The 141,060-nt window shown below is 38.1% G+C and overlaps 12 protein-coding genes, 2 long non-coding RNA genes and 2 pseudogenes across 19 annotated transcripts; 8 read left to right on the top strand and 8 right to left on the bottom strand.

Annotated features, from left to right (window-relative positions):
- The first annotated feature begins 11,162 nt into the window (after positions 1 to 11,162).
- On the top strand, positions 11,163 to 13,267 carry LOC126586885 (probable indole-3-pyruvate monooxygenase YUCCA8). Its single transcript, XM_050251850.1, has 3 exons — positions 11,163 to 12,018; positions 12,147 to 12,518; positions 12,707 to 13,267. Exons 1-3 carry the CDS (start codon positions 11,347 to 11,349, stop codon positions 12,932 to 12,934), a joined length of 1,272 nt encoding a protein of 423 aa, XP_050107807.1. The 5' UTR covers positions 11,163 to 11,346; the 3' UTR covers positions 12,935 to 13,267.
- Positions 13,268 to 27,307: 14,040 nt separating this feature from the next.
- LOC126584422 (ATP synthase delta chain, chloroplastic-like) lies at positions 27,308 to 27,865 on the bottom strand (annotated as a pseudogene).
- A 4,325-nt stretch (positions 27,866 to 32,190) lies between these two features.
- LOC126585130 (uncharacterized) lies at positions 32,191 to 33,230 on the bottom strand. Of its 2 annotated transcripts, none has more exons than XR_007610327.1 (3): positions 32,920 to 33,230; positions 32,715 to 32,789; positions 32,191 to 32,241 (listed from the first exon to the last, which is right to left on the bottom strand). It is a non-coding gene; the product is annotated as an uncharacterized LOC126585130 (long non-coding RNA). The 2 variants fall into 2 exon arrangements; XR_007610328.1 differs by lacking the exon at positions 32,191 to 32,241 and adding an exon at positions 32,402 to 32,529.
- Positions 33,231 to 66,033: 32,803 nt separating this feature from the next.
- Positions 66,034 to 69,606, top strand: LOC126587519 (glutaredoxin-C5, chloroplastic-like). Of its 2 annotated transcripts, XM_050252595.1 has the most exons (5): positions 66,049 to 66,553; positions 66,688 to 66,761; positions 67,655 to 67,729; positions 68,822 to 68,848; positions 69,206 to 69,606. In XM_050252595.1, the coding sequence occupies exons 1-5, from the start codon at positions 66,264 to 66,266 to the stop codon at positions 69,280 to 69,282; spliced, it is 543 nt and encodes a 180-aa protein (XP_050108552.1). In that variant the 5' UTR covers positions 66,049 to 66,263; the 3' UTR covers positions 69,283 to 69,606. The 2 variants fall into 2 exon arrangements, with proteins under 2 accessions (XP_050108553.1, XP_050108552.1); XM_050252596.1 differs by lacking the exons at positions 68,822 to 68,848; positions 69,206 to 69,606 and having other exon boundaries at positions 66,034 to 66,553; positions 67,339 to 67,679.
- Positions 69,607 to 71,534: 1,928 nt separating this feature from the next.
- LOC126587518 (glutathione transferase GST 23-like) lies at positions 71,535 to 72,459 on the bottom strand. Its single transcript, XM_050252594.1, has 2 exons — positions 72,122 to 72,459; positions 71,535 to 71,967 (listed from the first exon to the last, which is right to left on the bottom strand). The coding sequence occupies exons 1-2, from the start codon at positions 72,431 to 72,433 to the stop codon at positions 71,608 to 71,610; spliced, it is 672 nt and encodes a 223-aa protein (XP_050108551.1). The 5' UTR covers positions 72,434 to 72,459; the 3' UTR covers positions 71,535 to 71,607.
- Positions 72,460 to 76,016: 3,557 nt separating this feature from the next.
- LOC126584421 (probable ADP-ribosylation factor GTPase-activating protein AGD9) lies at positions 76,017 to 77,224 on the bottom strand (annotated as a pseudogene).
- A 4,318-nt stretch (positions 77,225 to 81,542) lies between these two features.
- Positions 81,543 to 82,589, bottom strand: LOC126587517 (glutathione transferase GST 23-like). The gene is made up of 2 exons (XM_050252593.1): positions 82,233 to 82,589; positions 81,543 to 82,050 (listed from the first exon to the last, which is right to left on the bottom strand). The coding sequence occupies exons 1-2, from the start codon at positions 82,542 to 82,544 to the stop codon at positions 81,685 to 81,687; spliced, it is 678 nt and encodes a 225-aa protein (XP_050108550.1). The 5' UTR covers positions 82,545 to 82,589; the 3' UTR covers positions 81,543 to 81,684.
- A 3,444-nt stretch (positions 82,590 to 86,033) lies between these two features.
- LOC126587516 (probable glutathione S-transferase) lies at positions 86,034 to 87,213 on the top strand. Of its 2 annotated transcripts, none has more exons than XM_050252591.1 (2): positions 86,034 to 86,377; positions 86,466 to 87,213. In XM_050252591.1, the coding sequence occupies exons 1-2, from the start codon at positions 86,069 to 86,071 to the stop codon at positions 86,883 to 86,885; spliced, it is 729 nt and encodes a 242-aa protein (XP_050108548.1). In that variant the 5' UTR covers positions 86,034 to 86,068; the 3' UTR covers positions 86,886 to 87,213. The 2 variants fall into 2 exon arrangements, with proteins under 2 accessions (XP_050108548.1, XP_050108549.1); XM_050252592.1 differs by having other exon boundaries at positions 86,035 to 86,377; positions 86,535 to 87,213.
- Positions 87,214 to 89,013: 1,800 nt separating this feature from the next.
- LOC126587522 (uncharacterized) lies at positions 89,014 to 91,333 on the bottom strand. The gene is made up of 3 exons (XR_007611111.1): positions 91,151 to 91,333; positions 90,058 to 90,606; positions 89,014 to 89,316 (listed from the first exon to the last, which is right to left on the bottom strand). It is a non-coding gene; the product is annotated as an uncharacterized LOC126587522 (long non-coding RNA).
- A 366-nt stretch (positions 91,334 to 91,699) lies between these two features.
- On the top strand, positions 91,700 to 93,709 carry LOC126587513 (protein LOW PSII ACCUMULATION 1, chloroplastic-like). Its single transcript, XM_050252587.1, has 4 exons — positions 91,700 to 92,009; positions 92,537 to 93,109; positions 93,203 to 93,253; positions 93,440 to 93,709. Exons 1-4 carry the CDS (start codon positions 91,807 to 91,809, stop codon positions 93,576 to 93,578), a joined length of 966 nt encoding a protein of 321 aa, XP_050108544.1. The 5' UTR covers positions 91,700 to 91,806; the 3' UTR covers positions 93,579 to 93,709.
- Positions 93,710 to 94,550: 841 nt separating this feature from the next.
- LOC126587521 (photosystem I reaction center subunit IV B, chloroplastic) lies at positions 94,551 to 96,199 on the bottom strand. Its single transcript, XM_050252598.1, has 3 exons — positions 95,818 to 96,199; positions 94,887 to 94,952; positions 94,551 to 94,805 (listed from the first exon to the last, which is right to left on the bottom strand). Exons 1-3 carry the CDS (start codon positions 96,082 to 96,084, stop codon positions 94,701 to 94,703), a joined length of 438 nt encoding a protein of 145 aa, XP_050108555.1. The 5' UTR covers positions 96,085 to 96,199; the 3' UTR covers positions 94,551 to 94,700.
- A 1,949-nt stretch (positions 96,200 to 98,148) lies between these two features.
- Positions 98,149 to 101,804, top strand: LOC126587520 (uncharacterized). Its single transcript, XM_050252597.1, has 3 exons — positions 98,149 to 98,540; positions 100,369 to 100,470; positions 101,340 to 101,804. Exons 1-3 carry the CDS (start codon positions 98,502 to 98,504, stop codon positions 101,637 to 101,639), a joined length of 441 nt encoding a protein of 146 aa, XP_050108554.1. The 5' UTR covers positions 98,149 to 98,501; the 3' UTR covers positions 101,640 to 101,804.
- Positions 101,805 to 103,796: 1,992 nt separating this feature from the next.
- Positions 103,797 to 107,319, top strand: LOC126587512 (uncharacterized). The gene is made up of 8 exons (XM_050252586.1): positions 103,797 to 104,044; positions 104,178 to 104,255; positions 104,374 to 104,508; positions 104,606 to 104,677; positions 104,921 to 105,016; positions 105,314 to 105,419; positions 105,503 to 105,560; positions 105,648 to 107,319. Exons 1-8 carry the CDS (start codon positions 103,912 to 103,914, stop codon positions 106,809 to 106,811), a joined length of 1,842 nt encoding a protein of 613 aa, XP_050108543.1. The 5' UTR covers positions 103,797 to 103,911; the 3' UTR covers positions 106,812 to 107,319.
- A 5,546-nt stretch (positions 107,320 to 112,865) lies between these two features.
- LOC126587511 (uncharacterized) lies at positions 112,866 to 117,642 on the top strand. Of its 3 annotated transcripts, none has more exons than XM_050252582.1 (6): positions 112,866 to 113,172; positions 113,877 to 114,023; positions 114,222 to 114,313; positions 114,463 to 116,334; positions 116,565 to 116,715; positions 116,802 to 117,642. In XM_050252582.1, exons 2-6 carry the CDS (start codon positions 113,885 to 113,887, stop codon positions 117,506 to 117,508), a joined length of 2,961 nt encoding a protein of 986 aa, XP_050108539.1. In that variant the 5' UTR covers positions 112,866 to 113,172; positions 113,877 to 113,884; the 3' UTR covers positions 117,509 to 117,642. The 3 variants fall into 3 exon arrangements, with proteins under 3 accessions (XP_050108539.1, XP_050108542.1, XP_050108541.1); XM_050252584.1 differs by having other exon boundaries at positions 112,867 to 113,172; positions 114,231 to 114,313; XM_050252585.1 differs by lacking the exon at positions 114,222 to 114,313.
- Positions 117,643 to 118,896: 1,254 nt separating this feature from the next.
- LOC126587514 (tetraspanin-18) lies at positions 118,897 to 121,552 on the bottom strand. The gene is made up of 6 exons (XM_050252589.1): positions 121,081 to 121,552; positions 120,706 to 120,805; positions 120,058 to 120,138; positions 119,851 to 119,955; positions 119,360 to 119,563; positions 118,897 to 119,193 (listed from the first exon to the last, which is right to left on the bottom strand). The coding sequence occupies exons 1-6, from the start codon at positions 121,395 to 121,397 to the stop codon at positions 119,137 to 119,139; spliced, it is 864 nt and encodes a 287-aa protein (XP_050108546.1). The 5' UTR covers positions 121,398 to 121,552; the 3' UTR covers positions 118,897 to 119,136.
- Positions 121,553 to 124,272: 2,720 nt separating this feature from the next.
- Positions 124,273 to 125,233, top strand: LOC126587515 (22.0 kDa class IV heat shock protein-like). The gene has a single exon (XM_050252590.1). It carries the CDS (start codon positions 124,371 to 124,373, stop codon positions 124,992 to 124,994), a length of 624 nt encoding a protein of 207 aa, XP_050108547.1. The 5' UTR covers positions 124,273 to 124,370; the 3' UTR covers positions 124,995 to 125,233.
- The last annotated feature ends 15,827 nt before the right edge of the window (positions 125,234 to 141,060 follow it).

The following is a 141,060-nucleotide window of genomic DNA, read 5'->3' as shown; positions in this document are numbered from 1 at the left end:
TAGTCCCTTTTAAGTACCGTAAGATCCTCTTCACTGCTGTAAAATGAGAAGTCATTGGTGCTTGCATAAACTGGCACACCTGATGAACAGAAAAGGCAATATCGGGCCTGGTAAATGTAAGGTACTGAAGAGCCCCTACTATACTCCTGTACATGGTTGGGTTGTTATAGGGCTGACCATCATCCTTCAATAGCCGATTATAAGGGAGACATGGAGTATCACAGGATTTAGAACCAATCATTTCTGTTTTATGCAGCAGATCCCGGATGTATTTAGTCTGTGATAAGAACAGACCATTTGTATGCCGAGTAATCTGAATACCCAAGAAAAAATGGAGAGTTCCCAAATCCTTTATATCAAACTCGAGTGCTTCCTACACCAAGTCCAGGTCTTCTTGGTCATGCACCTCAGTCAGCTTATGGTAGTTATCCTGATCCTTCTACTACTTGTCAACTGTGCTATCAAGAAGGCCACACTGCACCTTTCTGTCCTAACCAATTCCGGTCCAAGCCTAAGTGTTACATTTGTGGCCGACAAAATCATACTGCTCAGTATTGTTTTCACAAGGATAAAGATCCTCGCCTATCACATCCACAGTTTGGCCTGTTCCCTCATTCCTCTCCTCCACAATACTCTATGCAAGCAATGAACACTGTGTTTTCTCAACCCTCACAGTCCACACCTGGAATGTCATCTACTCCAGCCACTTCACCTCAAGTTTGGATTGCGGACTCCGGTGCAACCAACCATATGACTGCTGATTTCAACAACTTGACCTTGGCCACTCCTTATCCTACTTCTGAAACAGTGCACACTGCTAATGGTGAAGGTCTGACAGTATCTCATATTGGGAGTACAATTCTCAAACCTCATATTCATCCCATTAAGCTGAATTCTATACTATATGTGCCTAAATTGTCTCAAAACTTGTTATCTGTGCATAGACTCTGCCTTGACAACAACTGTTGGCTCATATTTGATGCATATAATTTTTGGATACAGGACAAGGCTACAGGGAGGATACTGTTCAAAGGAATTTGCAGTAATGGGCTATATCCAATACCTTCACTTGCCAATCATCATCCTGCATCTCAAAAATCGATTTTGCAACCCACAGCTTTCCTTGGTCAGCTTGTCACATTTACTATTTGGCATAGTAGACTAGGTCATCCCTCAAACCCCATTGTGTCTTTAATGCTCAGTAAAGCTAAAATACCTTGTACAAAAGCTTCATTACCTGTGTTGTGTCAAAGCTGCTTAGAAGGCAAGTTTAGCAAACTGCCATTTCATTGTAGTGTCAATAAGGCTGTTAAACCTTTTGAAGTTGTTCATAGTGACATTTGGGGGCCATCACCATGTATTTCTGCTGATGGTTTTCGATATTATGTAACATTCATTGATGAATGTACTCGGTTTTGTTGGCTGTTTCCTCTCATCAATAAATCAGATTTGTTTGACTCATTTGTTGGTTTTTATTCATTTGTGTTGAATCAATTCTCAGTTTCACTTCAAATGTTGCAAAGTGATGGGGGTGGGGAATACCTTAGTCACAGATTTCAAAGGTTTCTTAAAGAAAAAGGCATTTCCCATCAGATTTCTTGTCCTTATACCCCTGAGCAAAACGGTTTAGCAGAAAGGAAACATAGACACTTGGTCGAAACCACTATTACACTTCTCCAAAATGCTCAACTGCCATCCCATTTTTGGTCATTTGGTTGTCAAACTGCTAATTATCTCATTACTAGGATGCCCTCTGCCACTTTGCAGAATAAGTCACCTTTTGAGCTTTTGTTTGGGGATTTACCTGCCATTTCCCACTTAAGGGTTTTCGGGTGTACCTGTTATCCTCTTCTTAAGCCTTACAACAATACCAAATTGCAACAAAAAACAACCAAATGTGTTTTTCTTGGGTATGCTTCTAAATATAAAGGGTATATCTGTTATGAGGTGTTAAGTCACAGATTCTACATTTCTAGACATGTGATATTTGATGAGTTAGAGTTTCCTTATGCAGCCTTATTGACAGCAGTTACTTCTCTACATAAGATATCTACACAGTCTTCTACAGCAGCTCCTTTTACACATCCTTTACCTATCCCTAATAGTCTTAATGAATTAGTTACATTCCTATCTCATTCATCATCACATACATCTTCTATACCTGTGTCACCAAGTTTATCATCTCATAGTCCTGTTGTTCCACCATTACATCATTCTGTTTCCACTCCCCCTTCATTAGTACCCTCACAACCAGTAACCTCAAATCCTGTTTCTCAGTCCATTACTGCAGCTGCAAATTCCTGTCCTGCGCTCCCTGTGGCAACTACTTTTAGTCCTGATAGTCTACAAGTTGTATTACCAATACCTCCCCTCAATTTACATCCTATGCAAACAAGGAGTAAAAGTGGAACGTGAGCAACAATGGCGATTGATACCATGTTAACTCAGTATCTCAGATTCTATGAAGATAGAGAGAGAGAGAGAAAGAGGAAGAGAGAGAGAATTGTAGAGAGAATTCAGAGGGAAAATATGACTGTATTAATATCTTTCTTAATCAGGAAGCTATTACAAGATGGAGTATTTATATCCATAGCAAACCGACTCTTCTAACAACTATAACAGACAAGCTAATCTGTTTACATGTGGCATCATCTCAGCCGTACATTCTTATACTGCTAACAAGAGAGAGAGAGAGAGAGAGAGAGAGAGTACTCTCTTGTAATCTTTTTGGGTCCTTTCTTAATCATGAATTGGAGCTAACCTAAAATTTTAAATTTTATTCGATAACCCTTTCCTACCAAATAAGAGAAATGGAATTCGTTGCTTCTGGTTTGACCAAGAAAGAAGTGTGAATACACGTTCGCAGATTACCAAAACTATATATATGTGTAGGAAGATGATGAATAGAAAAGAAAGGATAAACAAATATGTATGTATGTGTTTTGTTAAAAGTGTTCCAAAGTCCATAGAACCGCTAAACAAAGAAAGACATCAGTACAAGGGATTTACACAAATAACTCGAGTCTTATCAACCCTCTCAAACATCATCTAAAAGTAAACTAATAATTGAATGATGAGGGTCATCCTACATATATTTAATCACATCTAAAAGGAAACTAAAATCTTTCCCTGCCCTCTAATTATATTTTCTGGATAATAATTAACACGTTCACCAAAAGTTAAATAAAATAAAATTTTGATATGGACCATATGCCATGTTAAGTAATATATATCTCCTTTTTGTTTTTCATCTAGTATATCTCTACATCAACTGTTTCTATTAAAATAAACGTGACCAACGTCCTTTAAAAAAAAGAAAAAATAATTCGAGGGCCGGGAAGGTTTATAGAGACATTTCATATTGGAATAAGTCAATATTTAGGAAAAAAAGAATGTAAATATTTTGTAATTATTAGAGTCATGTTTTAGGAAGGATATTGTGTCCTTTATTTTGTTTCCTTTTGTAACAAGGATTGTATGTACCTTTTATTCAAAATTATGGAATACAGAAAAGTTATCCCGTAAAATTCTATTTGGTATCAAGAGCCAAGGCTGCCGTAACCCTAGTTTTTTTTCCGCTGTGCTCAGTCAACTGTTTTTTCTGCAATTCTTCTCGCAGAGATTAGTCACTGTGCGTGTGTGATATTGCTGCGTGTGCAGCAGTGTGTGTGTTGTTGTTGTGTGTGCAGCCGTGTGTGAATGGTATTGCTGCACTTGTGGTTTTAACAGTGTACAATTGTTGTGCAATTGTTAGCATACAATTGCTTTGCACCAATTGTCAAAGTACCTTTTCCCTTATCCCGTGGGTAATATACAATTTGGCTTGCTGTCCAGTTTGTTGCAGTGAGTATAACTATAAGTCTTGTGCCGAGCTGCACTTGAATTGTTGTCCAGTATTGTGCCTTTGTTCCTGTGCGTGTTAGTACTAGTATTTCAGATTCTGTCTGCAAGTTCTGCAATTTTCTTTTTTTTTTTTTTTGAAAAAAAAGAAGAAAAGATTTGTGTGTTCTTGCTGCTGCTTGCAATGTGTGGATTCTTCTCTTGTACCGTGGGCTAAAGTTTGTGCTAGTGATTTATGTCCGTGGATCAACGTGTCTACGTATGCAATTGTGTAGTTTGTTGTGTATAAGTATTGTGCGTACTTGCTGTTTTGTGTAGTGTGTAAAGACTACTGTGCAGTTGTTATTACAATGACCAATACCGGTTGGATTTTAGATTCCGGTGCAACGGATCATATGACGTATGATAGAACTTTGTTTTAGTCCATAAAAGATTCTTATAGAAAGTGTGTGGCAACTGCCAATGGTACTACTGCTGCCATTGTTGGAGTGGGAACAATGTCTCTTACACCCTCTATTCCGTTACATAATTGTTTATTGGTTCCGTCATTGTCCCATCATTTATTGTCTGTACCTCAAGTCACTAAACAATTGGATTGTGTTGTAGTAATGTATCCTTCATTTTGCTTGCTTCAGGATATTCAGACAAAGGAGATCATTGGGCGTGGCACTAAGAGAGAGGGGCTATATTATGACGTGGTTCCTGGAAGAGCTCATTTGGTTCATTCATCACGTAATAGTAATCTACATAAGGTATTGTTATTGCATCATCGTTTGGGGCATGCATCGTTTGGTTATTTGAAACATATAGTACCTAATTTGTTCAGTGGTATTAAAGACTCATAATTGAAATGTGAAGTATGTATTTTAGCCAAAAGTCATCGTGCTTCATTCCCTCCAAGTATGAATAGAAGATCTTCTCCATTTGCACTAGTACACTCTGATGTGTGGGGGCCTTCCCTTGTTAGTACTACTTCGGGAATTAGGTGGTTTGTTACTTTCGTGGATGATTGCACTCGTATGACGTGGTTGTATATGTTGAAAAATAAAACTGAGGTTTTTGATGTGTTTCGTCTGTTTCAACAGATGGTTAAAACTCAGTATTCCACTGATATTAACGTTTTGCGTTCTGACAATGGTGGAGAGTACATAGCTTATGAGTTATCCCGGTTTCTACAAGATTGTGGAATTATTCATCAAACTACATGTCCGCATACTCCCCAACAAAATGAGGTTGCTGAGAGAAAGAATTGTCATATCTTGGAAACTGCTTGTGCCTTGCTTATTGGTGTGTCAGTGCCTAAACGTTTTTGGCCTGAAGCCGTTACCTATGCTGTGTATGTGATTAATCGTATGCCATCTCGGGTTGTAGAATTCTGTACCCCTCTTCAAGTATTGATGGAACATGTTCCTGTAGTATCCACTAATACCCTTACTCCTCGTGTGTTTGGATGTGTAGCATATGTTCATATTCACAAGATTCATCGTAGCAAATTGGATCCATGTGCCCTTCGGTGCGTTTTTGTTGGGTTTGCCTCTCAACAGAAAGGGTATAAGTGTTATCATCCTGAAACTCGACATATGTATATGACTATGGATGTTACTTTTTTTGAATCAAAGTATTTTTATTCTTCAATCCCATCACCTTCAGATCACCAGAGTGGCGATCAAGTTGATCTTGGGTGGTTAGAGGTACCAGAGGATGTGATATGTAGTTTAGGGGGAGCATGTGTTGACGACAATGATGAAAATGGGACACCAAATTCTCGGCAAGAAACTGCCAAGAATGATATAGGCCTTCAGCTGCTACCAACCAAGGCCTTTTGTGATAAAACCCCACACCTGAGGATTGTGCAGGTGAAGGCCTATATCATTCTCGGCAATTTCTTGCCGAGAATTTGGTGTCCCATTTTCATCCATGCCGTGTGTAGTAGGAGGTTCGATGACTCACTTGTCAAGTTGGGCATGAGTAATATCTATGCTCCAACTTGAGGGGGAGTATTGGAATAAGTCAATATTTAGGAAAAAAGGAATGTAAATATTTTGTAATTATTAGAGTCATGTTTTAGGAAGGATATTGTGTCCTTTATTTTGTTTCCTTTTGTAACAAGGATTGTATGTACCTTTTATTCAGAATTATGGAATACAGAAAAGTTATCCCGTAAAATTCTATTTTTCAGTCTCTCTCTGGCCACTATTGTGCAATTCACCAGCGCAAGAGATCGAATCCAAGATATGCTGTGTGAAATACAGGCCTATAATTCATCCCTAATCACTGCGCCACTCGTGGTGGTTGTGACCAACGTCCTATGTAAAGTTATTGTATTTTTATGTGCTAGTAGCATATATAAAACTCATTTAAAATTTCTTTCAAAATAACTAAAAATGCTTTTGGTGAAAGTTTTTTTTTAGATTATGAAAGCATTTGAAATGTATTTTGAAAGAAGCACCAGTTATGTGCTTCTTGTAGAAAGCACTTCGAGTGCTTTTCTAAGATTTACTTGCATTTTTACTAAGGATTAATTGGTTCCAATAGCATTTTCATAAAAAAATGCTTTCAATCTTTTTAAATATATTTCCAAACACAGTCATAATCTCTTAAAAAGGTACTTAAAGTGCTTCTTGAAAGAAATATAACATAGCAAGTGCTAATTTTATCAACTTTTTGGTTAAGGGTGTGCTATTCATGCATCTCTTTTTACTTCTCACACACCATTTGTTAATTTCTATCATTTGATCTTCTTTAATTCAGTCAATCCGACGGCTGCAAATTACGATGGTGTGTATGAAGTAAAAAGGGGTGTGTGGATAGCACAAGTACCCCTTTGGTTAAGGGTAATGCTAGGGAGACAAAATTTTCAAACTAAATTTTGTAAACCAAATGATGTGGATTTTGATGATTGGATTATTACTTAAGTATTGATTAACGTGCTTATTTCCTATTGATGATGTATACTTTGGTTTAAAAATTTGGTCTCCCTAACATTATTTGATTAACGTGCTTATTTTTTATTGGTGAGTGGTGACACATCATGTGGTTTAAAAATTTGGTCTCCTAGCATTATCCTTTTGGTTAAACACTATCATAAGCATTTTTAATCTTGGGTAATACTAGAGAGACTATCAATTTAAACTGTATTTTATAAACCATATGACATGGTTGTTGATGATTGAATTATTATTTAAGTGTTGATTAATGTGCTAAGCCTATTTTCTATTGGAGATACATGACATAATTTACAAATGTGATCTAAAAGGTTGGTCTACCTAGCATGTATAATGCTAGGGAGACCAAATTTTTAAGGGTAATGCTAGGGAAACCAAATTTTCAAACGAAATTCTGTAAACCAAATGATGCGGGTGTTGATAATTGAATTAGTACTTAAGTGTTGATTAACACGCTTATTTCCTATTGGTTACACATAATTTGATTTGCAAATTTGGTTCAAAAATTGGATAATGTTAAGGAGACCAAATTTTTAAACTAAATTTGCAAATCAAATGATGTGTCACCAATATAAAATAAGCACGTTAATCAACACTTAAATGATAATTCAATCATCAACGTTCACATCATTTGGTTTACAAAATTTTATTTAAACATTTGGTCTCCCCAACATCACTTTGCCAAAATTTTCATTTCTTTACTTGATCTCCAACTGTCCAACATGCCACTAGGTAACCAATCTGTTGCACATATATAGCAGCTACCCTACGATTAAGATTAAGATTAACCCAAGTATCATGCCCTCCACTTGGCACCGCCATTCCCATTCCCCAATACCATTTACAGAGTTAACTTTCTGCTTGGTGAGAATTAAGTAGCTAGCATATATAAACAACAAATGATTTCGCTTTTCTTGGAAGTACTTTCCTTCACGCGTGACTCATGAAATTCATTGTAGATTTAACAAATTAAGATACTTTTCCATGATTATTCAATTAATTAATTAATCTACACTCATAAAGATAAATATTCTTCCCAATACACGATACTAACGCGCTTGCTTCTTAACAAGTACCGCCGACCATAGAGAATGAAAGCATGCATGCATATTTCGATGAAAGCATGCATGCATATTTCGATGAAAGAGAAGAAAGCTATCCCTAACGATCTTGCTATGAAAGAAGAGAAAAGAATAGGGAAGCTACAAAACAACTCTTCCCCATCCTAGAAAGCGGCCCTAATAAGATTATGAGCCACCAAGCTGGCAGACTGGCAGTGGAGTATTGCAAGGCTGGTAGAATATACAAGCCATAGGGATGACAACAAAAACACATATTCCTATCATATCATGCATGGGATATGTCATATATCACACCAAACTCATATATATATATTCTCCTTCTCTCTCGTATATATCACAATATCTATCACCTTTGTATGTTGTATTTGGAGGTTTGTTTTTCTACAAAAAATAAAGGTGTTGATGACAAATGAAATATTGGGGATAGATGTAAGTGACTAGGTAAGAGGTTATCCAGCATGCAAAGTACTTCACACTATTAAGGTTTAAGGTCAGTGTCAAAATAGGCTGGTTACGAGAAATTCCAATTGTTTTGCATTGTATTCTAATCTCTTGACATTTGTCTAGTTTACACATTTTGTTAGGTTAATTGCATCATTAACCATTTAATTGTGAAAACAACTAATGGTTGAATATCAAAACATCATAGTGCAATATAGAAAAACTAAAACCTCATAACCCATTTTCCTACACTATCAAAGTACTATTGGTGGTAAATGAAGAATTGGGGTTGGAAGTAAATGAATAGGTGATGGTACTACTCACTTCAAAGTAACCTTGGATATTCATTTTGATCATAGTGATGATGGTACTACTCACTTCAAAGCCAATATAATATAGAAATTCTTATAAGTGCCAAGCTTATACCTCCCAAAACCTTTCATGAAAAGGAGAGAGTCTCGAGGAATTCAAGGCTTTCGTGCACATGCTTCCCTCTCCTCTTTCCATGAATATATATATACATATATAGGAAATTATTATTGACACTTCAAAAATTTTATTATACACTCTAAATATATATATTTGTAAAGAAAAATATATTTGTGAGGAGTGTAGAATATGATTTTTAGAGTGCTAATAATACTTTCCTATATATATATATATATATATATATTCTTTTCGTATGCTCAGAGCTCCAAGTGGGGGTTGAGATGATCAGTAGAGTGGGACAGACGCAGACCCATGATTTTTCCAACTCAAAACTATTCATGCATAGCCACGCCATTTCACACAAGTTTATAAGTTATTATACAAACCCTAAAAAGTTAAACCTATGTTTAATCACCGTCATAATCAACTTAATTAAGAAAAGCTCTAAAACTTCACTTTCTAGCTAGCTTTAGCAGGGGACGCGTGTCGAAATAGGACTATTCACCTTGATACCGAAAGTAGAACACAGTATCAACTTCTCTCAGCTTTCCGCGTACAATGAACAAACCTCTAGGGTTTATCAAATAACATAGTAAAATGTAGCCAGTCACATTTAATTTTAAATTCCCAAAGGTGTTAGAGAAAGTAACTAATTTTATAAGATGGGTGACAGTGCGCACTTTCTACCTAAAAAAATAGGTTAAAATTCAAATTTTAAAACTAATTTGTGGGAGTAATAGAGTCGGCAAGTTATGAACTCAGTAATTTCAAAACTCAATAAGAAAAATACAATACGGTAGCAAAATGCTATATGGTATGATCCAAACATCTTGTTCTCCAATTGTAAATTCGATCGGTCACTTGCAGGGACAAAACATATTCGTTTATATCAAATATCCCTACCTCATGTTATATTAACATTAATACTAGGCAAACGGAAATCCTACATTAATTACGGTTTCTTTTCTTTTTTCGTAGTAAGAAAACAGTACGGAAGCAGTTTTTAGTACAATTGTTATAATATTATGTAATGGTATAATCTATCTACGTTGTAAATTACGTTGTATTAATAATGTTATACTTGAATTATAAATCAGTTGGTAAGTGCACGAATGTCTCATTGGTTACTTCATAAAAAATAATAGAAAATTTAAAGTAATTGACATTTCATCCCTAACAAATGTACTTGACAGATTATGACTGTAATACTGAATGCATAATTGCTTCCTTCAATAAATTAAAACTGTAATTAAAATAATATTATCATCGCATATCTAACAAATGAGATGGACAAATGTGGGAGCAAGGGAACCCGCTAGCGTGGTGCGGAAACCGGTTGGCGGAATGGGGATTGTGGGCCATTTGGGGTCCGTTTTCAGCCCTCAACAGCAACTTGGCTACTCCCCTCCACGTGAGCACACTGCTTACACATCCATGTCAGCATTCTCCGCCACGTAGGCACCAACTACACGATATTTTTTCTATTTTTAAAATAAAAAAAATTTCCAACAGATTTTCGAAGTTCTCTGTGGGCCAAATTGAATCAGTTGAGATGACATGTCCCTTTCCCAACATCCCATTTCTTGAATCAAAATGATAGATTTTGGTGAATTAATAATGATGATTTTAATTTGCACTATCCATGTACTTATTTGATTTAAGCATTACTTTGTTATATATCATTTGAATTTTATTTAAAATATTTCTATTATTATGGGTATCATCTATTATTGTGAAAGCATTTATCCTACTAACATACATTTCAAAGACTTTTGCATAGTTGAAATAGAGATGTGATATTTATGTTTTTGTGATAATAATAATAATTGTCAATTTTATTGGTCTAATTCATTTTAAATGCATGCCTCCAAGGGGTGATTGAAGTGTTTTCCTAACCTCACTTATTTCACAAACAACATTAAACTCCAATAAAAAATTAAAAGAAAATACTAAAGAGACTCTTAAAAGAGGGATTCTCCATGGATTGTCTGTTACCTTATTTTTTTTTTACACAATGTTTTATAATATTGATACGAAAATTAAGTTAAACTGTGAGGAGACAAAAAAATTTACGAAGTGTCTCATTTTGAGAGAGTCTACTTAGCATTTCTCAAAATAAATTATCAAAGAAAAATATAAAAGTCCCCTCATATTGTGGTAGCGATGACAGCTTTCCTAAGAAAAGAATAATCCTATAAAATAATTGCAAAAAATATTCCAAGCCTCTTGAAATTTTTTATGCAAGATCTAATAAAATAATGTTAGGAAAAATTGTGTTTATTATTATCTAAAAAATAAACCAAATGTTTATGATTTGGAAGTGACTCTCAAAGCGCATTTTAATCCCCACACTCCCATCACATGCACTTCATATCTATATAAGCACCCCCACCCCCTCCTCTCCCTCCAAACCAAACTCAACACACTCTGTTCTCTACATTTGCAAACCTCGACTTACAAACCTTCTCAAAATTCTCAAGATCTTTGATCTACTTTCAACTACAACAACAAACAATCCCAAATTGTGTTGTACTTAAAACCCCTTACTCAAAATCCCACCAAAAATTCACACCTTTAGTGTTTGAGCAACTACTTCTTTGATCATAAGCATGGAGAACTTGTTTCGATTAGCTGATCATGAAGATTTCTTCGCTCGCCGTTGCATCATGGTTAATGGTCCAATCATAGTTGGAGCGGGACCATCAGGTCTGGCAACGGCGGCCTGTCTCAGAGACCAAGGAGTTCCCTTTGTTGTCTTTGAGAGAGCCGAGTGCATAGCATCGCTTTGGCAAAAACGCACCTACGACAGGCTCAAACTTCACCTTCCAAAGGCATTTTGCCAACTCCCCAAGTTTCCATTCCCAGAAGACTTCCCTGAGTACCCAACAAAAAGACAATTCATCGACTACCTTGAGTCATACGCAAAACACTTTGAGATCAACCCAAAGTTCAACTCCTGCGTTCAATCCGCAAGGTACGATGAGACAAGCTGTTTCTGGAGAGTCAAGACCGTTACCTCAACCGAGTCGACCCGGTCTGAGGTTGAGTACATTTGCAGGTGGCTCATCGTTGCCACCGGCGAAAATGCCGAATGTGTCGTGCCAGAAATCAACGGCTTGTCGGAGTTTGGAGCTGAAGTTATGCACGCGTGTGAGTACAAGTCCGGTGAAAATTTCAGGGGAAAGAAAGTACTTGTTGTTGGGTGTGGAAACTCCGGCATGGAAGTCTCGCTTGACCTCTGCAACCACAATGCCTTCCCATCAATGGTGGTTAGAAGCTCAGTAAGTCATTGATAAAAGTACTCTAAAACTAAAAAAATGAAATGGTTATCAAACGAGTTCTTAATTTTCTTTACTAAGTTCTAATTTTTTGATGGAAGTCTAATAATTTTTGCTCTGTTTTTTTACAGGTTCATGTTATGCCTAGAGAAATCTTAGGAAAATCAACGTTCGAATTGGCGGTTTTCTTGCTAAAATGGCTGCCAGTTTGGTTGGCTGACAAGTTGCTCCTGATGTTTTCATGGTTGGTGCTGGGAAGCATTGAAAAATACGGGCTGAAAAGGCCATCCATGGGACCAATGGAGATGAAGAACGTTGAAGGAAAAACCCCTGTTTTGGACATTGGTGCATTGGACAAAATCAAGTCCGGTGGAATTAAAGTTGTTCCCGGAATCAAGAGGTTCTGCCCCCGTCAAGTTGAGCTCGTTAACGGCGAAACCCTCGAAATCGACTCTGTTGTTCTAGCCACCGGATACCGCAGCAATGTCCCTTCTTGGCTTCAGGTAAAAAAATGTTCCAAACTCTTCTTTTTCTTTCTTGAAATTTAAAACTCGGTCGTATACAGCGTCTGTCACATCACCAGTTGGCGTGACATGTCAATTAAGGATGCTGTGACAAAAAATGTCTGTACACGAATGTCGAGAGTAAAAACTTTCTAGTGACTAATCTTGTTTGGTGCTATGTTTAACAGGAAGGTGATTTCTTCTCTAAGAATGGATTCCCAAAGCAGCCATTCCCCCATGGTTGGAAGGGAAATGCAGGACTTTATGCAGTAGGGTTCACAAGGAGAGGGCTCAGTGGTGCATCAAATGATGCCATGAGAATTGCTCAAGATATTGGCAATGTGTGGAAAGGAGAAACCAAACAGGTCCAAAAGAGAACCACAGCTTGCCATAGAAGATGTATTTCCCAGTTCTAAAAAGATTTACCTATTCATTCAGAAGATTAATCAGACACTTAATTAACTCTCATGGTGTAAAAAAAATGAAAGAAAAAGAAAAAAAAATTAGTGTATATCATACAAAGGAAAGAAAACAAATAGATAGCACATAGAGACAGAGCCCTCTCCAGAGGCCCAAGTACCGAAAATGTTTGGGAGTTTTGTAAGCTGAGGATGATGAGGCTTCTTTTTTCTTTTTTTTTTTTTTTTTTTTTTTTAATTTTTTATGAAGTTCCATACGGTTCTTTTGTATCATATTAATCCAATGATCGAGTTCAATCACAGGTTTCCAGTTCTATCTATTTTTATATCCCTATTTATCTCATACTATTTACATATAACTAAGAAAAATTAGTGACCATATGAGCATAACTACACAACAGGCTATGTTTTAAGTGTTTATTCTTATACAAACAATATTTATTTTAAAAAAAATCCAAACTCGGGTACATAGAGGAAGTACATAATCTCTAACTAATATGACTGCAACTAGTGCTAGCGTTTGCGGCTAAGTTCAAGTGTTAAACTAATTAAGAGGTTCCTTTTCCCACTTCCTCTCCATCTTGCATTAATACATGGTTTTTCATGTGCAAAGGTTCCTAATTCTCAGCCAAGAACAACTACCTGAAGCAATATTGCTCTAAAAATAGTACTACATTCTCTTAAACCCATGTATTTCCCTACAACCTATTAAAGTAAATGGCCAGCCCACTAATTCAAAGTTTTTAAGATTGGCAACTTGCCACAAGCATCTATCATCAGATGGGTAGGACCCATCAATGGAAGAATGAAAACTCAAGTCCACCACACCCACCACCTTTGTTTTCTCTCTCTACTCTCTCCCTCTAGAGAATTAGCCAAATTGCAATCAATTTGGCTACACATCACCATTCCCTTTAACAACTATTATCTTTGAGGTTTGACCAACTTAATGATCAAATAAAATACAAGTTTATTAAGCCTCTGTTGCGTTTGCATGTGGATAGAAGCCACAAAGCCCTCCATGAAAAGGACAAAGATTGTCTGCCCTCTACTTCCGGTGTCCTCTCCTTGCCCTCCTATTTATGTAGTCACGGTTAAGTCACGTCAACATTTTATATTACTATTCATTTTTGTCTTATTATATTTATAAAAAAAACAATATAAAATGTTGACGTGGATTAACCGTGACCACACAAAACAGGAGAGCACGAGAAGAACACCGGAAGTGGAGGGCAGACAATCCTTATACCCATGAAAATTACGGTTAAATCTTCCTTGTAAAGCAATATCTAAAAAGGAAGGAATGCAGTTCAAAACTTTTGATTATGTAAAGGAAGCCAATGACTAAACCTTTCTGCCAGAATACTAATATAAGTATTGGCCGGTAGGCGGTAATCATTTCTAAATTTTTTTTCTAGATGGCTCAGGTAGGAGGAAAAGGGAAAGGGCATTATGCATATAATGATATCAGCAGAAAGTTAAAGCTTATTGAACAGATGGTGAGGATGGTGTTATGGATAAGTTTTTAAGACCGATAGTGAGAGGGTCACATGATGTTACTAATTTACTTGTCATAATATTGTAGATGACATGATTGGTAGCACATGAACTTAGGGTATAAAACTGTTGATATATACAAGTATTATAACATGAATGAACTAGTAACGCTAGTACATCAATGAATTAGAAGTACTCGGTGGTTAGGCAATAGATTAGGAAACTGTTTGGTTATGAAGGTCCAATGGTGCAGATGAGCTGGTTCTTTTGTAGGAATTGATAAAACTGCTCAAGTTCCTTTCATCCACAAAAAAATCTTTGCATCAGCAGCCACACATATAATCTTTGCTCAATCTATTTTCTTTGCCTGATGCTTCACCGTTCTAGTCAAGAAAATATCACCCTCATTATTTGTTAACTGAATCAATAGTCCACGTAAGGGGGACAAAAAACTTCTTTGAATATATCCAACTAACTAATTTCCATGTGCCTTTATTTAGTTCTTACCATAATTATGTTCCAGCAATATTCTCTAATAAGGGAAAAAATCAACCTCATTGAATGTGATTGATTCAGTGTACAGAAGACAGATTGGATATAACTAGGTTTCTGCACAAATAGAAATCAAACCAAACATCAATTTATTCTGTTTTCTGCACAAAGACAAAAGATACGATATAGCTAGGTTTACTGCCAAAAATCTACCAAAGTAAATCTCAGTGAAAAACTTGTGAAGATGTACATATAATATCTAAACTGACATTATGTGTTTTACTGGGAATTTTAGGTAGACCTATAAATTACAGAACCATAATTCCTTTTTTTTCTTTTCTTTTGCTGTCAGATATCTTCAAATAATGTGATTAAAGCAAATCAAAATTATTGGTTTTTAATAGCTTCTGCTTTTGATGCACTGTAAATAGCACATGAAAGCAGACTATAAGAAATACAGATGAACAAAAATATTTGAAGAAAGTGTTGTTGGCACAAGAGACACTTACCTATAGGGAATGTCACCGTTTCAGTATATATTTAAAGTTAATTATGCACTGCTATGTGTTTTAGTTTTTCCACAATGGCAAACATACGAGATTGGCTTGAGATATTGCTACAGTGACTTCTCATCATTTAGAAGTTCACACATATAATAAGTACATTCACATACACACAAAACCCTATCCATCGAGTCAAAAACTGTATGAGGCAGCCAGCCATTAGGCTTTTATTCTTCACCATACAAAAGACCAAGTCTGTGGAAAACACCCCACATGAGAACCCCATGCTGCAGCTGAATTCAAAATCCCCAAAAAGGATTTCAACTGAGAGAATGAACGATGCTCTTTCAAGTCTTTCACCACCACAACCTCAACTCACATGAGCAAACTGAGCCTTCCTCAAAAAACCTGGCTGCGGATAACAGATCCAGTTATTTTTTGTTCTTTTCTCTCTGTTATTTTCCAACATCTTCTCCATAACCAGACATTTTCTACCAGTAACTTTAAAAATAACACATGGGGATGGCCACGGTTCTTCTCTGCCACAATCACATCAAATTTCTCTTCCGCTTATTATTGCACTAGTGAAGAATTAGACTTCGTTCCTTCACATGTTGTGTCTCCTGCGCAGCCTGGTGTTAGTGGACCTATATGGATCGTCCGTAGGATTTTGGACCTTAAAGTAAAAGAAATGCAGCAATTCATTTTGGGCCAGTAGGGTCTCTGATTGTAACCCTAAAATATCAATCATGAACAGGCACCACATAAAGCCACAGAGTCTGAAATTAGTCAATAAAGTTTTAGTTCTCTTTCAAATGTCATATTGCTTTCACGAACTCCAGCTGCATGCACTGTTTGAGTACTTTCTAAGTACAATTTGAATTGAGTGGTGGAGTGGTTTGCTGGAATCTAGATTCTATTTGGAGTGATGCTCGTGCGCTGCTGCGAAGTTTGTAGGTAATAACAATTAAAAAAAATTATTAAAAATAGATTGAGCATAATTTGTAAGTTGTTTAGTTGTGGCTAATGTTATATTAATTTATACAAACAAATGTATTGAGAAATAAAGAGTAAGTGAAATTGGATACATACCTGGGATGAGAATTTGAATAACGTTTCAGAAAAGATAAGTTTGTTGCAATTTAGTACAACAAAGATGGAAATTGGTGTCTTATGCAATAAAATATATTTAGTGATAGCGTTATATAAGAGTTAGAAAAGTATTGCAAATCATGCTATGATTAAATAGCAGTTTATTTGCCAATATTATAATTTTTAAAACAAAGTTAAATGGCGATCTAAGACGGATCAGATTTATGTAAATTGGTAAACTTATGTTTAATTGTATGGAGTAAGAATCATTATTTCCGTCTTTTCTCTTCAGAGGAATTAACTATTACCAATTTATATAGATACTTTCTTCTTCTAACTTATTGTGAATACAAGATTTGGATCCTCTCCTGAGCAGGAGATCAGGATCCTCTCCTGAGCAGGAGATCAGGATCCTTGGGATCAAACAACATGGGCCATTGGATTTTAATCCAACGGCTATAATTATTATAACTTTTAGAGGGACCCCTTGTTTGTAGCCGTTAGATCAAAATCCAACGGTCCATGTTGTTTGATCCTGAGGATCCTGATCTCTTGCTCAGGAGAGGATCCAAATCCGTGAATACATGGCTAATTATTTGTTTGTCTAGCGAAATGTTTAAGGCTAACATTCGAAAGTATAAACAGAAATCCTTCTACTAAAGATAAATCTTGTCCATATTTTGTAAATCTGTGAAAGAACATATTAGATTAAAATATGTGGACAGGGTATATCTCTAGTGCAAATGTTTACTTTTATACTTTTGGATATTCAATTTAACCTTTCAATATGCAAGTAGGTAATTTGTCATATATTTAGATCATGTGAAAAGAAGATAGTTTGTATATATATTAGTAATAGCTAATTCCCTTGAAGAGAAAGCTTAGTAAAAATTGTAAATAAACGTACAACTTTAATAAAACAAAATTATTAAAGTATTAATTAATTTTACATACCTTTGAATGTGTGCCTCTTCATTGCTTGAAAATGTATTTGTCAACTCTGTAAGCTCCTTGCTGAATTAGCAATTTTTTTCCCTTCCTAAAATTGTACAATAAAGTGTTAAAAAAACGTTTTATGGCAGTTGATAGATAATATATAATAATTAGTTGGCATGGATGGAAAAATGGTGTCCTACGTAGGAAGAAAGTATAAAAACCAAATTTGAATATAAGAAATAAAGAACAATTTGTAATTCATTATCATGCATTGTTATCTATTTTATGCTAAACATAAAAGATAAAGTATATTAGTATGAATGAAGCTAGTGTTTTTGCTATGGGTGCCCTAAACCCTAAAGAATTGAGAAACTCGGATTAAGAGCAATCCTGATAAAAGAATTGAGAATTAATAGGAATTGGATCATATCTTTTTTTTTTCTAGTTTATTACTAGTTGTTATGTATATAATGAAAAAGTTACCTTATTGCTAAGTTTGAATTTCACTAATGATAGGTTTAATGAACTTTAGACAATTGTTCTGTTACAACATGCAAATATTCTCATTGAGAAAACATAATTGAATCAGATTATAATTGTACAATGATTAAGAATCTAATTTTGGAAGATAATTTCACGAGCTGCAAAACACAGTGAAACAAAGAAAATCAAACAAACACAAAAGGAGAATTCCATAGTTAGTTAATCGTTGATTATTCGAACTAATTGTGTTTTTACAGGGTTGACTATAATGATATAATTATTTTCATATGTTTGTAGATAACTTAATGTATATACTATATATTCATACAACTATATTATATTAGTTGTGTTCTTGTAATTTCTATTTTCCCTTTAAAATTTCAAATCCAAAACCACCCATACTTACTCAAGTTAATTCCCGTAAAAAAAATTATATAAAATTTTCTGACACCCATGTAAAACTTTAGCATGCATAGTTCTTTTAATTCCAACACAGAACTATTGAAATTTCCGACAACATACCAATACGAAATCAACTTTGTTTGTACCATACTTAAGGTCTCCATATTTAGACCTCGTATAAATACTCGGGAGACTCAAATGTAATTATGTAATAAATGAAGGGGCAAATATGTAATAAGTGAGGATCCCTTATTCTATAAAATGACCCCTCACTCTCCTTATTAAGGGAGGCCAATTCTGAGGCCTGAAGCCCCCTCGCCCTCAAGCTCTCATCCTCACATACATAGGCTCTCTCCCTCATAATCCTCTCAGAGAAATACAATATCAGTGTGGACGTAGCCCGAACATTGGGGTGAACCACGATACATCTTGTGTTATTTATGTGGAGCCAAAAATATTCACAAGGCGACACGTGGATTTTGGGAAAAAGAAGACAAAAATACCCTTGAGGTATAACGAGGATCCTACATGCGAGTAGCAAGCAATCATCCTCAACCAAGTCAAAAATGCTCCAGAAAAGGTAACCAATTCCAAATTATCTCATCCATCCACATTTTAGGTAGTTATTTCATAACCTACCAATTATCCTACATAAATTGAGATAATTGACAAATTAATGGGATTATTACTCATTAATTTGTCAATTAAATTAGCCATAACACCAAAAAAACACCCTAAAGGCCGGTTATCTCTCTCCCAAAAGAGGGGCCGGCCATCTCCTTTATTTTCCCACTTTGACTTACCTTTTTCACATCTGATTAGCTAATCTTTTTTATTGATTAGTTGATCATGCCATAAAAATCATATATTCATTCCTTTTTGTAATGTTAATTAGCCAATTAATATATTTACCTAAATAATATATTAATTGTTAATTGAAAGTCATCCATTTAACCCCAAAACTCCCAAATGGCCGGCCATCCTAGTGGATCTCCCCATATTTGCCCATTTCATCCCACTAATTAGCTAATTAATTTGGCAATAATTCTATTTAGCCAAATTAATTAGTCAATTAACTACATAACTCCTAAAATTACCATCAATCATGAACAAAACCCAAAAAACCCTAGCCACCTCCTATCCCTATAAATATACTCCCATTCTCACCAAAAAGCTAATTCCAACACTTTGGCAAAAATCCCAAAATTCTCTAAACACTCTTTCTCTCTAAATTCTAACTTTGGCATCGGAGGTTCTTCGGCCAAAGCCCCCCCATTCAATCGTGAGCGCGTGAGGCTCTTGGCCTTAACCTAAGGTGCTAGTTGTTTTGTAGGTGCAAAATCGTCCAAGATTGAAGAGGAGAAAATTTGCATCCACAAATTGGTGCTTTCATTGAGAGTTGAAATCCATACTCGTAGAAGACTCTCGCACAAAAAGGTTTTTTCTTTATTTTCTAGTCCATTTGAATATTTTTCATACGTTCTTATTATTAGAATTTTTTACTTGCAAAGGTTCTTTGATAAAACGTATAAGCAAAATATAATGGCTAGAAATTTAGAAAATTCCACAAGTGAAAAGTCTAATGTTCAAGAAATGGGATTGCAGAGATCCGTGAGGCAAAATGCGACAATAAGGGGAGCGGCATCACCACCACGAGTTTCTACCATGGGAACCACCGCGGTGGCTACCTCGATAGCCACCCACGGCGAGGTCCATGGTGCCTTCACCACGGCCACCATGGGAACCACCGCGGTGGCTACTTCGGTAGCCACTCGTGGCGAGGTCCATGGAGCCTTCACCACGGCCCGAGCCGTGCCATCCAAGGCTCACGGTACCAAGACCACTATCCAAGCCGTGCCATCCAAGTTTACGTGGACCCAAGCCCAAGCCTTGCATTCACATGCACCGCGCATTAAGCAACCTACTTCCGTGATCCAGCCTGCTCCCGTCAAGCAACCCACTCTCACGGCCCAACCTGCTTCCTGCCAAGCAGCCTGCTCTCGTGACCCAGCCTGCTCCCGACGAGCAACCCACTCTCGTGGCCCAGCCTGCTTTCGTCGAGCAGCCCACTCCGGTGGCCCAGCCTGCTCCTGCCAAGCAGCCCACTCCCGTGGCCCAGCCTGTTCCTGCCAAGCAGCCCACTCCCGTGGCCCAGCCTGTTCCTGCCAAGCAGCCTGCTCTCGTGACCCAGCCTGCTCCCGACGAGCAACCCACTCCCGTGGTCCAGCCTGCTTCTTTCGAGCAGCCCACTCTCACGGCCCAGCCTGCTCCCGTGGCTTTCCAAGTAGCCCAAGTCGGCCCAAGACTATCTCAACCATCCGGACCTACCATCGAGCCGGGGGCATTCTCACCACATTTTTTTGCGGATTTGACATTTCCCAACTCAAATCTCGCGCCCGGAGTCTACCACCTTTCCACTGCCCAAGGAGGTGCATTCCTTCCAAGCTCTTCCAATCCAAATGGCGAACAACACTTGTCTCGACAAGTCATAGAGTTGACGAGCGCCCTTGCACAACAGAAAACCTTGGTGAATCAACTTTTGCAAAGTATCGGGATCCAACGTGCCCCAGACGAGGTATCCCGAAGTAGGACAAGGGCAGACGAACATTTCCAGCAGTGTCCCGGTAAGCAGCCACTCGACCAGCCACGAGCCGAACGTTTGGGCAGTGTACATTCCCGTCTTAGAGCGCGAGCGAGCATGCACTATCGACTAGGCCCACGGATGAGCATACATTCACGGTTGGGGTCATACTCCGATAGTCAACATGAGCAACCTTCCGGGCAAAGTGTCTATTCGCAGCTAAGCTTACAAGGAGCGTCCTCCACCTCACATCAGAGTAGGCAGCACGACGGACGGAGAGAAGCAGTCACTCAATCCAGCTCAAGTTCAACCAGCAGCCTACGAAGAACTCGCTCGCCTACTAAGAACACACCACATGCACGGCATCTGCGGCATAGACCAGCCAAACACATGGAAGAGCAGCCTAGACCAGCAAGTCATGACTGGGGGCAGCCGAGAGCTCCACTACCCCAACAAAGGTAAATTCAGGAAGAAGTAGAGAGACTCTTGACCAAACGATTGCATGATTTCCAACGCAACGAGGTCACCGACGAGGCACTACGACGGAACATAATCAACATAAGCAGATCACCCTTCACGGAAGTGATCGAGGAGGCAGAGCCTCCACGAGAGTTCAGCATGCCACATTTCACATTTTTCAAAGGGGATGAAGACCCGGAGAGACACTTAAAGCGCTACCGAAGTGCAATGATCCTTTATTGAAACAACGATGAGCTTATGTGCAAGATATTCGCCACCACTCTACAAGGTGAGGCGCAAGATTGGTTCTACACCCTGCCGCCACAATCCATCCGGAATTTCTACGAACTTTCTTTGGTTTTCACCAAAGAATATTCATCATATCGCTCAATCAAAAAGAAATCTGATCATTTGTTCAACGTCAAGAAGAACCCAAAGGAGTCACTTCCCGACTATGTGAGGAGGTTCAAAGTAGAGAAGGCAAAAATAGTCGGATGCAACGACTCGATAGCTAGAGCAGCCTTCCAAAAAGGACTTCCAGCAGACCACCCGCTATTCGGAAAATTGATCATGAAAGAAGATCTAACTCTGGCAGACTCTTTTGCTTTGGCAGAGAAGTATGCACTTTGGGATGAGTCTCGTCAATGCACATTCAAGGACTTGAAGAAGTACCCGACATCACCTCCCTAGAAGCAGCGGAGGACTTATTCACATGTTTGACGGTATCTAAAGTAGCAATAAGTTCTACCATCATGCGAGAAGAGATGGGGGCCCGACTACCTGTATTCCACAGTTACCTGTATTCTACAGTTCAAAAGCTCTCCTCGATGTTATTAAAAATTCAAAAGCTAACTTTGGCGATAGTTGTTGCAACCCAGAAGCACAAGTTTTACTTTCAAATGTATGCAATCATCCTAATGACGTACTATTCTGCCCAATCCAGACGCGCGACGATAAAGGCGTAGACCCTGGCGGATGTAAAGTTTTCTGACGAATGCAACACTGGAAGGACACACTCGAAAGCAAGTTTTGTCATCGTCACCCTAAAAGATTCTACATAGGAGCAACATGTACCGGCAGTTGAGTACCATTTCTTGCTGCGCATCACACGGCCCTAGCCGACCCTTGCTCAATGATTCAACTCTAGAGTGGCCCAATACTGGTAGTTGAGCATCTCCTGTTGCGTATGACATGGCCCCATCTCCACAACTCCCTACTGCGTCTTCACGCCGAGCCTAGGTGACGCAACAGAGCGGCCCAACGATGCCTCAGAAGTAGCCGAGCACACTCTAGCTGCGCCTACTCCACCCGATGGAGACTTCTGGCATTTGCATGTCGACGACGCAAAAAAACCTTCATCACTGCCGGCAGAGAAGGCTCCAAAAAGATGGATCCCATCTGGGAAGGTCCATACAAGATCAGCAGAGTAGGGGGCAAGAGTAATTACACCCTCACCACCATGAAGCGGCAAAAAGATTGAAAAGAAATGGATGGCCTACAATTTGAAGAAGTACCATGTGTGACCTCCCGCTACATCAAAACCCGAAGACTCAATAAGCTCGACGGGCACCACCTCACAAGCTGAGGACTATCCGGTTGTTATGCAGTTCTTACTTTACAGCTAAAGTTCTCGTTCGTTTCACTCGTTTTTCAATGAGGAATTTAGAAGTAATCACAACTTGGCTTGGCTGCATGCTTACAACAACTAATCACTCATGCACTTCAAAAGAAGACTGCGCCCTTCTTAGGGACTCATCGCAGGAATTGCGCCCCCCGAGGGACCAACCATGCTCTCCAGTGCGAGAGGGTAAACAAATTCTCCGACACCCATATGGGTCAGCTCTCCAAGACGGGAGGATAAACTTTACACTCCGAATATCCAGACGTGGATGAGCCTGGCTGCCCTAGTATAACTAGATGCACGATGGCTTGCGCCGGGATTCCTAGAAGTAGCCGCAATGGTCTTTTTCAAGGCTTAGCTAACTGAAGGATTTTGGGTCTCTTGGCCTAATCCGTGGGGAACCGGGCCCTAGAGACGGAGAGGGCACATTACGCAGTACATCCGATGGACGGCTGCCCTGGAATCCTAAAGCTGCTATCGAGTGCACTAAGGTAGCCTACGGATTCCGGAAGACTGCCTACGGCTTGCCCTTCGAGCAGTGAAGCCGCACTAGACTTATACAACCGCACATTCTTGTGAAAGGTTAAACAAGCTAGCGCGCATATACGAAGTTTTATCCACTGCCGACATGCTACGTAGTCGATAAGCTTCACCTCTGCCAAGCGCGGAACAACCTACACCAAGTCCTAAAGTGTTGTGATACTTGCTACGCAACCTACGGAATTGAAGAAAGTCAAGGTTAACAGCCTAGTGGTTACGCGGACTTGTCTGCTTCTGTAAGTAAGGCATCCGGCTGCCAACCCTATGGCTAACAACTTTGCAAAGTTCTACACCAACACCTATGGCTGCATAGGCTACGCGAGTTTGTCTGCTTATAAAAAAAGTAGCATGCCTGCCACTGGTCTATCAAGTCTAAAGGTTAAGGCATGAACAAAAGAAGTGAAGATGAAGAAAAACGAAGGAAAACATGTTTATAAACAACTAGCAAAGGCCGAATGAGTTCAAGCAAAACAAAAGCTACAAGGAAAAACAAAGAAAATCCTAAAGGCTACCTAAAATACTACACTACAGCAGCTTGGACATCCCACGACTACTCGGTCGCCACACTTTCAACAGCCGTAACGCTCTTAGCAGCGGCATCATCCGACGCTTCACCCCTGGCTGCCCCAGTCTGGGCACTAACTTCTCCAACTACTTCACCAATGGAAGCCTTAAAAGTAAAAGCAAGCAAGTCTTCCGGAGAAATGGAGAAGGTCTTAAAACCTCAAGCCCATCCTTCTCACACTTCAGTTGCTCATTCTTCTTAAGCAGAATAACACGGACGCGCTGCAGCTCATCCACTCTCTTCTTAGCATAAGTAGCGAAATGAAGCTCAGAAATTGCAAGCTTAAGATCTTGAATCTGAGGCGAATCAATCTCAGCAGCAAAGGGAGCAGGCTTTGGCGCCACTTTAGCAGCAGAGTCCACCTTACCACTCTTCATAATAGCAAGTCTCTACAAAGGTGAACCGGACTTGGCTCCCAAAGAACGTCATGGTACAGACTTCGGCACTGGGGGCATGATAAAACCTTTATGCTGAGTAATCTTATCCACAATTGTACTAGCCATTCTCAACATGAAAGACGCCACATGCTCAGATCTAGCAGCCTTACATTTCTTCCCATTGGAATAAGTCATGTCAATCACATACCTCTTGGTAGCAAGCGGACCCTCATGAGCAGCGAAAGAAGTCTTTGGTTTTTTCTCAGCCGGCATCTCTTGAGCAAGCAGAGAAGATCCATTTTCCCACCTTCACTTGCAGCAGGATCCACAACAGTGATTGGACGAGCCAGTGCATCCGCTTTGATCTTATTCCCCTCATCTTTTGGGAACAGCCCACGTTTCTCTTGACGAAGAGAGTTAAAGTAGCCAACGTCATTCGTAGTACCCAGCAGGGGAGTTCAACCTAACATTCCAGCAGTTCATGAGGCCCGCAACCTCTTCATTTCTCTCAATCACCTACCTAGCTCGCGCCATGTCCAAAAGCCCAAAAAGATATGAGCCATGTGACTCGCCTAGCACTGCGCCACAGTGCCCGTGGCCCCAGCCATACAAGCTGCCCTTGGTTCTAGCCAAGTCGAGCAGCTTAAAGCAGTGGTCCCTGCCACAATACCTCATCAGCCCATGCCGAGCAAACTCCTGGCCCATGCCAGCCGACGTGCCGCACCACCCCGACGGCTGCCCCGAGGTAGCACTATCCAAGAAGAAGACAAGGAAAATTAATTTTTTCTTACCTCAATGCGGCACAGAGAAGACAAAGAAATCAATGAAAGACGGTCCTTTGCACGGGCAAGATGTAGAAGATTGCTAGAGGAGGGGGAACAAATATCCTCTAACTTTCTCTCTCTTGTTGGGTAGAATAAATCGCTCTCCAAAGTTGATTTAATAACCCACTTAAGGTGGACTTAAATAGGCTTTGAGAGAAATTTATTTCCCTTTCCTAGAAGGATCTAATTTCCATTTAAAGAGAGAATCAACATCAAAATAGGAAGCAGTCTTAAGTTTCCTAAAGCAAGAAGATCTCTACACCTGCTGCCCTTTTCTGCGAGCAGCCCAACAGGTGTGGGGGCATTTGTGGAGCCAAAAATATTCACAAGGCGACACGTGGATTTTGGGAAAAAGAAGACAAAAATACCCTTGAGGTATAACGAGGATCCTACATGCGAGTAGCAAGCAATCATCCTCAACCAAGTCAAAAATGCTCCAGAAAAGGTAACCAATTCCAAATTATCTCATCCATCCACATTTTAGGTAGTTATTTCATAACCTACCAATTATCCTACATAAATTGAGATAATTGACAAATTAATGGGATTATTACTCATTAATTTGTCAATTAAATTAGCCATAACACCAAAAAAACACCCTAAAGGCCGGTTATCTCTCTCCCAAAAGAGGGGCCGGCCATCTCCTTTATTTTCCCACTTTGACTTACCTTTTTCACATCTGATTAGCTAATCTTTTTTATTGATTAGTTGATCATGCCATAAAAATCATATATTCATTCCTTTTTGTAATGTTAATTAGCCAATTAATATATTTACCTAAATAATATATTAATTGTTAATTGAAAGTCATCCATTTAACCCCAAAACTCCCAAATGGCCGGCCATCCTAGTGGATCTCCCCATATTTGCCCATTTCATCCCACTAATTAGCTAATTAATTTGGCAATAATTCTATTTAGCCAAATTAATTAGTCAATTAACTACATAACTCCTAAAATTACCATCAATCATGAACAAAACCCAAAAAACCCTAGCCACCTCCTATCCCTATAAATATACTCCCATTCTCACCAAAAAGCTAATTCCAACACTTTGGCAAAAATCCCAAAATTCTCTAAACACTCTTTCTCTCTAAATTCTAACTTTGGCATCGAAGGTTCTTCGGCCAAAGCCCCCCCATTCAATCGTGAGCGCGTGAGGCTCTTGGCCTTAACCTAAGGTGCTAGTTGTTTTGTAGGTGCAAAATCGTCCAAGATTGAAGAGGAGAAAATTTGCATCCACAATTTACTTTCTTGCAGATTTACGGTCGGATTTACGTTGTTCCAAAACCCTTCTGGTTTTGTGCATCAACATTTGGTGCCATCTGTGGGAATCGACACGAAAAGCTATGTCGGTTCTTTCATTTTTTTTCATCTCCACCTTGAATCTGCAAAAACCCAAGAACCCAAAAATTTCCCAGAAAACCCACGGAGCCACCTCCCCTCTGACTCAATCCCTCTCTGCAACTGCACAGACCACGTGCCTGGCTTCCCTCTCTCTTCTTCTTCTTCGTTTTCTTCTCTGTCTCTTTCCTCATATGCTGCTCCCACCCACAGAGGATCAAAGCTCTCATTTAGCACCATAAAGGTTTTCTTCCACTCCAATTTCTCAGACCGACACCATCACCCCCGACAACAAAATCCCACTCACCCAAGAAGGCCTAGCCCAGGCCCAGCTTGCCAGCGCCGAGATCCACCGCGTCGTCTCCGACGGCACTGTAGCCGACAACCCCAACTGACGCCAATTCTCTTCGCCATTTTTGTCCTTAGAAAAGCACCAGATATGCAGAGCAGCGAGCGAATACAAATTTCCCGACCCAATTCCTGATTTTGCTGATGCCGAGATAGAAAAGTTCAGGACCCATCGTAGATCCAAGCCACTCGAAGGTGTGGTGGTGAATGAGAATTCCAAAAAGCTGAGTTCTACGCTTCGTAGAGAAAGTGCGAATGCAAATAAAGATAATACGGATGCAAATAAATTGGAAGAGCAAATTTGGAGTTATAAATTGAGCTTAATGTCACCCAAATCAAGCTCCGCTACAATCTCCTCCAGCTGCTTCTTCACACTCAAGTCAATAAGCTTCGACCCCGACTGCCCGTACCTCACCGTGAACCCCGCTACCAGGCTCGGATCAATCTCCGTCTTGATCCTCATATTATTCACCCTCGTCAACTTCTGCACCTGCTTCGCTATTTGCACCAAGTGCTGCGACTCCAGCTTCACCACCGAGCTCACGATCGTCAGCTCTGCGACTTTGGTACCTGCAGCTCACGATCTCTAATGGAACCTCCAGCTGCTTCTTTCAACTTTCTATTGTAGTGCCGATAACTCGGCGATGTCGTCCAGCACCTGTCGTTTCTTCTTCAGGCCGATTGTGGGGTTGATGAAGAAGACGAACACCGACGGCTCGTCGAAGAACTTCTCGATCTTTTCCACATCGCCGCTAGTGGCTTCGAGGGTGTTGTTCGAGTTCGCCACGTCGGCTAGCGGGGAGGTGTAGCTGGCGGCAGCAGAGGCGTTCATGTGGGAGACTGATATTGGTATGCTCACATTCATGTCGAGACAGAGATAGAGAGAAAGGCAATGGGAACAGAATAGAAAAAGAAAAAGAAAAAAAATCATGATGTTACTAAAGAATAGAAAAAGGAAAAGGGAGACTGATATTGGTATGCTTTTGCTTTTGCCCGGCGATGCTTTCCATTAATTCTCTGTGATTAAATGGATCAGGTGCATGCAAGCACATGTGGGTTGATGACCTCTAAAGAAAGTGGTCGCGGAGCTTATGAGTGATGACCTTCAAAGATGCTTTTTACAAATGGATACCAGCGCAGAGACAGAGACAGAGACAGAGAGGAAGACGCAGTGGAAAGAGAAAAGAAAGCAGCAAAAGGATGTCTGGAAAATGAGTGGGAAACAAAAGCAAAATCAAAAAGCAAAAGTAGAAAAAAAGGAAGAAGACAAAAAAAAGCAAGCATAATTGCGGTGGTGATGGCATGCAGAAAAAGGAACTATGTGCGTGACCCATTGAGCAGAGGGTTGGATTTATTTTTGAATGATGTAATTTATTTTCCTTATCTTTCGGAGACATCTGTATAACCCCATAAGAGGGTAATAATCATAAAATAAAAAAATAAAAAAAACGGCAAGCCCAAAATAATGGGCTGAAATGTTAAGTGGAGGGCGAATGCCCATATGCCCAAAAGAGCCAGGCCCTATGGCTTCAAATTTATTCGGCACCCTGCCACTATTATCACTAACCAGGTGATCAAAAGTACACCCAGTATTCCAAAATTATTCAGCACCCTGCCGCTATTATCACCAACTAGGTGATCAAAAGTACGCCCAACACTCCAAAATTATTCGGCAACCTGCCGCTATTATAGGTGATCAAAAGTACGTCTAGTACTCTAAAATTATACATGAGCATCACTCATGTCAATCATATATAAAAATTCATGACCATCATTCATGTTAACATTCATGAGCATCACTCATGTCAACATCCATGAGCATTACTCATGTCAATCAACATAAATATTCATGAGCATCACTCATGTCAATTAGCTTCAAAAGCTTCATTTACAGAGCTCCAGCTTCGAGAGCTTCAACTTTAAAAGCTTCATTTACAAAGCTCCAGCTTCAAAAGCTTCACTTGCAAAGCTTCACCTACAAAGCTTTAGTGCAGGGTATATAACTACCGCCTCTGAACAACCGCCACTTCGGCCTATACATGGATTCAATTTGAACTCTCCAGCCAACAGACCCTTTTGACTGAAGACTTGGGGGACTACACTATATACCATATATTGGGCTTCCACAACTGGGCCTCATGAAAAATACTTTGGGGACTTAGCCCATTATTTATGTATTGAGGAGCGAGCCCTTATTCTATAAAAATGACTCCCTCACTTTCATTAGAGAACACCCATTATTCATGTACTGAGGAGCAATCCCTTTTTTTATAAAAGAGACTCCCTCACTTTCATTAGAGAGCATCGCCACCAGCTGAGCAACCACCTCGCCGCGAGCATCACTCTTAGCCCATCACTTATGTATTGAGGAGGGAGCCCTTATTTTATAAAAGGGACTCCCTTCACCTTCAACGCCACAAGCCGAGCCAACCAAAGCAACATAAGCCACAAACCGAGCAGCCTCGCAACATGTGCTACTTCTAGTTGAGCATCACTTTAGATTGAGAACCACCTCATATCGAGCATCAGTTCAAGATAACATCTAGTTACTTCGACCCACACATGGACTGAATTTCAAGTCTCCAGTCAAAAGACTCTCTTGACTGAAGACTTGGGGGGCTACTGTTTGTACCATACTTAGGGCCTCCGTATTTAGACGTCGTATAAATACTCGGTGGACTCAAATGTAATTATGTAATAAATAAAGGGGCAAATATGTAATAAGTGAGGAGCCTTATTCTATAAAGGACCCCTCACTCTCCTTATTAAGGGAGGCCAATTCTGAGGCCTGAAGCTCCCTCACCCTCAAGCTCTCATCCTCACATACAGAGGCTCTCTCCCTTACAATCCTCTCAGAGAAATACAATATCAGTGTGGACGTAGCCCGAACATTGGGGTGAACCATGATACATTTTGTGTATTTACTTTCTTGCAGATTCACGGTCGGATTTACGTTGTTCCAAGACCCTTCCGGTTTTGTGCATCAACAAACTTAAACCATAAAATTTGAAATTCCAATCCCAAAAAATCAACTATAATTTCAAAAACCACTAACACGCAAAACCAAATTAAATCTGCAAATCAGTTCAGAGTGATAAACAAATTTTTTATTAATCTCTTATATCTCACAAAGAAAAAGACATGCATGACCACTTCAGCTCTTAAAACTGAAAGGAAATATCAAGGTTTCTTACCCAAATCCACCAATTTGAATCAAATCTTTGCAGCCCAGCTTGAAATCCGTCTGAAATCCCCTCGATGAACACAAATCTTATACATGCAGAGCATTTTAGATTAAGTTGTGAGAATGAGTGATCATGAAATTAAAGAAACAACCAAATTCCAAACGAACTATTAATTGTTAAATGTGCAACATCAACAACAAAACTAAATTTTAACATATGCAACCCAAAATTAACACTAATAAAAAAAGCACTTGAATCAAATGCATAAACAAAAGTAGATGTTAAACATGAGAAAAATTACATGGAAAAGAAAACAATGTTAAATAGCTTAGGTGTTCCATTTACAATTATTCTCTATTTCTATATATTTAAAATAGCGATCATCTGTATAAATATTTCATTTCCATGCAACTATCACAATTATATATAAAACATACTTGATAGAGCATATAATTTCTTTAACTACATCATTATTAAAAAAAATCAAAATGAAAGAACAACAAAAATCAATTTTCAGAACTGTATGCAGAATCTTTGTTCCTTGCCTCCTAATACAACACCATCATCACTTTTAGCAAGGGAAGGTGGAGATATTTGCAAGTTTTAGAAGCATATAAACATGGCATAACTATACTATATATAGTAATCAGTGGTAAATCTTTCTTCTCTAATTGATTCTTCGAAACTTTCAAACCTCACTTGTACATAAAAAAATATCGTTGGGAGTTCACATAATGCTTTTAAGAGTAGTAAATGTTATGTTGGATTGAGTTATTTGTAATGAGATATCTCCTCTCTGCACAAACAGATATCTCTACACAAACAGCACAATGGCAAAAATGGTAGTATATTTAAAAAATGAAACCAGATTAAATACAGTGAATGATGTTAAGATGAATAAAACTAAAACCCCGGACAACAAATTGAATGATGGGAAGAAAGGAAAAAACATGCATGAATAAAATTTCAAACTTTTTCAACCACCCCTAATTTATAATTAAGCTAAGCAAATACGCAACAAGCATAACACAAACACAATAAGAACTTTCAAATAATGTAAATCTATGAACTACTCTGTACATGATTTTCAAAAATGGATAACTAACCTGTAATTTAGAAACTTATGACGTCCACTTGCTTACTGATTAAGAGTCTAAGTTTTTGAAGAGTATTCCATGGGCTGCAAAACACAGTGAAACAAAAAAAATCTAACAAAGACGAAAAGTAGTAGTTGAATGAATCATAATCTTGCCAAAATTTATGCCCATATGGTACAATTGGCGATTGTGGGGGCCATGTATATTGATATTGATCTCAAACCTCAGAAATCATATATAATTCCTTAAGAACCATATGTAATTATCAACAAACAAACAGCTAAAAGCCAACCATGCAACTAATTATCTCACAAATAATGATTGTATGCATACCTAAGACAAAACTGTACCATATTTAAAGAATTGTACAGAGAGTTCTTTCATAGCTTCCATACGGTCATCAATTAAGTTTTAGCAATGAAAGAAACACATATAGCACTCATACTATGAACTGAAAATATTCTTTAATTTCTTTAGTAATAACGTTCTTAAGGGAGAGAATGAAATTGGAATTTTATATTTTGGAGATTTTAGTGCACATATACACACCACATGTGCACGGAATGTAGCTCAAATTCAAATTGCAACCATATCCTCAATTGGCAATCCAAGATTTTACCATATATAAAAGTAGACTTTTACAAATTTATGCAGTTTATTGTTTTATGAACTGAAATCCCTGTCAAAAAATGTAATGATGGGTGAGGAATTATAATTTCATACCAACATAAGTCTTGAAATGTTACATATATAAATTCTGAGTTCAAGGAACCCAAAAGCTGAATTCGTAGCTTTCAAAAAGATGCAAATTTTTGCTATACTATTAAAAGCCAAGCTCATGACACATAATCTCTAAGCAGCCAAAGAAGAAAAAAACTACAAGCTAAGATATTTTATGTACATTTCAACTACCTTAGGTAAAGCAATGACATAGGCCTGATGTTCCAATGATGCAAAACCTACAAAATTGGGCAATTAGAAAAATTAATTCTTTTGGTTATAAATATTCAATTAGATGCATTTTAAATAAATAAGAACCAAACAAAAAATGAACATAAAAGCGAGTTATGAAGATTGAGAGAGCAAAGAGGAAATGAAATAGATCTCAACAAGAGTAGTAGTACTGCAATTTGTAGAAGGTGCTCAATCCTTAGTCTTTTCAATTAGATTCATTTTAAATAAGATCCACTGCTGCTATTTTTTCGATGTAGGACAATCGGGTTCTAACGTTTCCCCAATAGAAAACTCTAAAATATGATTATATATCAGAATTCATAAACAAAATCAGAGGAAACATTATGATTATTGAGCTATTATTGAATAATGGGTATAAAATTGAAACTTTTGGATGCTCAACCTCATTTCTAGATGAAATTAAGCATCTCGAAAAACCAAAACAAATCAATTTAACATAAAAGTTTGTATTACTCACCTCAAATCGGCCAGAGAACTCATAATGGAATTTTTACCTCACAATTTTTCCGTAACCTTTTCCATCTCAGTATTTCTCAATGGGAATGGATTCTATAACATTAGTTAAATTTTTTTTATCTATACTACACATATGCAGATCAATTCCAGATAAATTAATATCAAATCAAGGTATGAAATATATCAATTTAGGGTTGGAAAATCACCCTGAAATTTCAGTCGACAGAGAGTGAGCAAGAGAGCCGAGAGACGGAGACACTGGGAGAGATGGAAGAGAGAGAAGTGATTTGAGAGATGAGAAAGTGAGAAACGCAGAATCTCAGAGCTGGGTTAATTTTCTTGTAAAATTTGTTACACATCTTTAAAAACAATATTCAAAGTATAGTTTTTAACACTACTCTCTACATTTTCTATTAAAATTTTTAAACCTTCTCTTGATGTCACTCTTGATAGTGCTACATATAATTGGCCATGTGTAAAAACAGGTTCTGGAAGATATAAACCAACTTTTTTAAGAGATTGTGTAATAGCCCGTCCATAAAAATTATGGTTTTTATAATTTTAATACATGAAAGGACGGAAATGCCCTATGGGCAAAGTGTGATTTTTCGAGGACGTGTGTAACTCTCGTATATTTTGTCATGATTATTGACATATTTGGATAGAGCTCGATCTTACGGATGCGTAGGCATAGGTAGAAGTGATTTTGAAGTTTTAGTTAAAGTTTCATGGAATTACGAACCCGAAAGTATTTGGAATAAATCATTATGTTAATTATCCTACATTATATTTTATTATTATTACTAAATGATTTTATGATATATGTGTGTGGGTGACGGAAAGGAAGAAAAGAAAAAGAAAAAGGGCATTGGCTGCCCAATTTGGGAAGGAGAGGAGCAACGAACCAGGGGAAGAGGGAGGAGAGTCCAGCCAATCACGGGGAAGGACAGGGAGGGAAAGGAGGGAGGTGAGGAGCACCAAACCCGTGCCTTCATCCCTGTGACCCGTCTAACTCGAGTTAAGACCCGGACTTCCCCGAGCAAATTCTAGCAATATTCGCCATTAATTCCGGTGAACCATAGCTCTTCAACACATGCAATCATCATCTAACCTATATCTCTTCCATTCCCCCCCTCCCCCAAAATTAGAGGGAATTTGGTTGAAATTTGGTGGAAAAACCACAATGGGTGTCGCGGGAAAGATCACTTGAAATCCACCAAACCTGAAACAATTTTGTTTATACCATATTTAGATCTCGTATAAATACTCAGGGGACATAAATGTAATTATGTAATAAAGGAAGGGGCAAATATGTAATTAAGGGAGGAGCTCTTATTCTATAAAAGGGCCTCCTCACCCTCACAAAGGAAAAAGCTCTCCTATCTAGAGCAAAGCTCTCACACTCTCTCCCTCACAAATACTCACAGAGAAATACAATTAGTGTGGACGTAGCCCAAACCTTAGGGTGAACCACAATACATCTTGTGTTATTTACTTTCTTGCAGATTTACGGTCAGATTTACGTTGTTCCAAGACCATCCGGTTTTGTGCATCAACATTTGGCGCCGTCTGTGGGAATCGATACGAAAAGTTGTGTCAGTTCTCTCTCAATTTTTCACCTCCTCCATGAATCTGCAAAACCCAAGAACCCAAAACCTCACTTTTGGATTTTTTTTTTCCAGAAAACCCTCCATCTCTCTCACTCTGGGTTTTATTTATTGGTGTTGTTCTTGGTGCATTTCTCAGAAAGTCGTAACTTTGGCGTACAACACCAGATCTGCAAATACAATTCAACCCTAGTTTCTTCTAGTTTTCCGTCTAAACACCTCCATTAAACACATATCTCTTTCTCTCCCTCTCAGACGCCAAAAAAAAATCTCTGTTTTGCAGACCCGGTTTCTTCTTCCTCTCAAATCCTCCCGGATGAGCCTCTTGTGGTTGCAGCTCAAGGCTTTATTGTTGGTGAGATCTCTCTCGCAGAAGAAGCAAAGATAATGAGCAGGTGCGGTTGCGAGCAGAGCGTCGTGGTAGGCTACGAGGGGAGGGATTCAGTTGTGTGCCCAAAACCACGTCGATTGAGCTTCCTAACTTCTTCCTTGAACGACAACATCAGAACCTTCAGATACTTCAATCACAACCAATTGGGGATTGGAGATTCTGAGGCTCGGTTTGAGATTCTGGAAATTATTCTCACCAAGGGGAATTGTGATGATAGATTCAGTACTAATCAATTGGCTTCATCGTCGCCGTTTTTCTGCAGGTCTCCACCGAGCAGGGCATCAAATCCTGTAATCCAAGACGAGCATTTCGACAACAGCAGCAATAAAGGGGAAGAAGTTGAAGTCGTGGATGATAGGTTTGGAGAAGGAGGGGTGTAGCAGAGGTCGGTCAATTTTGATGGGTGAGAAGTGCCAACCAATGCGAGGAGAGATCTAGCGCACCAAGTGCTGGCGAAAATGACAGAGTAAGAGTTCGAGAAAGCGAAAAATGAGAGAGATGTCGAAAGGACAAGTCGTGCTTGCTCTCCCTGCTCCCAATGTCCCTCTTCTGCCGCATCTCAACACCATCACCCCAAGTATTTTTTATGGCGAATCACCCATTTCTCTCTCTGCAAACGCCGACGATCTCCTCGTGACTGCAGCAGCGACAGCAGGGTCCGGGACGACTTGGCTGCCTCCGCCCTTTTCGCTCTCCAGCTTGTAGAGTTTGCTCCACGGACAGCAGGTGTGTCTAGTGTCATTGGACAGACACAGTGCTAATGATCGGTGACGTCGAGGGAAAGCTGCACGTGCCATTTGGGCTTCTCTAACACCGAGAGTAGGGGAAGCGACAGGTCATGATCCATTCATTGTCAAAGGTCATCATCAAGTTCCTCCTGGTTATGCAAAGGCATAAACACATGGGGAAACAGAGAACTTGAGTGCCATCTGCACTCTGCAAAGTAAAAGAAAAAGCTAAAAGAGAAAGATTATACTTTTGCTTTTGTCGACGGATGCATGTTCCTATTTTTTAAAAATCCAGAGAAAAGCAAATGGGCGATGTCGGAAAGGCTGTCCAAATCAGCTGTCATTTTAGAGAAAAGAGAAAGCAAAAGCAGAAAGCAAAAGCAAGGAAAAGCAAGAAATAAACACCCCACCAGAATGAAGTAGTTTATTTTATCTTTCAGAAACATCTGTATAAACCCCATCAGAGGGTAATATAAAAAATAAAAAATAAAACGGCAAAGCCCAAAATAAATGGGCTGGCATGTTGTGGAGGGCGAAGGCCCATAAGCCCAAAAAAAAAAGCACCAACCAGGTGACCAAAAGTAGGCCCAGCACTTTAAAATTATTCGGCAACCTGCCTCTATTATCACCAACCAGGTGACCAAAAGTACGCCCAGTACTCCAAAATTATTCGGCAACCTACCGCTATTACCACCAACCAGGTGATCAAAAGTACGCCCAGTACTTCAAAATTATTCGGCAACCTGCCGCTATTACCACCAACCAGGTGATGAAATGCACAAACCGTACTCTAATATCATTTGGCAACTAGCCATTCATGCTACCAACTAGATGATGAAATGTACAACCCGTACTCTAAATATCATTTGGCAACTAGCCATTCATGCCACCAACCAGGTGAGGAAATGTACAACCCGTACTCTACTTCATACCACCAACCAGGTGATCAAAAGTACGCCCAGTACTCCAAATTATACATGAGCAATACTCATGTCATTCATACATAAACATTCATGAGCATCACTCATGACAATCATACATAAACATTCATGACCATTATTCATGTCAACATCCATGAGCATCACGTATACCAACATTCATGAGTCTCATGTCAACATTCATGAGCATCACTCATGTCAACATCCATGAGCACCACTCATGTCAAACAAAGCCTCAAGGCTACAATTACAAAGCCTCAGGGCTACAATCACAAAGCTTCAGTGCATGGTATACAAATACCGCCTCCAGCCAAACAAACCGCCACTTCGGCCCATACATGGACCAAATTTCAAGTCTTCAGCCAAAAGACTCTCTTGACTTAAAACTTGGGGGACTACACTGTGTACCACATATTGGGCCTCTACATTTGGGCCTCATGAAAAATACTTGGGGGACTTAGCCCATTATTTATGTATAAAGGAGCGAGCCCTTATTCTATAAAAGGGACTCCCTCACTTTCATTAGAGAGCACCCATTATTCATGTACTGAGGAGCGAGCCCTTATTTTATAAAAAGGACTCCCTCACCATCATTAGAGAGCATCGCCACCTACTGAGCAACCGCCTCGCCGCGAGCATCAACTCTAGCCCATATTTATGTATTGAGGAGCGAGCCTTTATTCTATAAAAGGGACTTCCTTACCTTCAAACGCCGCAAGCCAAGCCAACCAAGGCAACATAAGCCACGAGCTGAGCAGCCTCGCAGCGTGTGCTATTTCTAGTTGAGCGTCATTTCAGATTGAGCACTGCCTTATATCTAGCATCAGTTCAAGACAACATCTAGTTACTTCGGCCCACACATGGACTGAGTTTCAAGTCTCCAGTCAACAGACTCTCTTGACTGAAGACTTGGGGGACTACTGTTTATACCATATTTAGGGCCTCGTATTTAGACCTCGTATAAATACTCGGGGGACTTTGTAATTATGTAATAAAGGAAGGAGCAAATATGTAATTAGGGGATGAGCCCTTATTTTATAAAAGGGCATCCTCACCCTCACAAAGGAAAATGCTCTCCTATCTAGAGCAAAGCTCTCACACTCTTTCCCTCAAAAATACTCACAGAGAAATACAATCAGTGTGGACGTAGCCTAAACCTTGGGGTGAATCACGATACATCTTGTGTTATTTACTTTCTTGCAAATTCACGGTCGGATTTACGTTGTTCCAAGACCATCCGATTTTGTGCATCAACAAATTTCATTCAATTACCACTACCAAAACACTCCCCTAGAACCCAGGAACAAAGCCCAATCAGTGGTGGAGGCGTCGGAACACGTTTGGACGTCGAATCGAAACACACCCAATTCTAGGGTTCCGACAGGTTTTGATGAAATTGGAGCCTTTACAGGCCAAATTGGCCTTGGCCTCAGGTATAAAGTTTTCTCTACTCCTTGAGATCTTCATTTCTGTAATTTTTTTATCATTTTTAGAAATAGTTGAATTTTCCGGCAAGCAGGGGTGGCCGACTGCCACCCGTGGCGGCTGGTGCGGCGGCACGTGGCCAAGGGGCCGTCGATACTATTTTTAGGTTATATTTGATGCCTTGAATTCATTTTTAAGAATTGAATAACGTAGATTGATCGTTAGAACCAAAATTCTCTAAGACACGTTAATAGGCCATTATATGAATCGACAATCCGACTGTTGGATCGTCATCAAATTTTAATAGGTTATTATTCATAATATTTGAAGAATATAGGAACTTATAGATTGGCAATCCAACGTATGGATCTTCTCGAATTGAATTTGTAAGTTTATAAAATAAATGTTAACCGTCACTTAGTTTTGGGCAATTGACGGAAATCCAACCATTGGATCGTAATGAAATTTTAGTATGTTATTCTAGAAGCATAATGCGGATCTTTGGAAGTTGCGGATTTGAAATCTGATATGCAGATCTTCTGGATCGAGTTACAGGGTTGTAGACCCTACCGTCGATCTTTGATCGACGGTTGACTTATGGGCAATGAGTCTCAAATTATTTTGAGATGTCCTTGAGAATGTGCTTATGTGAATTATGCATTCTTTTAGTAAGAGTTTTGAGATGTGATTCGATAATTGGTCACAGGCACCAATCGTTCGGGATGCCTCGATGTGTGTGCTAGAGAATCATAGCGTGGACTCCAGGTGGGTGGATCTTTCCTTGCCTATCATATTTTTCGTGATTGATAGTTCTATAAATGCTTTTAAATAAAATTGATAAATGTATGCCATGACATATATATATTTATATGTTATAAAATACTATGAGATGGTTGAGTTATATTTCATCGTGATATATCCATATGCGTATTACTATAAATTATTAATGCGAACTACGAATGGCTTGATCCATGCTTAGGGTACGTAGGCAGTCTAACGAGACGTTAGATGCAGCCATATAAGAAATGAGATTAAATAATCGAGACCATAGTCTTGTTTAAGGAATTGAGCAATGTGTTTATATGTATACACTTGATGTTTCCCAGAAAATGCAATTAAATGATTTATGCTTTAAAAATGCTATGCCTATTGAATAATGCTTAAACGATGAGTTGAATTGTTTGCATATATATATATATATATATATATATATATATATATATATTTGTGGTGCTGTGAACGCTCTGAAGTGCAAAGGTGAATGCAGGACACTCAGGTAAGTTCAGGTAAGTTTAGGTAAACTCAAGTAAGTATACGGTATTAATTTAATTGATGAGATATCAATATGTCATATAGGTCACTAGAGGTGATTTCGACTATTATATGCTAGCCATAACCGATAAGATATGTGATGAAATATCAATATGTCGTATAGGTCACTAGAGGTGATTCCGACTATTATATGCTAGCCATAACCGATGAGATATGTGATGAGATATCAATATGTCGTATAGGTCACTAGTGGTGACTCCGACTATTATATGCTAGCCATAACCGATGAGATATGTGATGAGATATCAATATGTCGTATAGGTCACTAGAGGTGACCCCGACTATTATATGCTAGCCATAACCGATGAGATATGTGATGAGATATCAATATGTCGTATAGGTTACTAGAGGTGACGCCGACTATTATATTCTAGCCATAACTAATTAAATATATGATGAGATATGAATATGTCGTATAGGTCACTAGAGGTGACTCCAACTATTATATGCTAGCCATAACTGATGAGATATGTGATGAGATATGAATATGTCGTATAGGTCACTAGAGGTGACTCCAACTATTATATGCTAGCCATAACTGATGAGATATGAATATGTCGTATAGGTCACTAGTGGTGACTCCGACTATTATATGCTAGCCATAACCAATGAGATATGTGATGAGATATGAATATGTCATATAGGTCACTAGAGGTGACTCCGACTATTATATGCTAGTCATAACTGATGAGATATGTGATGAGATATCAATATGTCGTATAGGTCACTAGAGGTGACTCCGACTTACATGCTAGTATATATAATGAATATATGTGATGAGCTAACATATGTGGTGAATACGTGACGAGTTAGTAAACGTGATGAATATGCGATAAGTTAACATATGATTATAAATATGTGAAGCATGACTTGAATCAATATATGTATATAAAGATGTATATTTTTATATTCTAAGTCTGTAAATTATACAGGTGTTGTAGCGAGGGGTTATAGCAATTTATATGGTTTCTATTAAAATTTTATCTACTAGGCCACTCACCTTTGTCTTGTCTTCACCCTCCAGGTCTTTTTAGTTGAGCTTTCTTATCGTCGAGGAATCGTGGCGATTCTTAGTATTGGAGATTATTTCGAGGGTACGATTCTTAATTCACTCTTCTGTACTTGCTTATGCTCTAACGTCACGTGTGAAGTGGTTCATTCCCGCTCACCAAAGCACTCTGGTATTTAGGCACTATTAGGTTTAAATTGATTCACAATATTTCCACATCATCACACTTTATGGCTTCGTCACCTTCCAGGTGTCGGCCAGCACAGCTCGATTCGGAGTCCTAGTGGATATTCTAGGTCGGGGTGTGTCAAATTGTCCTTGGATTTTATTGATTGTCATTGCATAACATGCTCTAATTGGAAATTGACATCTTTTGAAGATGAAAGGCCACTTATTTTCTGTAGCTGTAAGAGTGATTCTTGGTATGAAAACTTTGTGACCAATATTAGTGCCAGCAAGAATTTTAGCTTCAATAATTCTATTAAATAATTGAGTAACAACTAATCTAGTTCCATTACACAAACCTGAAGACTGATTTAAGTTTCGTAGTAGCATACTAGGCATTCCTATTTTTAATACCAAATTATGTGCAGGTAAACCATTAAATTCAAGCTTGTTTAAAAAATTTGTGCGGTACATTATTTCAAGATTTTCAACATTTGCATTTGAAGAACATAAAGAATCATAACTCAAAAATGTTCGTCGTTGTCCAGGTAATAAATAAATTATATAATTATTCACATTTGTAACAGTTGTATTTCGAGGTGTTATAATAGTTTTTTCCCTTAAATAAGCAAAATTGTCAAAAAAAAGTTTCAAAACTCGGGTAAGTTGCAAAAAAAATTGAATGGATAGCATTTGTAGAACAATCAATTATCAAATATTGTGTATTTGAATCAAAGATGTATCCCTATTATTTGAATTATTCACATTGTTTGCATCATTAATTTGTCCATCACCAATTTGTAGAATCCAATTTGCAAAAGAACTAATTTTATTTTTTTCTTCAATACTCAATCCATTTTTTGACAATCTCATATTTTCTTTCAAATGAAAATTTTTAAAATATGACCATAAATAAGAACTATTCAATGAAGCATTTACTATATCATCTTTAGTTCCTTCAGGAATAACATGCAATATTTGTCGAAAATCACCTCCCAATAAAAGAGTTTTTCCACCAAATGGAACAAATTTATCGAAAGCTTGTGAATTTGATAAAATATCCGAAAATGATTTATCCAATGCTTCAAAACAATATTTATGATTCATAGGTGCTTCATTCCATATAATTAAATTTGCTTTTTCAATTAATCCTACAAGATGAGTTTTTTTTTTTATTATTGAACAAATTGAAGAATTAGTAATAATCAAAGGGATTTTAAATCTAGAATAAGCTGTTCTACCACCTGGTAATAATAATAATGTTATTCCTGATGATGCAACAACTAGAACAATTTTACCTTCTAATCTAAGCTTACTAGTAATTGTATCTCATAAAAAAGTTTTTTCAATGCCTCCATAACCATAAACAAAGAATATACCTCCTTTTTTTGCATTGACAACATTTATAACACAATCATAAACATGTTTTTGACCTTGGTTAAGCTGCGATTTCAAAAGTGCATGTTTTTTTTTATATAGTTCTTCACAATCATAATTTAATTCTTCTCTCAAAAGCCTATTTTGAATTTCTAACATTTTTTCTGGCATGGGAAGATGATATTTTTTCAAAGAGGTAGCTGCATTATTAAAAAGTAATTATAATTCAAATAGCATTGAATTTTTTAATTCATGTTCTGGCATAATCATATATGGAATTGCAAAAGTTTTTCGCAATTTGTATAAATATCATCATACATGTTTTGCCAATGACTATAAAAAAGATTTTGAGGATTTGCTACATCACAAAATAAAATTATTGTGACAAACAATTGTCTCAATTGTGTAGACGATGCAATATATGCAGCACTTGATAAAGCCTCAATCAATTCTTTATCATCGCCTAATAGTCCTAATTATTTGCATGCAGAATGGTAGGAAGAATGTACAACACCATTAACTATTTTTATTATTCGCCAGATGCAGGATGTACATATTCTATTCTGCCAATTGATGCTTTATATTTTCTTGGCTTCCAAATTTTTTTCTTTACATCATACAAAAATTTTGTGGGACTTTGTGCATAAGTTAGCTCACTCATGTCAGGAAATTTTTTGTTCAATTCGAACCAACTCGTTTACATTGTGTTTTCAAAAGCTTTTTTATTAATGATTGACTGTAGTGATTGATCAGCAGTAAAAACAACATTTTGTTCTAATGGTAAATGAACTGGTAATCGCTCTATAGAAGGCTATCTATGAAGTATGAAATATTGAAATAGTCTCAAAACAGCCTCATAAGGTGATATATATACACATAAAATTGAGGTATCCTAAAATCTTATTCAAATTTTCTTGAAGAACTAATCGTGCTCTATCTGAACCTGTATTTAAATATTTGAAAAAATATTTTATAAGCATTGATTGACAACATGATTTAACATTTATATTTGCATTATATTTTAGTAATAACTCTGCATTGTAAGGAACAACAAAACTATTATCAACTTTTATGCCCTTTTTAATCACAATTTTTTCTTCATCTTCACGACGTTTATAAACAGTAAAACCATTTGTATCAAAAATTGTTTCGCTTTTATATGGCTTAGGAAAGTTTTTAGAACATTTATTTTCTTGCATGCAAGGTGATTTTGGATTAGTACAACCACATGGACCATGAATCATAAACTGATTTAACAATTTCATAAAGTTGTGGATGCAAATTTTTATCAGGTAATTCATCAAAAATAATTGAGTCTATATCTGATGCGCAAAAACATTTCACATTTGGTTTCAGCCATATTAACATATGAGAATGAGGTAAACTTTTTTTTTGAAACTCAATTGTGGAAACATCTGTTTGTGGGAAAAAAATGAAAACAAAGAAAAGAATAAAAGTAAATTTTATAATAAATAAGAAAACTGAAAAAGCTTGAAATAAGTGCTAGAATGAGTTTTAGTAACTTACTTGCTTGAATTTCTCTAAAAGGCTTCCCAGACTTGATGAAATCAATCATATGATCAAGCTTCATTTTGAAGATTCTAGAAATTATATTAGGCCTATCTTCAAGTTTGAATCATGGCTTATTCTCAAACTTTCTTTTGATTTTTGGCCATTTAACATTACATGTAAATTTTATAAACAAATCAGGATGTCCATATTCTATACAAATAGCCATGGCATCTTGATAATTATTTATCACATATCTAGGACTTCCAATATATGAAGTAGGTAATACAATTTTTGGTCCCAAATTATTTGCATCAGTATTGTTGATGCACAAAATCAGCGAGGACTTTGGTACAACAGAAAGTGTCAGGTTTGTGACCTTCGCTTGGTTGCTTCAATCACTAGTGAAGATAAGTACATAAATGAATAGGGACAGGGAAGCAAACACAAGATGTACGTGGTTCACCCAGATCGGCTACGTCCACGGAGTAGAGGAGTTCTCATTAATTGTGAAGGGTTTACACAAATACATAGGTTCAAGCTCTCATTTTGTGAGTTCTAGTGAATAGTTTAGTACAAAATGACATTAGAGATTATTGTGGGAGAATGATCCCTATTTATAGAAGAGAGTTTCTAGTTTTGTTCTAATATTGACACGTGTCGTGTTGTGATTGGCTTCTGATGTTGACACATGTCGCGCTGTGATTGGCTTCTGATGTCGACACGTGTCGCATTGTGATTGGCCTTCTGGTTGAAGGGAAACTCTTCTGGGTCCTTGATGGTATAACGTTGACCGATGCTCAGTAGTTTCGGGATTAGTCAAGTATGGTACAAACAGTGCTCCCCTAAGTTCCCGAGTGAGGGAAGCTCCTCGGTTGGGGACTTGCAAGATCCAAGCCGCTGAGTAATCACGAAACTTCTAAGTACCGAGGTATGGTATTGTCTTCACTTGCCTTATCTTTCTCATAGGTAGATGTGGCATCTTCTCTGGAAGTACGCTTCCTCCATCCAGGGGTGGTATCTTTAACCGATGAAGATGCACAAGGTAATGTATCAATTTCATTTGAAGCTTACTTGTAGTTTCGGGCTTGGTCAAGTGCGATACAAACCCTATAGTAGGAGTCCCCCAAGTCGCCGAGCTAGGAGATCTGCCGAAAGAGGTGACAGACAAGGTAAGCAGTCAAACTTCCAAGCAAGCAACCTAGGATCAGAGGTTTGACTTCGGCTTCCGGTTGATTGTTCTCATTCTCCTTGTCTCTCATTCGACTGCCAGGATAAGGAGAAGCAAATGGATAAGAGATGATATGAGATACTTTTGCTTTTGAAGAAGTAACTTTCCACAGGCTTATTCTTGAACTGTGCTGGAGGGTTTTCTGGTTCCCTCCAGAGTATAAGGTCGACTCAAGAATTTGAGGGTCAAAACAAGTCCATCAAATCTAGAGTACGTTCGACCTTGATGATATGGGATACTTTTGCTATTGACAGAATAGTGAATGTGGTATGGAAATGTGTCGTGATGTAGTGATCTGTTTCAGCTCATCGTTGACCCTTCTGCTTCAATCTTTTGCATGGCAGAAGTGGTGTGCAACCTTTGCATGTAAATGGTCCTTCAGAACATTCCTTCATAGTGACTCATCCACGCTTGGCAGCTTCAGTGTAAAGAGCCAATATCTGATCAACTGTCATGAGGTATTTGCCGGTGGAATTCGTGACCTTGACAGCAGTTGGGGATGAGTACTCGAGAGCAATGCTAAGTAAGCAACCAGGCAAAGGTTCCAGGCAGTCAGTTCCAGATTTGAGGTTTGATTTCAGGTTCCGACTGACTGCTCTCTTTCTCCTTGTTCTGCAGGTGTGGATAATGACAAATACAAAGACAGGGAGAAAGCATGATATGGGATACTCTTGCTCTCGACCCTGATGATATGAGATACTCTTGTTCTTGGTGTGGCTTATTTGCTGAGGTATTATCGGGGGGGGAATAAAGCTGAGTATTTCGAGAGGTTATGTTGAGGGTGCCTTCTCGAATGCGAGAAAGGGTTGAGCATTTTTGCAGGTTTGCCTGTTCGTTGAGGAGGGAGGTCGATGTATATAGGGATTTCCCAATAACAAGTAGTAATGCTATTCCTTTACCCTTCTTGGTCACAGCAATGTAGTGGGAGCTGCCAGCTTCACGTGTTTTAACTTTGTCAGAGCACTTTGAAAAAGTGGTATGTGGTATCTGGAAAGCTGATGTTACGTGTGAAGATTACAGACAAGCTTTATCTAAGGAAATCTGGCTTTCGAAGTTCTGAGAGTTGTGCCTCTTCGGTTTTCGAACAAGCAATCCCGTCGAGGATCTGACTCTTGAGATTCGAAAAGCGGTGATACTTCGGTTTTTGAGAAAGTAATTATGTTGGGAGTCTTTTCTCGAATGTGAGTAAAGGTTGGACGTTCTTGCCAACCTGTCTTGCCGCAAAACACGGAGGTCGACACACATAGGGACTTTCCAGTTGTCAAGTAGTGGTGCTGTTCCTTTACCCTTGTGGGTAATAGTAGGGTAGCTGGAACTTCGAAATTCTCGTGCCTAAACTTTGTCAGAGATCTTTGACAAAGTTATATGTGGTACCCGAGGAGTTGATGGTGCATGTGGAGAGCGGTGATTGAACAGTAAGATTCACGTGCTTTCTACTTCACCAGAAATCTTCGACAGATTGCCCGTAATTTCCGCAAAGCTGAGTGTGCATGTGACAGGTGCTGACGAGGCTGAAAAAGCAGGTGCTTCTTCGATTTCTGAGATCGGCCCTCGTGGTCTCTGAGCAGCCCAGCTTTTGAGAAAGCAAACACCTCTTCGATTTCTGAAGCTCCGTCGAGTGCAGATTTTTATAGAGGCTGGCATTAAGTTCCACAGCACACTTGAATCTCTACCAGTAGAAGCTCCCTTCTTGCACTTCTAAGATCTTGATTTGTCTGACCTCTTCCCTCTTCAACACATTTGAAAATGTCTGGACCCTCCGACCGTCGTTTTGACTTGAACCTTGGAGAAGAGACAGCCACGCCTTCTCCAGACAACATATGGCGCCCATCCTTCATATCCCCTACTGGTCCTCTTACCGTTGGGGATTCTGTGATGAAGAATGATATGACCGCTGCAGTGGTGGCCAGGAACCTTCTCACTCCCAAAGATAATAGACTACTTTCCAAACGGTCTGATGAGTTGGCTGTTAAGGACTCTCTGGCTTTTAGTGTTCAGTGTGTAGGTTCTGTGTCTAATATGGCCCAACGCCTATTTGCTAGAACCCGCCAAGTTGAATCATTGGCTGCTGAAGTGATGAGTCTCAAACAGGAGATTAGAGGGCTCAAGCATGAGAATAAACAGTTGCACCGGCTCGCCCATGACTATGCTACAAACATGAAGAGGAAGCTTGACCAGATGAAGGAATCTGATGGTAAGGTTTTACTTGATCATCAGCGGTTTGTGGGTTTATTCCAAAGGCATTTATTGCCTTCGTCCTCTGGGGCTGTACCTGGTAATGAAGCTTCAAATGATGAACCTCCAATTCCTCATCTTTCTGGGGTTTTGTCAAGTACTGAGGCTCCGGATAACCACCCTCCGGTGCTTTCTCTTTCTGGGGCTCTACCGACTGCTGAGACTTCCCCTAAGCAACCTTTGTGAAGGCTCCCTTTTGTTTGTTTATTTTGACTCATGTATATGTACATATTTATGCCTTATCGAAAATATTAATAAATAAGCTTTGCTTCATTTCAACATATTGTGTTAAATACACCAATGCCTTCTTCAGAAAGTTCTTTGAATTTTTTCTTTTGTTGAAACCTGTATTGTTGAAGCTTTGTGAGTGAAGCGTGTAGTTTGAGGTAGTGTTCCCTTAATTTCCCGAGTGAGGAAAACTTCTCGGTTGAAGACTTGAAAAATCCAAGTCACTGAGTGGTTGTGAGACTGTCGAGTATCAAGGTGCAGTAGCATATGGTGGGAGTCCCCCAAGTCTTCAGGCGAAGAGAGTTGCCGAATGAGGTGTCTCGCTTGTTACTAATTTGTCAAAGTAACGAATCCTTGTTTCGATGTCACACATTCGTATATGCTTTATCTAAAAATATTTCCAACTTTTGTGTGTTTGATGCTGCATGCTATTGACTAGACAAGATCAAGTGCAATTAGTAGCTTTTCTCTCTTTTTCATCTTTTCTTTGGTGGAATTGCTTTTCGTTTCCACTAATCAGCCTGAGTGGATGCAAGATAACACCATTCTCTATAGCTCAGATTGCAAAGTCATCTTCATGAAAGTTGTTCCTTATCTTGTGAACTACAACATATCCAAATTTGAGATCCATCGGAGTAGTACAACTTCAGAAATTCAAGTATGATGAGTAACTGTTCATCAATTTTCTGTTAACCCGTCAGACTTGTTGTGAGCTTCGAAACTCCATTTTCTCTTGTTCAGATCAACATACTTTCTTCATCGAAGTTGTTCCTCATCATCTCTTCCATAACATATCAAAAATTCAGAACAAACTAACGGTTGAATATTTCCAGATCTTCGAAACACCGCAGCAGCTTTGAAGCTTGCAGAAATCTGACCGTCATGTTTGGAGCTTCAACACTCTAACTTCCGTCGCTCAAATAGAAAAATTCCTTCGTGAAAGTTGTTCATCTGCTCAAGAACTATAAGATGTCCAAAATTCAACTCCACTGGAATTAGCTTCGCACTATCTTGATGAAGAGTGTGTGAAGCTTTTATGTGTTTTGGTGTTGAAATTTGGTATTGTATGTGAAGTTTTGGTGTTGAAGCTTGATAGGTGAAGCTTTATAGGTGAAGCTTTGGTGTTGAAGCTTTATAGGTGAAGCTTTTGTTGGCACCATAAATTGATTGTGCTTCGCACTATCTTGATGAACATAGTGCGAAGCTTTGGAGATTGATACTTGTCCTCCATTGATGAAGCTTTTGTTGGCACCATAAATTGATTATGCTTCGCACTATCTTGATGAACATAGTGCAAAGCTTTTGAGGATTGTAGTTGTGTTCCATTGATGAAGCTTTGTTGAATTTCCCAATTTCCAATTTCCTCTTCTTTTTTCTTTTTTTTTTTTTTTTTTTTTTTGGAGAACTAGAAATTTGAAAATGTGGGAGAGACACCGTATACAAATTTTGCTTCCATACTGTTAAGCGAGAGATTGTGATGCAAGCCACATCTTGTAGTAGTCGAAGGTTTGGATGAACCATATAAATTGAATTTGCTTTGAACAGTCTTGATCAAGAGCGTTTGAAGCTTTCTATGAGTTGTAGTGTTTGCATTGTTACAGAGGAGAAATGTCTGAAGCAGATGCAAGAGGGCTGAAGAGCTTGATCTTCGTATACCATGCATTGAAGCCATTGTTGGCTTGCAATAAGACTTTGTTGGTGACTATAGCTCTTGTTAGGCATAAGTGCTCCCCTAGTTGAGTTGTAAAGCTTGATGGTTTTTGATTATTTGTGAATGCTAGGAGTTCACATGTACAAGTTGTACCACTCGTCTTCTGGTTAATGGAATGAATGGTAGGTTGCTTTCATCACTTGGTTGGTGGAACGAATGTGAATTCCTTAATCACCTTTCATCACATTTCATCACCTGGTTGGTGACATGAAGGAGAGTACGGGTTGTACATTTCATCACCTGGTTGGTGGCATGAAGGAAAGTACGCGTTGTACATTTCATCACCTGGTTGGTGGCATGAAGATGAGTTCCTTCTTCACCTGATTGGTGATAAGGGTGGCAAGTTTCCAAATAATATTAGAGTACGGGTTGTACATTTCATCACCGAGTTGGTGGTACGAAGGTGAGTTCCTTAATCACCTAGTTGGTGAGAATAAGGGCAAGGTGTCGAGGCACATTGTGGCAAATGTCGAATGACACAAAGTGTGTTGAACCCTTTCGAAGCACAGTTGGCTTATGTATGGATGTGTTGGAATGTATGATGTTTATGCATGAATGTGTTGGAATGTATAATGTTTATGTATGAATGTATTGGAATGTATGATGTTTATGTATGAATGTGTTGGAATGTATGATGTTTATGTATGAATGTGTTGGAATGTATGATGTTTATGTATGAATGTGTTGGAATGTATGATGTTTATGTATGAATGTGTTGGAATGTATGATGTAGATCCTTTGTATAGTCTTGTTGACACATACTTAGATTTTGTTTTGTATTGGAAACATTTGCGTTGAAGCTTCAACACTTGAGTGTTTCATTGCTCAGAATGGAAAAGAGTTTATGGCCGAGTTGGCTAAATCACCTCTTTATTGAATTCATACCAAATGGTCTTTGTTACATAGGATGCCGAACGGCTGTAGCTTAACACTTGTACAATGTGAGTCTATTTGTAATAGTACTTCAAGTGGTCAGCATTCCATGGATGGCCAAGGGTCTTGCCGTCGGAGTTTCTAAGCTTGTAGGAGCCAGGGCGGCTGATGCCGACGACCTCGAACGGTCCGTCCCAGTTAGGACTGAGTGTTCCTTCACTCGGGACTCTATCACAGAGTAATCTTTTCTTCAGTACCCAGTCTCTCAATTTGAAAGAGCGAGGTTTGACCCTTGAGTCGTAGTAGTTGGAGATGCGCTGCTTGTAGGCGACATTCCTCAGGTGAGCCTGATTTCTGTGTTCTTCGACTAGATCCAGGTTGAGGGTGAGTTGCTTGTCGTTCTCACTTTGTATGTAGTTCTGGATTAGGTATGCTGCTTGCTCAAGCTCAACTGGGACAACTGCTTCTGTACCAAAAGCAAGTGAGAATGGAGTTTCTCCTGTGGAAGTCCGATATGAAGTGCGGTATGACCAAAGGACTTGGGGTACGAATTCTAGCCAACAACCTTTAGCTTTGTCCAAGCTAGTTTTCAGAGTGCGCTTAATTATTTTGTTAACGGCCTCGACTTGTCCGTTAGACTGGGGATGGGCTGGAGAGGCAAAACATAAGTTGATGTTGAACTTAGAGCAGAACATCTTGAACTTCTTGTTGTCGAACTGTCGCCCATTGTCCGTGACTATCGCATTGGGAATGCCGAATCTGCAGAGGATGTTCTTCCATATGAAGTCTTCTATTTTTCCCGCAGTAATGGTTGCCAAGGGTTCTACTTCAGCCCACTTTGTGAAGTAGTCAACTGCAACGATTGCATAGCGGACCTTGCCTTTCCCTGTAGGCATTGGGCCGATCAAATCAAGTCCCCATTGGGCGAAGGGCCAAGGGCTGATCATAGGAGTGAGCGGCTCGGGAGGGGAGTGAGGGATAGTTGCGTAACGTTGACACTTATCACATGAGCGAGATATTCTGATGGCATCTTGGTGGAGTGTTGGCCAATAGTATCCTTGGCGAAAAGTCTTGTGTGCTAGGGATCGAGACCCAGCATGATCTCCGCAGACTCCTTCATGTATTTCCCGCAAGACAATTTCCGCCTCCGCAGGTGTAAGGCATCTTAGGTATGGCAGGGTGAAACCGCGCTTGTAGAGTTGGTAATTAATGATCAGGTAGCGGGCAGACTTGTATCGAATCTGCTTAGCTTGGACTTTGTCAATTGGGAGGGTGCCATGAGCAAGAAATTTATAAATTGGGGTGATCCAACTATCTTCTTGTTGTAAATTGCACACCTCCGCGACCATGGTGCTTGGTTCTGCCAACAATTCGACATGAATTTTTCTCCCAATCTTGTCTTCCACTGCCGAGGCGAGGCGAGCCAAAGCGTCTGCATGACTGTTTGCCGCTCGAGGAACTTGGGTGATCTGGTAGTGGAAGTGCTTGAGCAAAAGTCGCGTTTGCGCAAGATATGCTGCCATTGAGCTATCCTTAGCATCAAAGTTGTTTGTGACTTGGTTGACCACTAATTGGGAGTCACTGAAGATATCAATTCGTTTAACCCCAAGGTGTTTGGCCAAACGTAAGCCTGCTAGAAGGGCTTCGTATTCGGCCTCGTTGTTCGATGCCTTGAATTTGAAACGAAGAGCGTATTCTATCGCCACTTTGTCGGGGGTAGTGAGGACTAATCCTGCTCCGCAGCCCTGTTGGTTGGATGAGCCATCAACATACAGACTCCATGCTGGGGTCGTTGATTCTACTTTCTGAGCTTCCGATGGTAATGAAGCTACTGCTTCAGGTGTAGAAGCAATGTCAACAGGATATGTGAAGTCGGCGATGAAATCTGCTACTGCTTGACCTTTTTCGGCTGGTTTTGGTTGGTAGGAGATGTCAAACTCACCCAATGTTATCGCCCATTTGATCATTCGTCCAGACGTGTCAGGACTCTGGAGTATCTGTCGAAGAGGGTGATTGGTAAGCACGATGATGGCGTGTGCTTGGAAATAAGGGCGAAGTTTCCGAGCAGACATGACCAATGCTAGAGTTAATTTCTCAATGTTGGAGAATCGTGTCTCCGCATCTTGTAGGGCCTTGCTAGCGTAGTAGACGGGCCGTTCGACACCACTGTCCATTCGAATAAGAACAGAACTGACTGCTGAAGCCGAAACCGATAGATAGATGATGAGAGTGTCACCAACTTCTGGTTTGGAGAGCAGAGGGGCTTTACTCATGTACTCTTTGAGGTTCCTGAATGCCTTGGCACATTCCTCTGTCCATGTAATGTACTTCTTATTCCCCTTGAGTGCTTTGAAGAAAGGAGCACATCTGTCTGTGGCCTTAGAAATGAATCTGGTTAAGGCTGCCACCTTACCAGTAAGGCTTTGGATGTCTTTTGAAGTTATTGGCTCTTTCATGTCGAGGATTGCTTTGATCTTTTCAGGGTTAGCTTCAATGCCTCGTTGGCTAATCATGAAGCCTAAGAATTTGCCAGAGCCCACGCCGAAGGCACATTTGTTGGGGTTCAACCTCATTCGATACCTCTTTAGAATGGTGAAAGTTTCAGATAGGTTGGTGATGTGTTGGTCAGCATGTTTGCTTTTGACTAGCATATCATCAACGTAAACTTCCATGCTCTTCCCAATTTGTTCGGCGAACATTGAATTGACTAGTCTCTGATAAGTTGCTCCTGCATTCTTTAGGCCGAAAGGCATGACTTTATAGCAATATAGTCCCCTGTCAGTAGTGAAGGCCGTGTGTTCTTGGTCTGAGGGGTTCATGAGGATTTGGTTATATCCTGAATAAGCATCCATGAAGCTCAAGAGCTCACACCCTGCCGTAGAGTCTATAAGTCTATCAATGAGAGGAAGGGGGAAACAATCCTTCGGGCATCATTTGTTTAGGTCGGTGTAGTCGACACACATTCTCCACAAGACCTTTTGAAGCAGGAGACTTTCCTTGGTCGGATTTTTCTTAAAAAGGACAACATTTGCTACCCATGTTGGGTAATTGACTTCACGGACGAAGCCTATGTCCTTGAGTTTTTCAACTTCTGCTTTCATCACCTCGTATCGTTCAACATCATAAGATCTTCGCTTTTGTTTTACTGGTTTGGTCTTGGGATCAATACTCAAGTGGTGACAGATGATATCGGGAGAGATGCCCGGCATATCTTTATATGACCAAGCGAAAACCTCGGCGTTCTCTTGCAAAAAAGAGATCAGCGACAACCGAAGGGATGGTGACAAAGTGGTGCCAATCTTCACCATGCGGTCTGGATGGTCTTTGGAGATAGAGACCTTCTCTAACTCTTCAGCGGGTTGTGCTTGCTGGGTGAAAGAGTCATCTCGAGGGTCGTCGGGTTGACTGTTGCCATCCTGAAGACCCGAGTTGGATTCATCTGGACTGATCTTTACGACTTGGTTATGTATAAAGAGAGTCTTCTTGGGGACAGGCAGGTGTTGTTGTTTGACTGAAGTGTTGTAACATGATCGAGCACTAAGTTGATCTCCCCTGATGTACCCATTGCCGAAAGGGGTTGGAAACTTCATCAACAACATATGTGTGGATACCATGGCCTTGAGATCATTGATGCCTGTGCGCCCAAAGATGACATTGTATGCCGTCGGGCAGTTGACCACTAGGAAGTTAGTGGTAATAGTAGCTGTGTAGGGGCCTGTACCAATGGTGAAGGGTAAGTGTATACTCCCTAAAGGTTGCACGATATTGCCAGAGAAGCTTATCAGAGGAGAAATCGAGCGATCGAGCAAGTGTTCAGCTACATTAAGTGCCTTGAAAGCTTCAGCAAACATGATATTGACTGAAGCACCTGTGTCTATCAGGATTCGTTTCACATCAAAATTTGCTATGTGAGCTTCCACGATCAGCGGGTCATTGTGAGGGTAGATGATACCTCTTTCTTCCTCAGGGTAGAAACATATTGGATCCCAGTTAGGCTTTTGATACTTGCCTCCTCTGATGTCTTCCACGTGAAACACTTGATGGCCAGGTCTCAAAGTTCGTTCACTGCTTTTCATGGCCCTATTGGAAGATTCAGACATGGGTGTGCCGCCGCTTATGGAATATATCACATTCACCTGGCGTTGGTTACGGTTATCCCTTGGAGGGTGAAGGAGGAACTGATCAATTTTTCCTTCACGTGCCAAAGCTTCAATATGGTCACGGAGGATAATGCACTTCTCACTATCATGGCCATTATACTCGTGGTAGCAGCAAAACATGCCCGTGTTCTTCGTGGACTTGTAATCTGGCTGTCTTGGCTTTGGCTTTGGTATCAGGTGAGCTATACTGGGGTAGATGGCAGCACATGTAGCATTCAAAGAGGTGTATGTCTCATACCTCGGGGTAGGGCCTGTCTTGACACGTGATTGGCCCACTGCGTTGACTGCCTGGGGGCGGGCATTATTGTGACGATATCCTGAGTTATCGCGATAGTGCCCCTTATTCTTTTTATTAAAATGAGATTGGTGAGGATGGAAGTCTTTCCTTTTGCCCTGAGATTGATATGTCTGCTGACTTGGCGAAGCATTAAATGAGGCAGGGGGGTGTGCTGCTACCATTTGGAAGGTTGAGGTTTTTTCATTTGGTTGGATCTGGCCTCCACTCCCTACTTGCTGATAAGGGGTGACTGTAGGGGGTTTCCCTTGATATGTCCTTGCCTCTGCGGAGGCATGGTTGTAAGCTTGTGTCATCACCTCAGAGTAAGTCTTCCAAGTGTTGGCATTGATCATGTACTTGAAGAAACAGTCACGTAAGCCTGCCGTGAAAGCCTTGAGGGCGGTCTTGTCATCTGCCTCAGCACAGCGAGAATACTCATGGCTGAAGCGGCCAGCGTACTTTCGTAATGACTCGTCCGGCTTCTGGCAAATAGTGTACAAGTCATCTGCGGAATGCAAACGATCGGTCTGGAAGATGTGTTGAGAGACAAACAGCTTCCTCAACTCTTCAAATGAGTCTACTGTCTCAGGTGGAAGACGGCAATACCAGTTTAAAGCTCCGCCAGAGAGGGTGGAGGGGAAGAGAAGGCACCGTTCTTCGTCGGTGTGTCCCCGGTATACCATGGTGGACTCAAAGAGGTTAAGGTGTTCAATCGGGTCTTCCCTTCCAGTATAGAGCTGTAAGTCAAGCTTTTGCTTTGTCTTCGCTTGGAGGGGAGTGTTGAGGATCCTTCTTGTGAGAGGGCCAGGCCTGGGTTGGTTCCAGTCAGGTATCTCGGCTTGACGTTCAGCCTTCAGCTTGTTTACTTCCTCAAGGAGCTGCAGGACAAGGGGGTCCTCAGCGGAGTTGTGCACCACCGAAGTTTTCTTCTTTAAGTCCCCATCGCCTCTTGGAAGTAGGAAAGTTTGATCAAGATAGCGTGATCTTTCTCTGGACTCGCCACACTGACTTCTAGAGTGAGTATGTCGGAATGTTTCTGAGTCCCCAGTACCTTCATATTCTTCTGGGACTTGTTGCCCCTTCTCTAGATTGGCGGCTGGCCTGGGTTGTGGAAGAAGACCGAGTCTTTCAGAAACCCTTGGGTCATTGATCTTCGAGCTTATGTGGATGGGATTCTCTCGACGTTGCTTTAGGAAGTCTCGACAATCGCGATAGACAGCTTTTGATCCTTCCACACCCTCTGTGAGGAGGTGTTTTCCTCTACTTCTCCTGCTTCGGGTTGAAGCAGCTGGGTTGAGAGAAGTCTCATGTTGATTATCACATTGATGTGTAGCTCGATCCCTATCAGGGATGTCCGTGTCGGATATCGGCGACCCTCCGTGTTGGGGGGCATTCAGTTGATTGTTGACCTCAACAGGGGCGACGAGCTTATGTGTTTGAGCTTGCCTAGCCTTGTGAAGCATCTCGAAAAGTTTTTCATATTGTTCCTAGATGACTTCATTCTTCATCGCTATCTTGTTGTTCTGAACCTCTAGCTCATCAACTTTAGCTTGAAGAGTAACTTTATTTCCTTCCTGCTTTCGTTGCTTCATACTAGGTCCAGCGGGGGTGTCATTCTGTGTGCTGTGGCTTCTTTAGCTCCCCATATTGGAGAGAGATGCTTGGCCAAAAGAGAGTGTACGAGCGGTGGAAACCAGCTTGACAAAGCTGAAGAGAGTGGGAATAAGTGTCGTTTCCCACAGACGGCGCCAAATGTTGATGCACAAAATCAGCGAGGACTTTGGTACAACAGAAAGTGTCAGGTTTGTGACCTTCGCTTGGTTGCTTCAATCACTAGTGAAGATAAGTACGTAAATGAATAGGGACAGGGAAGCAAACACAAGATGTACGTGGTTCACCCAGATCAGCTACGTCCACGGAGTAGAGGAGTTCTCATTAATTGTGAAGGGTTTACACAAATACATAGGTTCAAGCTCTCATTTTGTGAGTTCTAGTGAATAGTTTAGTACAAAATGACATTAGAGATTATTGTGGGAGAATGATCCCTATTTATAGAAGAGAGTTTCTAGTTTTGTTCTAATATTGACACGTGTCGTGTTGTGATTGGCTTCTGATGTTGACACATGTCGCGCTGTGATTGGCTTCTGATGTCGACACGTGTCGCATTGTGATTGGCCTTCTGGTTGAAGGGAAACTCTTCTGGGTCCTTGATGGTATAACGTTGACCGGTGCTCAGTAGTTTCGGGATTAGTCAAGTATGGTACAAACAAGTATCACCTTTTGAGAATGCATCATATATTCCTTTATAAACTTCACTTCTCAAATTTTTTTTGATTTTGTCTAATATAATCTAATCTTTCTTCTTCAAGTATTGCAAAAGAATCGACCAAATATTGTTGAAAATGTATTCTTCCTCATAACAATGTACTTAATGGTGGTTCTCGCTCTTGAATTTGGTAGGCAATGAAAGCTCTCATTAGTATTCTTTGTCTTTTAGTTTTTTTGCCTCTATAATTTTCATTACATTTTAAATCTGGTCTTATAACCATCTTCACCATATGGAAAAAGAATTGGATATTGCAAAGACATAAATTTAGGATTCAACTTTATTACACGTTTTAATTCGTGACTTAGACTATAATAATATCTTGATTAGAATCATACAATCCTATATCTTCAACTATCAAACCACCTATTTCATTAGTTGTAGGTTGCTCATATTGTTTGCCATCATTTAATTACCTCCCTAGCAAAGTCATTTTTAATGAAGAAAGACCATCGTTTTCAAATTTATCTCTTAAAGATGATCGTTTTCAAATTTATCTCTTGCCATTCGAAAAAGTTTAACCAATTCATTTGATGCATCAAACATTTTGATTAAACTTTCTACAATCGTTTGATCTAGCATTTGATTGTTTCCTTTGGAACTAAAAACTTTAAGACGATTTTCCACCTCATTATATATATCATAGACATATAGTTGAACAAATGTTGGAGACTCATTATCAACAGGCAAAAGAGATCCCATTAAATGACAAACTTGACCATTGATTTTGAAAATATAAGGGCTTGATCCATTGTTAATTGAGTTATCTACTTTGGCTCTCATTGAAGTGAATGCAAACATTGAGTTATAAGTTCTAATATTTTCTCAAAATGATAATTTTTTTTTGCCCTTTAGTTGGATCAAGTAAGTAATCTAAAAATGGCGATGCTGGTTTTGGATTTGAAAACTGAATTTTGTGAAAACAGGTAGATCATTTTTACATTTTGGTTTAAGAGACTCTTTTAGCCAAAAATAAGCACCGCAATGAACACACTTATAACTTTTATCTCCTAAGTCCGCATATTCTTTAACAACTCTTATATAAAAGAATACACAAAAAAGAGAGAAGAAAAACAAAATGAGCATAATATTATTTAGGCAATTAGAAAATTGAAATTCATGATAAATCAAATTAATAGATGCATGAATTAAAAACTGAGATTTTCTATTCTTTTGAAAAAATGCTTGACCCTTCTTCATAAGATTACTATTATGATCATCAAGGGTTTGTTGAGTGTTGTGTGTAGATTGGTCTAATACATTGACAACATTTTTTCCCTTTTTTATCTCTTAAGAGACCCTTTTTTTTTTCCAACAAAAGTCATGCAATGTGATTCATTGATATTGGAAGAATTTATGTTTTCAACATCTTGTTGAACAGAAGATGTGCTAGCACCATCTTGGTAGTTAATGACTGAGTTTTGCTGAATAATTGGACTACTCTTAGATGAGAAAACATTGACACAATTTTGTATACAACTTATTCTGCACACTCTTTTAAATTGTCTGTCATATTCAGATAAAACATTGGATTGATTATCGACAAACTATTTTTGGTTTTCTGTCATTTGCAAGTCTTTTTGACATGATGGTATCAAATTGGAATACGAATTTGAAAACAAATTAGTGCAAACCACGTTGGAAAAAAGCCAAAAAAAAAAAAGTATCAATAAACATATAATGCGAAGATTAAACAAATGTATACCATATATAATATAATGATTAAAAAGAATAGATCTCTCAAACTTTAAAATGCGACTGGAAAATAAAAGTAAAAAAAAAAAAAAAATTTTAAATTTTAAAAAAAAATTAAAACTAAATAATTCAAAATTTAAAATTGCTCACCTTAAACAATTATTACAATGAACAATAGAATTTAGTTCAGCAACAAATGGCAAGAAAGAAAATATAAAACAAATAATAAATAGAATTTAAAAAAAATTAAAAATTAACAAAGTAATAAGATAACTACATTCTTATTTCTTATAATGCAATTGTGAAACTATGCAGCAATGCACCATGCAACAACAACAACAACAAAACCTTTTCCCATTAAGTGGGGTCGGCTATATGAATCCTAGAACGCCATTGCGCTCGGTTTTGTGTCATGTCCTCCGTTAGATCCAAGTACTCTAAGTCTTTTCTTAGGGTCTCTTCCAAAGTTTTCCTAGGTCTTCCTCTACCCCTTCGGCCCTGAACCTCTGTCCCGTGGTCACATCTTCGAACCGAAGCGTCAGTAGGCCTTCTTTGCACATGTCCAAACCACCGTAACCGATTTTCTCTCCTCTTTCCTTCAATTTCGGCTACTCCTACTTTACCTCGGATATCCTCATTCCTAATCTTATCCTTTATCGTGTGCCCACACATCCAACGAAGCATCCTCATCTCCACTACACCTACGTGTTGATGCTTCACCGTCCAACATTCTATGTCATACAGCATTGCCGGCCTTATTGCCGTCCTATAAAATTTTCCCTTGAGCTTCAGTGGCCTACGACGGTCACACAACACGCCGGATGCACTATTCCACTTCATCCATCCAGCTTGTATTCTATGGGTGAGATCTCCATCAAATTCTCCATTCTTTTGCAAGATAGATCCTAGGTAGCGAAAACGGTCGCTTTTTGGTATTTCCTGATCTCCGATCCTCACCCCTAACTCATTTTGGCCTCCGTTTGCACTGAACTTGCACTCCATATATTCTGTCTTTGATCGGCTTAGGCGAGGACCTTTAGATTCCAACACTTCTCTCCAAAGGTTAAGCTTCGCGTTTACCCCTTCCTGCGTTTCATCTATCAACACTATATCGTTTGCGAAAAGCATACACCAAAGAATATCATCTTAAATATTAAGTTTGTGATCTTCGCTAGATTGCTCCGGTCATTAGTGTGGATAAGTATGTAAATGGATAGAGACAGGAAGCAAACACAAGATGTACGTGGTTCACCCAGATTGGCTACGTCCACGGAGTAAAGGAGTTCTCATTAATTGTGAAGGGTTTACACAGTATATAGGTTCAAGCTCTCCTTTAGTGAGTACAAGTGAATGATTTAGTACAAATGACATTAGGAAATATTGTGGAAGAATGATCTCGTAATCACGAAACTTTTAAGTACCGAAGTGTGGTATCGTCTTCACTTGCCTTATCTGTCTCATAGGTAGATGTGGCATCTTCTTTGGAAGTACTCTTCCTCCCTCCAGGGGTGGTATCTTTAACTGGTGGAGATGCACAAGGTAATGTATCAATTTCACTTGACGCTTACTTGTAGTTTCAGGCTTGGTCAAGCGCGATACAAACCATGTAGTAGGAGTCCCCCAAGTCGCCGAGCTAGGGGATCTGCTAAAAGAGGTGACAGACAAGGTAAGCAATCAGAGCTCCAAGCAATCAGTCCCAGATCAGAAGTTTGATTTCTAGTTCTGGCTGATTGTTATCCTTCTCCTTATCTTGCAGGTAGCATGAAGGATAAAGAGAAGAAAAGGAGAAAATGTGATATGAGATACTTTTGCTTTTGAAGAAGTAACTTTCCACAGGCTTATTCTTGAACTGGGCTGGAGGGTTTTCTTGTTTCCGCCAGAGTATAAGGTCGACTGAAGAATTTGAGGGTCAAAACAAGTCCATCAAATCTAGAGTACGTTCGACCCTGCTGATATGGGATACTTTTGCTGTTGACAAAGTAGTGGATGTATCGGCACGTGTTCTGTTGCGCTTGTCTCCACATGCTTCATTGTATCTTTCTCACTTGCCCTATTTGTTCCTCAGGCAGATGTGGTATCTTCTCGGGAAGCATAAGATGTTGAAAATGAGTACTCGAGAGCAATGAGGTTCCAGGCAGTCAGTTCCGGACTGGAAGCTTGATTCCAAGTGCTGACTGATTGCTCTCTTTCTCATTGTCTTGCAGGTAAGAACAAGGCCAAAGGAAAAGACAGGGAAAAAGCATGATATGGGATACTCTTGCTTTTAACCCTGATGATATGAGATAGTCTTGCTCTAGTGTAGCTTGTTTGCAGAGGTATTCTCGGGGGGAAAGAAAGCTGAGTATTTCGAGAGGCTTCGTTGGGAGTGCCCTCTCAGGTATGAGGAAGGGTTGAGCATTTTTGCAGGTCTGCCTGTCCGTTGAGGATGGAGGTCGACATATATAGGAGTCTCCCTAACAAGGAGTAATACTATTCTTTTACCCTGCTTGGTCATAGCACGGTAGTGGGAGCTGCCAGCTTCATGTGTTTTAACTCTGTCAGAGCACTTTGAAAAAGTGGTCTGTGATATCTGGAAAGCTGATGTTACGTGTGAAGATTACAGACAAGCTTTATCCAAGGAGATCTGGCTCTCAAAGTTGAGAAAGCGGTGTGAGGATTACAGACAAGCTTTATCTAAGGGGCTCTCGAAGTTGAGAAAACGGTGCCTCTTCGATTTTTGAACAAGCAATCCTGTCGGGGATCTGTCTCTCCAGATTCGGAGAACGGTGCCTCTTTGATTTTTGAGAAAGCAATCCTGCTAGGAGTCTGGCTCTCGAGATTCGGAGAGCGGTGTCTCGTCGCTTTTTGAGAAAGTAATCATGTTGGGAGTCTGGCTCTCGAGATTCGGAGGACGGTGCCTCTTCGATCTTGAAGCAAGCAATCTTGTTGGGAGTGTTTTCTCGAATGTGAGTAAAGGTTAGGCCTGTTTGCTAGTCTACCTTGCCACGGAGCACAGAGGTTGACCCACAGGGACTTTCCAATTATCCAGCAATGGTCCTGTTCCTTTACCCTTGTGGGTAATAATATGGTAGCTAGACCTTCAAAATTTATGTGTCTAAACTTTGTTAGTGTTGTTGCTTTGCTATTCTTTTACCCTTCTTGGTCATAGCGATGTAATGGGAGCTGCAAGCTTCACGTGTCTAAACTTTGTCAGAGATTTTTGGCAAAGTTATCTGTGGTACCCGTGAGCTGATGTTGCGTGTGGAAAGTAAATGATTGAACAGTAACATTCACGTGCTTTCTACTTCACTATAAATCTTCGACAGAATGCCCGTAATTTCCGCAAAGTTGAGTGTGCATGTGACAGGTGCTGACAAGGCTGAAAAAGCAGGTGCCTCTTCGATTTCTGAGATCGGCCCTCGTGGTCTCTGAGCAGCCCAGCTTTTGAGAAAGCAAGCGCCTATTCGATTTCTGCGATCGACCTTCGTGGTCTTTGAGCAGCCCAGCTTTTGAGAAAGCAAACGCCTCTTCGATTCCTGAGATCGGCCCTCGTGGTCTCTGAGCAGCCTAGCTTTTGAGAAAGCAAACGCCTTTTCGATTTCTGAGCAGGCGCCTCTTCAATTTCTGAAGCTCCATCGAGTGCGGATTTTTATAGAATCTGGTATTAAGTTCCAAAGCACACTTGAATCTCCACCAGTAGAAGCTCCCTTCTTGCATTTCTAAGATCTTGATTTGTCCGACCTCTTTTCTCTTCAACACCTTTGAAAATGTCTAGCCCCTCCGACCGTCGTTTTGACTTGAACCTTGTTGAAGAGGCAGCCACGCCTTCTCCAGACAACATATGGCGCCCATCCTTCTTATCCCCTACTGGTCCTCTTACCGTTGGGGATTCCGTGATGAAGAATGATATGACCGTTGCGGTGGTGGCCAAGAACCTTCTCACTCCCAAAGATAACAGACTACTTTCCAAACGGTCTGATGAGTTGGCTGTTAAGGATTCTCTGGCTCTCAGTGTTCAGTGTGCAGGTTCTGTGTCTAATATGGCCCAACGCCTATTTGCTCGAACCCGCCAAGTTGAATCATTGGCGGCTGAAGTGATGAGTCTCAAACAGGAGATTAGAGGGCTCAAACATGAGAATAAACAGTTGCACCGGCTCGCTCATGACTATGCTACAAACATGAAGAGGAAGCTTGACCAGATGAAGGAATCTGATGGTCAGATTTTACATGATCATCAGAGGTTTGTGGGTTTGTTCCAAAGGCATTTATTGCCTTCGTCTTCTGGGGCTGTACCGCGTAATGAAGCTCCAAATGATCAACCTCTGATGCCTCCTCCTTCTAGGGTGCTGTCCAGTACTGAGGCTCTGAATGATCCCCCTCCGGTGCCTTCTCTTTCTGGGGCTCTGCCGACTGTTGAGACTTCTCCTAAGCAACCTTTGTGAAGTCTCCCTCTTGTTTGTTTATTTTGACTCGTGTATATATACATATTTGTAACTTCTTAGAGATATCAATAAATAAGCTTTGTTTCATTTCAACGTATTGTGTTAAATACACCAAAGCCTTCTTCACTAAGTTCTTTGAATTTTTCTTTGTAAGAATGTTTATTCTCACAATAATTATATGTAGGTAATATGCATAAATCAATTTAAAAAACGTTTGTGGAATTATCAATTTTATATATATATATATATATATATATATATATATATAATATAAACGATAGAAAGGAAAAGACCCACTCACCTAAGGTCCACGCTACGACTCCCTATAATGAATATCGAGATGTCACGAACCAATGTCGCCTAGAACAATTATCAAATCACGTTTCAGAGTTCTTACCGATAGAATACATAATTTACAGAAAAACACATCCTTACGTAATTCACTCCGGAAGATCTGCAACACGGATTTCCGATCCGTTACTTCCAAAAATTTACATTATGTTCCTAGAACCACGTTAATATTGCATTATGATCCAACGGTCGAATCTCCGCCAATTGCCAAAATCAAGTGGCGGTCAACATTTTATTTTATGAACTTACAAATCCAATTTGGGAAGATCCGTAAGGCGGCTTCCCGATCCGTAAGGCGGCTTCCCGATCCGTAAGTTTCTATGGTTCTCAAATATTACATACTATAATGTATTAAAGTTTGGTGACACTCCAACGATCGGATTGTCGATTTACACTTTTACCAAATAACGTGACGTAGAGAATTTAGGTTCCAACCATCAACCTAAGTCATACAGTTACCAAGATTGAACTCAGGCATCTAATTTAGCCTAAGAATGACATCGACGGCCCCCTGGCCACGCGCTGCCGCACGTGCCGCCGTGGGTGGCTGTTCTGCCGTCCCGACTCGCAAGAAAATCCAATTATTTCTAAAATTTACCAAATTTTATAGAAATGAAGATCTCAATGAGTAGAACAAGTTTTATACCTGTGGCTAAGTCCAATTTAGCCGGGAAATGCTCCAATTTCACTCAAACCCGCCGGAAACCCTAAGATAGGTGTTCTTCGATTCAACTTCCTCGATGTTACAACACATCTACAACTGCTTGGGTCTTGATCCTGGGTCCAAGAGGAATTGATTAAGGGTGGTGGTGGGTGGTCAAACTCGCCGGATCGAAGGAATCACCGTCGAACACCTCTGGTGCTCCGGTGATGTTCTTTGCGTTTTTGGGAAATTGGCCGGATTTTGACCGGTTTGGGTGTGCGGGTGCACTGCCCGACAGGAAGGTTTCGTTTTTTTTCCCCTTCTCCCTTCCTGATTGGTTCTCCTTTTCCTCTCTTAAAATTGATCGGTTACCACTCCCACATGGTGAGAGTTTGAATTAATCTATAACTAAACTTTAAATAATCAATTTCAAATGTCTGTAACTATACCGATATAATCCGGACTCGGAAACGGCTTTCGCCTATGCATTTGTACCAATGAGTACTACACAAATGCTCTAAGTGAATAAATCATATGTTTCTCTACACGTTGATCAATGAAAGTCAAAACCTTCACCCTTAGAATATTTTCGTAAATTCATTCTTTTAAAATTTATAAAATCGTAGAACTAGGGACGGGTTTTCACAACCCTAACCTAAAAGACCAAAATTTCCCAAGATGAAAAATGCAATTAGATGGAACAACCAGACACATATGCCGGAAAAAAAGCAGAAAACATTCCAAATAAAAAACCCACACATCTTAATCGAAAAGGGTTTCCAAGATTGCACAAAGAAACCCTAAAATTGATAGACTAGTATTTCTTGAAACAAAAAATGCAATCAGATTAAACAACGATGCTAAAAACATGAAAAAAAAAATTAGGAAAGAACTAATTAAAAACGCAAAGATTTTAATTTTACACCAATCGATCTACAAAATTTCTTCCTAATCAAAGAAAAGAGAAAAAGAATAAAATAGACAAACCACCTGAAACACCGCAATCAGTCACAAAAACCACCTTTTTCAGATGGCAGACGATCAACATAAACAGATAAGCAAGGAAACACAAAGATCGAACAGGGAGAAAAGCAGAGAAACAGAGAGCAGGCGAAAGAGAAATGCAACGAAAGAAAATGAGGGAGGGTTTGAGCACCTTTCCGTATGTGGACTCACTCCATCGAGGGGCAAAATCGCCAATTCATGTAGCATCTTTTAAAAGGCTGAAAACCGTGCATTAGATTAGGGGCAAAACCGGAACGGCATTGTTAATAAACAGTGGTTTTCCCACCGGCTTTTAGTATAGGTATAATTTAAAAGAGGTTGTCACATGGTTATTCTCTTTAAATGTCATTCACATATCTTATGTTTTCTTTTCTGGTTTTTCCACTTAATTGTACGAACTCGACATTGTTTCCAACTTAAATATTTCAATATCAAAAATCTAGTATTTAATCACAAAAACCCTAGCGTTATTAACTATCGAACCACTTGTACATTGTATTTTCTTTTTTCAAGTTTCGAACATGGTATTTTATATTCTTCAACACTTGCACACGAATCATCCTCCAAAAAGCTTCAAACTTATGATTCTACAGAAACAATCAGATAACCCAAATAAAATTTCCAGTACCTTGATTTTGACTACTTTATTACTTTTTATTAACTGTTTTCATCGACGTTGTCCCTTGAACTATTCTGATTATATCCAACTTACTCTTGATATTATTAATGGAGAATCCTAGCTTATACTCACTCATGACAAATAATAACTTCCTTTTGGTAAGTATATATACTTATCGAGATCAAAATCCAACATTTCGAAACATGTATATTAAACGATGCAGGTCAACAAAAAACACCATCAGCTCAGGTTGCAACCCTGAGATGGCAGCCCATCCTTTGTTCGTGGGGCATAAACTGCCAATTTCCTTAATTAAGGTTGTGCCATTCCCGTATGGACCATGCACACAAATTAACTACACATGCGGTGAAGAGACGTGTGTTGCAACCCTAAACCTGAAACCAGCCAGCACTGGGTCTCTGACTATGCAGCCAGCCTTGCCTGACATAGAGACACAATTCATAAATGTGTTGTATCATTATTTCTCATGCTTTGGTTTGATTATGGTATATGATGAGTTTTTCTCCTTCATTTCCTTGGATTTTGCAAACTTTTCAAATGATGTGGCTGTCCACATCAGATATCACCTAAGGTGGTATAAAATATGGTATAAAAACATGGTATGAATAACATTACTCTTTATTTATTAAAAAGCGAACATGCAAAAAATGTATGAATAACATGTTTGGATATATTGTTAGCAAGATATTAACAAAATGTCTCCTTGGTCTGCAATCAAGTGCTCTACCACTGAGCTACGAACCCTTTGGTTATCGAAGAAATATCAATGATTCTTCATCCTTTTATCTAAGAACGGACATCTGTTCCATAGCTGAACTATTCTCCATAATTACCCAAGCGTTTATTTTTGGTAGAAAAAATGAGTTAAATCCTATCAAAATCGAAAAGAAAACGAGAAAGGAGATCGAGGCCCAAAGCAAAATACAGGCTCCCTACGATGGCCCTTGTACAAAAGTCTGAAGCCCCATAAGTCCATAGCTTTTTGCAGGTTAATGCTTTGCCTCTGTGGCTTGTGTTCTCCTCAGTCCAACTGCCAAAAGCCTCAAACCAATGGCAGCGAAAAAAACCCAGTTTCTGTTTTCACTTTTCATCCGTCAATGAATCACAAAGAACCTGAATCTAACAGTCAAAATCCCAAACCAGTAAAAGAACACAAAGGAAGGCGGAGGAAGCAAGCGAAGTGAGATAGGCCAAAAAGCCAAGCAAAAAGCTCCAAGAAAGCCGGAAGCCACAGACAGAGAGAGACAGAGAGAGAGAGACAGCAACAACAGCAATGGCAGTCTCATATAATCTCACCAATTTCGCATCCATTTCTCTAAATTCCCCTCGCATTCTTTCGTCTGCAAACAAGTCATCCATTTGCTGTGTTCCCTTCAACAACAGTTACAGTCCGGGAGGTAGCTCGAGCACCAACCTTTCCAGCGTCCATGGCGGCTCGAGACGATGGAGACCCATGTCGGTTCAGGCCATGGCTTCCTCCTCCTTCGGTTCCCGGCTCGAAGAGAGCGTTAAGAAGACGGTGGATGAGAACCCTGTTGTCGTCTATTCCAAAACTTGGTGTTCGTGAGTGCATCTTATCAAATCTCCTTTGCTATTAAATTTCGTAAATTTGCAATTTGGGTGTTGTTTTTGCTGTAAATTTGGTTTCTTTTTGAGAAATTTGACTTGGGTTTTTTTTCTGGAAATTGTGTTTGAAGGTACTCTTCTGAGGTGAAATCGTTATTCAAAAGGCTTGGTGTGGAGCCGATCGTGATTGAATTGGATGAACTGGGTATGAATTTTTTACTATCCATTACATGGCAATGCTTGAGTTTGCAGTTGAGTCCGTAGATTTAATGTAAATTGTTAATAGAGCTTCAGTTTTCTGTGCTTGACAATGTGGTAGCATATTTGGAATGTAAATTTAATGGTAGGCCAGCTGATTATGTATACAATGTGTGAATAGTGGATAGTTTCAAGAGCAACTTGTCAAGCTCTATTCACCTTTCGAAACAGAAAGGTTCCGGGAATGTCCTCACATTTCTAGGGATTTCAGGATGATCGAAAATAATGTTTCTGGAATCAAGAAAATAAGTGTGCTTTTATACACAAAATTCCCGCACCCGTAGCGTTCGTGATCGGCCTACTCAACTGTGTATCGATCGAAAGGCAGGGTGGCACAGCCCCCAACCAAGGGAGCGGTATGGCCCCCCTTATTCCCGACATGCTATAGTGCCCCCCGGTGGGTAGGAGCAGGGTCCAGACGCGACACCTCTTATCATTATCATCTACCGCCCTTTCTTTCCTCCCGGCTATTCACGCATGAAGATCGTCGTATATATGCTTGACTTCGGTTGCCGGTGCTATAGGTAGGAGTACATTATGGCAGGATCAGTCACCCGGGCAAACCAACCCTCCTCCAAGAAGAATTGTGCTATGACAGACCCCGAAGAGTGCAGGTTGGTGGACAGGGTACGGCTAGAAGTTTACTGAGAAGCGTGGAGCTTGCTGCCCGGTGGTGATTGAAATCAAAAATGACCTCCAATCTTAAACCCGGGAAACCATTCGCTACTGCTCCTCATACATCCGCTTTGATCTTACCTTATTGCTTTCCTGTAGTGGTTTTTGTCGAAGAGTCATTGTTTGATTCCATCGCTGAATTTGAATGCTATTTCTCTTCTACAGGTCCCCAAGGACCACAGCTGCAAAAGGTATTGGAGAGGCTTACAGGACAACATACCGTCCCTAATGTTTTTATCGGTAAGCAGCTCTGTATAACCTAAAACATCTCAAACATGTTATGTTCTGCTCAATTGACAACCTGATCTCCCACCCACATCGATATTCATATGATGGATCCAAGGGCGGATCCCTGTTTAGGCTACTCTAGGCTGCAGCTCTGGGTAGCTTAAAACAAATATTTCTTTTATATAGTATCTCGACATGATGTTTATTGCAATTTTGTACAAGTTAAGTTGTCCTTAATACTTATTATACATTGTAGTTCATTAGTTTGTCATTAATAAGTGCAACGGTAAATTAAAAAAATGTGGGAATCCCCCATTGTTATGAAGAACGTAATCTTTGATGAACAAATTGTTTATCTTCCCTGACAAACCTAGAAGTATAGTCTTGTGGATGTTATCCGTTTGTAATTTGGGGTAGGCTTTTTTATTTCTATTTAAAGTTTGAATGTTAACCAAAACGTGAATTACTGAATCCTGTTTCCATTCTTTTCTCAAACACTCAATCTTCTTTTTTGACATTCTTTTCTCCAAATTCAATTTCAAGGTTGTATTCCCTTCGTTGTTCTCTTTTGAAACACTAATCTCATCCTCCAAGGCTACAAACAAAAGTAAGTAACGACTAATAAAACCTCCTCAAACTCTCTTTTTCACTCTTTTGTTGTTTCTGAGCAATTGCCAGAATAGAAATGAAACTCCTTAGGTTCTTTTAACAGTTTGGAGATGCCTAGAGTCGATGCTTGTAAATTTGTGCCCCTGTTAATGGTCAACAGTGTAAAGGCGTAAGTCAGACAACTAACAGTTTATATCTTCAGAAGCTGTTAAATGTAAATCTCAAAATGGTTAACATTTTCAAGTTCAGGCAATTTAGTAAACTGCTATTAGAAAAGAAAATTTTGTTTGTTAGATTTTGACTTCATAGTTATTCCTTCCTCGGCATAATTTCTCAACAGTGGCTTCATTCAGTGATAGACATTATCTGAAGAAAAATATTACCAACTAATGTGCTCGAACACATTATAAGTTTGTCATATTGCAATTTCTATTATTGATCTTATTGGGTGTTTTATTATAATAAAAGCTCACACTTCTTTTCCTTTCCATGCAGGTGGGAAACACATTGGGGGTTGTACAGGTATGATACTCCTACATGAACGTTTCGTCTTTCATGGCACTGGTCTTTAGCAAAATAATTTATAATTTTTTTAGTTTAAAAGTAAGTGGGAAGTTTAGGGTTGAATTCCATGTGACAGTACGTGATCATAGACTCTTAAAAACATAGAAGACCAATGTGATAAGAAAGTAAAAAACACAGGCAAATATGTAGAGTAAAGAATTCCACTTTTTGAGTCAACAGCTGTTTATCTTCATGTTGGCCGTGCTGGCTAGTTATAAAATCTCCCGTGACAAAGTGAAAACCTTAAAAGAGAACAAAGTTGAACAAAGGGAAAATATATTAAGGTCTAATGTTGCTCATACTTCTGATATGCAGATACTGTGAAGTTATACCGAAAAGGTGAACTTGAAACTTTGCTCTCAGAAGCGAGTGCTAAAAATACACAAAGCTAAGCCCCACAACCCAGCATGCATTCACTCACAAAGCCGGATCTCCTTGCAATCTCTGATTATTTGAAAGAACAGAAGCACGATTTCTACCTCTACAAATTTCACTGATCAGAGAAAAATATATTGTGAGTGTTAATTCATTTTCATAAAACCTTTATGATTTGACAGTTAATGAAGGGTTTATGAAGCTTATGCAGAGTTTCAAAGGTACACAGATGTGGTTGAAACTATTGACGTTTGGAACTGGGAAGCTATTGCTTTTTGTATTTTTTGTTTTTATATCCGATACAACTCCTTAATTTTTAACCTTTATTCGTGTTTGGTTCACATGCTGTGCTTCAAAATTTTAAGACTTGGATGTCAACATGTTGCTGGCTTCGTGTACATCTCTCTTAGGCGTTTAAAATAGGCTAACAGATGACTTGGATCAGGATGATTTTCTATTATCACAGGAACTTCCTTGAAATTTTTAATCTATGCCTCCAAGCGTGGGACGCTATCGACTTCCAGCACTTGAACACCAGCTGCTTCTTCCTTGGCCTCAAGCCAGAATGCTATCCATCCAAAAGATAAGTCCATCATTCCTATCTCATTTCCGTTAACAAAAAATAAAAAATAAAAACTTCTTCTCACCAAGGCCACGCTCTTCTAAGATTCTCAGATGTTCTTGGGCATCTTTAGCTGCTCTTGCTTGCTCTTCTCCAGCGCCTTTGTAGAAATCCACAAAAGTTTGCCTTCTGAATTACTCAAAAGAAAACTAGTCAGTGAAGCCATCATAGTATATCAGTCTGAGAATCTCTAGGCAAGAAAACAGCTTGTTATTAGTTCATCCAAGTTATGTCCAACGAGGTTAGAGTTAGGGAGGTAGGATTACCTTGTCATCTCCAAACTTTGTCCAAAACCGAGCCACGGCCCTTGCATGTGATGAAATTGGGATTCCACCGTAAAACCAATTGGTAATATGGAGAGTAGCCCAAGACCATATAAGCACATAGAAAACCTTGTCCCTCACCGATGTGGGACGACTCTTAACACGCCCCCGCACTTTTGGTGGATTTTCAAGCCTACACGTTGATAACAACTGGGTGACGTAAAGAGCGTGTGGCCGTTTGGCTTCACACGAGGACAATCCGCTATGATACTACGATGAAATTAAGATTCCGCCATAAAACCAATTGGTGATATGGAGAGTAGCCCAAGACCATATAAGCACATAGAAAACATTGTCCCTCACCGATGTGGGACAACTCTCAACACGTCCCTACACATGTGGCGGATTTTCAAGTCAACACGTGGACAACAACTGAGTGACATGGAGCACGTGTGGCCGTTGGGCTTCACACGTGAACAACCTTGCTTTGATACCATGATGAAATTGGGGTTTCACCATAAAACCAATTGGCAATATGGAGAGTAGCCCAAGACCATATAAGCACATAGCAAACTTTGTTCCTCACCGATGTGGGACAACTCTCAACAACATGAGGGTCATTTGGCAGCAGAGGGTTCGGCGGCCATGCCCCTTCAATGTACTAGAGAATAACAATGGACTCTCCAATAGTTTCTCCTCCTTGGGCAATCACCGGAACCTTTTTATGCACCGGGTTAAGCGAAGAAGCAAATCTTCGCTCTTGTTAAAAATGTTGTCTTATTGCATATTTGATTTCCTTGAGATTCAGAGCGCATATAACCCGTAAGCATACCTTCACTTCCTCCATATTCTTTTTACTAGTGTTTATCTTCTTGCTCTAGCTGGTTGGATGCGGTTCTAACTTGCATTGGCTCCAACCAATCTGTAAAGGAGGTTAGGTGGAGATTACTAATTATAATATGCCATCTTATTTGACCTTAAAGTAATATTTCATACAAATCTACTCCTTAGTCTTCAAATTGTATATTTTTAACTTCTTTGGATGACGTTTTAGGATGAAACCTAGCCATCCTCTTACTTTTTGGTAGCGTTTGTTGGAGAAAAACTTTCGAATCCATGTTTCATAAAGCAATGTCTGGCTCTCTCTTCACGTACAATGATAGCGTGTAAGTTCTTCACCGTTTCAGAAAATAAGAAAAGAAAATAAAGTTCGGGAGCAAGCGACTGCGTCTTTTAATATTTTTTTTGCATTTGTGCCACTGCGTCCTTTTGTGCATTGTTTTCCACCTTCATTTTCCTTCTCTCTTTGGTTTGCTACTTTATCTCTTCGTTTCCGCAGAAATATAAACACATCCCACTAAGTTGCTGAAAATATATGCAAAAGTTGAACTTCAAGAGCTTTTATTTTCTGGGAATTATTGAACAATTAAAATACAGAAATGATAGCATTGTGATGTTCATGGTTTTGCTAAAGCAATAATCATTGCTCTTCGGCTTTTGAAAAACGTCAACAGTGCAGTGCGATCAGGAAGGTTCTCTTTGATTGTGGGAACCTCCCTGAACCTTTGAATCCATGCCTGCAAGCGAGGAAAGCGATCAGCTTCAAACACTTTAACCCCAGCTACTTCCTCCCAGACTTCCAGCCAGCAAGCTATCCACCCGAACGCCAAATCGACCAATCCAATCTCTTCGCCGCCGAAGAACTTCTTGTTTCCCAGGCCATGCTCTTCCAAGATTTTAAGATTTTCCTGCGATTCTTTGACAGCCTTAACTTGTTCTTCTCCAGTGACAAAAAAGAAGCCGCGGAAAGCTCGGTCCTAGGTTGGACAAAACATATGTCAGTTGGCGTTCACATAAAAAGGTTATGTTTCTAGACAATCTTGTCATTTTATGTTATCATCGATCATTAATCTCGATAACATATTCAAACACAACATAATATGTCAAACAGTCTGACTGCACAAAATTTACCTTGTCCTCTCCGAACTTTGCCCAGAACCGAGCTTCGGCTCTGAGATGAGGGTCTTTGGGAAGCAAGGGATTATGTGGCCATGCTTCATCAATGTACTCAAGAATGACAATGGATTCTGCAACTGGTTTTCCATTGTGAACGAAAACTGGAATCTTCTTATGTACTGGGTTGTACTTGAGAAGCTCATCACTCTTGTTGAATAACACATCCTCTTCTACATTTTCAAACTCTACACCCTTGAGTTTTAGAGCCCATATAACCCTTTGAACAAAGGGACTAGGCCAGGCTCCTAGTAGTTTCACTTCTGCCATTTTTCTTATCTTGTGTTGTGTTTCCTAGATGTATTTATAATTATGCCATCAACCGACTTGGTGGAGATACAAGGTCATAATTTTAAGGGAATATTGGCTTTTCTCACATAAGCTATGATATTTGGGCGATAGAGTCAAGAGTCAACAACAGAGACAATTCAAGGTGCATTGTACGTTAGCAATGATGTCACATTCACTTATTTTTCTCACCTAGATATTGTTAATAAAAGCCATTTAATAGTGCCACTTAATTAGAAAGAAAAGGGGTGTGCTATCCACACACAATTTTTTACTTCTCACACACCCTTTGTTAATTTTTGTCCGTTGATCTTCTTCAATTCATCTAATCCGACGGTCGAAAACCCAAAAGGTGTGGGAGAAGTAAAAAAGGGTGTGTGGATATCACACCCCAAAGAAAATTATGCACACGCGGAGTCAGCATGAGTTCATTGATTGTCCTTAACTTCAAGAATTCAAAAACCTTATGTATATTTGTATGTATATTGTATTTGATCATGTAAACATTTATGGAAACTAAATTACAACCTACTCCCCCTACTTCTTCTCCTCTTTTTTTTTATCCTCCCTGTCTTCCTTTCATCTCTTCTTGTGTGCAACTCTATTGTGCGCAACAAACAAGTCTTGACAGTCTTCAACAATACTCAACAGTTTTCTGTAGCCAATCTTGACAAACCTCTACATATCACAGTAGTAGTTGATGTATACTGGCATAAGCCTTGATACGTTTCTACCAAGTGCTCAACAAAAATGGTTCAATAAAGATTTTTCTGATCAAAAAATCATGACTCATCATTTAAAAATCCTGGCTTACCATGCATATATTGTACATTTCAAAGAAGTGTGCTATGGTAAATCATTTCATGGTTTGGTGTACGATTTCTGATAGTCAATGGTTGTGGGGGGTTATAATGCATTAAATGTTGAATTAGTGGCCAAATGGCCAAAAGCACATAATAAAAAATGAAAAAAAGGGAACGTCATTATAAGGAGATAAATAATTATGTTTGTTCAAAAGAAAGAAAGTGTTTGTAAAGCAATGATTATTCATTTACTTTTGATTTTTTATTGTGTGCTTTTGTATGGATGAAGTTATCATCCGAATGTGAGAGAGAGGAAGTGTGCACCATTTTCTGTTTTAGTAGCCCATCTTTGAGAGAGCAAAGGAAGCTGCAAAGAGCAGAAAAAGAAGAAGAATGTGCTCTTCTCTTTGGTTAGTAATCACCCATCAAGTTAGTTGTTGTTATAATAGCTTTGAGCTTTGTATAGAGAAGAAATTATTCATAATATTTCTTTCTCTATTCGTTTGTTTGGTGTGTGAGAGTTATTGGGTATATTGGGGTTTTGGGTTTTGAGCTTGCCAACACTTTGTAAACTCTCATTTGGTTGACAGTGGATTATTGGGTGAGCTCCTACTGCTCCGAGGATGTACTCTAGTTACACTGATTGTTGAGGAACCTCGTTAAAATCTTGGTGTCCTTTATATTTTGTTCTTGCATTCCATTTGATAAATTTCCTGTGGGTTAGCTTGAGTTGGTTCCAACGGGTTTTGTGTTATCCTAGCACAACATTAAAGAGATCAGGGTGAACGACTGAAAGTAGCAAAAATTTATTGGAAAATTTTATTTGAACTCATATAAACTCTTTCTACATCAAATTTAAATTTTAAATATGATGTTTTAATTATCCTATTGCATAATTACCATTACGTACAAAATAAAATTAACAATAAAAATAAGATTTATCAATAAACTCACACCTGATAATTAAAACATAACCATCACATAATTTTTCTTCTACACGGCACTCACACTTCATAGGTCAATCCAAACGAAACCAGAATCAGTTTCGCAGATCAACCAAATGAGTTTGAAGGAGAAGTTTGATGAATACATAAAGAAAGCGAAGATCCTTCCAGAGTCAACAAGCAATGAGAACAAGTTCATCACCTATGGGTTGTGTTTGCTCCCTAAATTCGCCATGGGCCTCGCAGGCATGTCGGGAATTTATTCGAACACGAGATTGGTGGGGTGCGGGCGTGCCACTACTATATGTCGCTAGTAGACGGATTTTGAATGATTGAGGTTGCACCTGAGTTCGACTTCTGACCAAGAGATTGTGCCATTGAGTGGGGGTGACTCAAATCAAGGTTCTTTGTTTGCCTTAAAAATAAGGACTTTACTTATATGGAGAGGTAGAACAATATGTAAATGACAAAGGAAAGTGAATGACTAATATTGTAGATTACTTGTAAATTAAATGACTGAGGATGAGTTGTACATGAAAACTACAAAGGAGATCGATACTGCAAGTGAGCAGCAGAGCTAATAAACTAGATAAAAAAAGGCTTTTGATGAAGGTTGATCCTGAAAAGGATGAAGGCTTGGTGCTGACTACAGCTTCGTATGCAAATCTGGTTTGAGCAGAGTTTGTGTATTTGTTTGTTTGATTGAGTGTCCATAATCCTTGTGCTTATGATCCTTTATATAGAGGTCTGGAAGAAACTCCCTGCTGAGGACATTGCACTTGACCGAAAGAAACTTGGGTAGCTTGCATTCCATTGCTTGGGCAGCTTGCATTTCATTGCCAACTTGCATGTAGAAACAATATTAAAAGGGGAACTTGCATCTCCACCACATGTTTTTAACACATGTCTCCTCCACTTGTAATAAACTAACAATTAAAAGAAGCAAGTTGCCTTCTTTCATATTATCATTGTCCGAAAGCTATCCCATCCACTTGCAATACATGCATGTATCTTGATTTAAACAAAGGCTTGACAAACCTCCACCACCCAAACAAATGGGAAAAACAATATTATAGTGCCAAACCCTTCCATTTGCAACCAAATATCTTTTCAAGTTAATTTTCTTGCACATTAATCCTCCAAATGCCATATTTTACCCAAATTGCCCAAATAAGTAAAAATGGGTATATTTTGAGTGCAAATAGAAGCCCCCCAAGTTTTACAAATTTGAGCAAAGTTTGTGAAATTTACGACTCCAATGCTGCCAGGATTGATATCGAAGGAAGAGACATGTCTACCTCTTCGGTCCTTCTGTCGTTGATAAATTTGGCAAGAGGAGCAAGACAATTGGTACTGCAACTAGCATTGGAAAGAATGTTTCTGTCTGGCTTGTATTCATTCTTGTGGATACCAAAAAACATGGGAGCAACCTCACTGGTTACATAGATAACAAACTAGACAAATGCCCGAAGTTGGGTAAACTGGAAAACATAGAAACAGATGAAGAAGAGAGAAACTTAGGCAACTATCCTTTTTATTCTTCTTTTTCTTTTTGCCTCTTTTCATATATAATATAATACATACATACATACATATATATATATATAAAAACCCATTCGGGCAAAGTGCCCAGATTCTTTTTCTTAACTCTTTTTCTATAATATAATATATATAAATATATATAGAGAGCCATTTTCGGGCAAAATGGAAGAAAGAGAGAGACAAGGTGACAAGGAGAAAGAAAGAAAGAAAAAAAAGAGAGAGAGAAATTAAAAAAAAAAAAGAAAAGGGGAGAAAGAGAGAGGTGCCCTTTCGGGCAAGAAAGGGACAAGAAAATAATAAAAAAAAAGAAAAAGAAAGCCAAACCCCTTTTACAATCCCTTGCACATGATGTTGGCAAGTGAGCTCTTTAAAAAATGGACGCATAGCATATCAACATCACATGACTCTGTTATGAAGATCCTTCATTAAATTGGACGCCAAGGAACTAAGCTTCTTCCCAGTCTCCCCAACGATATTCGTTAAGAAAGAGATATCATGTTATGCCTCGAAGGACAGTCGGTTGATTATGCCACTTGCAGTAAGAGATCAATGGCTAAATTATTTCCCCTAACAACAAATAGATCAACACCGGAGGTGGCTTGCAGAACCCAAGAACTTCTTCAAGGAATTTTTGAACATCAACATTAGCAGATCTGCTTTGGTCAAATGGTGAGGAAGAGATAGATTTTGCACTTGTGAATTTCTTCCTTGCTCCTGAATTTGAACTTTTTGAGGTATTTAAATTAGTTCTCTTGGGAAAGTCACTGTCTATTCCAAAATTCAAATTGAGATGCAAATGATGATCCAGCTGCTGAAGTACTGTTGGTTAAGAAAGGTACTGGCACTAGGACACCTGGATTTCCAGTTCCTGATCGTATAGGTTTTCATTTGTCTGTGCAGTAAGTTTGCGAGCACCAACCCCCCCTAGTCTTCACAATTTTCTTGTGCACAGTCGTTTTCCCGAAACTCATCGTTCTCAGCTGTTTAAGAGTTCACGAGTCTCAATTTGTAGATCTAACAAAGCTTGATATGAACGCCGAGACTGCAATGAACGGCCGAATCAATCGATGCAGAAAAAGATCCCATATGTAACTGATGCCCAAGTCTGGTTCTTTGCATTATAATCGAAACACATCTTGTTTTCTGACTTTGCCTTTGAGCCCAGGTCGGGCATTTGGGTGAGTTGCAAAAGTAAATTTCTGCACACCTCTTCCAACTAGTGGTGAGTTGAAGATGACGGCTGAAGTGTAATGGCTGGCTTTGAAGCTACAGCTGCTATGTTGGCTGCATGTTGGGAGGTAACGACAGGCGGCTGTGAGCTGCTGGTTGAATGCTGCATGTTGCAGCCAATGGAGCCAATGAGAGAGCATTTGCAATTTGTTTTGTCTTGTGAGAGTAGAATTCAAAACTTGTAAATCTGATGCAGATCCTTCCCAACCAGCCAAGACATAAAGGAACTTGAGATCAAATGCGCAAGCAGCCATAACATTTTTTTAAAAGTAAGCCACTCTTGTTGCGGGACGGTCCTTGCTCACTTTGAGATGATTTTTCTTTCTGGGAATTGGTCATCCTCTCTTGCATCCTTCTCCATATTCTGACCAAGATTACTTCACGATAACTGGGAAAATTAGATCTCATGACTACATGCTGTGGTAACCCATGGTGAAGTTTTGAGGGATCGAGATGGCTTGTGTCTCCTTCCACCGTTTTAGACACCTCAAGCAGTACAAAGTGAGGAGAATGGGCAGCAAAGTTAGATGCTCTTGTTGCGGTTGTTGTTGTAGTTGTTGGTATATCAACAATCTTCTGCTTTTCAGGGTCTGTTTCGGTTGGGGATGGATCTACTGAAGCTTCCACACTGATGATGCGGCAACAGCAAAAACATGAGAAGAGTTTATTGCAAACGCACTACCCGCAGAGAAACTGAGTCCTGATCCACGAATGAAGCTCAGACAAATGGCATTTGGAGAGGGATAACCAACAATTATCAAGGGACCATAACAAAGAGAGTGTGCAGGAAACAGAGCAACCAGCGCAGTATGTAACAAGAACACTTCATGTTTGCCAGATCGAATATGGGGCCCCACATTTGATTGAGAAGATATCATGTTTCTCGGGCAAAATTGTAGTTCCGTCGGGCCACAGCAACATAATTTTCTGTCGTCTTCCTCCAGCTTTCAAATTTCACATTTAGATGCAACTCCATTTTTCTATTTTCTCACCCATGAAAACTAGTCTCCAGTGATTAATAGTAGCCACATCAAAAGCTCTTATTGTAGCCTCCAATGGTAGTTGTTGAAGTAGCCCGACCCTTGGTTGTATGAGCTTGTGAGAGTTAGGGAGACATGCAGAGTCTGTTGGTGGTGAGCAGGGAAGACGTCATTCCCATCAGGCATGGTTATGGTTCCATCGGGCACCACCAGTCGGGTAAGATAGCCCCATGCTTTCTTGCAATAGCCATTGAGAAACAGATGACATGCTTTTCAGCAGGAAAGCCATAGTTTCGGCTTTTTATGAAACTCCTTATTCCATGAATTTGGGTACAGCCACTGGATGGTTTTCTAATTTCAACTTTTTGGGTTCGGGCTAAATACATCCATTAGATAAGAGAAAAGTGGAAAGAAGGGTAAAAATGGCTACTCACAAACTGCCCAACTCTTTATATTTTCTGGAAAGCTCCCCAGCAAGAAAACAAAAAAGGAAAGAAAGCAAGAAAGAAAAACAAAAGCAAGAACGCAAAGTGTTTTTGTGGTTTTTGGAAATTTTAATTTTTATATCTTTTCTTTGTGTTTTTCAAAACTATAATATAATATATATATATATATACCCACTCCGGCAAAGTATTTTAAGCAATATAAAACATAATATGTATATAATACAGCCCACAATCAGGCAAACTAGAAAGCAGCGGGAGAAAAGACAGGAAGAAAGAGAAAAGAAAAGGGGAAGAGGAAAAGAAAGAGAAAAGAAGAAAGGAACTGAGAGAAAATGCACAGAAGGATAACATAAGAGAGAGCCATTCGGGCAAGTTGGGTGAAGCCCTTTGGCTGCCCAGATGTTATTTTTCTCTTAACACTCAAATCTTTTTCTCTTTTTAAAATTGAGTGTAGAGAGATCGAATTCACCATTTAAATTGGCCATGCTATGTAGCTTGGGAACCATAGGAGGTGGCCATTCATGTTTGATCCCGAGCTTTGCCTTCCTTGAGATCTCGATATGGATAACATGCTTGTGTTGGCGGGGAAGAGTGTATGAGTTTTTTTTCTTCTTCTTCGGGCTCCATATGAGGTGTGAGTTTGAGCCCCCCGAGCGTTGATGTTTGGCCTACAACGGCTTGGTCTTCTATAATCATATCCATTTTCATGGATTTTTCATTGGGTGGGGCCATTGTTTGGCCTTCATCAATGTGTATGATTTGTTCTTCCTTGGTTGTAGTAGGGTGAGTGTGCTTTGTAAAGGGGATTTAACACATTTGATCTATCAACTTTCTCAAAGTTTCTCCAAAAGTTGTATAGCTTTCCTCCACCCTTTTAAAACACTTAGTCACCTATTCACCATACTCGATGCTTGCCACATGGAGTTTGGACACCTTCTCTAATTTACCCACATCCTCTTTGTAGAGCTTTTCATCGGGATGATCATGAGTTGGCATCTCATATATTGGCTCTATGTACTCATTGGAAGCATTTTGATACTCAAAGCCATTTGTTGGCCTATCATAGTATTCATGAATGTGATTGTCTTCAAAAGAATAATAACCTTCATCATAGCCATAAGTTGGCCAATCTTCAAGATTATTATTTATTTAATGGCCATTAGTTGGCCGACAATCATGTTCCATAGGACTTGAGTACTCTTCAGCCATGTACCCATAAATTGGCAACTCATAGGTTGGCTCTATGTGATAGCCATAGCTTGGGCGCTCTTCAACACCGCCATCCTCCTCATACTCCGAAAAAGCATATTGAGAAAAATCATGAAATAAGGATTGTTCATAATCTAACTCTATATAAGGATCCCACCGGCCGTGCCAAAATATGTTCGCTTCCTAAATTAGCCATGGGCTTCGCAGGCATGCCGGGAATTTATTCAAACACGAGATTGGTGGGGTGCGGGCGTGCCACTACTAGATGCCGCTAGTAGACGAATTTTGAATGATTAAGGTTGCACCTGAGTTCGACTTTTGACCAAGAGATTGCGCCATTGAGTGGGAGTGACTCAAATTAAGGTTCTTTGTTTGCCTTGAAAATAAGGATTTTACTTATATGGAGAGGTAGAACAATATGTAAATGACAAAGGAAAGTGAATGACTAATATTGTAGATTGCTTGTAAATTAAATGACTGAAGATGAGTTGTACATGAAAACTACAAAGGAGATCGATACTACAAGTGAGCAGCAGAGCTAATAAACTAGATAAAATAAGGCTTTTGATGAAGGTTGATCCTGAAAATGATGAAGGCTTGGTGCTGACTACAGCTTCGTATGCAAATCTAGCTTGAGCAGAGTTTGTGTATTTGTTTGTTTGATTGAGTGTCCATAATCCTTGTGCTTGTGATCCTTTATATAGAGGTCTGGAAGAAACCCCCCCTGCTGAGGACATTGCACTTGCCCAAAAGAAGCTTGAGCAGCTTGCATTCCATTGCTTGGGCAGCTTGCATTTCATTGCCAACTTGCATGTAGAAACAATATTAAAGGGGGAACTTGCATCTCCACCACATGTTTTTAGCACATGTCTCCTCCACTTGTAATAAACTAACAATTAAAAGAAGCAAGTTGGCTTCTTTCATATTATCATTGTCCGAAAGCTATCCCATCCACTTGCAATACATGCATGTATCTTGATTTAAACAAAGGCTTGACAAACCTCCACCACCCAAACAAATGGGAAAAACAATATTATAGTGCCAAACCCCTCCACTTGCAGCCAAATATCTTTCCAAGTTAGTTTTCTTGCACATTAATCCTCCAAATGCCATATTTTACCCAAATTACCCAAATAAGTAAAAATTGGTATATTTTGAGTGCAAACAGGTTGTACAAGCAAGCCATTGTTGGAGCTGTGAACACCAGCTGCCCGGGAATTTTCCATACAAGGGACAAAGCAAAGTCGGATGCATGAAAGGCTGTCGAATGGAAATCCAAGGACCATGGGCGACTACATCACAAAGTTGAAACTGCTGGAAGAAGCAGGAGCTTCTACTTGATTCAAAATAAATATTGTACTCTTTCGTACTGGTGTTATATCTAAATGTGTGCGAATGTAACATCTATGAGATACTTTTAGCATAATGGTTTTACTTTTAGTTGTTAAAAAAAATAAAAATCTTTCTCACGTTCTATTCAGACAAAAATTCTAAGACGCTCTCATAGAAAAAGCAAGCTTTGTTTAATGGATGGATGGTGATTTTGAAGTTTTGAATCCTTCAACTAAGGTACGAATTGATTTATGCACGAGAGGGTAGTTTAGAGAGGAGGGCTTGTTTGACAAGGTCACGGCAAAACAACCTGAAATTTATCGAGAGCAACGCTGGAGAGCGCCTCAAATCGGGTGATAGAGAATTTATCTCCCTTACCCTATTTTTTGACCCCACCTTCTCTCACACAATCCCCTCCTCCGTCTCTCGCACACAAGAATCAATCCAATAGACCAAGAGGAAAGTACACTTTCTTAGTCATAAGTTAAACAATATTCCTTATATCTGCCCTAGGAATTTTTTATTTATATGAACTGATGTCTCCCTATCACGAGAAAAAAACAATAGAAAGAGTAGGAAAATGAAGATCCTTAACTCCAATGGTATATGCAAATTTAACCGCAAGCAAGTTTTTATTTTCTGGGAATTAGTAAAGCAAAATACAGAAACGACACCATCCATATACTAATACTACCTTACAGGTAACAAAGAAATGACACTAGCAACACTTGCTAATATATATACTGTTCATGGCTGTGCTGAAGCGACAATTGTTGCCCTTCGGCCTTTGAAATAGTTCAAGAATGCCCTGCGATCACGATCAGGTAAGTTTTCTTTGATTGTTGGAGACTCCTTGAAACTTTGAATCCATGCATGCAAGCGAGGAAAGCTATCAGCTTCAAACACTTTAACACCCGCTGATTCCTCCAAGACTTCCAGCCACAAAGCTATCCACCCGAATGCCAAGTCGACCAATCCAATCTTGTCGCCGCCGAAGAACTTCTTGTTTCCCAGTCCATGCTCTTCCAAGATTTTAAGATTTTCCTGCGCTTCTTTTACCGCTTTCACTTGTTCTTCCCCAGTGGCAAAAAAGAATCCAAGAAAAGCTCGGTTCTATGGTGCACAAAACATTTTGGTTACTTTGGGTTTAAATAAAATGTTAAGTTGATAGACAATTGATACGTCATGTTATTACATCATCACCAATGTTGATAACATAGTTGAATAATATAATTAAAATCATATGCTCAATCATTGTGATGACATAATATGTTAAAACTGTCAAGAATAATTACCTTGTCCTCTCCAAACTTTGTCCAAAACCGAGCCTCGGCTCTTTGGTGAGGGTCTTTAGGAAGCAAGGGGTTGTGTGGCCATGCCTCTTCAATGTACTCAAGAATGACAATGGACTCAGCAGTTGCTTTCCCATCATGAACAAGAACAGGTACCTTCTTGTGCACTGGGTTGTACTTTAGAAGCTCATCACTCTTGTTGAATAACACATCCTCCTCTACATACTCATACTCCACACCCTTGAGCTTTAGTGCCCATATAACCCTATAAACATATGGACTAGGCCAGAGTCCTAGTAGTTTCACTTGTGCCATTTTTGTAATTTTTGTGTTGAGATTCCTGATTTGTTGTGCTGGGTTTCTAGATCTATTTATACCCCCACAATTAAATCGGCTGCTTGTGCTTCAAGCACATGGTTTTGGGAATTTAGGGAGGAATTGGCTTCTTTCACATAAAATATTATTGGAAGGTGCATGTGTACGTGAGTGCTTACACTTCTGCCATTTTTGTTATTTTCAATCAATTTTGCTGCTTGTGCTTCAAGTAAAGGGCTTTGCGAATTTAACGGGGAATTGGCTTCTTTCATCTAGAATATGCCAAAAAAACTTCAGTGGTACATTACACTTTAGTATGAAAAATGAATAGTTGAGATTGAAAATAAATATTTAATAATTTTAAAAATAAAATTTAAAAATGGCTAAACATTCGTAACACTAAGTGCTGCAGATAATTAAATCACATCATAAAATATAACATCCTTAGTTTATTTGGTCAAGAGTCCCTAATGATGAATGAGGATCCTTAAATCGTGTTTGTTCATCGTATATCGTGCGGTCAGTTTTCGTTAGATACTATTCATATTTAATTTTAAATAAAAATATTTAAAATAATTTATGATCGCACAATGTACGATGAATGGACACAATTTGAGGATTTCAAGGATCCTCACAAAGAAGATCTGGAGAAGATCATCATTCCTAATTAATAGGTAGAGTAGAATTATCTTCCCTCCTATTCTTATCCCCTTCCCTCCCCTCCTCTCACATATTGTTTTTTGTCTTATTATCTCTATAAAAAAGCTAATATAAGATGTTGACGTGGTTAAACCGTAACCGTTCAAATAAGAGGAAATGAAAGAGAAGAGAATCATTAATAGATGACTCCCTAGACGCATAAAATGGAGTACTTGTATGTGTACGTCAGTCATGATGTCTTCACAAGAAGAAAATAAAAGAACAGATTGCATATGTAAATTAAACTTTTATTGGGGTTCTATTACTGATAGGATGGTATATATATCATCATTCTTTAAAGGCTGTCGTGCCCTCTTTGGAAATGCTGACCACATGCATTCATATACTTTTCTCCTAATAACACTTAAAAAGGAAAAGCATTGCATTGTATATTTCAAAAGTATGCTTTAGCTAACGTTCATGAGCGACTCTTGACTATTGATGATGCGTTGTCTGAGCTGATGTGTATGTCCACGTCGAACGGTTGCCAAATTCAATTTAAAGACTAGTCTATGATATTGCTGATGCAATGAACTTCTCTCTTAGGGGTTTGAAATAAGCCAACAATTTGCACTAATGGATAGTACTATTTTAATACGGTTTTGTGTATTTTTTTCATATGTATTCTAAGTTATATGATCTATTTATTGTAAAATTTAAATTAAGCATCAAACTTGTTCAAGAATATTCCAATGACACATGTGACCATTGGTAAATAATTGATTCCAACAAAATCATATACCTTAAAAATTTACTCTGACAAAGAAAAAAATTTGTCATAAAAAATATGATTACTTCCGACAACAACTAATCACCCTTGAAAATATAAAAGCATTACTGAGATGACTTTTTTTCCCTCCAAAATATAAAAACATTACTGAGAGGATTTTTTTTCCCTCGAAAATACTAAATCAATTTCGTCAACATGAGTAAACCTTCGGAAATAACCATTTTGTTTCCGATAAGAACTTTACTCGTCGTTAATACAACTATCGCCAATTCTTCCCGCCAAACAAAAGTGCATTCCGACGAAATTGAGATTTTTTCCAAGGACATTATGGGCGTTGGTAATAAAAATTTGTTTCATGTCATGTTAGCAACGACCCATATTTTATGGTCGTAAAATGTGCTTTTTACAACGGTTTTTTTGGACCCTCGGAAATCTTCATCGGTAATGACTACTTTTTTTGTAGTGAAGGTTCTCCTTGACCACAGGGACATCTTTCGAACTGCTTATCCAAGTTTGCAAGTGAGGAAATATATTTGGTTCTAGCAACTTTAAACCAGCTGATTCTTCTGTAGCTCCTCGTCAACCAGCTATCCATCCCAAATGCCAAGTCTGCCAAACCAATTGTCTCCCTCCAAAAAATTTCTTATCCCCAAGTCCATGTTCTATTGTTTTGAACACTACTTGGGTTTCTTGTTTAGCCCTCTCATGCTCTTCACCAACTGATTGAAAACATGCAACAAAAGTTGAAGTCTGCAAGGCTCAGTTTAATAAAAATGAAAATAAAAATAATTATCAAATGGATTCTTTCTATCTGTTTGTCTTCCCTTAGTTAAAGGAATTATCTTATGTTCGACATTTAGTTGTGGTTAACCTCGTATACATATATATATATATATAGCAGCGGACCTCCACTGTGAGTGCATTATAGCCCGTTGTAATTAAAATATCTTTCTAAATATTTATATCATTTCATTTCACTCAAAGACTTTTGACTCTTTTACCATTAATTTGTTAGCCTGTCTGAAAAATAAAATTAGAAATTCGTGTACATAATCGAAAATTGGACTTATACTTGGCAGAGAAAAATGAACAATCAAAATTACTTTGAAAGGTCTTTTCATTCTCATCTAGTCAAAAGGAAACCAAGAAATGAGTTTGCCAACTCAAATTTGATTTGAAACTTGGTAATTTCAACCCTCTTATGTGGAATTACGCATCAAGTGAGCCACACTTGTAAGAAATCTATATTAATATATTAAAATTAACACTATTTTTTTCGAAAGTTCAACAAATCACAATTCACCTATACTTCTTTTACAACTCCCAACTAGAACAAACGCCAATATTTTCAAAAATCTAACAAAAGCTCTTAACATGGTGAAAGTGGAACTAACTCGAATCTTTTCGAAGGCTCAAATAAATTTTTTGCATGTTGAAACAAACACAAACCGTTTCGAAAGCCCAAAAACCAAATCTCATTCTTTTTCTTTTTTCTCAGCTCTCTTTTTTATCATTTTTTTTCTTTTTCTTTTCCTCAAACTCAAAACCAAACTAAACCAATAATAAAATAAACACAAAACAAAGAACCTTCATGATAGGAAATGGATGCCTACCATTACCAAAAAAAAAAACTTTTTTTTCATCTGTTTTCTCCATCGTTTTCTTTTCTTCTAAATTTCTCCTTAATCTTCTTTCACAGCTGCAGAAACTATTCTTCTTCTTCATTTTCCAAATATGTGTATAATCTTCACCCTCATATTTATGGCTTATGGCTTATAGGTGCACAGAAAAATTAGTTTCGCGCATTTAAAAAGAAGCGCTTTAATACTCTATTTTTCTCAGTAATTAAGGAGGTTTTTATAAGATATAAAAAAAATAGGAATTAAATCAAATCAAACTTTTGTTCACAAAACAGAGAAACGTAGACCAAATTAAGTCAAATCTTTAAAATACTTTTTTTTTAATATTTTTCAAAAGAAACAATGTAACATCCGGGTGAATATTCAAAAGGAAATTTCAAAGCTTTATTCATAGAATCAGTATATAAGGAGTCCAGGACTCGGCGATTTAAAGAACTTATACAACTCAACAAGAAATGGAAGAAGTGAAAGTGCTTGGAGCTTGGCCTAGTCCATATAATTTCAGAGTGATATGGGCTCTAGAGCTGAAGGGTGTGAAGTATGAATACATAGAAGAGAATTTGGCTAACAAGAGTGATTTGCTTTTGCATTACAACCCAGTTCACAAAAAGATTCCGGTACTCGTTCACAATGGGAAACCAATCACCGAGTCCGCTGTAATCCTCGAGTACATTGAGGAGACTTGGCCCCAGAATCCCCTCCTTTCAGATGACCCTCATGAGAGAGCGTTGGCGCGGTTCTGGACAAAGTTTATAGACGAAAAGGTGATTGTATATGTTGTACAGTGTCATATCTATAATATTGTTAACCGAATTCACAGTCTGACAAACATAACATGTATTACTTTTGTAGATTTTAGGGTTTCGGCCTTTTTCGGCCATTATGAATCAAATGAACATTTCAATTTGTGTGATCAAGCAGGGGTTACCATATCTTAAATTTATGGCTGATGGGGAAGAACATGAGAAGGCTGCAAAAGAAATCAGAGATGTATTCAAGATCTTGGAAGAGCAAGCTCTGGGAGAGGATGACTTCTTTGGTGGCAATGAAATAGGGTTAGCTGACTTGGCGTTGGGATTTATAGCCTCCTCTTTTGGAGTGATTGAACAAGTTGTTGGTGTCAAAGTACTGCATGCCACTGAGTTCCCTCGCTTGTGTAATTGGATTAACAAATTTAGGGAAAACCCAGCTATCAAAAAGAGCCTCCATCCTGATAAAATGTTTGTGTTTTACAAGCAGAGGAGGGAGATGATCCTTGCTTCAAGGCCTTGAATTGCTTTCTTTCAGCATCTTTTTAGCCTTTACATACATGTAAGTGGATTAAGAAAAAGAAAAAAAAATGCTTGTTATTCTAAAAAAATGTTCCTGGTCACCGACTCAATTAATCCATAGACGTTTAAAAATTAAGAAATGGCGTTTAGACCTACTTAAGCGCCCGCCTAGGTCATAGTTAGACAGAAAATAGATAATTTTCATCTTGCATTTTATTTTTTCAACAAATTGTAAGAAACTTATTGAATACTTGGATGAACACTCATTATATGTTTGTTCCCTATATTTTCAATATGCTATAATACTATATAATCTATATCTTATTTTATTTCGCAATTTATGTATCTCAATACAATTATTTATTTATATTAAGTATAAGGAGACATTTATTTATATGTTATATAATAAATTTAATTAAAATTACAAAACCGCCTAGGCCCCTACCCGTTGCCCGACTAGTGCTTAGCGCCTCTTAGAACCTTGATACTCTACATCCATAACAAAAAAAATTTCAAGCGTCATAATAACAAGTGGTTGGATACTTAAAAAAAAATTCAACCATTTATATTATGACACTTAATGTACCAGACCGTGTTCTTGGTACATTGAAAATTTTCTTGCCCAGAACATATTAACCCAATCACCTACTCATATTATAATATCACTAGCCTATTAACACACGCAAGTGTGACAATTGGTTCTTTTATTATTTTTTTTAATTTTAATTATTTTAAATATTATTGTTTTTATTAAAATATAATTTGAAAAATAATAAACATAACTACCCACAGTCCCACTACGTTGTTTTATGTGAAATTATTATATTTTATAAATCCTAATGAGAAAAGAGTAATCTGGGTATTAGAAACTTAGTACATTTGTTGCACCGAATTATTTTAGACGCTTTAGGAACTAAGCTACACTAACTTGGCTTGGACTAAGCAAAATAAGAATAATGAAACGTTTGGTGCAGTGCCGGACTATATTTTGAACTAAAATATTTTAATTTTTTTTGCTCCAAAAATTAATTTTAATTTTAATTAATTTTATTATTTCTCTCTTTATCCGTTGCACCCCTCACTCAACAAAATGCCATACAAACATCGAACTTCAAAATGTACAAATTTTGCAGGGCAGGTGATCGAAAGGTTGATTTTGATAACTCCGAGCCTCAACAAAACAAATGAGATAATCAATTAACACATAACCCTGTTCAGTTGGTAAAACATCAATCAATTCAATATTCATGGGCAAAATCTTGATTAATTTACACTGAACAAAAATGTTTTGGTCTTGGAACATCACTAGAAGAAAAAATACAACCTTCAAAAAGGAAATCACAGCTAAGCAACAAATTGTTGCCCAACTAGTGCTTAGCGCCTCTTAGAACCTTGATACTCTACATCCATAACAAAAAAAATTTCAAGCGTCATAATAACAAGTGGTTGGATACTTAAAAAAAAATTCAACCATTTATATTATGACACTTAATGTACTAGACCGTGTTCTTGGTACATTGAAAATTTTCTTGCCCAGAACATATTAACCCAATCACCTACTCATATTATAATATCACTAGCCTATTAACACACGCAAGTGTGACAATTGGTTCTTTTATTATTTTTTTTAATTTTAATTATTTTAAATATTATTGTTTTTATTAAAATATAATTTGAAAAATAATAAACATAACTACCCACAGTCCCACTACGTTGTTTTATGTGAAATTATTATATTTTATAAATCCTAATGAGAAAAGAGTAATCCGGGTATTAGAAACTTAGTACATTTGTTGCACCGAATTATTTTAGACGCTTTAGGAACTAAGCTACACTAACTTGGCTTGGACTAAGCAAAATAAGAATAATAAAACGTTTGGTGCAGTGCCGGACTATATTTTGAACTAAAATATTTTAATTTTTTTTGCTCCAAAAATTAATTTTAATTTTAATTAATTTTATTATTTCTCTCTTTATCCGTTGCACCCCTCACTCAACAAAATGCCATACAAACATCGAACTTCAAAATGTACAAATTTTGCAGGGCAGGTGATCGAAAGGTTGATTTTGATAACTCCGAGCCTCAACAAAACAAATGAGATAATCAATTAACACATAACCCTGTTCAGTTGGTAAAACATCAATCAATTCAATATTCATGGGCAAAATCTTGATTAATTTACACTGAACAAAAATGTTTTGGTCTTGGAACATCACTAGAAGAAAAAATACAACCTTCAAAAAGGAAATCACAGCTAAGCAACAAATTCAAAAATTGCTAGGAACAATTAATCTTTATCACAGTTCTTTCTTCAAGTCTTTAATCTCGTAAATTGCAAATAAGTCGCTTGGCAGATCATGTCGTGCTCTTCTTACGCTTCTTCCTTGAAGCAAAGCTGCTCGGACCAATTTCTATGGACATTCTTTTCGTTCTGCAAAGCATGAGAACAAGAATTGAGTACTTTCAGCAGAACAGCGTGTGGCGTTGGTTGTAACAAAATAGAGACTAGAGCGCAAACAGGGGATCTTATGATTTCTTCCACAAATATAAGTGTCCAACAAAAATTAAGAAGCATCATACCACTTGGAGAGCTCTTCTAACTTTTAGTCAAACTAAGATTTTAAAAGATTTTAATAGTGATAGATTTGATCGGATTTAAGAGGATTAAAGACTCCTACAAAATTCATATGAATTTTTAAAGAATTTGAATGGATTGTGATGGATTGTGGTGGAAGGATTTGAAATCCTAGGGGGTAAGGTTGGATTCTTTTTAATCTTAGTTATATATACTTTTGGCTCTCAAATCCCACAAAATACACAACTTATTAAAATCCTCCAAAATCTTAATTTTTTTAATACACTTAGATTTGGATGGATTTTAAAATCCTTTAAAATCTTTTAATTGACTAAACCTAGATTTTAAAGGATTCTAAAATCCTTTAATTGACTACACCTAAATTTGAATAGATTCTAAAATCCTTTAAAATCTTTTAATTGACTACACTAGGATTTTAAAGTCTTTTAAAATCCTCTCAAATCCGAGTTTGACTACACCCCTAAAGATACGATGAAATTCAAGGCCAGTTGAAAGATCCAAACCAACAATAACATATGCAAAATACGAAATGCTGGATCAACATTATACTTTTGTTGTTCACAACTAAAGACATACCAGCTCCATCAATCTCACCATCCTCGTTCTCTGACTTTGAACCGGAACCCCACCTGTCACCTCCCTTGACAAAATCCCAAGGTTCTCCCACTGGAGGCATCAAAAAGTCAGTTTCAATGGTACCTTGAGCACGTGAAAGATAACACCAACTAACCTTCGGTTTAGCGGGAGTTGTCTCCACTTATGAAGGTCCCAAAACTCACATAGAGAGGGAAGACAACATACTCAATACATATTTGACAGAAAAAGATTGGGAAAAAAATGTTGGACATAAAAAAGTAAACATGAAACTTGTAGTTTGATCATATATAAAAATGGGGTACACTAGTATCATGATTGTACGCATTATTTGGACCTTATGAAGTGATAAAACAATAAACCAGCAACAGTAAATGCGAAGTGGAAGATAATCCAGGGAAACCTTAGCAATTATTCAACTCTCCCAACACCATTTGCTCAACTTCGTCCCATGTTTTTGCCGTCTTGAGTTCGTCCCAGATGCTAAAAATAGCTCCCAATATATTCTATTCGTGCAGAATACAATAGCACCTACACAGACGAAACCATCCAAAATAAATTCAACCACCGTCATTGTTTGGGCAACATTTTGCACGGAAGTGGATAAAACATAAACATCAATGCTTCACAGAACAATGACCAACTAACGACACTGATACGAAACATGAACAAAGATTGGATGTAAGAGCTTAAAATATAAGATTGGATTGGCAAATTTGACTGCTCATATTCAGAATGTAATTTTCATTTTCAAACCAATAGATGGCAAAGGGGCTGGAAAATTCACTCAACCGATGGCAAAAAATCAAAGGACCGAACATCGACATCATAACTGATTTTGATTTCTTGAAATTAAAAGAAGGTATATCTAAGCATAACAACTCCCCCATCGCATTTCATCCATAACTTGGAATCAAAACTTGAAGCTAGAAGGATTATATGAGAAACCAATCAGAACCCAGTAACAATTTCATAGATTTCGAACCCAAAACAACGAAATCGATGAGAACCCAGTAATAATTTCACGATTTACAAAACAAAATCGCAGAAATAGATCGTCGGATTTGGAATTTACCAAACTAGAAGCAAGACGAGGACAAGCAGGAGCAGGACGAGCAAGGAGGAACAGCGAGGAGGACGACCGAGCAACGCTCTTGAAGACGGGCTTAGCAATCCTGTGATAATTGGGGTTCCTCGCTAAGACCTTTTAGCGAAGGGGTTAGTCGGAGCGATTATTAAACTTTATCCTTATGTCTAATAAACACCATACAACACTAATAATAGTACAATCCAGTCCAGTGAAATTTAGTGAGCTCCAACAAACACACCTTATGATGTTAAAGTCATGCAACTAAACAGTGCATTTTTTAAACAAATAATATTATCTACTTTAGTGGAGAAGGGATAGGCTTAGTCTCATAATAAGCTAGTAATAATATAATTCAAATTTACTTTTGACGGTAATCGAACTTAATATCTTTTACTTTCTTATAAATGAAAATGAATACCGCTTATATTGTAATTTTAGCTAAAGAGGAGGCTTTTTTGGTCTCTCAAAAACAAAAAACAAAAAAAAAAAGAAAAATCAAGACAGAAAATAAGACTGGCTTTTATTACCACCATTTGGGTTGTGGGAGGTGGCAGTATTGTGTTCATCCAAATATGGCCTCCCAAGAAACCACTGCGAAAGTCTAAAAAGCAACGAAAGAACTCTGAACTCAAGCGGTGGCCATGGCTTCTGTGGCAAATTCTCCCTTCTACATTCTCAAACCTCCAAATCACACTCACTACAAACTCAGCAGTGGAATCAGAACCACCCTCTGGTCATTCTCTTGTAGCAATGCACAATTTCTCACTCTGCAGACCTCAAAGCACAAGTCTTCAACCATCACATGCTTTGCAACTGATAAGCAAACTTCTTCTACTGAAATCAGGTCTTCCCTTTTCCAGTGTTTTGAGAATGATTGTTTTGCATGATTGGTTTAAGAAAAGTCTGCACATTTAGAATCGGTTACGAACTTTCTATTTAAAAATAAAATTAGAAATACTAAACAGGCAATAAACCGTATAGATAACAAAGTTTAGTGTCCCGTTATATTTATTTAGTATCCTCTCAATTCTACTTTCGATTAAAAGTTTATAACCGGTTTTATATGTGCGTATTTTGGGGAGCTATGGTGGAAGCTTAAATTGTCCAAGAAAACATTACTACTCTATGCACTTCAATTTAGAACCAGTTCCATTCACAGTACAAATAGATGGATGATTGATAAATTCTATCTATTTGTACTGTGAATGGAACTGGTTCTAAATTGAAGTGCATTGAGTAGTAATGGAGTTCCTTCAAATTTCCAAACATCTTTGCTGACTTGGGTTCTTCGCATTCCAACGCCTTGTGCTATATCAGCTTCTATTTTACACATTAGGCTTCCTTGTAATCATAGGTTTGTTTGTTCCTCAGTTCCACAGCCAGGATTAGGAGTGAAGTTCTCACTCCCTTTCGCTCCGTTCGAATGTTTTTCTATCTTGCTTTCATTGCAAGTGGTGGTTTAGGAGGATTAATAGCAACCACACAGTTAATTGCAGCACTAACAAATCCATCAAGAGCACTCGACGCCCCCGAAATTGCAAAGGGTCTTGGCATAGACCTTGGAGCAGTGTCTCTCTTTGCATTCTTGTATTTGAGGGAGAACAAGGCCAAGAATGCACAGATTGCCAGGCTCTCTCGAGAGGAAAATCTTTCAAATCTCAAGCTTCGTGTTTCTGAAAAGACGGTCATTCCTGTTAGCTCTTTGAGAGGGATTGCTCGGCTTGTAATATGCGCTGGCCCTGCATCGTTCATCACAGAATCGTTCAACCGAAGTGAGCCTTTCACCGAAGGGCTTGTGGAAAGAGGAGTGCTTGTTGTGCCCTTGGCTACGGATGGAAACATGCCTAGTTTTGAGTTTGAAGAAAGTGAAGAGGCTAAGGATATTACTACAAAGAGGAAAAGACTCTGGCAGCTAACTCCAATTTATGTTACTGAATGGACCAAGTAAGTAAACCTTTTGCAAAACAAAATGATTTAATCATTTTCAAGTTCTTATTCTCTCTTCAGACACGCTCATTTTTTCGTTGGAAATTGCAGCTGGTTGGACGAACAAAAGAAGCTGGCCGGTGTCACCTCTGACTCTCCCGTGTAAGCATTTCTTCCATGATTGCTTCTGTCCTTAATTCCACTAGGCAAATTGCCTTATGCCTAATCTATTATATTACGACTGTTTGTATAATTTGTGCTCTTAACCGATGAGTTTATTTTCTTGCGTAAATTAACATAATTAAGATCACTTCGTCAGTAATTCTACATCATTTTCTTTGTTTGCAGATATATATCTCTTCGCCTGGATGGTCGTGTTCGTGGTAGTGGCGTTGGTTACCCACCTTGGAATGCTTTCGTTGCACAGTTACCACCTGTCAAGGGAATGTGGTCTGGTCTTCTCGACGGGTTTGATGGAAGAGTTTAAGAAAATATTTTTTTGTTTGTATAGGTTAAATTCTAGTTGGATTACTTGTCATGACTCTGCAATTTGTTGAGAATACTGTGATTTTAGGTGCATTTAAAGGCATGCATATCAACATTTGGGGTATCTGCTAACTCTCTTGTATTATTGGGTGCTTAACCACATGGTTTTTCGTTTCGACCAAACACGTAAAACATACCTTCTCTGGTGCCAACAAGGGTTTGCAGATTCTGAGACGTAAAGTACTTAAACACTTATGCATGAATAAACAGGTCCTGCCTGTGCCTATTGGGAACTGGAAATCATCTTTTGAACTGCTCTGGACTTCTATCTGGATAATGGAAAAGGGAAGTTACTTCCGCACAACCTTTTCTCTCTTTACACACCCAGGGCCGGCCCTGGCTTAGGGCTAGCAGGACGACCGTCCAGGGCCTCAAAAACTCGAGGGGCACCAAAAATTGATAGGTTAGTATATTCATATATATATTTCCATAAGCATATAAATTTTGAAACCTTGGTTAAATCAACAAGAACTTTAGGCAGGAGCGGTGGTGTTTCACTGCTTACTTAAAAAGACGGTGTCGTGTTCGAAACCAGATGTGTTCATTCTTTTTTTTTCCAATTTTTTACGATATTCTATTTGGGATCAATGCAAGGCACGTTATGCTTTTCCTTTCATGCATTTCCCCTCACCATTTAACATCGGGATGAAATTTGCACAACAAACTAAAATACAAATAAGTTAAAACAATAAATTAGAAATATGGTGCCCAACTCCGGGATGTAACCAACACCTATTAATGTTTCCCTCCATATCGTAAGATAAAGATACAGTGACAAAGAGAGAAGCAGTGTACGGCTCCGGTGTATGAAACCAGTATAGGATAATTTACAGCGTATAGATGCATGAAACCGGCATATGAATCCGGTGTATAAATACGGTATATACTATGAGTTTATAACGATCTATTCGTGTTTTGAGGAAGCAGTGATTGAAAATAACTAAGAAAAGGTGGAAGAAGAAATTTAGAGTATGATACACAAATAAAGGGCACCAACAAGTAAGGAAGAAACTGAGAGAAGGACAATTTAATTAAGATTACAATTTACAGTGCTACTACAAACTCATTTAACTTCTTCAATCTCGTCCAAAGCATAGTTATTTGTGGACACATTGGCATAGTTAACTTTGTTGAATCGGACCACGACAGGGTAACGGGTATTCGGATCCTGCAAAACAGATATCCACATTTAAGTACTCCATTTTCTTTATCAAGTTCATTTTTATTGAGAGAGAGAGAGCCGTCAGACCTGATCCACAGCCACAACAGATCCAATGCCTTTGAACCAGTAGGATTCCCTCCTAAGAATCTTCACCTATGAAAGAAAGTATAGAGTTATGATTCAGAAGGGAAGAAAAAACAATATGGAGCCAAGTGAAATAGTCAAACTGATCAACGTTTTAATATTCCTCTTCAATTCAATTCTTCTTGTTCTAATAGCAGATTAATAAATGAGCCAATTTGTTGTGTATTAAATTGGGGTCCTAAGATATTTCTGCAAATATTAAAACTAAACACAAAACCATTTGTGAAAAATTCATACTCAAGAACATATAATAAGGTCTCCTGTGGCTCGACCTGAGTTGCACTATTTCTATCAAATTAGACTAACGAACACTTGTACCTCGGACTGGCGTATTTTCAAGCCTACACGTGAACAACAACTGGGTGACATGGAGAGTGTGTGGTCATTTGGCTTCACACAAAGACAACCCGCTCTAATACTATGATGAAATTGAAGTTTCACCATAAAACTAACTGGCAATATAAGGAGTAGTCCAAGATCATATAAGTACATAGCAAACTTTGTCTCTCACAGATGTGGGATAACTCTCAACATTTACAAGTTTTTAGCGATATAAGGTCGTACCAGTGCACAAGACTCCCGCTTTACGCAGGGTCTGGGAGAGGTTTTTAGCGAAATATTTTGTTTAATGTAATATTGGAGGAGTGACAATTTAAACAAAGGATCTCAAGTGCGAGGATCACACCTTTAATGATTTCAGCTACAAGCCTTTCAAATTCACAATTAGTGTTTTTTAAATCCCTACTTTTTTTTCTAGGTAATTTGGTTTTGATTTTTCTATTCAGCAATTCTACAAAACTATTGACAATTTACTCACAACAATACTTGAAAAAGAACACTGATTTATTTCTATTATTTTTTCACATGAACTAACCTTAGTGCCTCTCTTGGGTCCAATTGGTGGTGGCTTAGGCTTAGGGGTAGCTGCCCCCTCTGGTGCAGTCGTGGTGGAGGCCGGAGGCGCAGCGGCTTCTTCAGCTGCCCTGATCACAAACCTGGCATTGCTTCTGGTGTTGGTGTTGGGTTTTGAAGGGAAAAACAGCATGCTACTCCGGCTGGAAGCTGAGCCTGAGTTGGTGGTTGCAACGTTTGGTGCTACCACAAAGCCTGAGGCAGCTGATGCCATGCCACAGCTAGCCATGTGTGAGATTTCTGTGCTGCTGTTGGTCACTCTAGCTCTCTCTGTGCTTGTGCTGAGATTGTGGCAGAAGTTAATGGATATAAAATTAAGACTATAGAGGCTTTGAATGAACTGAGTTGTAATGCTACTGAGGAAGACAAAATTATCTGATCCTGGCAACGCGAGATAAATCGTTGCCTCCACTAGGGTGATGACACCTGTCCACCATATCCTTTTTGTTTGGATAATATGTGATTACATGTCATATTTGCGTGTGGACTTGCCGATTGGACAAACAAATATCTTTCTTTTTCTTCCCGTGAAATTCTTCTAAATAATAATGAAATTGAATTTCAGAAAAAATATCTAAAAAATAAGGCTAAATAGTCAAAATGATTTATGAGATTTGCATAATCAATAGAAATGGTATCTGAGATTGAAAATCAATAGAAATAGTTCATGAGATTGTCCACAATCTATGATTTTGGTCATTCCGTTAAAAACTCTTTTGCCAATTTTCAAAGCTTCGTAACTTAATCGTTTCTTAACCAAATTCGATCCATAATATATCAAAATGAAGATAAGAAAGTGTAGAACAAGATGGTTAGCCACTTTCGAGCCATTTTCCGGCCAAACCACAGCGAGTTAGCCGTTAAGAAATGTACCATTATCTTTCTCTCGTCGAGAAGTATGATTTTCATTTTTGAATTACTCGATTTCGTTGAGTATTGAAGAATTTATGAACGTTTAAAATTTACTCAATTTCCGGTAAGTTTTTCAATTTTCCTGCGGACCAGTCACCTTTCAGGCTATTTTCCGGCCATCTTCGGCAATTATTGGGATTCCAAATAGGTATAATCTTGTTCTACACTTTCCTATCTTCATTTTGATATATTATGGGTCGAATTTGGTTAAGAAACGATTGAGTTACGAAGCTTTGAAAATTGCTTAAAAAGTTTTTAATGGAATGACCAAAATCATGGATAGTGGACAATCTCATGAAGCATTTCTATTGATTTTCAATCTCAGAAACCATTTTTATTGATTATGCAAATCTCAATGACTATTTTGGCTATTTAGTAAAAAAATAATTCATAAACTGAAAAATATGCTTTATTCATGTAAATGTTCCAAACTGTTAAGTTTTACCAAAACGTGATTAAAAAACCAAAGCTACTATGGAAGAAAAAAAATTATTTTTAGGTAATTGTCCGTAGCATTCATCCTCATTATATATATATATCCTGTTGGCGCATGCCGACTTGCTAATTTTGTTATGCATGGTGAGTGTTTTCGGTCTTGGTTCGAGGAACCGCCAGACCTACTGTCTGATCTCTTTCTGCCAGAATGTAATGGTTGGATGTTTTTGTGAGGGGCGGACCTATTGTCCTTCTCTGTGTTGTGAGTTGTAATCAACCTCTTTTAAACTAATGCTATCGTTGCTCTTCAAAAACAAAAATGGAAACAAAGACTATGAAGAAAATAGGACTAAAGAAAACTTTAAATGTGAATTTGTCTCTTTTTTATTTTATTATATAAATACTATCATGTACAAGATGAAATTAACAATAAAACTATAATTTATCAATAAACTTACACCTAATAATCAAACTTTTAACATTAAGCAATCTAAGATTGTGATTCGGGTTTAATGAACATTATGAAAAGATCAACAATGAAAAGATTGACCGAGCATTTTCTAATTTTGATATACAGGACTCACAATAAGAAAAGTTTGAGTGAGCAGTTTTCTAGTTTTTCTAAAAAAAAAAATTTATTAAATAATGATGATAGATTAATTAAATATTAATAATAGTTTTAATCAAATATCTACTTGACAAAATTCCTAAAAAGGGAACATTTCTACGATTTAGATTTACATGTTTTTTTTAAACGATAAATTTTGTTAAATTAAGAATTAAACAAATTCAAAGTTTATTTGAAGGATATTCATTAGTCTAGCCTCTTAACTCTTCCAATGGCCCAACCATATAGGTCTGGCCCGTTTAACACAGCACTTTCAAACATCGCCAATATTAAATCAGTGTAACGGCAGCTTCTTTGGAAAATCTAATTTTGGCTCGCTCTGCGTTTCTCTCTCTCGTCTCTACCCCTCAAAGATAACACGCAGCTCCCTCTCTATCTCTCTCTCAAGAACCAGCTAAATCCCAGATAAGATTCTTCCTCGTCATCTTTATTACGTTACTGTCTCGTTCATCCTCTCCAGAAAATGGCGCCACGTGTTTGCCAACCGAGCTCTCTCCTCTTCTCGCCTCGCTTACCATGCTTGCCACCTTGTTCGTATCGAACCCAAAAGGATAAAACGCCCCTCTTTTTGTTGTTGTCGAGCTGCAGAGAGTGTGCAGTTTGTTGGGTTGGTCTTATCCTGAGCATTGGCACCACCGAGGACTAAGTATGCGATTCCAGAGGGCTGGGTGATGCAGAAGAAGGTTGAGGGTGATGGGACTGAGGTCGAGGTACTCCAAATTCTATACCCTTTTCACCATCTTTGTAAATTTTGAAGATTTGGGTTCGAATTTTATTGTGTTTTTATGGTTATTATCTTTTTAATTTTTAGTGATGTTACTGTGAGTTTCTTTATGTTGATTGAGTAATGCATGGAAAATAGACTTTTACTCGATTACATGATCGTATTTGAACCGCTGTTTTGATAATTCGAGGTGCAGATCTGAAGCTTTCATTATTCTTTCTTAGAAAAAGGTTTTCCAGTGTTGTTAAATCGTTTAATTGACTTAGATGATAGTATTTTCAGTGTTTATGCTCGACTTAGAATACAAATTTTTTATTATTTGGGCTGCATGGAATTGTTTTGATCTTTATTTCGATAAAGCGTAGAAAGTTTGATACCATAAAGCATGATCATCTCCTTACCCATTGATACGGATTAGGTTATATAAGTTGGAGAATCTTGAGATTGAGTTGCTCATTATTATAGTGTTCATAAGTTAGAACTCGTGGACTTGCACAGATACTAGTGATCTATGAGATATGTGGTCGGATACTAGATCTTGTGGGATCGGTTAATGTTGAAAACATATATTTGACAGTACGTGATACAAGTTCGCTGAACATCCTGTTCAGCTTCCTCGTGACCTGTTTTTGATGAATCTAAGTAAAATTGTTTTCGAGTAGCTTCACCTGTTGAATTACATGCAGCTATTATATATTTAGTACTATGTGGTACATGATCGTTGAACATTTAGTTCAGTTTTGTCGTAACTCATTTAAGATGAATCTAAGGAATGTCTTTTTCCGTAGATGAAATCTAAGGAATGTCCTTTTCCGTAGATGAATCTAAGGAATATCGTAACGCATGTAAAATGAATCTAAGGAATGTCGCAAACCCTGTGCATAATTTTGACCATTCAGTTCAGTTTTTTCATAATATTTTTAAGATGAGTGTAAGGAATATTGTTTACCAAATGGTTGCACGTGTTGAATACTTTAACCGTCAAATTTGAGGAGCTTAATTAATATTGGATACGTGTTGCCAATAAGCGACACAAGATTTTTGGCGGTTTTGGAAAATAGCTTATTACAAACGGAAACTTCTTGTTCCCTAACTGTTTTAACGTATAAATAGGTTTGTAATTTTACCATTTGTGTACTTAATACTCCCTGTTTGTAGGTTTAATATTACCTTTTCTTATTCATGAACTGTTCCAGATTGAGGAAAATCCTAGATTTGTCATTGATGTACAATAGTTCTGAGCCTATCTCGATTATTTGTAGCTGTCATTTGTCTACCATTTTTCTGCACCAGTGTTTTTTTTAGTGAAATTTCATTAAAAAGCCTTATTAAACCCTAATGGAAATTTTGATTTAATTACATAAAAGAGTTGATCTGCTAGAAGAGAAACAAAATAACGTGTAAAACCCTAACAATTGAAGCAGTTCAAATATACTTTTCTGAAACATATGTAATATTTTTTAAGCTGTGAACAAAACTGCTAGCAGGGCAGGTATATGATACTCTACTTTCCCTTTTTGCAAAATCTTGAGCCTTAAATATTAAATGATCAACTTCCCTGAAATTTGCTTCAACTCTTTCTTCTTTCCCTGTTATTTATGATCTGAATATTTGGCTCACTTGTAACCATATTTATTAGATCGTTTGGCTTTTAACAAGCTCAAAGGCATCCATGCTACCATGAATATAGTACTAAGTGCGAAAGAATTAAATTAAGTAATGCTAGCAAGTCTCGACAATAAATTAAGAAATACTAGTTGAAACATAAACAAATTTAGGACTGATACTTTTCAATTTATGGCTGGCTCTTGTAGTGCTTCGTCTGTATTGCAACAGGACACGAATTTTGTACCTATAATGGGATGATGCGGTATGTGCACTATGCTATAGCTAGAGAAGCTTCCATCTACTCACCGGTGAGTTTGAGCTACTTAAATTAGTTTTGGTTTTTATTTTTCTATCAACTATCATGCATATATCTAGCTGAACTGTGGGTTTCAATGCCTGGAATCCTATTCTTTTTCGACATGAGAAAATGATGAATAGGAACTTGACGATTTAATCTACTTATTTGTTCTATTTATGATTGCCTTTTGATACAAGGACATCATCAAATCAACCCACTTTTTGTGCTATGATTATTTTCTTTAAAACAGGTTACTTAGGAGGACTATTTTGATGTATGAGAGAACAGCTTTGATTATAAATTAACTAAGAACTATAAATGTGTTTAAACGGTAAGGTGTGGATTTAGTCTCTATCATTTGCCCCTAACATTAGTTGATGAGTTGAACCTTCAGGCCTCGTTTGTTGTCTAGCTTTGTATAGGAAAATTTATTAACCGTGAAGAAAACTTATCCCTTCCATTCCTACATTTTTTGTGGGGATGAGGGATTAGTTTTCTTCATAGCTAATCCACCTCTACCTCATTTGGACAAAAAATGCAAGTAGACATCCATTTTGCATTCATTGAATGTAGTGTGTTATCCTATCCAAGCCAATCAACAAACGAGGACTTACGCTTTCATCCATTGATGAGTGTCTTTCAGTTGTATCATGTTCATCCTGTGAATTTTGTTTCGCAGATAATAATCGACAGCTCCACTAAACACTTGAATTTTAAAGACCTTTTGAAATCTAATAACATTATAGATTTGAAAACAATTTATTCATCTTCTTTATACATGAAGGGATCTTATTTCCCACTGCATATGGCAGATTGTTTGGATTATTTATTTTTTCTTACTTGTAATTACATGTATTTATCCATCATGTTCTTGTGCAGGATTTCAGTCCACCGAAGAAAGTAGCGAGCTCTAAGCGGGGAAGCAATGCACCGAAGAAAGTAGGGAGCTCTAAGGAGGGAAGGAAAGCACCGAAGGAAGTAGGGAGCTCTAAGCGGGGAAGGAATGCATTGAAGGAAGTAGGGAGCTTTAAGCAGGGAAGCAATCCGAGCTCAAATTTGAAAATAGATCACAAGCTCTCTCTTAAAAAGAAGAAACCAGTTATTTCAAAACCCGCTAATTTGTTTCTCTCCCCTCTCTCGTCCCTGGTCTACCCCCTAACCCGTGGGGATTGTTTGTAATTTTACTTTAAGTGACTACCAATTGCGTTTGTTCTGGAATATTTTAGGAAAACCCCAAACATCCTTTTTTTTTTCTTTTTTTTTTTTTTTTGGAAACTAAAACCCAAACATCCTTTGACTATCTTCTTATATATTAAAACTACCATGGTGAGATTATAAGGTCAATTAATAGCTAGGGTTATCATTTTTCATTTTGTTTCATGCCTATTTTACTCTCAACAGTTTTTTTTTTTGGTCAACCATCATTTTTCTAATTTAATGTTATTTATGTAAAAATTTGATTTTTAACTTGAAAATTATTATATTTGAGTCTTATATATTGGTAATGTGGATGAGTTGATACCGAATGTGTAGATAATGTGGATGAGTTTGATACCGAATGTGTAGATAATGTGGATGAGTTTGATACCGAATATGTAGGTAATGTGAATAGGTTTGATACCGAATGTGTAGTAGTCGTGGTTGGGTTTGATACTGAATGTGCAAGAAGATTCTTTGCACAACCAGCTCCGAGCCGAGCCTCCAGCAGCCATCGGAGATGAACGACAAACTGAAGAAACAAGGGCACTATGATTTAGCTAATGGTGACTATAAACTTGTGGAAGTTGTGGAGTTTAGCATGGATCAACGGTCATCCACTAGATCTGTTTGTGGAAATTGTGTATATGAGGATAGGGTTGTTGCTAGTTATGAAGTGAACGTTTAAGCCTAAAATCTAACACGTGGAAAAGGATCCAAAACATGCCTCCTTGCGATGGCTTTCGACTTCCTCCGTTTCAATCAGTTGCCGTGTGTTTGAACAGTGCCTTAAGCGAGAAACAAGTTGAATTTTGTCGTAAGCGTGATGAGTTTGAAGCAATTGTTTGTGAAGGTCGGGGCTCGGGGAGCCTTTGTGTTCTTCTTGATGGTAATCCTGTAAATGTTGGGAGAGGCGGCAACAAGTGTGTTCGGCCTAAGAAGAAGAAACTTTCAATATTGAAGGAGGTGTTCCGTCTCATATATATGGTAGTCAAGGCAACAAAAATAGATCCGAATGTAATGCTCCTTTGTTTCTTTAGATTAGGCTTATTGATCTATGTAATATTATTGTATTTCTTTTTTTCAACTGATATCATTGAACTATGGTAACAACATTAGTTTGTTAGTTTACAGACTTTGATTAAGTTAAATGTATATTGCCTTACAGACTTTGATTTGTTTTTTGCAAACCCTATTAGGAATACAGAATTTACCTTCTTTTTGGAAGCCTTGAGATTATAATTGGAAGTTTGCACTGGTATGGCACTGGCACTGGCACTAGCACTGGCATTGGAATCGGCATTGGCAATTTAAATCAGTTTTCTTCTTGTGAAATTGCCTTAATGTTCATGATTTTTGTGCAAATTACCTTAATGTCCATTATTTTTCAACTGATATTTTTTTTGAATTGTGTATAGAGGATCGATGCCTTGGGTTCCAAGCAGTCTAGTCCGTGTAAAGTCTTGATCAATCTGTCAATATACAAATCATCCTGGCTTATGCTATCAGTTATGTTTCTTTTCACAACGATTAGATTTGTGTTAGGTTGTATGTTTCCCTAAACCTAGTAAAACAATTGATTTTATTGCTTTGCTGCTGCTTCAAGTACAAGTACAATGTCAGACCTCCTCCATCGGAGTTGCTCTTTAACATCTTTGTAATGCTACAAGCCTGGAACCCAAGGATCTGACTCGATACATGTATGTTTCCAAAGCTTGGAGTGCTTCCATCCGCGACCAACACTTCATCCAAGCATAATTCTAAACTCTTATCTTGTCAGTGCGAAATTTCGCAAGTTTCGCATCCCACTGCATGGTTATAACAATTCGTTTTAATTTAGAAGATGAATCGTCAAAAAATTTAATATTTTATTTTTGAAAAATTATATAGCGTATAAGTTAAAAATTTAGGGTAAAACTCAAATACAATTGCTTAATTTGAAATTCTTAATTTCTCTTTCATAAGAAACAAACATTACTTGAGCTTGTTTCACTGCTCACAAGACAGAAAGGGAAAAGAGCAAAAAAAAAAAAAAAAAAAAACTTTGCTTTAAAGGAAAAAATTAATTTTTGAAAAATAAAATATGAAAAGCACCATCACGTGCCGATTTGGCGCCTAAATGCTCGTACTCGTAGCTCCACTCGGAACCGCCATTGCAACGAAAACGTTTCAATTCCACAAACGCACAAAAATACCAAAAGCTAGGGTTTAAATTTAACTCATCAATGGACTTCTCAATTTTCGTTAGGGCACAATGAAGCGTAAGATTTCCGATTCCAACCACAAAGATCCGCTTCAAATCCACATTCCATCGCATCGTGGAGGTTTTCATGGGATTCGGAGCTCCGATTCCCGATTCCCCATCGCAACGCCCCCAAGAACAACAGGTTCGTTCCGATTCCATAACCAATTTATCAATCACCCAAATAGTTTCGAAATTGTTTAAAATTTTTTACTCTCAGAGCGCTCAATTGTTCAACTTCGATGATGCTCGTGTTTCGATTTTGCTTCTGCTTGTAGATACCAGCTGCAAGAAAAGAGTCACATTTACAGATTCACAGGACGATGAAAATCAGAGACCCCCAAGATGCGAATTTGGTAATGCTACTTTCAAAATGTTACATCTTTCAAGTTTTCGCCTTTTTTCGTAAATTGTTATGGGTTAGTTGAGGTTTGTTTGAAAAGTTAATAATCTGATGCAAAGTATGTGAATCAGCTGATAATGCCAAGACTTCCGAGTACGCCTTCTTCAAGAAATTGAAGGAAGGTGCAGGCCGTAAAGCGCAGTCTTGTTCTCTCCGTGAAGAGGCCGACCAAAGAAAGAATTCCGAGTCCAGGGACTGTTCCAGAGGTAATCTTTCACCTCTGAAGTCTCTGAAACCAGTGTACTACGGTTCTAGCCATCTAAATTTGCTCGGTTGGTGTTTGACGAATTACCTGCTGTACAGAGAGGATCAATGTGGTCCGGAATAAGAGAGAGGACACGAGGTCTTCATTTCTCAACGAAAATGCTACACCAGGTAAGTTGGCTCATTCATTTCTCCTACCACTTGGACTTGGTACTTGGTAGTGCATCAAAAGCTCATATTTTCAATGTAAAGAGGCGTAGGTAAAAATTTAATGCAGAAACCTGTGTCCTGTATGCCTATTTGTACTGCATCAACTATAAAGGGAAATGTCTGACATGCATATTTTGTGAAGTTAAGCCTGAAACTGCGTACTTCAACCTCGAAGTTACTAGTGTAACTTCCGTTTATGTGCAGAACTAAATATCAAGAGAACTTGTGCAACCTTGGAGAACGCACATAGGAGACAGAACAATATGGTGGAGGAATATGAAAATTCCTTGAGAAGTAAAGGTAATTCGTATGTGAAATCTCTACATTTTTTCTTTGTTATGCTGATTTGGTGACCAAGGAGATAGAGAGGAAAAGGAAATATGAATCTGATAAATTAATACAAGCTTTCTAGTCCAAAATTTCCTTCTAGCCAGTTGTCTCTTTGACCAATACCATCGTATTATGTATTACTTTGACTTTTAATTTTTGTAGCTGCAGTTCTGATTAGTTAAACCTGAGAATGTTTCAGTATCTTGGTTTCACACTATTAAGTTATTTTGAATCATGCCGGAAACTTAACTTGTTTTGGAGAGACAGAAACTCAAAACAGGCGTGCAGACGTTTTTGATCGGAAGAGACAGAAACTACACCAGTGGGTGGCAGAGACCTCATTTCCTGAAATTGATGAACACTGCTCAAAGGGGTTAGACATATCATGAATCTATGATCAATAAGTTTTTACATTATCTTTACGTCCCCTATTAAGGATGTATAATATTATCTCAGGTACGATTTTGTTTCTGTGCTCCTCAGTCGGCTGATCCCCAAGTGCAATGAGACCAATGTATCATCTATTTGCTTTTTGTATGGATTATTGGATTTACACCTGTTCATGGTTTCCAATTGGTAAGAAAAATACTTGCTCTTGCAGGAATTTAAGGATCCAAAGCTTAGGCAACCGGGCACCAATGACAAGTCTATGACACTTCCATCTTATGAGTCAGATATTCACTTCATGAAACTTCATTCGACACCTGCTAGAAAGTTTATGGAACTTGAATTTAGCCCTTGTTTGCATGATTCTGAATCATCTTGCTGGTCAAAGAGATCAAGAGAGAGGATTTTATGTTCCGATTCTCCAACTAGTTATGCTTACAAGAACCATCTTCAGTACAGAGTATGGGAACCTGACCATGAATTATTAGAAGGTACTGCAATTTCATGCACTGAGAGTCATTCACATTCTCTTCTTCCATTCGAAGAATATGGGTTGGTGACGTCTGGCCATGCCAAAGAGACGGATGTATTCTGTCAGCCAAATGAATATTTGGTCGACAGAGAGCTATGTGTTCCTATGCTGGGTTGGGATTTTGACAGTACAGAAGAAGATAGAAGCTTATCTAACTTATCAACATATAGAACTGAACACCAATCCGCATCCTTTGCCAGTTATTACAACAATGAAGTTGTAAGGCGTTGTCTTGAAGACAAAGGCGATTTACAATCAGGTTTCCAGCAAATTCCGTTAACCTTGTCATCATGTATACCGAACTTTATTAATCTAGCTGAAGACTGCATTAATGACACTGCATATGAAGTTGGAAGCACCACATTATCTCTCCAAAACGACCATTGGTTTTCGAGCAAAATTATCAATGAGGGGTACTATCTTCCTAATACCGAATCTTTCCTTTCCTCTGGACTTGATTCTGATTTAGGATGGAACTACCTTCCGTTAAGTGGTTCCTCGAGAGAGCATGATTCATCAACTTGTCTAGCTCTACAATTTCCTGAACAGGAAAACTTATCTTCCCGCCTTCTTACTTACCATGATGATAAGTACGAAAGATGCTTAGATGACTCAAGTCATACAAGAAGTCTTACTCATTTCGTTGAAGATAATGTTAATGTCCATGAAGACAGCTCAGCCTTTTGCCTCCAAATTCCATTGGACAGAGAGAAGACATGGCCATTGCTGCTTGATAAGCCAAGCTGGGATGAAAGTAACGAAAGAGAGACAAACTTTGCTGATAGCGATGTCAATATTCTTGATAGTAAAGTAAGTTTTCGTCAATGGCTACATTACAATGTATGACAGCAGCGGTTATGCTAGTTCATGTTTTGGGGCACGGATTTCTTTTATCGCTGCAAGATTGCAGCATTATAAACAGGTACATGTTATTGATTCCATGAGTCACACTTCTGCCTTTTCCGAATCTTACGAAATGATCCAGCACCGTAGATTAAATGTATTTTTCGTGTCGTATACTGTGTAGAGAATCATTAGAGATTAAGTGATGGGCAAGTTACTTGAGCAGAGGGACTTAGCAACTTCACATTGTTTCCACTTGAGAAAATGTTAGATTTGCAAGACTTTAGGCAGAGGCAAGTTGATATTGTTCTTCAATGCATGAGTAGGTAAACACATCTCTCAGACATGTAAGGTTCACGTGGGAGTCTCAACTCTCATGTGGAACTCTTGTGTGAGTCCTACCACCATTAGAGATGTGGTAGGTAAATTAATATGAATCTGATATTGTAATATCATCTTACTTCGATGGCATTAAGAAAAAATCGTATGATTTAACGACTTGTTCTGAATATTGTTAATCGTGTCTCTCCACTTAAGGTTAATATGTAATACGTTAACATACATTGTTGTGAATATTGAGAAGAATAGATGCTCTGACTTCTCCTTCTAATATCTCTTCGTCTCTCTCTTCTCTTTACTTCTTATGCTTTATCCATCGCTTACACGTCCACTCACGTATTACCACATGTAGATTAGTAACGCTATTTGACGGTGTGAATGTCTAACACACAAATTTTCTCAAGAGTTATTTATTCCGTATTCTTACTTTGCAGCACTATATTATCAAAGTGGAATTAATGTGGAGTGGATGCTAATAAGTAGATTTGGTTCCAATGATGCTTCAAAGTAGTTGAAAATGAATGCACTATTTTTTTCATGACCTTTTGTAATTAAGTAGACTAAGACATAATTCAAATGCAAAATCATCACAAATTAAATAAACGTAGCCGTTGCAGAGGGTCATCTGGTCCCATAGATTTTAGCATGCAATTAAGTCATTAGCATATTTGAACGAAAGAGAAAGGATTGAAAATGATGTGTTATCATATGATGATACTTTAAATTGAAAAATGGTTCATTTTAATCTTAAAATTCATCATTAATTATGTGATTTAGTCATTGCAAATGATTAAACAAATTTTTTTACTCTCCGGTCCTCAGTCCTCCTTTCTTCACTCCAGAGTATAAATGCTATTTGAAAGAAACATGTGTTTTTTGCATGAAGTATTTAAAGTGCTTTTTTAGGATCTACTTGGAGTTTTACTAAGGATTAGTTTCATAAATATTTTCATCAAAATCATTGTCAGTCATTTTAAAAGCATTTCCAAACGAGCTCTAGCTCTGTGGTCCTTTGATAAATTTTCAATGTGCCAAAACAAGGCTTGGTACACAAGTGTCATGATACAAATGAATTAGTAATATTTTTTTTTTCAAATATTCAATTACTTGTTTTATAATATTTGGTATACTGAGCTTGGCTCCTATCACAATAAAAAAATCTTCCGTGGTCTTTAGACAACAAAAAAGAGTAGGATTATTTCTCCTCCACATCTCCTCCCCTTCCATTTTTTCTCACTTTTCTCTTTGTCTTTCTCCTTCCTTTCCATTCTCTCTTACTTTCTTTGTCTTTCTCCTTCCTTTCTATTCTCTCTTACTTTCCTTCTTGTCTTTCTCTTCTTATAAAGAAATTAACATAAAATATTGACGTGACTTGTGAGATTTAAATAGAAAGGGACCGGAAGCAAGTGAAATCGAAGCGGAGAGAATTTTATTCCAAACAAAACCATGCAGTCCCTCCCACTTGCCACGACATCTGTCCCCACTTTGTCTGCTGATGTCATCAGTCGTTACCCCATCATTAATTTTGCTCACATTCTTCGTCGAAGTTGGAATTGCAATTTGCCAAACGCTGGATGTAGCTGGTCGTGGTTTTACCATCGTCTCCTTAACAAATAAATTCTTGAAAGCAGAGAGTTTTGGACTCTTGGGTCCAACCGTCCAAGTTGTATAAAGTAGGTGGAGATAAGCGTAGGTAGCGAAAATAATTGGCCTTCAATTGTAACAATCAAGCAGTGTTCCAATGATTTTTTTTCTTTCACCCGAATACTTTTGTGTTTGTGATTAATAAATCCTCTCAGTATGTATTAATTTATGATTTGCAATAACGAAGACATTCATTTTTAACTGTAATGAGTCAAACAATATTCTAAATAACCTCTAGTATTAGAAAAAAAAAAAGAAATATATTCTAAGCATTGTTCTAAAAATCTGCTTCTGACGCCGCCTAGGCCCTACCTAGGTGCTAGACAATTGGTCACCGCTATGATTAGTGCCTAAGCGCATGAAAATTAAGAAAGTGTGCCTAGACCCGCTTAGGCACCTGCTTAGGTCTCGACTTTTACTTAGACTGAAAAACCGATAGCTTTCATTTTGAATTTTATTTTGTCAATAAAATGTAAAAGACTTGTTGAATACTTGGATGAACACTCATTAAATACTTGTTCCCTATGTTTTCAATGTGTTCTAATACTTTATAATCTATATGTCATTTTATTTTACAATTTATGTATCCCGATACAGTTATGTGTTTTTTTTAGTATAATAGACATTTATTTATACTAAATTTACTTAAATTCACCTAGCCCGCCTAGACGCTAGGTATGTCGCCCTATTAGCACCTAGTGTCTTATAAAACTTTGATTCTAAGTAACCACGATGTGTTAGAAGAAAATGAAATTCCTACACATGAAGAGTAGTGATGTCATGAGCACGTGATTACTAGTGATTGTAATTATCCAATTCACTATCGGGTAATTACAATCACATCTCCTAACTAGAACAATCTTGTATGCAATATTTCTCCCGTGATCAATCATTTGTATGTTGGTCACGTTGTCAAATGGATTAGTACAAGTTTTAACATAATGGTTATATTCAAAATTTCCACCTTGGTGTATAAAGTTTAGGCACTTAATTATGGCTAAACGTGTACTAAAACAGTGCCAAAATTGACAGATGCATGAAGGTGACACATTCCCTCTTAAGTCCGAATGGAGTGGTTAGTTGGTTAAGTCCTTTTCGTAATGACTGACATAAACAAACAATTAAGCTCCTAAATCTGCCCATAATCTGAATCGGTGACTAAACATATGGAAACAGAAAAGGTAGTCATTGTCATTTGCCATATGCATGTGCACGCTGCATGCTTCACCGTTGATAAAAGATTAAAGATTTGCGTCCCGTCACAGATTTTCTGCCGGGTTTAAGTTACTGACTACTCCACTAAGCATGCGAACGATTATATGCATATGTGACAAAAAATAAATATTGGTAAACGACTATTAATTATTTCATTATAAGTGTGTCAATAAAATTAAATGTTTTATTTACATAATTAGAAAAAGAAAAGGATTTTGAAAAATTAAAAAGGTAAAGAAAATAATAGTAGTAATAAATTACGGAAATATATGTATTTAGATCTGGTTGCAATTTTTTTCAGAAAAATAGTATTTGAACAAAACTAAGTGGGAGCATTGAACTGTGGTTTATTATATTTTTAATGACATTTATGTTTTTGATTAAAAGTTTTGTAACTGATTCTAGTTACACATACTACTCAATACATTAAGCATGATGTTGTGACTGTGAGAGAGAACAAGGTAAAATAATAAAATTATAAGGAGATCAGTACTATCCAAGAGAAAATTATGAAGCAGATTTGGATATAATCAAGTTGGTTACATCATTGTACCTGCTCGTTGCATTCAAGCTTGAACCTCCTGGTTGCAATTTATTGTGAATTTAGTAGAATTCTCTCATTATTTATCAAAGACTTTTTTCACATAAATACATAGACTTAAAAGATGGTACATAAAATCTTTTATGAGACTTAAAAGAAGGTACATAAAATCTTTTATGAGTTGTTGTACGTAGTATCACTTTATAAAGACCATATTGGTGTTGAATTATTGTGTTATGGACCCAATTGTATTGAAACCTAAAATTGCATAACCATCAATATAATTGAGTTAGGTCCAGAGTTTCTTTTCAATATCTTGGCAGAATATGCAAATGTGGCTATTCTTATTTAAACTTTTTATTCCAATAAAATCATATCTTTCGACAAAAAAAATTATAATTGATTGAAAGGATGGAGTTTTAATTAAGTAGGGAAATTCAAACCCCCCACCAAATGGAGTAGTCCTCTTTACGTGTGAGCAAGGAAGATCATGTGTCTTGTAAGTTCATAGTGGTTGGGGTAGGTCCTTCTTTGTAGCCATGTTGAGCAATATTGTCAATGTCAAAGATTTTACCCTTGAGATTCATCTTTGCCCATAATAATTTGGTAGGTTTACCCCATGCTTTTCCCTTGCTACATTTCTTCACCCATCTGCTTTCCAAAACCAAAAGCATTTCACTTTCACATTCACCACCAAAAGTTCATCTATCACAAGGTAAAATAACGTAAAAAGCATATGGGGACAAAGTGAAATAACACAAGGCTTACTAGGACAACTCTCTTGTGCCGGGTGAAACTAGTATGAAGTCCAATGAGATTAAGATACAGAGAATCTCATACTTTTGTCGGATGACAGGATCATGGATTCTTACTTAAGATTTTGTCTTCTTGGAGGTATTTGTTAGTTGATATTGATGAGGTTTTTCAGCCTCAAGACATTTTAGTGTAGTTGATTTTTTGTTATTTTAACTTTGATCTTTGTTGTTGAACGAAAGACTTGACCTACTGGGGATACATTTGATTATACATATGACCCATCTCAATTTTCGGTCGTTGGATCAAATAACTTAAAAATGATCAAATAACATAAATTAACAGAGATGTGTGAAAGGTAAATAGAGATGTGTAAATAGCACCAACATCAAATTATCACACATTTTCTTTTGAAACAATCTACAAACAACCTATTTAATATATATTGTAAATGGTTCAGTTGGTAAGAGAACAAAAACAAGAACTAATTATTTGGTGTTTAAGTCTTGATTATGTTAATGCTGCATCGAGACAATTGTACTTTTGTTGTTTAGTTATATTCCAAGGTGCCTTCCTAAACGTTTATTTAATTGGTAACTTGCTTAATAATATATCAAATGGGGAGTGCATCTTTTCTGTCTTAGCCATTCTAATAAAACAGCAAAATATTAATTAAAGAAAAATCTTCTTATCTTATTAGCTAGCTAAAGTTGAAAAAGTTGTTATATTATATAATTAATTAATTACTTAATTAATCAACCGAAAAATGCATGGCATTTCATGCGTTAGAATTTGTCCACCTCATTTGTTTTGGCTTATGTGTACGCACAATTTCTGTATCATATAGGTGCATGGACGTTTGGTTGGTCATTAGGATTGTACTTTGTGCTCCCTTGATAAGCGTCTACCATGGTCCACTACTACTAACATTACTAATACTGTTATAACTTAACCACTAATTGTTAGATGTTGAGTTTTATCACAAAAGATTTTGGTGATATTATGAGTAAAAACTCTTATATATTAATTTATTATATGACCGACGTGAGATCCTATTCTTCAACATCTCTAGCATTTTTCATTATAAAATGATGAAAATGTGTTCAATATCAGGTCAAAATTTAGAGATAAGTAATCTACCAAACTTATTGAATAAACAATATCTTTTTACTTAATTCAAAATGAAAGAAGAAATGCCAAAATGATCCAAATTTAGATGCTCGAGTGGAATTTGGAGCATTCATATGGTTCACAAGCTTTATCTTACAGCTCATGCAAGTATGCGTCGTAGATATGTTTTGAAGTGCAGATAAAATCGCTCTGCTGTCTTCAGAGAAAATAGGGTGAATTGAAATGAGTTATAAAAAGAAAAGAAAACGGATAAAATTTCACTTTCACATACTAAAGAAGGTGATAGCAAACCAAGTAAGCTAGGGCACATATCTTATCAGAATCCCCAACGAAATAGGCCATAACTGTAAATACCCAACACTACAAGGACATAAATAGAAACACCGAAACTTTCCTATAAAAAATACGAATATTGTCTGATTACCCCCAACTCACCTCTTTTCCGTTTTTGATCCCTCTCTCTCTCTCTCTCTCTCTCTCTCTCTCTCTCAAATCAATCTCAATTAAACAATACCATTTTCAAGTCCGACACCACAGACGCAGCTGAACCAAGTCGGTGGGGAGGAGAGAGAAACTAGATAGAGAGAGAAAGCGGAAGCTCACAGGAGAAAACCGAAGCCAACCACGCCCGCTGGGGCTCAGAGCGACCGCCGCTGATCCAATCGCCACCTCAGATTCCGGCAGCTCCTCTGTCCGCATTATCGCTGGAATGGCAGATTCCCATCTCCTCGACGCTCACAGGTCCCAATCCCCCCCCCCCTCTGAATGCTGCTTGTAACTGTGTCAGATTTATGGCTGTGTCGTCCTTTTGAGTGTTACCTTTTTGGTCTCTCTCTCTCTCTCTCTCTCTCTCTCTCTTCTGTGTGTTGCTGATAAGGGGAATCTAATTCCTTCCGTGTAGCTGGATTTGCTTTTCTGATTAGCTAAAGCTGAAGAAATAGCAGCTTTCCTGAGCTTAATATTCTCGCTTTTTGTTCAATTTGAGCTCAATGATTTCCTTCTAATTAGCTTGCTTTTGGGTTTTATTTTCATCTTAGAAAAATCCAAACTTTTTTTTTTTTTTTTTTTTTTTTTTGGCTTTTTACGCTTGAAAAATTGATGTGATATTTCAATCCAATGTACTCTCTCTTAATTGGGGTTCAAGCTTCAAGCTTGTAGCTTTCAGGTTCGTTGTTTGTGCTGAGTTTGACTGAAATGGAAAAATATTATTTATTAAATTTTTTCCATAATTTCTAATCGTGTTGAATTGTGTGGCTACGAATTGGGTTTGTTTTTGGAATAAATGTTCCACGAGTAAATTTCCTTGAAGATGTCATGTTTTTCAACGGTTTTGTTTATTTGATTTGGAATTCTTTGACTGCATTTTTTTATATTCCATTTCAACAAATGAAAATTGAAGGTGATTGTATATTGGGATTAATCTACTGAGTTATGTGATCACACAGGGGTTGAAATGAACGAGATGCAGATCGGCAAAGCTCACGACGCGGACAAGGCTTTCCCCGGATGCTTGGGAAGAATGGTGAACCTCTTTGATTTGGGTAATGGGGTTTCTGGAAACAAGCTGCTCACTGATAAACCGCACCGTGATGGTAATTTCCTCTGATACAGTCTTTTATTAATCAGTAATGAGTGACAGATTCTAATGCTTTACAAATTGCTTTCATAATTCAACTGTCAAATTCCTGTTCTAATTTTTGCTGTTTGCTATCTTTTTGGAACGTCTGGCAATTGCTTTTCTTGTGCTATTTGTAGTCGTGTATCTGTCAATTGTAATACTGATCCATCAGTTTTGGTAGGCTCTTCACTCTCAAGGAGTCAATCGGATGTGGCAACAATGTTGGGTCCTCCCTCTTTTGGAGATCACGTAGATGATAAACCGGTAAGTTTTGCAGGATTTTTCTCTTGACTAATGAAATTTTAACCCAGTGCCATGGGAGAAACATGCAATTCGAAGTTGTCTATTGTTTCTCATTGAATCATTTATACCGCAGTTTCCTGATTTGTGTTACATTTTTATGGGGTATTCAGATTGTGTCTGAGTTAAGAAGAAGTTCATCAAACAATAAAGCAAGTGGAACACCCATAAAGATCCTTTTAGACCGAGAAATGTCAAAAGAAGTGGAGTCTAAGAAGAATCCACCCAACTTGGTTGCCAAGTTGATGGGGCTTGATGCTCTCCCATTAGAGAAGTCAGATTCAGCTTCACAAAGAAGTCATACAAACAGCTATTCGCAATGTACAAATAATCATTCCAGCATGCCATTGGAATGTTGGCAACAACAAGATGGGTTTTTGGACAAGGGAATGCTACGCGAATTTCATCAGTGCTCAGAACAGAATGATTACAAAGATGTTTACGAAGTCTGGCAGCAACCTCAGAAGGCAGGTTATGGAAGAAATAAATCACCTCAGAAGGGAAGGAATAATGAAAAGGTTAATGAGAAGAAGATGGCTCTAGTTCGTCAGAAGTTCATGGAAGCCAAACGCTTGGCCACGGATGAGAGGCTTCGCCAGTCCAAGGAGTTCCAAGATGCACTTGACGTATTAAGCTCCAATAGAGATTTGTTCCTCACGTTTCTGCAAGAACCTAATTCCTTGTTTTCTCAGCATCTACATGAATTACAATCTATCCCTCCTCAGTCTACTGAGACGAAGCGGATCACTGTTCTCAGACCTTCAAAGATGGTTTCTAGCGAAAAATTATCAGGCATAGGGCACAAGAGTGATGAACAGACAAAGAAATCAGCTCAGGCCGGTCAAGCAGCTGCATGGGACAAAAGCCACCATGGATACTCTCCTACTGTTGTTGATCAGGAAGTTGATGGATATCCGGCTCCACCAACTCGGATAGTGGTATTAAGGCCTAGCCCAGGGAAGGCTAATGACATTAAGGCAGTGATTTCTTCACCCACCTCATCACCAAGAATATTACATGGTGAAAACTTCTATGAGGAACATGAAGATGATGAGGAACGAGAATCAAGAGAAGTTGCAAAGGAGATCACACAGAAGATGCGTGATAATTTGATGGGTCATCGGAGGGACGAAGCTTTGATTTCCTCTGTATTTTCCAATGGCTATACTGGTGATGAAAGTTCATTTTACAAATCAGAACATGAATATGCAGCAGGAAATCTCAGTGATTCTGAAGTCATGTCACCATCTTCTAGGCATTCATGGGATTACATCAATAGGTTTGGCAGCCCTTTTTCTTCGTCCTCCTTCAGCCGCATGTCATGTTCGCCAGAGTCATCGGTTTGCAGAGAGGCAAAGAAGCGACTTTCTGAAAGATGGGCAATTATGGCATTAAATGCGAATCCTCAGGACCAAAGACATGCCCAGAGAAGCTCTAGTACATTGGGTGAGATGCTTGCTCTTTCAGAGATAAAGAAGCCCGCAAGATCTGAGGATGAGATTATTCAGAAGGAACAAGAACCAAGGGAATCAGTTTCATGCTTACCTGTTGATTCTATTGAAGAAGAAGGTGCTGTTGATTCTCCCAGAAGTCTTTTTAGGTCACAATCTCTCCCTGTATCTTCTACAGTATATGGTGCCGGGGTCAATGTTCAAGTTTCAGATCCTGGTGCTGGAAAGACAGATGTTCCCAAAGAGCTAACGAAGGCAAAGAGCATGAAATCATCGCTGAAAGGGAAAGTCTCAAGTTTATTTTTCTCCAGAAATAAGAAATCAAACAGAGGGAAATCTAGTGAATCTCAGTCCGCCCTTGCTGAACCACCAAATTCTCTGGTTCCTCCTGGTATAATTAGTGACGATGCATCTCAATGTGCTAATGATGGTGGCTTTGAAGGGTGTTTGTCTCCTGCTTTATTTGGATATTTAGGAAAAGAATCTCAGCATGTAACAAGCATGGGACAAAACCAAGGCACAGTGCCACTCGAGGTAGTTCAATCTTTCATTTTCGTCTGCTATTAGTACTTGGCCTCTTTATTTGTTGCAAATCCCCCTCCAAAACAAAAAAACTGCAGCAACCTCTAAGCAATATAATTTGCTGTATGGAGTAAAATGCATGCATTATGGTACTGATTTTTTTTGTAAAACCTGAGTTATTCAGTGTCGTATTGTCATTCCATGAATGGTTCAATTGATTTGTTTTCGCTTCAATTTTACAGACAGGGTTGTGTGTGGCAAAGCCTGTGGTGCCCGGCTGTGTTGGCGAAAATCCGGATCAGGCAAGTCCAATATCAGTTCTAGAAGCACCGTTGGAAGAGGATGACAATACAACTCGGGAATCCTCTGTAATTTTGAAGCAAAACCTCCTAGGTATCTCTCTCAATCCTTGATTTATTAGTTTTCTTTCATATCCTCCTTAATGTTGTCTAATTTTACGATTTTGTGTGTTAAAACAGGAAGTCACCCCAAGTCTAATTTGATTGACAAATCACCACCTATAGGATCAATCTCCCGGACGCTATCATGGGATGAGTCCTGTGCAGAGACTGCCTCACCATATCTATTAAAATCCCCTTCAGTTTCAACTGAGGGGGAAGAACAAGACTGGCATGCCATTGTCCAGACCCTTCTATCCACCGCTGGCCTAGACGGCGAGGTGAAGTGCGACTCATTTTTCGCTAGATGGCATTCGCTTGAAAGTCCTTTGGACCCGTCTCTGAGAGAGAAGTTCGCCAACCTAAGTGACAAAGAGCCTTTGCATGAGGCCAAAAGAAGGCGATTGCGATCAAGTCGGAAGCTTGTATTCGACTGCGTAAATGCAGCCTTGGTGGACATCACCGGTTATGGTTCAGACAGCTGCACAAGGACCACGCCATGCAGCGGGGCCCATGACAGGTTCTTAGAGGGTGATTCTCCCCTGTTGGCAGACCACGTGTGGGCCCGAATGGCGGAGTGGTTTTCAGATGAGGTGAGGTGTGTTTTGGAGGACGGCGGGGACATCAACGACGTGGTGGTGGAGAGGGTGTTGAAGAAGGAGGTTGTCGGGAAAGGGTGGTCGGAAAACATGAGGTTGGAAATTGATAATTTTGGGAAGGAAATAGAGGGGAAGTTGCTGGAGGAGCTGGTGGAGGAGGCAGTGGTGGATTTGACAGGGAGGACATGATGAGGCTTTTGATTCATTTTCTATTTAATTTTACTGTAACTCTATTATTTTGTGTATTTGATTTTCAACAATGGTGGACCTGAAAAAACCCACCGTAATTGTTTAATGCCACAAAATGTTTCAGTTTATCATCATTTGATAAATGTGTCCACTCTCTGTCTATATACAAAATTGTAAAAAAATCATTTGGCAGCTGACCTTGTCTCACATTCAGATCTGTCTCTTGTTTGTATGGTGAAGAGGTGATTGGGATATCAGTGTGTTGTTATGCTAAAGAAAGCTACGCCTCCGAAAATTCTACCATGTTCCAATGTACGGAATTTAATGTTTCTCTTGTAAAAATAAAATAATGAAAGGCTTGATTAGTTTAGCTCCATTGTTTGCCTTATAATGTCGATCTTTTGCTTCACTTTACCCCCCTTCATCAAGTCAATAGTTCTCGCAAAATCGTAGCAAGGGCAAAGCTGGTAGTGACGATTGCCCTATCTTTTAATGGGTGTTTTGAATTCAAGAGTACTCTCTGACAGAATCAATGCTTTGTGTATGCGTCCTAAATATTGACTCCTATCCTTAAATGGACGATAAGGGCTGCGTGACGATACTTGTAAAATTGAGTAGGTCCGTTATATGACCCATCCGCCGTAAGTCCCCGTGAAAATTCTACAATACATTGATATGTCACATTACATTGTCAAGTGAATGGCTGAATTACATATATTTATCGAAATCAACACCCGAATCTCGCTAGAAGAACAAGTACGTAATGCTTTGATATATCCAGTAACTCTTTAGGGTAGTATTCCCGAAAAGTCATTCTTCATTCTCTTCGATAAAAAATAAAAACAAAGAATGAAAGAAAGTAGATGACTTTTATCTTATAAGTGTTAATAACAACTCTCTGTCGTTAATTCGGAATTGAAAATAGTTCGTCTGTGCAACGTGAAAAACCAAATGTGCCCTTTACCACTGTACAAGAGTGGTGGCCATGTAGACCGCAGTGGTTAGTTTAAAGCCAAAAAGACGGGCAAAAGAAATCTCGTGAACCTGCCATTTCTACATTATTCCATTTCCATGGAAGGAATCAAATAATAAATTAAAACGAAAGAATCCACGATTCCACAGGCTCACGGGATTAATGAAAACGAAAAGGTGGGTTTTCTCGTATGCTCCGGCATCTCATACGCTAGGGGTTAGGGTGGGTATGAGATGGGCAAGAGTAGGCTAGATTCAGGGTTCGAAACCGTCCAAATTCCAATGCAACAAAAAAGGGCCTTGTTATACAAGATACTTTGAAACATAATAGAATTTTCGATGAAAGAAGCAAAGTTTGTCAATGAGGACAACAGAGAGAATCTATCACCTCCAGCGGCGAGCGGCGGGCATGGTAGTTACTACAGAACCGTTTCAAATTCCTCAGAAATGATGACAGCCAGAGACTCACAATGTATATGTAAATCACAAGCTTTCTTTCTTTTACATTTAATGACACATATTTTACCAGAAACAGATCAAATTCATACAAGAAAAACAAGCAAGCACACTAATCGAGAGTTAGATATATACACCACAACTTCCTCCAACGCTGATCGGTTTTTCTCATTGGTGAGATGAAAAACCGTTTACCATCTTCACTCCTTGGATTTCATACTCGCTGACGCATTCTCATTCAGAGAGCTCAATCCATACTGTGCAACGTACAAGAACAAGGTATTAGAGAAGAAAATATATTCATACTGATGTCGGTATTAGAGAAGAGAAGAAATATATTCATACTGAAAAGACATCAAATCAGATTCGCTACTGAAAAATAGATCAATGTATATATTATGGCTACTCTTGAGACAAAAATACCTTCTCTCTTATCCGTGAGCTCCAAATGTCAGAGTGAGTCCCTCTCCCATCACCCTTGGTTGATCCAGATGCTTGGTTTAATTTTTGGTTCAACAGGGGCTCCCGAGTTCTAGCCCTAGCATCAGAATCATCTTCAACATCATAGTCAGGTTTGCAAATAGAAAGCATGCCTCGCAGAGTTATTGAGAGTAGCAGAGATAAAGCCTGACGTTTCATAAAAGATGAGTATAAGGAAACAATTCAATGCAATAGTAATCTTCACTAGTGAAATATAACTCAAAAATATCTCTAATCCAAATACAATAAATTCAATGAGTAATGCAATTTGGTCAGAGACGTTAATCTTAATCAGTATTAGCCATCCAATGAGCTTTCCTCGAAAGGTCCAAAATTTGAATTTCAAATCATGTAACGAAGAGTTCTATTGATCTTAGTCCTATGAAATTATAATCATAATGATAAAAGTCATCACTACATCGGACTTAGCGTACCTGTATTACAATGACAGTGAGCCCGACCCACCTACAGATGTCAATATTCTCTTTAACAAAAGATCGAAGACTGTCAAGTTGACCAGTTGGGTCAAATGGAAGATCCTGTGGAGGTATGATAAAACATATTATTCTGATAGGATAAAGATTAAGGATAAGACCTATGCACATTTATTACTGAATTTATTTGCCATCATAAAATGTTACCTTTTCCCAACGGCGATCAATTAAAATGAATACCACCAAAGCTGCTTCTAGTAGAGTGAGCATGGTTATAAGTATTGTGTACTGAATTGTTTGACAAGTTAAGAAAAAGGTAGAACGCATAATCAACAAATGCAGAAAAGGCGCATTGAAAATCGGGTTCATTCAACTCATGGACGAAAATCACGTTCATTCAACTCAACTTGCATGACATATAAAGGACAATCACTGTGAAACTTTAAATGAAGTTCAATACCTTAAATCTATTAAGTTTGGAGCTAGTGGTAATGCTTCTTATTATGCAATAAAAATACTCTAATCCACTACCACTTTGTCTGGACCTTAATACAAACAGTGGGAAGTAGTCGTCTAGCTTCTAATATACAAAACCTTCTAACCACCGAAGCCTTTTGTGTCCTAGGGGCTCGTCAAATGAACACTACTACTGTAGAAGTTTCTCCCTTTTGTTGGCTTAATACTTCTAATCACCAACCAAACTGAGCATTCACAAGTTATGAACTTGCCATGTCATGCGTCTCGAAACATTGATCTAAGTTTCAGAAGTCATAGCAAAGCAGTACCGGTATACTAGCAAAACAATTTCTTAGCTGAAATTAGTGAAAGATTTATTGGCTAACTGGTTAAGGATACAAAGCAAAGGCAGCAGCCATTAATTGCTGTAGCTGCAATACAACCTATGAATGTAACGCAACAGAGCAAAATCCCCAGTCCCATAAAAGAGTAGATGAACCTGCCACCAAGAAACCAAAGCATCAAACGAACAATCAAATGGGTCCCTTTGAAAACTTGATGATTCCTAAGCATTTAATGTACCAAAAATTTCAGTACCCCATTGCCCAGAGCCCACCAAAATCCAAAAAATTCAAGTCTAACGTATCAAAAACAACACCCTGAATTCAAATTGCTTCAATACCCAACTCAAGAAACATCAAAATGCGAACAAAAATCGAGCATGGTTACACGAACCAGTTGAAACTCAGCAAAATTTAGAATCTTTGAAATTACCATGGCGCTGGAAGCTTGAACGAGTTCAATCCGAACCCCGATCCCTCATCGAACCCAGACACCAAATGGACTGCAAAATCCAACGGCGTGATCTGATCGGCAACCGCCGCCGAGTCGGAGCTCAATCGGAGGGAGGAGAAGGACGAAGAGTCAGGGGAAGGAGCTGAAGGCGGTGGCGGGACTATCGGAATATGGTGGTTCCACTGGTTGAGCATCCATGCCGAGTATACTAGGATTGAGACGCCGATGAAGGCTTGAAGAAAGTTGAGTAATTTGAGCACAAAAGCTAGGGATATGTGGCAGCAATTGGGCCGCATTTCAAGGTTTCAGAGAAATTTGGGGCTGAATTGAAAACCCTAACCAGCTATGGCGCGCACGGTGGGAGCTGGAGGTTGCGGCAATTGCGGGCGTTTCCCTCCGCGTGATTTTTGCTATTTTGTTTTTGTTTCTTTGTATTTCCAATTTTCTGATTTTTCGAAAAGGGGATTTTTTTAATTAAAGGCCTTCAAAAAGGCCCTAAACAGAAAAAATCACCGGCTTTCAGAATGTGTTCTTGAAATTTACCAATTGTGTTATTTGATATTCACCAAGTTACATGATGCGTTTTCGTTTACAACCGTTTACACGCGTATTGTTTATTATATTTAGTAAAAATAAACAAAATTTAATCTATCATCTTGATAAGCATAGTGAAATTTTGTTGTAAAAAACTTAATTACATACAAAGAAAAATGTACAGAAATTGTGTTTAGAATTGCTTTTAAATTGAGTGAAAACACTTTTATAACAAAATGTAACTGAATCATAAAAACCATTTGAAATAGTAACACATAATTTCCTAAATGCAAATGCTTTTAGAACTCAAAAATTTTCAATCATTTTAAAAATGCTTTTAAATCAACTCTAAATTTGAAAGAGGTGTATCCGAGAATTTCAATTTAAATTAGCTCTAACAGCTCTAACTTAGATACTAATCATTTCTTCATTTACTTTCAATATACGAGAAGGTATATATCAAAATGAAGGTAAATGATCAATTAATTTGTAATAATTACTATTTTTATTTTTACCATTTAACATGAGCGTACTCACGTCGGTTAGAACAATAAATTCAAATATTTTTTTTGTATTTTAAATGACATCAAACTTGACTAACGTCGGTTGGAACAGTACATTCAAATATATATATTTATTTTTTTGTATTTTAGATGACATCAAACTTGACTAGTAGTCATAAGCTTGTGCTGGCCTAGATCTGCTTTATCTCAAAAATTTAGAAAGCTATTAGACCCACCATATTGTCTTATTTTTTTATCCACGTTATAATGTTATTTCCTCACTCACTATTATTCCCAAAATAACCTTTAATATATACATACATATGAAATTATAAAATTGTCTCTTAAAAAATATAAAAAATAATATGTAAATGAAAACCACTAAGGTCTGTAAATTCAAATGGAAATGACAGAGGTATCCAAATTCAAAAGAATTCGACAAAGAGAAATTTAAAAATACGATGGATAAATTGAATGACCTACGCACAAATTATTCTTTTACCTTTTCAATGAAAACATAATCTTCTACCTCTTCCGTAGAAGTGTCATCTTCCACCTGTTCAATGAAAAAGTCATCTTCTAAGTCCTTTGATATTTTTTTTACTTTCTCTAAATGAAAGGAGATGAAAATATGAGTTAGGATTTAAGGTAGAAAAATCGTATCCCACGCCCAACCTTTTTTTATTTATTTTTAAATTAAGCAAAACAAGATAAATAATGTCCTTATCAGTCTTTTTGTAAATGGACAAATTTGTAATTAAAAAAATCATTAAAACGTGGGTGGGAAGATAAGACATTGGGGTGGGAATAAACATTACTCAAAATTTAATGGGAGAGGGTAATTTTAGAATTTTCCCATTTTTGCCTTCTCTCTTTATATATATAGAGAATAATTTTGGAATTATAAATGTTTCACTATTTTTGCCCTCTCTCTTTATATATACTAGCATTTGCTTACAAACTTTATGTGTATGAACACATTTTATTAGAAAATGAGAAGGAGAGAGTGAGAGAGAGAGAATGTGGGGGGAGTGGGAGATTTTTGTTTTTGGTTTTTTTTTTTTTAATATTAGAGGTATTTTAACATCACCTGTAGGTGATGCTTCAATAAAAAATAGTAAAATTTGGACTTGTGAAATTACATTTTTACCCATCATTTTTTTTTGTGTGATAGAAGATTAAGTAGTCTTTTCACCCTCTTTTGATTGACAAAGAATGTTTCATTAATTGATAGAGATTAACAGAGATAAATAATTTTTTTTTGGGTTATGTTCAAATAATTAACCAAGTTGCTTTTGATCTTTAGGATTTAAATGGGCCAGGCCGACTCTATGTCAAACATATAGACCTTGCCCCAGCCCACGAGCCTATGAGCGCGCTACCCAGACCGGCCCAAACTTTTACCTTTAATCATTTTCATTTAATTATAAAAAATCGTAAGTTTGTCGAGAGTGAAACTTGGGACGTTTCACTTTCATTAGTTTTCAATTACCATTTTACTTTTATTAATTGTCAATTATCATTTTACTTTTATTAGTTGTCAATTACCATTTGAACTAAGATATTTATTTGATCCATAAAAAAGAACTAAGTTATTTATTTGGTTAATATAGTCAATTACATTATATATTATTTTAAAGAAAGTTCAAAAGTATTCAAATTACATCGGGACATATCGATCATCGACAGGATAGAATCCTGGGGTGCTTCCTCATATCACTGTGCTTGAACTCAGCACGCTTCACATAAAATTCACTCACTTAATTTTATATTTCAAATGTGTTTTCTGAAATGTAAATGCAGTTTTTATATTCATCTTTTCGAACAACCATAAATATAAAATCCCCAATTTTAAGTATTTTGGCATCTCCTATTGGGTGTAAATAGGAACAAAACAAATTCTCTACAAACTTTTGTTTTTTTTTTCTTGTATAGTATGTGAAGTAAATAATTAACAAATAAATCAATAATAAATAAAAGAAAGGAGAAAAAGAAAAAGAAAGGAAGGATGAAGCTGGAACGTTCTTGATTTCTCTAAATGGGTCTAAATAAAGTTAGCATATTTTGGAAGTTTCAAGAACCATCCCATGCATATCTTCAACCTCCATGCTATATAAATACACAGATAAACGTGTCCAAACCCTGACAAAGCTAGCCGACACTGCCATATCGATCTTTTCTTCTTCACTACACACCAATCCATTCCTGCAAACAAATAAACCATTTAGAGAAATGAGGAAACAACCTTCTCGAAATATTCTCATCGCCTTGAGCTTTCTGCTTTTTCTTTCTAGGTCATCCAATGGGTCCTTGCTGCCGTTCATGGATCGACCAGGAAGTAATTTTCTGGTCGATCTCTGGTCGGAGCGCTTTCCAGACCCCTTCCGCGTGCTAGAACAGCTCCCGTTTGAACTTGACAAAGAAGACACTCTGCTGGCACTCTCACCAGCAAAGGTGGACTGGAAAGAAACGCCGGAGGGCCATGTTATAATGTTAGATGTGCCGGGACTCAAGAAGGAGGACCTGAAAATCGAGGTGGAGGAGAACCGGGTTCTGAGAGTGAGTGGTGAGAGGAAGAAGGAAGAAGACAAGAAAGGGGATCACTGGCACCGAGTTGAGAGGTCTTATGGAAAATTTTGGAGGCGGTTTAGGTTGCCGGAGAACGTGGATTTAGACTCCGTCGAGGCCAAGTTGGAAAATGGGGTTCTCACTGTGACGCTGGCCAAGTTGTCTCCTCATACAATCAAGGCTACTCCTAGGGTGATTAGCATCTCTAGCACTGGAGGAGGAGGAGGAGGAGGAGATCAGGACGAACCTGCCAAGCTCAAGAATAGCCAGTCCAAGCAAGAGCTGTAACTTAGAAAGCAAGAGACATTAAGTGCCTTGCTTCAAGTCTGGGTGAAAGTCTGTTTCGTTATGTGCCTCGAATTTGTAATGGTTTGCTTACCGTTTCTCAATGTTCTCTCTTTCAATCGTAGTTTTGTTTGAGGATCATCTTGAAATTATTCAGGATGTTATCGATCTTCCAAGACTCCTCTTGTAAGTTTGTAGAGTTTGAGTATTCGAATAAATAAGCTATCTTTTATCTTTCAAAATGATAAAATAAAACACATAAATATATAAACACAGGCCACGAAGCTTGTCCACGTTTGGTTCATATATTTTGTTAATCTAAAGAAGCGGTGAGTTTGTGCATCTCTAAGAGGAAGAAGCATCTAGTCTTATTTATATGAGAGTCGCGACGTTGGATGCTTGAAAGCAGTTTGTGCTTGGAGGCCACGAACTCACCATCTGTCAAAGGATCAATCGTTGTGGTGGTCATTTGCCTACCGGAGTCCTTAGAATAATGATTAGTTGCCCAGTACCGGAGTCGTAGAATAATGATTATGTATGTGGTCTAAGGATTAATCGCTGTGTGAGATTGTAGCAATTGTGGGTGTTTCCCCCCCAAGTGAAAATCACCACTCACCATCTACAAAAGAACTTTCGGGTCACGAATTTCGAATAAAATTTGAAGAGTACAAATTCCGTGTTACATCATTTTTGTGCTTGAATAACATGTCACACAATGAAACACAATTGGTGCACGCTAACGATGTTTGATAAAAGTTGAAGATAAGAAGATACATATTTATTCTGGTATAATAGAACAGATTGGATTGGTAAACGTTGAAGCTATAAAAATTTGAAAATTGAATCAAAGAAGCGTGAGAAATCAAGAAACCCAGTTATTGTTTGGTTGGAGGAATTAAACTAAAACGATAAAGAACATATAAATTTCCTTTTGGAGATCGTGTAACATTTCTCGATCTTCTTTTGACAACTTATTTCAATTAGTTTACACTACTTTAAAATATTTTTTCTTTGACTTTTCTTCCAATCAACTAAATATTTACAAACATTTCACACTTTAAGGTGGCACAATAAAGAGTCAATTAATACTACGATTTAGTGATATTTTTTTTCATTTATAAGTTAGAGGTCTTAGATTCGATTCTTGTCAAAAGTAAAGTTGAACCACATTATTATAGCAAACTTATTGTAAAGTTTAATCCACTTCTTCATCATTTTAGTGTAGATATTATCATTTATTCAAAAAAAAAAGGGCTAATTTTTGCTCACCCTCTAATCTAAGATGACCCATTTTAGTTTTTCCCTTCAAAATCTTTCCACGTATCTTTAACTAATCCATAGTTACTTATATTTTATTAAATCTTTTGTAAAAACCAAACACAATTGAATGAATTAAAAAGGAGAGGTAAGAATTTAGATAGCGTTTCAAAGAAATTGTTTCTGCTTATGTGTTTTCATTATATGTTGATTCTCAGCTTGTAAAGCTTCTAATTCTTCTTTGTGGTGGTGAAGAGGTTGGTGGCCGCATCATGGAAGTCGAATCATTTCAACAACCTCCATGACTTTCTTCTTGATGTTAGGAGGCTTGAGTTGTAGCATGGAGTGGGTTGTTTTGCGTTGAGTTTGGAAGTTGAAGGCCTGATGGAGGTAGTGGTGACTGTTATTTGGTAGAGGTTATGCTTTCATGACCTTTTATTGATTTTGGAGACAAAGTAAACCTTAGTTTATTTAACAGATTTTTAGCTGGGGTTTACTGATATGACATTTTCAATAGGTTGGTAGTTGTTTGGAATGTTCAAAAAAGTTGAGATCAATTTGGAATGACACTAAAAGGTTAGGGAGTTTTAGGTACTCAATTCTTTTAAAACTTGCCATTTATCCTATCAATTAAACAAGAGAGCTGCTAAACCCATCTCATTGTCCTATTATCCCACCCACGTTATAATCTCACCCATCATAAAAAATTAAAATATTGAAATACTATCTTCTCACCCACTATTATTCCTAAACTAACCTTGCTATATCTAAATTATAAAGTTGTCTCTTAGGAAAAAGAGAATAACTTCCTTGCCCAATTCCACAATCATAACATCACAATAACAAAAATATTGACTTTCCTAACTTCTCGAGCCCATTATATTAATTCTTCTATACTCTTGAATAATTACTTACCAAAATTTCACATTATGAATGAACATACAAGAGTATAATTTTTCACACAAAACACTAAGAACCTTATATATAAGAATTGCAAAGGAAAAGGATAGCTACTTAGAAAATCTCAAAAATGATATCATGGGGATGGGGAGAGCTATTGGACTAGAGAATTGCAGGTTTTTCATTGTTATAAATGAGAAATTTGAGAACATACTGGGCAGAGATTGGATTCACCAGAGTCTTTATGTGCCATCTACTTTACATTAACAAGTGGCTATCTACCATGAAGACAGAGAAACATGACCTGGGTTTTGGGAAATGGTGGAGGCCGAATCACAGTCATTCTTACCCACAGCCAACATCGCAGAAGCCAACTTCTATGATCCCTGTACTGGGATTCTTCAGTGTTCAGGAGCTGATAAGAACAACCGCCCAACTAAGGTGACAGCCCAAAAGCTTCTAGACTAAGGGTTATCCCTTACAAGGGAAGAATGGGATCAGCCTTATATCATCCCAAACCCTCAATACCATTAATGTCAGAACAGAAAAGGAATGACCAAGTGGTTGTAGTCAGGTCCTTAATAGAAAAACTGTTGGTGTATAAGAGAGAGAAAAGACAAGAAAGGGAGAACTTAGCCATGGAAGAAGAACAGTGGAGCGGAGAGGCTTCAAGTAGCCAGAACAAAAAAGTAGAGTCTTTTGGGGAAAAGTTAGAAACAGACATCTAAATGGTTGAATGTATATATGTCTTAGATGGACAAGAGGATTTGCCTAAGAATCCAGAACTGGTTGAGCTTTTGTGTGCAGAACCAGACAAACCAGCTCTATAAGTACAAGACCCCTTAGAGACCATTGATTTGGGAACTAGGGAGGATCCAAGACCAATACAGATCAGTGGTTTGTTGGAAACCGAGGATTGGGCAAGGATTGTCAACCTTCTACATGAATTCAAATATTGTTTCGCTTGGCATTACACCGAGATGCCAGGTTTAGATTCAACCTTGGTAGAACATAAAATGCCTATTAATGAGGGGTTTAAACCTGTCAAACAAGCACCACGGAGGATTTCTAAAGAAATTGAAGAGAAGGTCAAGGAAGAGATCGAAAGGCTGGTAAAGGCCTGATTTATTAGGCCTGCTAAATATGTTGAGTGGTTGGCCAACATTGTACCTGTTTTGAAAGCTTTAACTAAGGTAGTTAGATGTTGTGTTGACTATAGAAACATTAATGGAGCTACGTCTAAAGACGAATACCCCATGCCCATGGCTGACCTATCCATAGATGTAGTGGCCAAGCACAAAGTTCTATATTTTATGGATGGGAATGCGGGATACAATCAGATAAAAATGGCTAAAGAAGATATACATAAAACAACTTTTACGTGCCCAAGCCATATATGAGCATATGAATGTTTAGTAATGTCATTCGGGCTCAAAAATGCCGATGCAACTTATCAAATAGCAATGAATGCCATTTTTCATGATTTAATCGGGCATAGTTTGGAAGTATACATTGATGACATCGTGGTAAAATCCAAAATTGAAGAGCAACATTTGATGGATCTTAGACAAGCCTTGACATGAATGAGGATCCATAAGCTAAAAATGAACCCAAAGAAGTGTGCTTTTGGAGTAAGATTGGGCAACTTTTTGGGATTCCTCGTACATCAAAGAGGAGTGGAGGTTGACAAGAACAAAGCTCGAGCAATCATGGAGACACCTCCCCCCACCAATAAGGTGCAACTACAAAAGCTACTGGGAAAAATCAACTTCTTAAGGAGATTCATTGCCAATTTAACGGGTAAGATTCAGTCGCTAACTCCTCTACTAAGGCTAAAGGACAAAGAAAAGTTTAAATGGGCCCACCTTACCAAGAGGCTTTCGATAGCATAAAGGCTTACTTAGCCTATCCACCGGTGCTCATGCCACCTCAGAGGGGAAAGCCGTTAAAACTTTATATCTCTGCCTCAGATAGATCAATTAGAAGCTTGCTAGCCCAAAACAATGAAGGTGGAAAGGGACAAGCCGTATACTACCTCAGTAGAATCCTTATTGAGGTAGAGACAATATATATCTCAGTGGAGAAACTATGTTTAGCTTTTTACTTTATTGCTTGCAAGTTAAGGCATTACATGTTGCCTTGCCACATCCATATCATTGCCAAGACCGACGTGATCAAATATATGCTGTCAAAACCAATGTTGACTGGAAGAATTGGAAAGTGGATTCTAGCACTATCCGAATTCAGTTTTCAGTATGTGCCTCAAAGGGCAATCAAAGGGCAGACAATTGCAGACTTCTTAGCCGAGCACTAAGAGTCTTAAGAGGAAATGGTTAGCATATCAGGAACTCTGGAAGTGGAAAGTGTATGGATCCCGCCAAACAGAGCCTGTTCGGGCAAGGAAGAATGGGTCCAGCAAGAAGTAAAAAAAATAACTAGCTTCTAGATCACTCATTGGAGACTATATTTTGATGGATCTTGCACTTAGAATACTGCAAAAGCTGGGATTATCATCATCGATCCCAAAGGCTATCACCATTGTTATTCATTCCTTTTCGATTATCAAAAGATTACCAACAATCGGGCGGAATATGAGGCACTGATAATTGGCTTAGAAATTCTGATAGAGTTGGGGGCAATCGAGGTTGAAGTATTTGGCGACTCAAAATTGGTAATCAACCAGCTAAATGGAGAATACAAATGCAGACGCATTACCATGGCTGATTATTACTTGGTGACTACGCAATTATTAAGATATTGGGGTGATGAAATTTCAGTCAGCTATATCCCCAGAGAATCAAATACAATAGCCAATGAAATGGCTCAGTTGGTTACTGAAGTGCATATCCAAGAAAGAAGGTTCGAGATAGAATTAGAAGTGCAAAAGAAAAATCTCCCTTCTATCTTTGATAGATGATTCAGCTTAGATGTAATGACCGAAGAGCCTAAGATAGAGGATTGGAGGTCACTCATTATTTAATACTTGGAAGATCCCTATTTTCCCACAAGTAAGAAGAACAGACAACAAGCCACTAGATATGTATTGTGGGAAAAGAATCTGCTAAGAAAGACTCTGGATGGGTTGTTGCTGAAATGTTTAGGCCAAGAGGAGTCTATGAGAGTCATGGCTGAAGTGCATGAGGGGATCTGTGGAGCACACTAAGCCGGAACCAAGATGAGGTGGCTACTAAGAAGATATAGCTATTTTTGGCCCGAGATGGAGAAAGATCACAAAGCTTATGCCCGAGGATGTGAAGAATGCCAGAGACATGGGCCACTTCAACATATGCCCTCAGTACCCTTGAACCCCGTAGTCAAACCTTGGCCCTTCAGAGAATGGGAAATGGACTTCATCGAGCAAGTTCATCTAGCTTCTAACAAGAGACACACATTCATAATTGTGGCAACGAATTACTTCACCAAATGGGTAGAAGCTTTAACAGTAAAAACCATAACCTCAACTACTGTTAAAAAATTCATTGAAACCAAGATCTTACACAGATTTGGAGTGCCCGAGACAATTGTCACAGACCGTGGGCATCTTTTATTTCAAGAAAGGTAGAAGAGTTCGCAAGTAAGTTCAAGATAAAGATGATCCGATCTAGTCCTTATTACCCCAGTTAAATGGTCAAGCAAAAGCCAACAATAAGATCTTGGTTAACATTATCAAAAGAATGGTGGCAGATAGTCCAGAGAAGTGGCACGAGAAGTTAGAGGACACATTATGTGCCTATAAAACTTCCAAGAAGGCAGGAACTGGAACTACTTTTTATGCTTTGACTTTCGGGGAAGATGTTGTGATTCCTATGGAAATCAATGTAAGTTTGGTCAAAATTCAAAATCAATTCGGGCTACACAGTGAATAGTATATTCAAGCTATGTGTCAAGGAATTGAAGACCTTGATATAGCCCGAATCGAAGCTCTAAATAAAATTCAAGAAAGAAAGAGAGTTGTTGCCCGAGCCTACAACAAAAAGGTTAAGTTGAAAAACTTCAAAGAAGGAGAGTTAGTATGGAAGACAATTCTTCCCTTGGGAGCTCATATCAGAGGCTTTGGAAAATGGAGCCCGACTTGGGAAGGTCCTTTCGTTGTTAACCAAGTATTGGGTAAGGGTGGATATTATTTAGCAGATTTGGAAGGAGGCTTATAGAAGCATCCAATCAATGTCAAATTCTTGAAGAAATATCACCCAACCCTATGGTATGTAAGGGATTGCTACATCGAAGAAAAAGTGTAAACGTCGCATGAGGGTTAAAGTCGGGTTTTTGCATATGGATCTCAGAGAAAATGCAAGAATAGAATAATTTAAAGAAATCTTGTTCATTTTAGCAAATGTTGAAAGTTACATCAGATTTAACATGAAGGCTTTACATCCCTAACTTGGGCAATTATCCCAGAATGGGGAGCCTACATTTTGCTCGACTCTTCCTAAATATTATGACTATTGACTAAATATGTTTCGGCATATCCAGCTTTTATTTACCGTTTCAACCCCTTCAAATCTTTTATGCCTTCATCTCAAAGCCCGACCAATTTGTTTAGCCGATGGAGTCACGGTGGTTGATCCTTAAGCATACACCTATGATGATGAAGTGATCAAGAAAGTAAGAGCTATAGGGAAGCCGGGGCTTGTGAGTATCGACATAAGTGGAATCTTCCGTTGCGATTAAGGCAACTTAGTTACTCCTCAATGCCATAGAAGTCCTGAAATGAGAGCGAGGAGCAAAGTGCCTTTCTGGAAATATCGTGAGAGCTAATTCCTCCTTAGGCATGCTATCTCCAGCAGCAATTGATATGTGAGAAATCCATGCTGGTCGCAAGGAGTGCATTCTTTTTTCTTTTAAGAAAGTCCCAGTATAAAGAACTGCTCGATGGTGATGAAGGCTATTAAGAAGAGAATGCATGGTGGAAATCTCTTCACCAGTCAAGAAGTAAAACTTGAGTCATGCAGCTTTAAGTACTTTTGGACATTTAAAGAAGGATCAGAATAGCGACTAAGGGCTCTAAGGGATTTTTGGAAACTCTGAGAATTAAAAAGGCTTAAATTGGTTAAAATGTTTAGCCAGAGAAAAGGGTTTTATAGCGAGGGAATGAGTGATGGTTGGAATTCATGGGTTAGTGCAAAGGTCTCATATTAGTTAAAGGGTTGTTTTTGAAACGGTGCAAGTTCCGAGAAGAAAGCGTGTAACGGTGGTTAATGGAAGGCGGTTATTCAATCATTATTAGCGCTTCGGTTTGCAGGCTTAACAATGATTGAAGGGGGCACTGTTTGAGTTAATATTTAACTTTGGGATTAGAAGAGATAAAGCCTAAAAGAGTTCAAAAAATAAGAGTTTCTGCTCGAAGCCCAGCGCTAAGCCCAGATGTCCATTTTGAGACAACATGATGACTCCCCATTAACCATTAAATGCAAAGGTTATGTGTTTGGAAGGGAAGTGACAACTAATGGAAATAGACCAACTCTCGGCCCAAAAACACTTTTCCGAATGGCATAGCATGTAAATTACTGATGGTTCCCTACCCTCCAAATTGCTTTCGGACAAGAACAAAAACAGCATAAGTCAAGTTAATTCATCTATAAAATGAGGAAGAGGGCCCAGAGACAAAGACACTCAACCAATCAAACAAACAAACATACAACTTGTCTCTCAGCTAAGCAAATACCCAGAAAGTTGTGCTTTGTCGACTCTGCTACCTTTTCCTAAATGTTTTAGTATCGATCCTTCTTGTATAAGTTCTTTTCTAGTCTTCTCCTTTAGTACTTAACCCTTTTATAAACTGCAAAGAGAAGAGATCGCAAGACGTTTAACCTTGCCCGACCGTCTTTGTTTTTTGTCTTTCAATTAATAGATCTGGTGTTATAATGCATTCCTTAATTTATATTCAAGTTGTTTCCAGTCTTTCAACGATTCAAAGCCCCATCAGTTCTCAGATCTGGTTCACTTAATGGTTTTATCATCATAAGAAGATTGAAATGAATTAAATTGATAAGATTGAAATGAATTAAATTGATGACTTAATCAGATCTGGACCATCACCCCTTAAACATACAAGATAACTAAAAGTCCTTAATCTCAAGGCATAGAAAAGAACTTAATGTAGACTTAACTCATCTACGACAATCCTTTGATAACAAGAAGTCAGAATAACTTGGGGCGCAAGTAATCGGCTTAAATACACTTGTTCTACATTTGTCATACAGAGAAGGAAGTGGCATGCCTTCGCACTCAGTTAGTTTTAATTGTGAGCCTCAAGGTCTACACCTAAAGCCCCATAAAGGCACCTTTCAGAACTAACTGTGTCCTCCTCTTGCAGCATCCCAACAAGCAGGAGCTCGATAAACAACCAAAGTGCCAACTCCTCGAAGAGCTGTGTGCTCGAGCCAGGGACCCTTCCCAGAGAAATTCCTGCCCGAACAAAAACTCAATTTATATTCTCCACGTTGTTAAAGAAAAAATAATAATCATGTAATAACTTCATACAACATAATCCATAGATCAAATATTTGTCTATAGAATCACAAAACACAAGAACAACCAAGAGAACAAATTAATAGTATAAGACTGCAAAAGAACCTTACGTGCAGAATTTGATGCAGAAGATAAAGCCATGGCAATTTCCAAAACGATCAGCCTTTTTTTTTTTTAACAAAATACAAGTGTTCTCCAAATAATAGGTCTTTGGAGCAAAAAGAGCAAAGAGATTGCAAAAGTCGTGGCCAAAGTTTTTATATAGAATGTTTCCTTACTGTTCTTCTATTAGAAGTAGTATAAGATTCAGAAGTAGTATAAGATTCAACCATTCAATCCAAAACAAAACATGAGTGCTTTAGAGTTCCAATACAAAGTCAAGTTTCACAAACTCCAATGACTTTTAATCCTACAAGAAATAGAACTACTCCTAACTTATTAAGAAGACTTTTCCATATCAAACTCAAACACCATGGTTGGTTCTGTTGTCAACTTTATACTTACACTTTAACATTCTCCCACTTGACTATGAAACATGACAACTAGTATTGAAGTGATGACTAAGTCTAAGTTGACAAAAAAGCTTCTTCACACACAACTTTACCTATGTATTTTAAAGCATGGAATTCAAGAATCCCTTATGCACATACAAAACCAATTCAAGAGTTACAACATACTTAATTTGCATTTTGTAATCATGTAAACCAAATTACAGCAATGTCCAAAGTAAACCCTAAACTCTAAACTTTAAACCATTGTTCCCACTCATTCAAACCAACCTTAACACATTTAAGTTAAGAATTCAATTAATTAATAACCATAAATATTAACCAACTACCATTCCAACAAAAGAACATCAAATTAATACTTCCAAAAGAATGTTTCAGTAAAATCACATATTGATCTTCTAGAAAACAAAACAATCATTTATTAAACTTGTCTTCTAAAGCAATTGATCACATAATTAGAAAAATTGAACACTTATTGGAAATCAAAACTGAAGGAAGCTGGAAAAACTAACTAAGAAAAAGAAACCAGCTTAAAAACTAATGAAACAACTTAACTTTGTAGGTCCGCAACAGCAGCAACAACAAATTAGAACAATGTAGAATCAATAGCAGTCCCTAAACTTCATTAACTTACTCACTCCCACTTATCAAAAAGAGCTAAAACTCTCATTCGAGTAACATGCCCTTTAACCACATTATTTTCTATGCCTTCGTAAAAGGATCTACAACCATCAATCTAATGACATAAACTGTATCTCAATTTCCCCATTCTTGACCATTTTTCTAACCTTAAGAAACTTCACATCCATTAATCTTAAGGCTGAAGTTTTTTTGTTATCCTTTGAGAAAAACACAGTAGCACTGTTATCCCAGAACATTATGAAGGACCTTCTCATAGAGTCACCTACCCTTATTTTAGCAACAAAATTTCTAAGCCAAACAAACTTAGGTTTCATAATAGAAATTGACACATTGGTTTGTTTAGCACTTTTCCATAAGACAACACCCCCACTAAGTGTGAAATCCTGTTCCTGGATTTCATTGTAATGATCTACATATTTGTATTATTGAGATTTTAGATTATTTTTTGAAAATGTATATTAATGTATTTGAATTTAGATTTTAATTAAACTAGTTACGAAGTTTGAAGTTTGGAAATTATTTATTTAAAATTTGTAAACCTTTTGAGGTCACAATTTATATTTTTGAATAGAGCTCGATCTCACGAATGCGTAGGCGTAAACCGTTCGTAAAACGGAGTTATAACTAAGAAGTTATTAACGTTTAAAGTCAAGGATATTTTTGTAATCTTGACCTTATCGAGAAAATTCTAGATTTTTTGGAACCATCATATGGTGCCACATGTGTGGCCATGATGGTTGGATGAGAAGAGAAAGTAGAAAGATGAACGGAAGAGAAGGAAAGAAAATGAGAGGAGGGGAGGAAGCTCGGCCAATTAGGAAGAGAGAGGAAAATGAGAGGAACAATGGGGACATGAGAAAGAAGGGGAAAGGAGAAGGGCGAGATAACACCCGATCATGACCCTTTCCTCTTTACTCGATTCCAACCCGCAAACTGATTTAGACCTAGACCCCTAAGAGCTTTTCCGTATTTTCCTCTGGAGATTTTCTAAGGAATTTCATCGTGCCACCACTTGGAAACTTCTCACCGGCCTTTCTTCTTCGATTTCCCACACAAATTAACGATATTTGACCCCGTTTAATAGTGTGCAGCGACGACACCCCCGTGAGTCCCTAGGCGATGATCTGCCATTTCTGAATGCAATCTCATCAATCTCCACCATCAACCGACTTCCCTTGAGCTCAGGAACAATGCCCAATCATTGTTTGGAGCGTCGGAGTTGATTTGAGGATTAATCAAGAAACACCCAATTCTAGGGTTTCAACGGGTTTGAGTGAAATTAGGGCATTTCTCGGCCAAATTGGCCTTGGTCTCAGGTATGAAAATTAATCTAATCATTGAGATCTACAATTCTGTAAATTTTGGTAATTTCTTAAAATAGTTGAATTTTACGACGAGTTGGGGCGGCTGATCGTCACCTGCGGCGGCGCATAAGGTGGCGCATGGCCAATGGACCACCGATGCTATTTTACGCTAAATTGATATCTTGATCTCAGATTTGATATCCGTATGATGTGATTTGATTATTGTGAACCTAGTTTCATTATGGTACATCACTTGATTATTATTTGAATTGACGATCCGACCGTTGGATCGTTGTCAAACTTTAATACGTTGTAGTACGTAATATTTGAGATCATTAGGAACTTACGGATCCTCCCGAATTGGATTTGTAAGCTCGTAAAACAAAACGTTGACCACCACTTGAATTCGTGATTGGTATAGATTCGACCGTTGGATCGTAATAAAATTTTAGTATGTTGTTCTAGAAGCATAATGTGGACTTTGGCATCATTTGACTCATTGGGTCCTTGGATTTGATTTATTTGAGACAGTTTCTGAGATGTAGGCTTCAGCCGAACTGTGTCACTCTAGCCCTGCATTTCTATATATTGTACATGTTATTGTTTAGTGTGATTATTGGATGTTGTTGGATGTAATTGTTATGATTATGATTAGACTCGTTAATCAATATGGCTAGAGATTTATGTTGCGCTTCGTTGATAGTTCCTCGTGATGGTGTATGTATGTTGTGTGGTATTATGTTGAGATATAGTGATTTATGTGATGATTGTTCGAGTGTAGGGAAACAGTGAACTACGAATGGTTTGATCCCTGGTTAGGGTACATAGGCAGTCTAACAGGAAGTTAGATGCAACCATAAAGTATACCAAAAATCACTACGCAATTTGAGGCTTGAGTTGTGCTTGGTACATATCCTGAAGGTGGGGTATGTTGGATGTACGAGTATTTGGTGACGTTACGTGTCGATCATGGACGTATGTCTGGATCGGAGCGTGACACTAAGCACGAAAATGTAGCCACCAATTGACTTTCTTTCATCTACATCTCCAACAAGGTCTAAATCTATAAATCCAACTATTTCCAAAGTATTCTCTCGGCCATACACTAACATGAATTCTTTAGTTCTCTGCAAATGCCTTAAAATTTTCTTTGCAGCCACGTAATGAGATTCTCCTAGATTTGATTGAAATTTACCCAAAACTCTAATAATGAATGCTAAGTCTGGCCTTGTATACCTTGTACATATATTAGCACACATAAGACTACCAACCAATGAAGCATAAGGTTTTATCTTCATAAGTTTAGTCTCATGTTCATGCTTCAGACAATGATCTCCAAAGAACTTATCACCTTTGTTTACCATCTGCCTTGTTACAACTTTCCATATTAAACTTGTTTAGTACTCTTTCAAATGTATCCCATTTGAAAGAAACCAAGGAGTTTTCTCTGTCTCCCTCACAATCTCAATTTCTAGAACGTAAAAGCATCTCCTAAATCTTTCATTTCAAAATTGGTGCTCAAAAAAGCTTTTGTCTCTTTCAATAGTTGTAAAGAACCTTACCTGCAGACTTTGATGCAAAAGATGAAGCCATGGCAGCTTCCAAAACGATCAGTCTTCTCCTCTTTAACAAAACACAAATGCTATCCAAATAATAGGTCTTTGGAACAAAACAAGCAAAGGAATTGCAATAGCAGTGGCCAATGTTTTTATATAGAATGATTCCTTACTATTCTCCTATTAGAATCATTATAGGATTCAACCATTCAAACCAAAACAAAACATGAGTGCTTTAAAATTCTAGGACAGAGTCAGTGGCGGATCCACAGTGGGGTCAATGGGGTCGCACGACCCCTTGGAAGCCATGGAAACAACCTTAGAGACCCCTTGGAGCTGCTGGTGCGACCCTTTGGAGCTGCTGGTGAGACCCCTTGGTTGCACACCAAGTGTTCGACGAAAGGTCTGAAAGAACTCCTCGGCTGGGGTGGTTGAAGACGAACTGCGCTGGGAGCATTGAAGTATGGACGCCAGCTCCACGCTCAAGATGTATGGTAGATGCGGAGTTGTTGAGGATGCAAACACTATGTTCCTCACGATGTCTTATATTGATTCAGTGTCTTGGAATGCTATGATTGCAGCTCTCGCACAGCATAGATGTGGTGTCCAAGCAATAGGACTTTTTGAGCGAATGTTGAAGGAAGATATGCTACCAGATAGAGTAACTTTCCTCATCATTCTCTCAGCTTGTAGTCATGCTGGTTTAGTCAAAGAAGGGTGCCATTATTCTAATTCAATGCATGATTCTTATGGTATTAGCCCCGATGAAGAACATTATGCTCGCATGATTGATCTGTTATGTCGGTGCAGGGAGTTCACAGAAGCCAAGGACTTGATTGAACCTCAGACGCGAACCTTAGATGCCGTTTCTGTTAAAAAAAATTGCGCGTTGCGCGCTATCCTTATTGACCCCCCAAACATTATTTCCTAGATCCGCCACTGGACAGAGTCAAGTATTAACACTTAACAACTCTCAATATTTTCAGTCCTACAAGAAATAGAACTACTCTTAACTTATTAAAAGGACTTTTCCATATCAAACTCAAACACCATGCCCCGGTTCTATTGTCAACTTCATACTCACTCTAACAAATCAAACAACTTTTTTTTTCTTTCTTTTTTGACACACTCTGTTTAATATTTTGTGTTGTTTTTATTTGATTTATTCAATTTGAATGACTAGAAATTTAAAAAGGGTGTTGAAGAAAAAGATGATGCATAGGTATTAATTTTCTTGTGAACAGATATCTTTTCAATAAACTTTAATTTGGACCAGATGGTTCAATCAGATCTTGCTGTCATCTTATTCTGGTGGCCCAAAATCAAAATGTCGACAGAGGAATTAAATAGCCTGAAAATGAGTTGGGATTAATGTGAGCTAACTGTAATCAGTGGCCTTTGTTTGACTATAGATTAATCAAGAGAATTTTTTTTATTGTAACCCAAAATACAAAAAATAAAATAACATAAATTTTGAGAAAAAATGAAGGCAGATGGGGTAGATCGTGAATAATTCTTGTCATAACTTGGCGATGTTTGATTCAATCTAATTACTTAATATAATTTTAAAGGAGTAAAGAGTTTTGTTGTTTAAGAGGTCAAGAGCATTCAAACTTGCATTGGAATTAGATGTAAGTGTTCGATTTTCCTCTTTCCTAATACCGTGTGTGAACTTTCCATTTCATGTTGGAGGGAGGGGCCGACGCCGAATAAGAAAAACTAAGCACCGTATTGAATTGGCATGAACAAGTAGCTAAACCACAACATTGTACTCTAAACATGTATAATTTGTTTTACCACGATAATATATATGTATACTTTCGGAGGCAAGCAAAACGCATTAAGGCCATTTGGTAGGGGGCATGCATGCAACAATATTGATCGTCCTAGGTAGATAGACTTCGATATATGAATCTCCACGCACTTAAAACTAAAGAGAAAAAGAGCTATATGTTAATTAGTTATCGCAATTCTCTCCTTATACGTCAACAGTGTAGAGCCATTAAGATTATAAGTGACACAAGTTGTTTAACGAAATTCATTTAAACGTGTATAAATAACTGTTCATAACTGATAAAAGTAAATCTCACAATACATTAACGATTTGACAGTCTGTTGCAAATGAGTTTTTGACTGACTGCCCTAGCATTTATCTCATCAATGCATGCACAAAGCAATTAATGTACGTGGAAACTAGAACTCCACAGGTTGTATAAAATGAAAGTCGACTCTTGGATCCTCAAATTTAAGGTACGTATTTACCAAAAGCACAACTGGTACTTTAAATAAAAGGAATTTTAACAAAACATTCAAGTTACTGTTCATTTTTAACGAAAAACTACATTTTTACCTTTAATTGACACTATTCACAATACCTTTAAAAATGACTTTTCGTTAAAAGAGAAGTTTTTTTAGACTTTTCGTTAGTTTTCCTTTAAATAAATGAAACCCTAGCTGCTCCCCACCAACTTCACACAAAGAAACAGGGTGAGCGAGCTTTGGGCTAATTTGGTGTTTTTTGTATTTTGAAAAAAAAAAATTATTGTACTGTGAGAATAATAAAGTAGTAAGTTTCTAGTATACTATAGTTGTAAAAGTTTTTTTAACAAAGAAAAAAAAACATTGTTATTGTTGCAGTCATATTTAGAATAGGAATGTGATTGTGTAAATCCTAAGGAATCTATGAATGTATCTTATATTCCTATTATGAGTAAATTACCTATTAAATGTTGTAATTCTAAAGGGAAAGGTTTTTACCTATCCTACTACTATAAATAAAGGCACAATGGGGTGAATCAAACATACCTCACAATTAAATCACTCTCTTTTCTCTTTAACCATAGCCGGCCCCCTCTCTCTCTTAACCTTAGATCGTTGAATCAAATAGGCCTACAACATGTTATCAGCACACTCTTGCCAGAAGTTGAGGAATTGACGCATCGTAGGAGGAGGCTATCATCCACCAAATTCAAAAGCTTATTCGTTTTCTGCTAATCAGGTACACTTAAAATAAAAGAAGATATTTGAAACGTCCACGAAGCATGAAAACATTCCCCTTGATGCATGAACCCCTCTATGTTTTTATTTTCCTTTCGATATATATTGTATATGTTTATATATGTTTATATACTTGTTTCATGCATCGCACAATTAAATTGTTATGTGGAATTTGTGAGTCAAATTATATAAAATAAATTAGAAGCAAATATGGGTTTCCTAAACCTAGAGGATTTTGAAAAAGAAAAAAAAAGGATTAGATATGGTGCGGCACACCACTGCACCATCACTGTGGAAGCAGCCACCAGGCCTCGGCTTGGCACTCACCTCGGCAGGGCCTGAAGCCCTATGCCCATCCTGCTGCAGTGGCCTGCAGCCATGACACCAACCTTTTTGAGGCTGGGCTCCCATACGAACTCACATGCCAGCCCAC

The sequence above is a fragment of the Malus sylvestris genome, chromosome 10 (genome assembly GCF_916048215.2).
Source record: "Malus sylvestris chromosome 10, drMalSylv7.2, whole genome shotgun sequence".
Classification (NCBI taxonomy): domain Eukaryota; kingdom Viridiplantae; phylum Streptophyta; class Magnoliopsida; order Rosales; family Rosaceae; genus Malus; species Malus sylvestris.
This window is presented reverse-complemented; position numbering and strand designations above follow the sequence as displayed.

What these genes read in the sequence shown, in the direction of transcription:
- LOC126587519 (XM_050252595.1), top strand. Translation starts at nt 66,264, where the DNA reads ATGGCAGTCTCATATAATCTCACCAATTTCGCATCCATTTCTCTAAAT. An exon ending in GATTGAATTGGATGAACTGG is followed by an intron (nt 66,762 to 67,654) that starts GTATGAATTTTT and finishes TCTCTTCTACAG; the next exon opens with GTCCCCAAGGACCACAGCTG. An exon ending in ACACATTGGGGGTTGTACAG is followed by an intron (nt 68,849 to 69,205) that starts GTATGATACTCC and finishes TCTGATATGCAG; the next exon opens with ATACTGTGAAGTTATACCGA.
- LOC126587514 (XM_050252589.1), bottom strand. Translation starts at nt 121,397, where the DNA reads ATGCGGCCCAATTGCTGCCACATATCCCTAGCTTTTGTGCTCAAATTA. An exon ending in TTCAAGCTTCCAGCGCCATG is followed by an intron (nt 120,806 to 121,080) that starts GTAATTTCAAAG and finishes TCTTGGTGGCAG; the next exon opens with GTTCATCTACTCTTTTATGG. An exon ending in GCTCACGGATAAGAGAGAAG is followed by an intron (nt 119,194 to 119,359) that starts GTATTTTTGTCT and finishes TACGTTGCACAG; the next exon opens with TATGGATTGAGCTCTCTGAA.
- LOC126587518 (XM_050252594.1), bottom strand. Translation starts at nt 72,433, where the DNA reads ATGGCAGAAGTGAAACTACTAGGAGCCTGGCCTAGTCCCTTTGTTCAA. An exon ending in CAAAGTTCGGAGAGGACAAG is followed by an intron (nt 71,968 to 72,121) that starts GTAAATTTTGTG and finishes TGTCCAACCTAG; the next exon opens with GACCGAGCTTTCCGCGGCTT.
- LOC126587511 (XM_050252582.1), top strand. Translation starts at nt 113,885, where the DNA reads ATGAACGAGATGCAGATCGGCAAAGCTCACGACGCGGACAAGGCTTTC. An exon ending in ATCACGTAGATGATAAACCG is followed by an intron (nt 114,314 to 114,462) that starts GTAAGTTTTGCA and finishes TGGGGTATTCAG; the next exon opens with ATTGTGTCTGAGTTAAGAAG. An exon ending in TTTGAAGCAAAACCTCCTAG is followed by an intron (nt 116,716 to 116,801) that starts GTATCTCTCTCA and finishes GTGTTAAAACAG; the next exon opens with GAAGTCACCCCAAGTCTAAT.
- LOC126587516 (XM_050252591.1), top strand. Translation starts at nt 86,069, where the DNA reads ATGGAAGAAGTGAAAGTGCTTGGAGCTTGGCCTAGTCCATATAATTTC. An exon ending in CAAAGTTTATAGACGAAAAG is followed by an intron (nt 86,378 to 86,465) that starts GTGATTGTATAT and finishes TTACTTTTGTAG; the next exon opens with ATTTTAGGGTTTCGGCCTTT.
- LOC126587512 (XM_050252586.1), top strand. Translation starts at nt 103,912, where the DNA reads ATGAAGCGTAAGATTTCCGATTCCAACCACAAAGATCCGCTTCAAATC. An exon ending in GTCCAGGGACTGTTCCAGAG is followed by an intron (nt 104,509 to 104,605) that starts GTAATCTTTCAC and finishes CCTGCTGTACAG; the next exon opens with AGAGGATCAATGTGGTCCGG. An exon ending in CCAAGTGCAATGAGACCAAT is followed by an intron (nt 105,561 to 105,647) that starts GTATCATCTATT and finishes TTGCTCTTGCAG; the next exon opens with GAATTTAAGGATCCAAAGCT.
- LOC126587515 (XM_050252590.1), top strand. Translation starts at nt 124,371, where the DNA reads ATGAGGAAACAACCTTCTCGAAATATTCTCATCGCCTTGAGCTTTCTG.
- LOC126587520 (XM_050252597.1), top strand. Translation starts at nt 98,502, where the DNA reads ATGCAGAAGAAGGTTGAGGGTGATGGGACTGAGGTCGAG. An exon ending in GTGATGGGACTGAGGTCGAG is followed by an intron (nt 98,541 to 100,368) that starts GTACTCCAAATT and finishes TGGCTCTTGTAG; the next exon opens with TGCTTCGTCTGTATTGCAAC. An exon ending in AAGCTTCCATCTACTCACCG is followed by an intron (nt 100,471 to 101,339) that starts GTGAGTTTGAGC and finishes GTTCTTGTGCAG; the next exon opens with GATTTCAGTCCACCGAAGAA.
- LOC126586885 (XM_050251850.1), top strand. Translation starts at nt 11,347, where the DNA reads ATGGAGAACTTGTTTCGATTAGCTGATCATGAAGATTTCTTCGCTCGC. An exon ending in CAATGGTGGTTAGAAGCTCA is followed by an intron (nt 12,019 to 12,146) that starts GTAAGTCATTGA and finishes GTTTTTTTACAG; the next exon opens with GTTCATGTTATGCCTAGAGA. An exon ending in ATGTCCCTTCTTGGCTTCAG is followed by an intron (nt 12,519 to 12,706) that starts GTAAAAAAATGT and finishes TATGTTTAACAG; the next exon opens with GAAGGTGATTTCTTCTCTAA.
- LOC126587517 (XM_050252593.1), bottom strand. Translation starts at nt 82,544, where the DNA reads ATGGCACAAGTGAAACTACTAGGACTCTGGCCTAGTCCATATGTTTAT. An exon ending in CAAAGTTTGGAGAGGACAAG is followed by an intron (nt 82,051 to 82,232) that starts GTAATTATTCTT and finishes TGTGCACCATAG; the next exon opens with AACCGAGCTTTTCTTGGATT.
- LOC126587513 (XM_050252587.1), top strand. Translation starts at nt 91,807, where the DNA reads ATGGCTTCTGTGGCAAATTCTCCCTTCTACATTCTCAAACCTCCAAAT. An exon ending in ACTTCTTCTACTGAAATCAG is followed by an intron (nt 92,010 to 92,536) that starts GTCTTCCCTTTT and finishes TTTGTTCCTCAG; the next exon opens with TTCCACAGCCAGGATTAGGA. An exon ending in TATGTTACTGAATGGACCAA is followed by an intron (nt 93,110 to 93,202) that starts GTAAGTAAACCT and finishes TGGAAATTGCAG; the next exon opens with CTGGTTGGACGAACAAAAGA.
- LOC126587521 (XM_050252598.1), bottom strand. Translation starts at nt 96,084, where the DNA reads ATGGCTAGCTGTGGCATGGCATCAGCTGCCTCAGGCTTTGTGGTAGCA. An exon ending in GACCCAAGAGAGGCACTAAG is followed by an intron (nt 94,953 to 95,817) that starts GTTAGTTCATGT and finishes TTTCTTTCATAG; the next exon opens with GTGAAGATTCTTAGGAGGGA. An exon ending in CTGTTGTGGCTGTGGATCAG is followed by an intron (nt 94,806 to 94,886) that starts GTCTGACGGCTC and finishes TCTGTTTTGCAG; the next exon opens with GATCCGAATACCCGTTACCC.